Raw genomic sequence first — 144179 nt, 5'->3', positions numbered from 1 at the left:
TAGAAGTAAAAGAATTTGTGAAAAGTTGGAAGTATCAAGTAGGCAGAACTAAATCTAATGAAAGAAATGTGAGACCAGGGCGGCCCGGGTGGCTCAGCGGTTTAGCGCCGCCTTCAGACCCGGAATCGAGTCCCACGTCAGGCTCCCTGCATGGAGCCTGCTTCTCCCTCTGCCTGTGTCTGTGTCTCTGCCGCTGCGCGCGCTCTCTCTCTCTCATTAATAAATAAATAAAATCTTAAAAAAAAGTGAGACCGGGATCCCTGGGTGGCGCAGCGGTTTGGCGCCTGCCTTTGGCCCAGGGCGCGATCCTGGAGACCCGGGATCGAATCCCACATCAGGCTCCCGGTGCATGGAGCCTGCTTCTCCCTCTGCCTGTGTCTCTGCCTCTCTCTCTCTCTCTCTCTCTCTCTCTGTGACTATCATAAATAAGTAAATAAAAATTAAAAAAAAAAAAAAGTGAGACCAACACAAAACAAAACATTACTGAGAGAAATTGCAGACCTAAATAAATGACAGACAGATAATCAAATCTCTCCAAGTTGATCTATAGATTCAATACAATCTCAATAGCAAGCAGGATGTGTGTGTTTAAAATGACAAATTGATTCTAAAATGTGCATAGACATTTAAAGGGCCAAGAACTGTGAAGACAATCTAAATCAACTAGAGGGGTTATGGTTACAAATACCAAACCTTTGATAAAAATATAGTTACTAATGGGATGCCTGGGTGGCTCAGTTGCTTAAATGGTGGACTCCTGATTTCAGCTCAGGTCATGATCTTGGGGTTGTGAGATCAAGCTTTGTGTTCTGACTTTGCTTTTCACCGGGAGTCGACCTGAGATTCTCTTTTCCTCTCCCTCTGCCCCTGATCTTAACTCCATAGTATGTAAAAAAAAAAAAAAAAAGAAAGAAAGAAGAAAAGAAAAGAAAAAGCAGAAATTGACACTGTATAATCCCCCAATTTTACCAGTTTTTTTCTAAAGATTTTATTTATTTATTCATGATAGATGCAGAGAAAGAGAGAGGCAGAAACACAGGCAGAGGGAGAAGCAGGCTCCATGCCAGGAGGCCGACGTGGGACTCGATCCCGGGTCTCCAGGATCACGCCCTGGGTCAAAGGCAGGCGCTGAACCACTGAGCCACCCACGGATCCCCCAATTTTACCAGTTTTACAAGTACTTTTTTGTGTGTGTATATATTTATATAATTTTAATGTAGTTTTATGTAACTATTACTGCAATCAAGATACAGAGCTGTCCCATCACCACAGGCTCCCTGGTGATACCCTTTATAGACACACCCACTCTCACCATCCCTCACCCCTGGCAACCAATAATCTGTTCTCTGTCACTACAGTTTTATTTCAAAAATGTTACATAAATAGAATCATACAGTGTGGAAGCTTTTGAGATTGGCTTTTATCATTCAGCATAGTGACCTGGAAATCCAACCCAATTGTTGCTTGTATCAAATTTTTTTTCTGTTGACCTTAAAAGTAAAACTGTTATTTTACCAGCAAAAATGGGTTTATTCAGGAATAGCAGAGAATTGCAATTTGGGCCAAGCAAGTTGCAGCAAAAACCACAGGCTAGCCCAACAAATAAAGGAGAGGAATGTTATTTTATGGGGAAGGAGGAAGTTGGAAGAGATTATTTCAAAGGAAAGTCCATTGGACAAAGGGAAGAGTCTGAGGTGAGGACAATCTTTCCTTAACCGGTCCGTGTCTTGTAGGAGATGCAGTGGATGCTACAAGATGCAAAGCAATCTTTCCCTGTTGGGGTCCGTAATTGACATTTCTTGATGAGGAGTGGGATGGTATGAGAGCGCCCCCTTCTGGCCTTCTGGCTCTATTTTAGTGAAGTTTCTTTTTATTAATTAATTAATACATTAATTTATTAATGCAGATTCGTATTCCATGGGATAGATGTACTACAGTTTGTTTAACCATGCACCTGTTAGGGCAGCCTGGGTGGCTCAGCGGCTTAGCGCGCCTTCATCCCAGGGCCTGATCCTGGAGATCCAGGATCGAGTCCCATGTCAGGCTCCCTGCATTGAGCCTGCTTCTCCCTCTGCCTCTCCCTATCTTTCATGAATAAATAAATAAAATATTTTTAAAAACCATGCACCTGTTAGAAGACATTTGGGTTGTTTCCAGAGTTTATTTAAATTCAATTTGCCAACGTATAGTATAACCGTGCTCATCCCATCAAGTGCCCTCCTTTAGTGCCCATCTCCCAGTTACCCATCCCCCTTCTACTGTTTCCAGTTTTTGATGTTATGAATAGAGCTGCTGTAAAGAGTCACATACAGGTTTTTGCATCAACATAAGTTTTCATTTCACTTCATTTATTCATAAGGGCTCAAGTGTGCAATATAAGTGCATATCTTGTTTTAAATGAAATTACCAAATACTCCTCTAGAGTATCCATGACGCCTTGTATTCCCACCAGCAACGTATGAGTAATTCAGTTTCTTTACATCCTCACTAGCATAGTGTTCTCACATTTTACATTTTGATCCACATTGTCTGAGAGCCTTCCAGAAAGTCTCTATCAACATACTCTCACAAAAGGTTCATGAGAAATGTACTTCCCTATCCTATTACCAAAGAGTTGACATTGTCAATTTCTCTGTGTCAAATATAAGGAAACAAAGAGAGGACAGATGTTGTAAAAGATACTCATGACCACTGACATTCTGGGAACTTGGATTTCTGTAAGGTTTTTGCCATTCCCTCAGTGGTAAAGGCTATTCACTACGCCAGGACTGTACAAATAATGCGGTTTATGCCAAACACTTGCTTTCCCTCTGGGTCAGGAATTTGAGCTCATTGCTAGCAGAGTGTGCTGATGTGACCAGCCTGTAATAGAAATCTTGGGTATTGAGTGTGTCTAATGGGCTTCCCTCATAGACACACTTCACATGTGTTGTCACAATTTCCCTTGCTGGGGAATTAAGTGTGTTTTGTATGACTCCATATAGAGAGGACTCTTGGAAGCTTGGATTGCTTTTTTCCTAGACTTCACCCCATGAAACAAAGTTTCAGATAAACTAGACCAAAAAAAAAAAGAGGGTGAAGGAGGGAAACACTGAGCTTCCTTGATAGAGAACACTTGGCAGCATTGTCACAACCTCCCTCCCCAGCTGTTGTTGATCTTGTAAATGTTAGACCTGCTGATCAGGGTTTGAGTAAGCTTACAACGAGAGGGTAAAAAGGGGGCTTTTAAAAATATTTATTTATTTGAGAGAGAGAGAGAGAAAGAGAGAGAGAAAGAGTAGGAGGGGGGAAGAGCAGAGAGAGGGAGAGAGAAACTCAAGCAGACTCTGTGCTGAGTGTGGAACCTGATGTGGGGCTTGATCTCATGACCCAGAGATCATGACCTGAGCCAGAGCCAAGAGTCAGAAGCTTAACCAACTGCACCACCCAAGGGGGACTTTTAAAGACATAGCTTTGTATTTTGTGGCTATTGTACCTGGATGTATGATAAAAATTGATGCAAGTTTACATGCTTATAACCTAAACACTAGAGGGATCATTCCAATCGGGAAAGCTGCAGAGAATGTGTCATGGACCACACTCACTTGTTTCCTGCTGCCTGTGAGCAGGTTGAAATTTAAACTGAATGTTGGGGGCAGCCCCGGTGGCACAGCCCGGGTTTAGCGCCACCTGCAGCCCGGGGTGTGATCCTGGAGACCAGGGATCACGTCCCACATCAGGCTCCCTGTATGGAGCCTGCTTCTCTGCCTGTGTCTCTGCCTCTCTTTCGCTCTCTCTGAATAAATAAATAAATAAATCTTTAAAAAAAATACTGAATGTTGGTAACAGAATGAGTCTCTGTAACTGATGATTTTTTCTATGTGTCTTGCCTATTGGACCCTCTGGAGAAAGGGAAGCAACATGAAAGGAAAGTCCATCTCCATGTGGAGATACAGTTTTGGAGCTTTCAAAAGGAGATTTTAGTTGCTAATGAGCTCTCAGAAAATCAGATGTCTGACCCTGAGCGGCAGATATTTCTCCAATCTGATGTACATAGTTTTAAAAGGTCAGTTTGGACTCTAAGAATGACAAGGCAGAAAGGGCTTAGGACGGCTTTACTTGAGCTTGGGCACAGCTGTCTGACCCTTCAGTCTTAGCCTTGCTGCTGCCAGAGAAAAGCAGCTGGCTTTTCTGGAATGCTGAAAATCACAGATCCTCACTGCCTGGACCTGTCTCTGGGCTGAAACCTGATACTGTCTGCCTGAGTTGTTTCAGCCCCAGGATGTACTGTGCTGAATTGAAGTGGGATGGAATTGCTCCACTCAGGAAACTGGCTCAGACCATGTGACGCTTGCACTCCTCTGGGGAACCCTAAGCTGTGACAAAACCTTATGGATGCTCCTGCTTCTGGGTGTATATCCAAAGGAAATGAAAGCTGTCTACCGAAGAGATGCTGCACCCTCATGTTTATTGCAGCATTATTCACAATAGTCAAGCTATGGAAACAACCTATGTGTCCACCAGCCGATGAATGGATAAAACAGACATGGTGTATATAATGCAATGAAATACTATTCAGCCATGAGAAAAAAAGGAAGTTCTGTCATTTGGAACAACATGGATAAACCTGGGGACATTATACTAAATGACATTTCATGTCTTCAAAGACATCTCAAGATCTCCTTGAGATGCTAGAGAATGGTGGGCAAGGTAAGAAATCCAGAAGTAGCACCCAGAAAATGACTCCACTGCTCTCCAAATCTCCTGACCAGGGAACCTCAACAATCACCTAGCCCACACCACTAGCCCTGCCCAGTTTTGGGCTCACACATCCCCCCATTCATTTTACAGTTCACCCTTCATGTGTTTGAGGGACTGTTGATAGGAAGCCGAGGAAGAGCTGGTCACCTCTCAGGCACTGCAGGAGGTTAATTAATAAAATATCCCTGGAGGGTGATGGAAGACTTCATAAAGTCAACACCTGGGTAGGGTTTTGAGGGGCATGTGAAAATTCTCATACCTGCCCTTCAGAAATGAAGGGAGACAGCGCCTCTCAGGTGTAGACACTGGTCTGAGCAAAGTAGTGAGAGAACCTGACTCAAGAAAGACCTTTTCTAGAAAGTTGGGTATAGAAAAGGAAACCCTGCTGGATGTCATGGGCAAAACTGAGTCTAGGGGCACCAGACCTTTATTCCATCCAGTGGGTTTTCCTGGGTGACTCCCAGTTGCTGAGCAGAAGGCATCTATCTGATGGTCCTGGAGCCAGAGAGGGGAAGTTAGTTGGGAGGTAATGTCTCTCCAAGTAGGAAGGGAACCGAACCATGCAGGTGATGCATCTCAGGTGCTTCCAATGTGCCCTGCATTATGCTTCGCAACAACCCTGTGAGGACGTTATGATTATCTTCCTTTTACATGGACAAGGCACCAAAGCACAGAGAGAGAGCAGGTCAGTGGCAGAACCTCAAAGATGTGGTTCTAGAAACCACCCCCTTCCCTATGTTTTATTACCTGGCAAACAGGTCATTTGTCAGCAGAAGCTTCCTCTTTTCTGCCTTTGTCCTTGACTTCTTGTGGTGAGCTGCACTGTGGACCCAAAGATGTCCATGTCCTTTTTTTTAAAAAAAAAGATTTTATTTATTAGAGAGAGAGAGAGAGAGGCAGAGACACAGGCAGAGGGAGGAGCAGGCTCCATGCAGGGAGCCCGACGTGGGACTCGATCTCAGGTCTCCAGGATCAGGCCCTGGGCTGAAGGCGGCGCTAAACCGCCGAGCCACCCGGGCTGTCCAGCTGTCCGTGCCCTAATCCCCAGAGTGCGTATGTTCCCTTAAATGGCAAAAAGGACTTTGCAGGTGTGATTAACTTGAAGGTCTTGAGAAGAGTAGCATGGGTATCCAGGTGGACCCAATGAAATCAAAAGGGTCTTATAAGAGGAAGGCAGGCGGAGGGAAGGAGAAGTGTTATGCAACTGGCCTTGAAGATGGAGGAAGGGGGCGATGACAGTAGCTTCTAAAAGCTGGGGGAAGGTAAGAAACGCTTCACCCCATGGAACTTCAAAAAGGAATCAGATCTGCTCAACACTTGATTTTAAGTGTGTAAAACTCCTTTTGAGATTTGGATTTCTAGAACTGTAAGAAAATACATTTCCGTTGGTTTCATTTAGCACAAAGTTAGTTACAACTGCCATCAGAAATGAATTGCCTCCTGGCCTGTCCTTTCACGGATTTGGTGGGCATCCCCTCTTTTCTGTATTTGTCTTTAGAGCAGCCCAGTGACAAATAGCAGAGGTTCTAGACTCAGAGGCAGATTCAAATCTAGTCACTGCCACTTCCAAGCTTTATGACCTGGATAACTTAGTCTCGCTGACTCTCAGTCTTGTTTGTTATATGGGAATGACAGTCATCAGAATCCTCATTCTTTAGGGAGAACTGATCTGTGCCAGATTTTACATAAATAACCTCACAAAAGCCCCCAAACCACTCTCTGGGTTGGGTTTTGCTATCACTACGCAAATATTGTTTTTTTAAAAATATTTTATTTATTCATGAAAGACAGAGGCAGAGACACAAGCAGAGGGAGAAGCAGGCTCCATGCAGGGAGCCAGACATGGGACTTGATCCCAGGTCTCCAGGATCAGGCCCTGGGCTGAAGGCAGTGCTAAACCGCTGAGCCACCTGGGCTGCTCCCCCCAAATATTGTATTTTTTTAAATTGCTGTACTTCTTTTTTTAAAGATTTATTTACTTATTCATTCAGAGAGAGCGAAGAGAGAGGCAGAGACACAGGCAGAGGGAGAAGCAGGCTCCATGCAGGAAGCCCGATGTGGGACTCGATCCTGGGTCTCCAGGATCACACCCCAGGCTGCAGGCGGCGCTAAACCACTGCGCCACCAGGGCCCCCCAAATATTGTTAAACAGGGACTCGAGTTTTTGTTTGACATGACAAATGAAAGTCAAAGTTTTCATTAGTCCACGAACAAAGAGGAATGTGCCTTGGAGCCTATTCTGGCTTCCGGAAGAAAATCCACCAGCAATTATTCCTCTTTATAAAACAAACATTAAAAAAAAAAAAACCCTACCATGCAACAATTAAAGCCACCAATCAGGATTTCATAGCTTTCAAGGGCAAAGTTCCCTGGTGTTCAGGTGTCTTACAAGCCCATTGGCAAAGATAACTTCATGAGGGGAAGAGCCTCTGCTTTTCTGCACCTGCCAGGAGATGGGGTGAGGGGACTCCCCAGCTCCCCTGCACCCTCTGGCAAGCAGAATTATAATCGCTTTCCTTCTCCCCACACATTTATTTTTAAATATTTTATTTTTAAAAATATTTTATTTATTTATTCACAAGAGACAGGCAGAGGGAGAAGCAGGCTCCATGCAGGGAGCCTGACATGGGACTTGATCCTGGGTTGAAGGCAGCGCTAAACCACTGAGCCACCTGAGCTGCCCTAAAGATTTTATTTATTCATGACAGACACACAGAGAGAAGCAGAGACTTGGCAGAGGGAGAAGCAGGCTCCCTGCAGGGAACTTGATAGGAGGCTGGATCCCAGGACCCCAGGATCACAACCTGAGCTAAAGACATATGCTCAACCACTGAGTCACCCAGGTGCCCCCTCTCCCCACGTTTAATCTTTGCAACTATCCTTCGAGGTAGGCACGTGTTTATCCTCACCTTGCTGATGACTGAGTTAACGCAAAGTTATTTGACCAGGTAGCAGCAATGGTTAGGATTTGAACTGGCGCATTTTGGTACCAGGGCCAAAGTACATGTTAGTGGCTCCCCTGCCCACACTGCCCAGGACCAGAATGGCCAGTCTGGGAGCTCTGAGAACAGTCGTTGGCACCATCAGACTCTGCCGTTCTCCTCACAGGTGAAATTAGCGGTAGCTGGAATCCACACTCCCCTCACCAATCCATGTGGAGCTGCGTCTGTTTCATATAAGGGGCACTTTTTAAACATTTTCACAAAGATGCCAAATTGGCTAGAGAATTTCTGGCCTTTGTCTCATGACTTCTTTTCCTTTCTGTAGTTCTGTCTTCTCATGACTCTGGCCTTCCCCTAGAAAAGGAGACAAGAACCACATTTCAGGTGAGTTCTTTTATCACCTTTTGCAATGAGTGGACACATCTTTTCTCAATATCCTGAAGAGTGAAGGATAATACCAGATATTTAGTATCTTTAATATATCAGATATTTACTTTTTATTTGATTTCATTCATGGTTCTCATTCTCACTTTTGATTCAGAAATAGTGTAAAAGTAAGAATTCCTACGTTACTTGGTTTACAAATTAATTGTTTTCAATGCTCTTTTAAAAACCTCCATAACTGAGTTTCTAAGGATCATGTCTGTGAGGCAGGATTCCCGATCCAAAGACAATGGCCCCAATGGGATGGAGCCCAAAGGTGTCATCGAGAGTAACTGGAATGAGATTGTTGACAGCTTTGATGACATGAACCTCTTTGAGTCTCTTCTCCACGGCATCTACGCCTATGGTTTCAGAAGCCTTCTGCCATCCAGGTGTGGAGGCTGAGAGAATTAGGGCCATTTAAGTTTAACAGTGGCACAAGTACAGCCATTGTAGCTTTGGCAGCCATCTCAGGCCACCGTGACCAGGTACTGACTTCTACCTTGCCCCACTACAGAAAAAACAAAGCACGCCCTTATCAGAATAAGGAAGCAAGAGCTTGTGTGACCTCTTCACTGGAGATTCTCACATCCCCACCCTTACTGAAAAACCCCACCTTACCCCTAGACCAGCCCGTAAAATCCAGCTGGAACACCCCGCCCCCCTCGGGGCCCAAGTCCCTGCTCCTCTGTGTCGGGTATACGAGGACCCAGGCTCGAGCTTGCTAATAAACCTTCGTGTGTTTGCATCGGTGTCGGCTCCTTGGTGGTTTCTGGGATTCGCAATCTTGGGCCCAACATTTGGGGGCAGTCCGGGTCCGAGAGACCCCCAGGACCGACCCGGAGGGTCCCACGCGGGGTGAGCGCACTCAACTTTCCCACCTTCTGCGCGCATATTCTCTGCGAGCTCTATACTGTATTTCTACCTGTCGGAGTTCCAACGTGTATTAGGTTGACATCGGCTTAGGCGGACGCGCTGGCGGGCCGGGGCCCGGAGGTCTTGGGAGACGTCCCTTGCCCCCGCCGGGAGGACGAAGGCCCCATCTGTGAGGAGGGCCGGCTGCCAGCCCTGCGGTCTACTTTCTGTTTTGTCTCCGCGGCCGCCCTGGAACGTTCGTTACTGTGTCCTTGTTACCTGTGTGAGCGCTTGTCTGTCTTACCGTGTCTTTGTTAACTGTCATAACTGTCTGTGCCTTGGTGTGGACCGAGGACATAATGGGGCGGACACAAACCACCCCCTGTCTCTTACGCTCTCCCACTTCTCGCACGTTAGGGAAAGAGCTCATAATCTGAGCACAGACATACGGAGAGAAAACTTTCAAGCTTACTGCATGTCAGAATGGCCAACCTTTGAGGTGGGGTGGCCCTTACAAGGAACTTTCCACCTACCTATTATCTGACAGATTAAGGCCGTGATCTTCAGGAATGAACCGGACGGCCACCTTGACCAGGTGCCCTACATCCTGGCCTGGCAGGACATGATCAAGAATCCCCCTCCTTGGCTAAAACCATTTTCACCCCCCAAAGCAGGACCTACCAAGATTCTAGCCCTGCGAAAGGCCGAGAAGGACACTGACTCTAGGACCAAAAAGCGCCTTCATCTAGCCTTTCAGGATTCCTCCCCGGGGGACCTGGTTCTCCCACCACCCTATCCTACCCGATGCCCCCTCGCCCTCCCATCAGAGGCACCGGGGGCTGCAGAAGAGGCGCCACCCCTCCCTGATGAGGGAGTTCCTGTGAATGGGCTGGCAGTGGGGACATGCGGACGGCCACACCGGGCAGCCCCACCTCCTAATACAGGGCTGGCTGACTCCACCACCCTTCCCCTCTGTGCCATGGGACCCCCCCTGCCACGAGACTGGCGGACCGCCAATGTTATCCTGGCCATTCTCCACCAGTGATTTATATAATTGGAGAAACCAGAATGCAAAATTCTCTGATAACCAGAAAGATCTAATCGGGTTTTTAGATCCTGTTCTCCTTACCCACCTGCCTACTTGGGATGACTGCCGACAGCTCTTGCAGGTTCTCTTCACCACCGAAGAGAGTGAACAAATTCAGGTGGAAGCCCAGAAGTCTGTCTTGGGAGAGGACAGACAGCCGACTCAAAACCCAGACCGTAGCGGCCCTAGGATACTGGGCCTCCACTAAAAAAGCCCAGATGTGCAGAGCACAGGTGAGCTACCTTGGGTACAAATTGAAGGATGGACAAAGATGGTTGACGGATGCACGGAAAGAAACCGTCCTAAGGATCCCACAGCTGCAACGGCCCGCCAGGTACATGAATTCCTGGGGTCAGCAGGATTCTGTGATTGTGGATTCTAGGTTTTGCCAAGATGGCCAGACCCCTCTATGAGGCCACCAGGCACCAGCAAAATTTTGAATGGACCGAGGCCATGAACAAAGCCTTTAATGACCTTAAACAGGCCTTGCTGTCTGCCCCGGCTCTTGCTTGGGTTGCCCGACCTAACCAAGCCCTTCTACCTGTATGTGGGCGAGAAAGACAGGTGGCAGAAGGGGTCCTTGTCCAGTACATAGGCTATGGGTCTCTTCCAGGAACCTCTCTCTCCAAAAAGCTGGACACGGTGGATGGCCCCCATGCTTAAAAATTATTGCCGTGATGGCCACTAGGGTCAAAGATGCAGACAAGCTGGCCGTGGGGCAAGAACTGCATGTTACCACCCCACATGCTATTGAAGGGGCACTCAAACAGCCCCCAGACTGCTGGATCAGCAATGCCCGTCTGACCCATTATCAGAGCCTACTGCTAACCCCCACTAGGATTTTATTCAAGCCACCGACAACCCTGAGTCCGGCAATGCTACTCCCTAACCCAGACTGGGGACCCCCCCTCTGCATGATTGTCAAGAAATTCTGGCACAGGTGCACGGAGTCACCTGGCCGATCTCCACGACCAGCCACTGCCGAACGCGGATGCCACGTGGTATACAGATGGCAGCAGTTTTGTCCGAGAAGGAATCAGATACGCGGGGGCAGCCGTAACCACAGAAACAGAGACCATCTGGGCAGAGCCATTGGCAGCCGGAACGTCAGCTCAACGGGCAGAACTGACCGCACTGGCCAAGGCGCTGACCATGGGAGAAGATAAACGAATAAACATTTACACCGACAGCACGTACGCCTTTGCCACTGCTCACATCCACGGAGCCCTTCATATATAGAGAGGGCTTCTGACAGCGGAAGGAAAAACTATTAAAAACAAAACAGATCCTTGAACTCCTGAGGGCCCTCTGGCTGCCCAAGGCCCTAGCCATCATCCATCGCCTGGGACACCAAAAGGCAGACACGCCAGTAGCCAGGGGAAGCCAGCTAGCTGACTCAAAAGCAAAGGAGGTGGCCCTTTCAGTGACCCAGGTCTTAACAACCACGCTACCCGATCCGGGGGGCAGCGACCCTGCCCGACACCCCCAACTATACTGATGCTGACTTACACTGGATCAAATGCTTGCTTATGACCCAGTGCTTGCGTGGCTGGTGGAGGGCCGCAGACTCCAGCATCACCCTGCCAGAGGAACTAGGATGATGAGTCCTATCCAAAATGCTTCGGAGTACTCATATGGGAACAAGGAAGATGGAAGACCTCATATGACGTGCAAAGATCACTATTAAGGACTCTTGAGCAAAGATCGAGCAGATTGTGGCAAGGTGCCACACATGCCAATTAACTAATGCTACTGCCCATGGATCTAACCCGGGCATCCGGCTCCGGGGAGACTGCCCAGGAACCTACTGGGAAGTGGACTTCACGGAGGTAAAACCTGGAAGATACGGAGGATACAGGTGTTTGTAGATACTTTTTCAGGGTGGCCAGAGGCATTTCCCACCAAACATGAAATAGCACAGACCGTGACCAAGAAACTGCTGGAAGACATCTTACCGAGGTATGGTTTTCCTGTTAAGATTGGATCAGACAACGGACCAGGATTCATCTCTAAGGTAACACAGGGAGTGGCACTAGTACTTGGGACAGATTGGAAATTACATTGTGCATATAGGCCCCAAAGCTCAGGACAGGTAGAGAGGATGAACAGAACATTAAAGGAGACCTTAACTAAATTAGCCCTGGAGACTGGCGGGGACTGGGTGACTCTCCTCCCCTTCGCCCTATATAAGGTATGAAACTCCCCATATAAAATGGGACTTACCCCCTACGAGATCATGTTCGGTCTTCTTCTACCTATTATCCCCAATTTAAAACCTGAGGTGCTTGCTGAATTTGATGATCAACAACTTTTCTTGCTCCAAATGTTACAAAGAGCCCATGAACAGGTATGGCCTAAGCTGAAGGCCCGCTATGAAACTGGGCCACCCCCTGACCTCATCGATATCGACCAGGCGATTAGGTGTACATGCAGAGACATCAGCAGCAGACACTCCAATCTCACTGGAAAGGACCCTACATTGTGATCCTGACCACTCCCACCACTCTCAAGGTGGACGGGATAACTCCCTGGGTCCACTACACTCACGTCTGGCCAGCTGATCCACATGCTGTCCTCATTTTGTTCCAGAATGGAAGAGTCAACCCGACAAGGACAATCCCCTAAAGCTAAGACTGCATCGTTCTCATGTACCCTGCTAATGTTACTTGCACTGTATCCCCTCACGGCTAAAACCAATTCTCATCAACCACTAAATCTAACCTGGTAAATCCTCACCCTGAGTTCTATGGAAATAATAAGCCAGCTGTCAGGAATACACCGTAGGGGAACCTGGTGGCCCAATCTAACCTTTGACTTATGCAACCCAAAACATTTCGGGGCCCACCACGGCCCCTCGGCTCTCCTTGGCCAAGTACCTGGATGTGTCAGCGTGTGGAGCTTAAGCTCCCTCCGTGCCACCTGCTTTTACGCATGCCCGGCCCCCTCTCTGACCATAATAAGGTCTCCAAATGTGGAGGCCCCGAGGATTGCTTCTGTAAGACATGGGGTTGCGAACAAACTGGGACATGTTATTGGCTGTTACAGGATCCAGATGGCCTTATAAAAATCCAACGAAACACCACGGGCCCCTCATGCTCGGGCAGCACGTGAGCAAACTCCCATCTCCTCTGTAACCCGGTCACCATTTCCTTTACAGAGGCTGGGAAACAGAATACAAACTGGGGAATAGGACTCCTACGGGGACTCCGGCTTTATCTACACGACTATGGAGCCCAATTCATGATCAGGCAACTTGAAAAGCCTCTAAGTCAAACTCAAGGGGTAGGCCCAACCCTGCACTAGTGCCACCCCAATCTCAGGCAAAAACAAGGCCACCAGTGGTCAAAACTGCAGTACCCCCCCCTTTAAAATCCTCCTGTAACCCCTCCGGTCGGGATACCCTAGTTCTGACTTGCCTTCCCTTCGACCCCTCTCAGCACCCTCTTTTGACCCTAATGTCCCAGGCTTACAAATTCCTCAATGCAACTAAGCCCACTCTTACCCGATCCTGCTGGCTGTGCTATGACATCTGCCCCCTCTTCTATGAAGGAATTGCAATAACAGGTCAATATAAAACAACCTTCAGTCCCAATGACTGTAGAAGGCAGCAAAAGACTCAAGGACTCACTTTACAATCAATATCAGGTCAGGGGCTCTGTACAGGGCCCCCCCTCATCCCAATACCAGTCCCTATGTAATGATATCAAATCTATATCCAGCTAGGACTACCACCTACCTCCTCAAAATGGCTGGTGGGAATGTTCTACAGGACTAACCCCCTGTTTTCATGGCTAGACAATCAGACAAAGGGCTTCTGTGTATTAGTTCAACTACTTCCTAAAATTATTTATCACTCAGATGAGCAGCTGCTTCAATGGTTCAATGCAGGTACCCACAAACGAGATAGAAGAGAGCCCATCTCAGCTGTCACCATTGCTGTACTGTTAGGACTTGGGTTAGCAGGTGCAGGGACAGGTATCACCTCACTAGCCACACAGAACTCCCACTACGACAGTCTTAAAGCAGCAATTGATCTAGACATAGAACGGATAGAAACCTCTATCTCCCGCCTCCAAGATTCCCTAACATCCTTGTTCGAGGTTGTCCTTCAAAACAGAAGAGGATTAGACTTAGTCTTCTTACAACAGGGAGGGTTATGTGCTGCCCTAAACGAAGAGTGCTGTTTCTACACTGACCACCCAGGGATAGTCTGTGAATCTATGGCAAATGTCAGGAAAGTTTGGCTAAGTGAGAATGAGAACAGCAACAAGGCTGGTTCGAATCCTGGTTCAATCGTTCCCCCTGGCTCACTACCTTGTCCACCATAGCTGGGCCCCTCATAATCCTCCTCCTTCTCCTCACCTTTGGGCCCTGCATTATCAATAGATTAGTTACTTTTGTCAAAGACAATGAGTACAGTCCAGCTTATGGTACTTAGACGATACCAACCACTAGACCTTGTTACTGAGACCAAACTGGACCCATGATTGGGTCCTTCTTTAGGTTCCCCGAGAGGGGGAAATGTGGAGGCCGAGAGAACTGGGGCCATTCAAGCTTAACATTGGCACAAGCACAGCCATTGTAGCTTCGGCAGCCATCTCAGGCCACTGTGACCAGGTACTGACCTCTACCTTAACCCCGGCTACAGAAAAAAAAAAAAAAACACAAAGCACGCCCTGATCAGAATAAGGAAGCAAGAGCTTGTGGGACCTCTTTACTGGAGATTTTTTCCACCCTCACCCTTACTGAAAAACCCCACCTTACCCCTAGACCAGCCCATAAAAACCCAGCTGTAACCCACCACAGGGTCCAAGTCCCTGCTCCACTGTGTCGGGTATACCAGGACCCAAGCTCGAGCTTGTTAATAGACCCTCGAGTGCTTGCATCAGTGTCGGCTTCTTGGTTTCTCGGATTCGCAGTCTTGGGCACAAAACAGGAGCAAGCCATGCTTCCTTGTATCAAGGGTTATGATGTTGATCGCTCAAGCCCAATCTGGGACTGGGAAAACCGTCACTCTTGCCATACCGATTCTGCAACAAATTGAATTGGATCTAAAGGCTACACAGGCCTTGGTCCTGGCATCCACTAGAGAGTTGGCTCAGCAGATAAAGAAGGTAGTTATGGCATTGGGAGATTACATGGTTGCCTCCTGCCATGCCTGCATTGGGGGGACCAACGTATATGCCGAGGTGCAGAAGCTTCAGATGGAGGCTCCCCATGTCATGGGCCCCCCAGGTCATGTGTTTGACATGCTGAACTGCAGATACCTGTCTCCCAGATACATCAAGAGTTTTTGTACTGGACGAAGCTGATGAAATGTTAAGCCATGGATTCGAGGACCAGATCTATGACCTATTCCAGATGCTCAACAGCAACACCCAGGTGGTTTGGTATCTGCCATGATGCATTCCGACGTACTTGAGGTGACCAAGATGTTCATGAGGGACCCCATTCAGATTTTGGTCAAGAAGGAGGAGTTGACCCTGGAGGGTATCCACCAGTTCTACATCAACGTGGAGTGAGAGGAGTGGAAACTGAACACTGCGACTTCTATGAGACCCTGACCATCATGCAGGTGGTCATACTCATCAACACCCGAAGAAAGGTGGATTGGCTCACCTAGAAGATGAACACCTGAGACTTCACTGTGTCCGCCATACATGGAGACATGGACCAGAAGGAACAAGATGCTATCATGAGGGAGTTCCACTCAGGCTCTAGCAGAGTATTGATTACCAATCACCTGCTGGCCAGAAGCATTGACTGTGACCTTTCCACCAACAGGGAAAACTATATTCACAGAATCTGTCATGGTGGACAATTGGGCCGTAAGGGTGTGGCTATAAACATGATGACAAAAGAAGACAAGAGGACTCTTTGAGACCTTCATACCTTCTACAACACCTCCATTGAGGAGATGCCCTTCAATGTTGCTGACTTCATTTGAGGCACGGTCTTGCCACCTAGCCTGACATGGGCCTTGGTCTGGGGGGCAGAAGAGGAGCAGGAGCGGGGAGGCAAAGGAGCCAAGGGATGGACATTTGTCATTTTTCTTTTTCTTTGAATAAATGTCACTTTTTGAGGCAAAAAAACCTTATAACTGCAACTGCAGTTATAAGACAATGTATGATTTTGACTGGTGCTTTCTTTGCCTATTTATTAAATCCACTTTGTTCTTTTTTTAAAAAAGATTTTATTATTTATTCATGAGAGAGACAGAGAGAGAGAGGCAGAGACACAGGCAGAGGGAGAAGCAGGCCCCTAGCAGGGAGCCCGATGGGGGACTCAACCCTGGGTCCCCAGGATCACGCCCTGGGCTGAAGGCGGTGCTAAACTGCTGGGCCACTGGGGCTGCCCTCTTATATCCACTTTGAAACGTAATTCACATACCATGTAATTCACCCATTTAAAGTGTAAAATTCAGTGGTTCTTGGTATATTCAGGTATGTGCAACTATCCCCACGATTTTAGAACCTTGTCATCACCTCTAAAAGCAACCCTGTACCATTCAGCTATCTCCTCACCCCCTCATAAAAATAGAATCCTCTAGTATGTAGCCCTTTATGACTGGCTTCTTTGATTTGGTATAATGGTATGTATCACTGCTTCCTTTTCATGACCGAGCAATATTCCACGGTATGGATGTAGCACATTTTGTCCATCATTTGGGTGGTTTCAACCTTCTGGCTATATTATGTATAATACTGTTGTAAGCATATGTGCACATGCTTTTTTATGTGGACATCTGTTTTCATTTCTCTGGGGTATTTCTCTTGGGTAGAGATGGAATTGCTGGTCATAGGGTAACTCTGTGTTGAACCATTTGAGGAACTGCTGGACTGTTTTCCAAAGTGGCCATACTATCTCACACTGCCACCAGGAGTGTATGCTATTTAGTTTCTCCACATCCTTTTAGTTTATTTCCAGCCTTGGTCACTTAGGAATAAAGCTGCCATAAATGCTTGCATGTAGTTTTCGGATGTGTGTCTTTTTTGTTTTGGGTAACTACCTAGGAATGAGATTGCTAGATCTTAAGGTAAGTTTTAGTTAGTTTTATTACAAACCATCAAACTATTTTCCAAGTGCTATTATATTTTGTGCAACAGTTGTTCAACTTATTGAAATAAGTTCTCAATAGAACTTATTTTCAAATTTGTTTTTTAATTTGATCCATTCTAATAGATGTGTAGTAGTATCTCATTGTAGTTTTAATTTGCATTTTTCTAGGACTAAAGATATTAAGCATGTCCATGGTCCACTGACCATTTCTGCATCTTTTGAAAGTGTTTGCACATATTTTTTTTCCATTTTAAAAAATCAATCCTTTGTCTTCTAAGACCTCTTGGTAAATTCTGGATGTAAGTTCTTTGTCAGCTCATCATATATCTTCTCTCACTAGGTAGCTTAACACTTAAATTCTATAACAGTGTTGTGAGAAGTTTTTAATTTAATGAAATTGAATTAATCAAGTTTTTCTTCTGTTTCATCCTTTGTGTGTCCAGTATAAACCTTTGGATAATCCTTGTTTATAAAGTTTCTATGTTTTCTTGTAAAAGTTTCATACCTCCAGTTTTACATGTTAAGTCTATGATGTTTCTTAGTAATTTCATAAATATGGTGTGAAGGATGAAGGTTCATATATTTTAAGATAGGGTTTGATTATTTAAGTACAATTTGCTCAAAGACTGCCCTTTCTCCATTGAATAACTTTGGTACCTTTATCAAAACTTAACTGACAGTTATGTGTGGTACTAGTTATGGGCTCTCTGTTGCAATGAGCTATATATCTATTTCCATGCTAATAGCAACCTGTCTTGATGGTCGTAGCATTAGAATAAGTCCTGGAATTGGGTCGTATGAATTTTCTAACCTCATTCTTTCTCAAAAGAGCAACTGTTTGGAGCTCAGTAGAATGTGGCTGCTTTCTATCCCTTAGCCAGAATATCCGTGATAAACAAAATTGTCCGAACCTGAGGTGGTCATCTTAGCACTGATGCCCTGGCCAGCAAGTGGCCCATCTTCATGTTTATCACCAACTATTGGACCATTGCCTAAAAATTATCCTTTCTAGTATGAAGGACTTTGGAAATCTCCTACCTCAGATAAGTGAAATGTGAAATTTCAGATTTGGAAATGTGTAACTGTCAGCAATTTGGCAACTATCTATTACTATTACACCAACATTAAAAATATTTTCATCAGCTTTTCCTATATTTAATGTTAGGTTGTCTTTTTAAAAAAAGATTTTATGTATTTATGAGAGATAGAGAGGCAGAGACATAAGCAGAGGGAGAAGCAGGCACCCTGTGGGGAGCCTGAACTGTGACTCAATCCCAGGACCCTGGCATCATGACCTGAGCCAAAGACAGATGTTCAACCACTGAGCCACCCAGGTGCCCCTAATGTTAGGTCTTCTATGTATATAAAACGTTTTTATGTGTGAGGTCCTTTAGTAAGGCCTGTTCCTGTCTTTATAAATTTTTTATCTTGCTCTCATCCCATAAGGACTAAAAACCAGATGGAAAGTCCTCTCCTGGGACCCATTTGAGTCTAAACTTTCACCATCCCCAAAACCTTTCCTGAATATTCAGGGATGGATAATCTCTGTTCTACCTCTGATCCTCTTTGGGAAATTAGTGTTCCAGGACCATCCTCACAGACTGTGTGGACTGTGATAAAGGGAGACAAAAACTTTACTTAGTAAATAATTACTCTTGGACATCATAAAACCAACACTGTATTAGTTTGCTGTGGCTAACATTAGCAAAATATCACAGACTGAGTGGTTCAAAAAACAAATTTATTTTCTCTAGAGGCTGGAAGTCCAAGAGCAAGGTGTAGGCAGGTTTGCTTCTTTTGAGGCTTCTCTCCTGGACTTGGAGATGATGCCTTCTTACTCTGTCCTCACATTGTCTTCTCTTCGTGCTGAGCATGCCTGGTGTCCCTTTGTGTGTCCAAGTTTTCCCATCTTATAAGGACATCCATCAGATTGGATGAAGGTAGGTCCATCCCCAAAGACTTCATTTTAGCTTCATCACCTCCTTTATTTGCAAATATAGTCAAATTCTGAAGCACTGGGTGTTAGGACTTCAAAATATGAATTTGTGTGGTGTATGAGTAGATGGACACAATTCAGCCCATAGCAATGCCATATCCCATAACAATGAAACCAGACATGGCAATAAATCATAATACAGGCCAAGGAATCTCAACATCCTACAACAAAGCCTATCAGATGCAGCTGCACACCATTCTGTTTAGTGTTGGTCTGGTTACTACTGATTTGGATGTGTCCATTGGTTTGTAACCAGGAGACTCAAATCCTCCAAGTTAACCAGTTTTGACCAGATATAGTAAATGCTGGAGCTTGCATGCCATCAAGTTTGGCTAATACAAGCATTACAATCTAAAGACCTTACCTATAACTAACCAATCCAGCAGTCGAGATAAAGAACCCTGAGTAATTGGCCAAATTAGAAGGCTTGCCTATGGGCTAATGATGGATATTTCAATTGGCGAGGAACATACACTCAAATCAGGCTATATGATTTAGAATATATTTGCATGCAACCTGACTCCTTCCTATTTGTTGCACACAAATACCGCTAATTTTTACATATACTTTATCAAACTGTTCATACCCTCCCAGAACATAGCAGCTACACCTGCCACCTTGACCCAAGAAAGATGTTATGGTCTGTTGTCTTTTTGATGGCAATTGTTTCCTGATCCATTGACTTTAACATACTTCAATTACTCCATCATTAGTACACTGTACTTTAAAATAGGTGTCTATGTCATCTGTAAATAGTTTTATTTCTTTCTAGTCTGTACACCTATTAATTTTTACACTAACTTGGACCTCCAGTCAATATTGAATAGAAGTAGTGAAACTGGACATCTTTGCCTTGTTTTCAATCTTAGCAAGAAAGCATTCTTTCAATATTTGGTATGACATTAGGTATAGAGCTTTTTAAAAAGATTTTATTTGAGAGAGCGTGAATAAGAGAGAGAGAGTGCGAGCATGAGCGTGAGGGGCAGAAGGGAGAGAAGGAGACTCCCCACTGAGCAGGGAGGCCAACATGGGTCTCAATCCCAGGACTCCAGGATCATGACCTGAGTGGAAGACAGCCACTTAACAGACTGAGCCAGGCTCCCCAGCTGTAGAGTTTTGTTTTGTTTTTAATAAATTTATTTTTTATTGGTGTTCAATTTGCCAACATACAGAATAACACCCAGTGCTCACCCGTCAAGTGCCCCCCTCAGTGCCCGTCACCCATTCAACCCCACCCCCCGCCCTCCTCCCCTTCCACCACCCTTAGTTCGTTTCCCAGAGTTAGGAGTCTTCATGTTCTGTCTCCCTTTCTGATATTTCCTACCCATTTCTTCTCCCTTCCCTTCTATTCCCTTTCACTATTATTTATATTCCCTAAATGAATGAGACCATATGATGTTTGTCCTTCTCCGATTGACTTATTTCACTCAGCATAATACCCTCCAGTTCCATCCACGTTGAAGCAAATGGTGGGTATTTGTTGTTTTTAATGGCTGAGTAATATTCCATTGTATACCAGCTGTAGAGTTTTTATAATACCTTTTATCAGAGGGCATTTCTTTCTAGTCACAGTTAATTGAGAGTGTTAATCATTAATGGGTGTTGAATTCTATAGCTATTAAAATGGCCATGTGGCCATTCTTCTTAGTTTCTTATGAACATGGTGAATCGATATAATTTTATTTTATTTTTAAAAAGATTTTATTTATTCAGGAGAGACACACGGCAGGGGGTGGGGGGCAGAGACACAAAGAGAGAAGCAGGTTCCATGAAGGGAGCCTGATGTGGCACTCGATCCCCGGTCTCCAGGACCACACCCTGGGGTGAAGGCGGCACTAAACCGCTGAGCCACCCGGGATGCCCTATATTGATATAATTTTATTTTATTTTTATTTTTTAAAAGATTTTATTTATTCATGATAGAGAAGAGAGGCAGAGACACAGGCAGAGGGAGGGAGAAGCAGGCTCCATGCAGGGAGCCCGATGTGGGACTCGATCCCTGGTCTTCAGGATTGTGCCCTGGGCCAAAGGCAGGCGCTAAACCACTGCGCCACCCAGGGATCCCTATATTGACATAATTTTAAATGTCAAACTAACATTGCATTCCCTGAATGATCCCTCCTTGGTTATGAATATATCCTTTGTAAATGTTGCTAGATGTGATTTCCTAATATTTTGATATAGTTTTCATGTATATTCATGATATATCCATCTATAGTTTGCTTTTCTCTCCTACCCCATGCAGTACCTGTTCTTCCCTGTGACTTGTTTGTTCCATCTGAAACCCTGTCCTCCTCAATTCCCTTTCCCCTTTTTGCCCATCTCCCACTCACTCTGGCAGCCATCAGTTTGTTCTCTGTATTTGAGTCTGTTTCTGTTTTTCTTTTTTTTAAATCTCCCATATACATGGAATCCTATGGCATTTGTCTTTCTCTGTTTTATTTCACTTACCATAATACCCCTAGGTCCATCCATGCTATTGCAAATGGCAATATCTCATTCTTTTTAAAAAAGATTTTATTTATTTGAAAGCGAGCAAGAGTGGGGAGAGGGAAGAGCAGAGGGAGAGGGAGAAGCAGACCCCCTGCTGAGCAGGGAGCCTAATGTGGGACTCAGTCCCAGGACCCTGAGACCATGACTTGAGCTGAAGGCAGATGCTCAACCAGCTGAGCCACCCAGATGCCCCATCTCATTATTTTTATGTGCAGTAATATTCCATTATACACACACACACACACATACATACCACATCTTACTAATCCATCTATTGATAAGCACTTGGGTTGTTTCTACCTCTTGGCTGTTGTAAAGCTGCAATAAACGTAAGGGTGCATCTATCTTTTTGAATTAGTATTTTCATTTTGTTTGGGGGAATACCCAGTAGTTGCTGGATCTTATGTTATTCCTATTTTTTTTTAATTTTTTGAGGAACCTCCATACCACTTCCTACAGTGGTTGCACCAATTTACATTCCCATGAACCGTGCACAAGATACCATTCCCCCCCATATCTTTGCCAATACTTATTTCTTTTTTTTATAATAGCTATTCTGACAGGTATAAGGTAATATCTCTTTTTTTTGGAATGTGTGATTTTATTAGATAATTTTTTTGAGGTTACCATTTTAGCATATATTGGGTTGGTATTAAAAACAGAAAAGTTAAGCTTGCATTTCTAGTACAGGCCAAACTCATGGAGATGATATTCTTAAAATGATTACTTGTCTTTATTTAAAAGTTTTATTTCAAACAAAATAACTCCTAGCTTGAAATAAACTTTAAAGAAATCATCAGCGTGGTACCTGGGTGGCTCAAGTTGTGATCCCAGGGTCCTGTGATGGAGACCCGCATAGGGCTCCCTCCGGGGTGCCTGCTTCTCCCTCTGCCTGTGTCTCTGCCCCTTTCTCTGTGTCTCTCATGAATAAATACATAAAATCTTAGAAAAAAGAAATGATCAGTATCATATTTATACTATACAAATGAAGTAGGATTTAACCCTATTTTATGGAAAACACTGCAACAAATGTGGGTGGGGTTACCACATCCTAATGTAGGAAACAGGATAACTTAGAGGATGATTGTAGTCCTGTGGGAAGCGATCTTAAAGTCCCAAATAACACAGGAGAATTATGGTTGTGTAACCTCTACTGACTGTAGAATTTGGTGTATTTTTATGTCATAACCCTAACTAATGTGACCTCTTGAAATGCTTCACCTTGTTTCCATAATTATGTTAGCTTCTGACAACGAAGTTTCTACTATAGAATGCTTATATGCCAGTCTTTGAGGCATTGGTTCTTTTAGCAATCCTGTAAAGTAGGTATTTCCATATCCTTTTTTTTTTTTTTTTTTACAAATGAAGATACTGAGGCCCAGGGTGTTAAACTAGACCACTCAGGTAGCAAGTACACAAACCAAAGCATTTTAGTCCAGGTATATATAATATCAAAGCCCAAACTCTTAACCAGTAAGCTTACATTGTCTTGTTTAAGGATTGTGCCTGATTCTGTTTGGGGAAAAATTTCTGGTCACGGAACATAAGAGATTGAAGGAAATTTATAGTCTTTTAAATTCTTACATATTACACATAGGATAAAATTAAGATGTTTATACTTACCAATAAAACACAGTGAGGATATATTTTTTATTTAAATGCATTTCTTTGTCTAACATGCCAAACCATTCATACATAGAACTTCCAAAAGGTAAATTACCTTTATGCAAATAGAATAGGGTAGCATGATGAGCTGAGGAAGAAGTGAAAGTATGTGGAGTTGGTGTACTGTGATAGGTATTGGCCAGTTTTCACATATTTAGTTTCAGAAATTTGATATAGATCTACCCCAGAAGAATGCTAAATGAACAGCAATAAATGATTGACTCTGCCTTGCGGGCCTCTGTTCCCTACCAGTGGTGGGAAAACAATGAACAATTCTTCTAAGTGGAAACTGTCCATGTTGTTCCAATAGCATATGTGACATTTGCAGTCTCCGGCTCTTCTCACTTCTCCTACTTCAGGATCTGTGAGAGCCTTGAATGTGTCATACAAATACCTTTTTTGTTTAGAGACTTTCTCGTAGTTTTCTATGGTCACTTTCAGAGAACTCTTAATCAGCAGGAATAACACAGGGTGGGTGAGAAGGGAGATTCATCATTTATGGAATAATCAAATTTTAGCACTAAAATGGCCCAGTTGGTCTTACAGACCACTCTCCTGCCACTTGTATTTCAAAGATGTGGAAACTGAGGCCCATTAAGTTCTGGTGATCTACATTCCCAGTTAGAATCAGGTATTGATCCACCTGGAATGAGGTGGCACCCAGTCCAGGACTTTTCCCTAAATGACTTTATACTTTCACATACATTTAGCTATCTAATATGCAGAATCCCAAGTAGATATTCGAGGCTTTAGGATTGCATCTTGGTTTACTTATAGTGCTTTTGAGTCTGTGGTTTTTTTTTTTTTTTTGAGTCTGTTTTTTTTAATGGTTGCTCTGGCTATCACAATATACATATGTGACTTAATAGGCTATGAATATAAACATTTTACCACTTTGAGGTATTGAAGCCTACTTCAATCTAGGTTCCTTTACCAACCCTACTTTTTAAAAAAGCTTTTATTTATTTATTCATGCCAGAGAGGGGGGGGGAGGGAGGGGGAGGGAGGCAGAGACACAGGGAGAGGGAGAGAAGCAGGCTCCACACAGGGAGCCTGATGTGGGACTCGATCCCAAGTCTCCAGGATCACACCCCGGCGGAAGGCGGCGCCAAATCACTGGGCCACCGGGGCTGCCCATCATCCCTACTTTTAAATATCACTGTCTTGAGTATCAGGTGGGGATATGGTATCTGTTTCAATCATCTAATATGTTTTATAAAACTCACAAGGAATACTGGCTATTGTATGTAGCCATATTTCTGTTCCTCTTGTTGTTCATTCTTATATTCCAAGATTCCTTCTTTTACCATTTCCTTTCTGTTTAAAATTTTTTCAGCCATCATTTAAAATATATATTTTTAAAGATAGATTTATTTATTTATTTATTTATTTATTTATTTATTTATTTATTTATTTATTTATTTATGAGAGCGAGAGAGAGAGAGAGAGAGAGAGGCAGGCAGAGACACAGGCGGAGGGAGAAGCAGGCTCCATGCCGGGAGCCTGACGTGGGATTCGATCCCGGGACTCCAGGATCGCGCCCTGGCCAAAGGCAGGCGCCAAACCACCGAGCCACCCAGGGATCTCCTAAAATATTTTTTATAATTATTTATTCATGAGCGACACAGAGAGAGGCAGAGACATAGGCAGAGGGAGAAGCAGGCACCCTGTGGGGAGCCTGAAATGGGACTCGATCCCAGTACCCTGGAATCATGACCTGAGCCAAAGGCAGATACTCCACCACTGAGCCACCCAGGTGTCCCTCAGCCATTATTTAAAGGTAGGTCACTAGCAACAAATTCTTTGTTTTCCTTCATCTGAGGATGTCTCTATTTTCCCTTTATCCTGAAGGATAGTTTTTCTGGATGTGTAATTTGCAGATGAGGTTGGCTGGTTTGTTTTTCTAGCACTTGGAAAATGTGTGACTTTTCTGGCTTTCATATCTGATTGTTGTTTTGATTTGCATTTCCCTGATGATGAGTGATGTGAAGCATCTTTTCATGTGTCCATTTGCCATGGCAAAAATACCTATTCAGGTCTGCCCATTTTAATCAGATATTTGTGTTTTTGGTGTTGAGTTATAGGAGGTTATTTATATATTTTGAATATTAACCCTTTATCAGATATATCAATATGCAAACATCTCCAACTCAGTAGGTTGCCTTTTTGTTTTGTTGATGGTTTCCTTTGCTGTGCAAAAAAAAAATAGTTTGCTGTTCTTGTAATCTTTGATTTGGTTATCAAAGAAATACTGGCTTCATTAAATAAATGGGAAAGAATTTCTTCCAATCCTCCAGTAGATTTTGTATAGAATTACTATTAATTTAACTCTTTGGTAGAATTCATCCATGTAGTAATCTGAGACTTGAATTTTTAATTAGTTTTTATTTTAAGGAATACATTTAACTATAGATTGCATTTTTAAAATATAGAGCCATTCTATTCCTATATTTCTTGTTGTACTTGTAATGGATATTTTATATCTCAAAGGAATTTTTCATCTAGGTTTTGAGGGTACAAAGGTGTTCACATTATTTTATCTAATAATGCCTATAATATCTATAGTGCTGTTTACTCTCATTCCTGATATTGACAATTTTTGTCTTGTCTCTTTCTTCCTAAATAGACTGGCTGGATATTTGATTTTTATTGTTTTGTCAAAGAATCAAACTTTTATTTCACTGATTGCTTCCATTGTGTTTCAGTTTTAATTTTACTGAGTTCTGGGATCCCTGGGTGGCGCAGTGGTTTGGCGCCTGCCTTTGGCCCAGGGCGCGATCCTGGAGACCTGGGATCGAGTCCCACGTTGGGCTCCCGGTGCATGGAGCCTGCTTCTTCCTCTGCCTGTGTCTCTGCCTCTCTCTCTCTCTGTGTGACTATCATAAATAAATAAAAATTAAAAAAAAACACTATTAATTTTACTGAGTTCTGCTTTACTATTTTCTTTTGAATTAAACTTTGGGTTTAATTGATTTTTCTTTTTCTAGTGTCTGGATGTGAAAGCTTAGGTCCTTGACTTATTTCAATATAAACCCTTAATGTTATAAATTCCTGCACCCCTTTAGTTGCGTAAATTCCTTTTGTGTTTTACTTTACCCTTGTGATTTTTTTGTCCCATCTCTTATTTGTGATTTTAACTCTTTTGTAAGCTGCAGTGTACCTGAAAGGAATTCGTTTTCTGCCATTTGATGGAGTGATCTAAAAATGCCAGTTATGTCAAGTTGATTGATACAGGTGTTCAGATTCTCTGTCCTTACAGATTATCTACTTACTTGTTCTGTTGTTTACATAGAAGAGAACGTTTGAGTCTCTAACTCCATTGCAGCTATGTGAATATCTAATTTTTATTCTTTTGCTTCATATATTTTTAATTACCTTAAGTAGATGTATACACATTTACAATGGTTATGTCTCTTGATAAATTTACCCCTTTATCATTGCAGGATGTCTTTATACCTGTTAATAGTTTTTGTTCTAAAGTCTTCTCTTATGATAATATAGACACTCTAGCTATTTTTTCACTATTTGCATCTGTTTCCATCATGTAATCTTTCCTGTCTGCATCTTTATATTTAAAATAGGCTTTTGTATACAAAATATAATTGAGTATTGCTTTTTAAAAATACAATATTAGAATCTCTGCCTTTTAATTAGGATGTTTAGACCATTTACACTAAACATGACTGTTGACTAGTCTGGATTTAAATCTAGCATCTCCTGATATTTATATTTCATATATTCTTTATTCCTATTTTCCTGTCTCCTGTTGGATTATTATTTTATGATTCCATTTTATCTCTATTGACTTGCTAACGATAACCATTTGTTTTCTTTGTACTAGCTTTTACAATATGTAATGTCAAAATCTACTTTAAAATAATTCTATACTGCTTTAAAGTATAGTGCCAGATTATTATAATAGTATATATAATCTAGATCTATAGCTAGCTAGCTATCAATCTGTCGATCTCACATCTTCTTTATCCACTCATCACTTGATACTTGGGCTGCTTCCATATCTTGGCTAAAAACGGCTGCTATAAACATAGGGGTGCATTATCCCTTTGAATTAGCATTGTGTTTTAAGTAAATATCCAGTAGTGCAGTTTCTGGATTGTAAACTAGTTCTATTTTTAACTTTTGAGGAACCTCCATACTGTTTTCCATATGGTTGCATCATTCCTCATTCCCACCAATGGTGCATGATGTTCCTTTTTTTCCACATCCTCTCCAACATTTGTTATTTTTTTTAAAGCAAATATTTTTTTAAAAAAAACTTTCATTATTTTTTTAATTTATTTATTTATGATAGTCACAGAGAGAGAGAGAGAGAATGGCAGAGACACAGGCAGAGGGAGAAGCAGGCTCCATGCACCAGGAGCCTGATATGGGATTCGATCCCTGGTCTCCAGGATCACGCCCTGGGCCAAAGGCAGGCGCCAAACCGCTGCACCACCCAGGGATCCCCCTCTTGTGTTTTTTATTTTAGCCATTCTGACAGTGTGCGGTAATCTCTGTAGTTTTGTTTTTTTTTTTAATCTCTGTAGTTTTGATTTGCATTTCTCTGATCAGCGATGTTGAGCATATTTTCCTGTGTCTGTTGGCCATCTGTACATTTTCTTTGGAGAAATGCCTGTTCATATCTTCTGCCCCTTTTTAAATTATATGGCTTTTGGGTGTTGATTTGTATAAGTTCTTTATACATTTTGGACACCAACCCTTTATCTGCTAAGTCATTCACAGAAATCTTCTCCCATTTGGTAGGCTTTTTCTTGTGTACTTCACTATGCAGAAGCTTTTTATTTTGATGAAGTCCCAATAGTCTATTTTTGCTTTTGTTTCCCTTACTTCAAGGGACCTATCTAGAAAAAAGTTGCTATGGTCAAATCAGACATTACTGTCTGTGCACACTTATAGGATTTTCATAGTTTCAGGTCTTTTAGGTCATTAATCCACTTTGAATTTATTTTTGTGTGTAGTGTAAGTGGTCCAGTTTCATTCTCTTGCATGTAGCTGTCTAGTTTTCCCAGCACCATATGTTGAAGAGACTGTCTTTTTCCTGTTGGACATTCTTTTCTGCTTTGTAGAAAATTAATTGCACTAAATATGTAGATTGTTTTGGGTAATATAGACATTTTAAGAGTCTCTGTTCTTCCAATCCATGAACATGGAATGTTTTTCCATTTCTTTGTGTCATCTTCAATTTCTTTCATCAGTATTTTATAGTTTTCAGGGAACAGGTCTTTCATTTCTTTGGTTAGGTTTATTCATAGATACCTTCTTATTTTTGGTGCAATTATAAATAGGATTGTTTTCTCAATGTCTCTGTTTTATTATTAGTGTAGAGAAATGCAACAGATTTCTGTACATTGATATTGTATCTTATGACTTTACTGAACTCATTTATCAATTTAGATAGATTTTTGGTGGAGTCTTTAGGGTTTTCTATATATAGTATCATGTCATCTGCAACTGGTGAAATTTTTACTTCTTATCAATTTGGATGCCTTTTATTTTTGTTGTCTCATTGCTGTGGCTAGGACTTCTAGTACTATGTTGAATAAAAGTGGTGAAAGTGAACATCTTTGTCTTGTTCCTCAGCTTAGGGGAAAGCTCTGTTTTTTTTCTCCCACTGAGAGTGATGTTAACTGTGGGTTTTTCCATAGATGGCCTTTATTACATTGTAGTATATTCCCTCTAAACGTACTTTGTTGAAGGCTTCTATCATGCATGAATGGATGTTGTACTTTGTCAAATGCTTTTTCTGCATCTATTGAAATGATCAGTTTTTATCCTTTCTCTTAATTTAAATTCAATTAGCCAACATATAGTACATTAATTTCAGATGTAGTTTTCAATAATTCATCAGTTGCATATTACACTCACTTCTCATCATGTGCCTCCATAGTGCCCATCACCCAGTTATCCCTCCCCTCCCCTTCAACCCTCAGTTCCTTTCTCTTTTTGATATGTATCATGTTACTTGATTTGTGACTATCAAATCACACTTGCAAACCAGTAATAAATCCCATTTGATCATGGTGAATAATTTTTTTAAATTTCAAGTTTTTATTTAAATTCTAGTTAACATATGTGGTAAAAATTTGTTTCATCACTTAACCTATACAAAACCCCATGTTCATCACAAGTACCCTTCTTAATACCCATCACCCACCCACCTCCCTCCATCAAACCACAGTTCTTTATAGATGAGTCTTTTTAAAAAAGATTTTATTTATTTATTCATGAGATAGAGAGAGAGGCAGAGACACATGCAGAGGAAGAAAACAGGCTCCATGCAGGAAGCCTGACACAGGACTCCATCCCAGGTCTCCAGGATCACACCCTGGGCTGAAGGTGGCGCTAAACCACTGAGCCACCCAGGCTGCGCTTAAGAGTCTCTTATGGTTTGCTTCTCTCTTTTTTCTCCTTCCTCTATGTTTATCTATTTTGTTTCTTAAGTTCCACATATTAATGAAATTATATGGTGTTTGTCTTTCTCTGACTGACTTATTTTGCTTGGCACAATACACTCTAGCTCCATCCACATCATTGCAAATGGCAAGACTTCATTCTCTTGACAGCTGAATAATAATCCATTGTGTGTGTGTATATACATCTTCTGTCTCCATTTATCAGCTGATGGACATTTGGGCTCTTTCCATCGTTTGGCTATTGTTGATAATACTGCTATAAACATCGGGTTGCATGTGCCCCTTCAAATCAGTATTTTTTTGAGACACATGGGTGCCTCAGTGCTTGAGCATCTGCCTTTGGCTCAGTCATGATCCCAGAGTCATGGGTTTGAGTCCTGCATCAGGCTCCCTGCAGGGAGCCTGCTTCTCCCTCTGCTTGTGTCTCTGCCTCTCTCTCTGTGTCTCTCATGAATAAATAAATAAATAATATTTTTAAAAGACTCAGTATTGGGATCCCTGGGTGGCGCAGCGGTTTGGCGCCTGCCTTTGGCCCAGGGCGTGATCCTGGAGACCCGGGATCGAATCCCACGTCGGGCTCCCGGTACATGGAGCCTACTTCTCCCTCTGCCTATGTCTCTGCCTCTCTCTCTCTCTCTCTGTGTGACTATCATAAATAAGTAAAAATTAAAAAAAAGAAAAAAAAGACTCAGTATTTTTGTATCCTTTGAGTAAATACCTAGTAGTGCAATTGCCAGGTAATAGAGTAGTTCTATTTTTAACTTTTTTGAGAAACCTCCATACTGTCTTCCAGAGTGGCTATTTTGCATTCCCACCAACAGTGTTAGTGTATTCCCCTCTCTCTGCATCCTTGACAACAGCTTTTGTTTCCTATGTTGTTAATTTTAGTCATTCTGATGTGTGTGAACTGCTATCTCATTGAGGGTTTGATTTGTATTTCCCTGATAATGAGTTAAAAATGCATTGTTGTGGAATATTACTCAGCCATTAGAAACGACAAATACCCACCATTTGCTTCAACGTGGATGGAACTGGAGGGTATTATGCTGAGTGAAGTAAGTCAGTCGGAGAAGGACAAACAGTGTATGTTCTCATTCATTTGGGGAATATGAATAATAGTGAAAGGGAATATAAGGGAAGGGAGAAGAAATGTGTGGGAAATATCAGAAAGGGACACAGAACATAAAGACTCCTAACTCTGGGAAACGAACTAGGGGTGGTGGAAGGGGAGGAGGGCGGGGGGTGGGGGTGAATGGGTGATGGGCACTGAGGGGGACACTTGATGGGATGAGCACTGGGTGTTATTCTGTATGTTGGTAAATTGAACACCAATAAAAATTAATTTATTAAAAAATAAAAATAAAAAAATAAAAAAAATAAAAATGCATTGTTGGATTTGGTTTGCTAGTATTTTGTTGAGGATTTTTGTATCTATGTCCATCAGATATTGGCCTATCGTTCTTTTTTGTGGGGTCTTTATCTGATTTGTGTTATCAGGGTCATGTTGTCCTCCTAGAATGAATTTGGAAGTTTTCCTTTCTCTTTTATTTTTGGAATACTTTGAGAAGAATAGCTATTAACTCTTCTTTAATTCACCTGTGAAGCTGTCTGGTCTTAGACTTCTGTTTGTTGAGAGCTTTTTGATTACTGATTCAATCCCATGGCTGGTAATTGGTGTATTCAGATTTTCTATTTCTTCCTGTTTCAGTTTTGGTTGGTTACAGGCTTCTAGGAATTTAGCCATTTCGTCTGTGTTGTCCATTTTGTTGGCATATAGTTTTTCATAATAGTCTCTCACAATTTCTCGTATTTCCCTGGTGTTGTTTTTCTTTCATTTGTAATTTTTAGTCCTTTCTCTTTGTTTTTAAATGAGTCTGGCTAGAAGCTTATGAATTTTGTTTATCTTTTCCAAATCAGCTCCTGGTTCCATTTATCTGTTCTACTGTTTGCTTGTTTTAACTTCTGTATCATTTATTTCTGCTCTAATCTTTATTATTTCCTTCCTTCTGCTGGTTTGGAATTTTGCTTGTTCTTTATCCTTTAGGTGTAACATTAGTTTTTTGAGCTTTTTCTTGCTTCTTGAGGTCACCTGTATTGCTATACACTTTCCTCTTAAAACAATTTTTGCTACACCCCACAGGTTTTGGATGATTGCATTTTTATTTTCCATCTGTCTTTTTTAAGATTTTATTTATTTATTCATGAGAGATACAGAAGAGGCAGAGATACATAGGCAGAGGGAGCAGGCTCCCTGTGGGGAGCCCAGTGTGGGACCCAATCTCAGGACTGTGGGATCACGCCTTGAGCCAAAGGTAGATGCTCAACCACTGAACCACCCATGTGTCTTATTTCCATCTGTTTCTATGTATTTTTGGATTTCTTTGGTTTCTTGGTTAACCTGTTCATTGTTAGGTAGCATGTTATTTAATTTCCGTGTATTTCCAGATTTTTTTCCTTATGGTTGACTTCTAGTTTCATAGCATTGTGGTCAGAAGAGATGCATGGGATGACTTCAATCTTTTTTAATTAATTTTTTGAGACTTGTTTTGTGGCCTAATATGTGATCTATTCTGGAGAATGTTCCATATGCACTTGAAAGTAATGTGTATTCTGCTGTTTTAGGAATAGAATGTTCTAAATATATGTTAAATCCACTTGGTCCATTATGTCATTGAAAGCCATTGTTTCCTTGATTTTCTGATTGGATGATCTCCCCATTGATGTAAATGGGGTGTTAATGTCCCCTACTATTATTGTATTACTATTGATTAGTTACTTTCTTTGTTATTGTTTTATGTATTTGAGTGCTCTTATGTTGGGTACATAAATATTTACAATTATATCCTTTTTTAAAGATTTTATTTATTTATTCATGAGAGACATAGAGAGGCAGAGACACAAGCAGAGGAAGAAGCAGGCTCCGTGCAGGGAGCCTGATGTGGGACTCGATCCAGGGTCTCCAGGATCACGCCCTGGGCTGAAGGTGGCGCTAAACCGCTGGGCCACCGGGGCTGCCTCAATTATATCCTTTTGATGGATTGTCCCCTTTGTTATTATATGGTGTCCTTCTTTGTCTGTTACCGTTTTTGTTTTAAAGTCTAGTTTATCTGACATAAGTTGGCTACTCCAGCTTTCTTTTGACGTCCATTTGCATGATAAATGTTTTTCTATCTCCTTACTTTCAATCTGAGGTGTCTTTAGTTCTAAAATGAGTCTCCATAGACAGCATAGAGATGGGTCTTGTTTTTGTTTTTGTTTTTTTTAAACAATTCTGTCACCGTGTCTTTTGATTGGAGCATTTAGTCCATTTACATTCAAAGTAACTATTGATAGCTATGTACTTATTGCCATTTTGTTACTTGTTTTGTGGTTTTTCTCTTTGCTCTTCTCTTCTTTCTCTTGCTGTTTTCTCTGTTGGTTTTGTTTATTGATATACTTGGCTTCTTTCTCATTTTTTTGTATATCTGTTACTGTTTCTGATTCATGGTTACCATTCCATTTGTATATAACATCTTCTGCATATTAACAGTCCGTATTAGGTTGATGGTCTTTTAAGTTTGAACTCATTCTTTACTCCCTCTGCTCCCCCATTTTAGGTCTTTGTGAGTCCTTGACTGAATTTTATAGATATACTTAATTTTACTCCTTTTGTGCTTCCTACTCTGTTTACTCCTGTTTGTGGTCTTTCCACTCAAGTAGTCCCCTTTAACATGTCTTGTTGGGCCTGTTTATTGGCCATGAACTCCTTTAGCTTTTGTTTATATGGGGAAACTCTCTCTCTCCTTCTATTCTGCATGACATCCTTGCTGAATAGAGTACTCGTGTTTGCAGGGTTTTTTTCTTTCAGTACTTTGAATATATCATGCCACTCTCTTGTAGCCTGCAAAGTTTAGCTGAAAAATCAGCTAATCACCTTCTGGGATTTCCCTTGTATGTAACTATTTTCTTTTCTCTTGCTTTCTAAAGTCTCTTTACTACTTTTTGTCATTTTAATTACATTATGTCTTGGTATGAATTTCCTTGGGTTGATTTCGTTGGGGCTCTCTGTGCCTCCTGGATTTGGATTTGTTTCCTTCCCCAGATTTGGATCTTCAGCTATTATCTCTTCAGATAAATTTTCTGCCCCCTTTCTCTTCTTCTTCTGGGATCCCTATAATGTGAATGTTATTATGCCTGATGTCACCAAGTTCCTTTCACCTATTTTCATCATTTTTTCTCTCTCCTGTTCATTTTTTTGTTTTGTTTTGTATATTTATTGGAGTTTGATTTGACAACATATAGTATAACACTCAGTGCTCATCCTGTCAAGTGGCCCCTCAGTGCCTGTCACCCGGTCACCCCATCCCCCGCCCTCCTCCCCTTCCACTACCCCTTGTTCATTTCCCAGAGTTAGGAGTCTCTCATGTTTTGTCACCCTCTCTGATTTTTCCCACTCATTTTCTCTCCTTTCCCTTATAATCCTTTCCTTATAATCCCTTTCACTATTGTTTATATTCCCCATATGAGTGAAACCATATGATTGTCCTCCAATTGACTTACTTCACTCAGCATAATACCCTCCAGTTCCATCCACATTGAAGCAAATGGTGGGTATTCATTGTTTCTAATGGCTGAGTAATATTCCATTGTATACATATACCACATCTTTTTTATCCATTTATCTTTCAGTGGACACCGAGGCTCCTTCCACAGTTTGGCTTTTGTGGACATTGATGCTATAAACATTGGGATGCAGGTGTCTTGCCATTTCACTGCATCTGTATCTTTGGGGTAAATCCCCAGCAGTGCAATTGCTGGGTCGTAGGGCAGGTCTATTTTTAACTCTTTGAGGAACCTCCACACAGTTTTCCAGAGTGGCTGCACCAGTTCACATTCCCACCAACAGTGTAAGAGGGTTCCCTTTTCTCCGCATCCTCTCCAACATTTGTGGTTTCCTGCCTTGTTAATTTTCCCCATTCTCACTGGTGTGAGGTGGTATCTCATTGTGGTTTTGTTTTGTATTTCCCTGATGGCAAGTGATGCAGAGCATTTTCTCATGTGCTTGTTAGCCATGTCTATGTCTTCCTCTGTGAGATTTCTCTTCATGTCTTTTGCCCATTTCATGATTGGATTGTTTCTTTGGTGTTGAGTTTAATAAGTTCTTTATAGATTTTGGAAACTAGCCCTTTATCTGATATGTTATTTGCAAATATCTTCTCCCATTCTGTAGGTTGTCTTTTAGTTTTGTTGACTGTATCCTTTGCTGTGCAAAAGCTTCTTATCTTGATGAAGTCCCAATAGTTCATTTTTGCTTTTGTTTCTTTTGCTTTCGTGGATGTATCTTGGAAGAAGTTACTGTGGCCGAGTTCAAAAAGGGTGTTGCCTGTGTTCTCCTCTAGGATTTTGATGGAATCTTGTCTCACATTTAGATCTTTCATCCATTTTGAGTTTATCTTTGTGTATGGTGCAAGAGAGTGGTCTAGTTTCATTCTTCCGCATGTGGCTGTCCAATTTTCCCAGCACCATTTATTGAAGAGACTTTCTTCCAGTGGACAGTCTTTCCTCCTTTATCAAATATTAGTTGACCATAAAGTTGAGGGTCCACTTCTGGATTCTCTATTCTGTTCCATTCATCTATGGGTCTGTTTTTGTGCCAGTACCACACTGTCTTGATGACCACAGCTTTGTAGTACAACCTGAAATCTGGCATTGTGATGCCCCCAGGTATGGTTTTCTTTTCTGAAATTCCCCTGGCTATTCGGGGTCTTTTCTGATTCCACACAAATCTTAAAATAATTTGTTCTAACTCTCTGAAGAAAGTCCATGGTATTTTGATAGGGATTGCATTAAACGTGTAAATTGCCCTGGGTAACACTGACATTTTCACAATATTAATTCTGCCAATCCATGAGCATGGAATATTTTTCCATCTCTTTGTGTCTTCCTCAATTTCTTTCAGAAGTGTTCTATAGTTTTTAGGGTATAGATCCTTTACTTCTTTGGTTAGGTTTATTCCTAGGTGTCTTATGCTTTTGGGTGCAATTGTAAATGGGATTGACTCCTTAATTTCTCTTTCTTCAGTCTCATTGTTAGTGTATAGAAATGCCATTGATTTCTGGGCATTGATTTTGTATCCTGCCATGCTACCAAATTGCTGTATGAGTTCTAGCAATCTTGGGGTGGAGGCTTTTGGGTTTTCTATGTAGAGTATCATGTCATCGGCGAAGAGGGAGAGTTTGACTTCTTCTTTGCCAATTTGAATGCCTTTAATGTCTTTTTGTTGTCTGATTGCTGAGGCTAGGACTTCCAGTACTATGTTGAATAGCAGTGGTGAGAGTGGACATCCCTGTCTGGTTCCTGATCTTAGGGGAACGGCTCCCAGTGCTTCCCCATTGAGAATGATATTTGCTGTGGGCTTTTGGTAGATGGCTTTTAAGATGTCAAGGAAAGTTCCCTCTATCCCTACACTCTGAAGAGTTTTGATCAGGAATGGATGCTGTATTTTGTCAAATGCTTTCTCTGCATCTAATGAGAGGATCATATGGTTCTTGGTTTTTCTCTTGCTGATATGATGAATCACATTGATTGTTTTACGAGTGTTGAACCAGCATTGTGTCCTGGGGATAAATCCTAATTGGTCATGGTGAATAATTTTCTTAATGTGTTGTTGGATCCTATTGGCTAGTATCTTGTTGAGAATTTTTGCATCCATGTTCATCAGGGATATTGGTCTGTAATTCTCCTTTTTGATGGGGTCTTTGTCTGGTTTTGGAATTAAGGTGATGCTGGCCTCATAGAATGAATTTGGAAGTACTCCATCTCTTTCTATCTTTCCAAACAGCTTTAGTAGAATAGGTATGATTTCTTCTTTAAACGTTTGATAGAATTCTCCTGGGAAGCCATCTGGCCCTGGACTTTTGTGTCTTGGGAGGTTTTTGATGACTGCTTCAATTTCCTCCCTGGTTATTGGCCTGTTCAGGTTTTCTATTTCTTCCTGCTCCAGTTTTGGTAGTTTGTGGCTTTCCAGGAATGCGTCCATTTCTTCTAGATTGCCTAATTTATTGGCATAGAGCTGTTCATAATATGTTTTTAAAATCGTTTGTATTTCCTTGGTGTTGGTAGTGATCTCTCCTTTCTCATTCATGATTTTATTAATTTGAGTCTTCTCTCTCTTCTTTTTAATAAGGTTGGCTAATGGTTTATCTATCTTATTAATTCTTTCAAAGAACCAACTCCTGGTTCTATTGATCTGTTCCACAGTTCTTCTGGTCTCAATTTCATTGAGTTCTGCTCGAATTTTAATTAACTCTCTTCTTCTGCTGGGTGTCGGGTCTATTTGCTGTTTTTTCTCTAGCTCCTTTGTGTGTAAGGTTAGCTTTTGTATTTGAGTTCTTTCCAGTTTTTGAATGGATGCTTGTATTGCGATGTATTTCCCCCTCAGGACTGCTTTTGCTGCATCCCAAAGATTTTGAACAGTTGTATCTTCATTCTCTTTTTAATTCTTCCTTAATTTCCTGGTTGACCCTTTTATCTTTTAGCAGTATGGTCCTTAACCTCCACGTGTTTGAGGTCCTTCCAAACTTCTTGTTGTGATTTAGTTCTAATTTCAAGGTGTTATGGTCTGAGAATATGCAGGGGACGATCCCAATCTTTTGGTATCGGTTCAGACCCGATTTGTGACCCAGTATGTGGTCTATTCTGGAGAAAGTTCCATGTGCACTTGAGAAGAATGTGTATTCAGTTGAGTTTGGATGTAAAGTTCTTTAGATGTCTGTGAAATCCATCTGGTCCAGTGTATCATTTAAAGCTCTCGTTTCTTTGGAGATGTTGTGCTTAGAAGACCTATCGAGGGTAGAAAGAGCTAGATTGAAGTCACCAAGTAGAAGTGTATTATTATCTAAGTATTTCTTCACTTTGGTTAATAATTGGTTTAAGTATTTGGCAGCTCCCACATTTGGGGCATATATATTGAGGATTGTTAAGTCCTCTTGTTGGATAGATCCTTTAAGTATGATATAGTGTCCCTCTTCATCTCTCACTACAGTCTTCGGGGTAAATTTTAGTTTATCTGATATAAGGATGGCTACCCCTGCTTTCTTTTGAGGACCATTTGAATGGTAAATGGTTCTCCAACCTTTTATTTTCAGGTTGTAGGTGTCCTTCTGTCTAAAATGTGTCTCTTGTAGACAGCAAATAGATGGGTCCTGCTTTTTTATCCAGTCTGAAGCCCTGCGCCTTTTGATGGGGTCATTAAGCCCGTTCACGTTCAGAGTTACTATTGACAGATATGAGTTTAGTGTCATCATGATATCTATTTAGTCCTTGTTTTTGTGGATTGTTCCACTGAACTTCTTCTTAAAGGGGAATTTTAAGAGTCCCCCTTAAAATTTCTTGCAGAGCTGGTTTGGAGGTCACATATTCTTTCAGTTCCTGCCTGTCTCGGAAGCTCTTTATCTCTCCTTCCATTTTGAATGAGAGCCTTGCTGGATAAAGTATTCTTGGCTGCATGTTCCTCTCATTTAGGACCCTGAATATATCCTGCCAGCCCTTTCTGGCCTGCCAGGTCTCTGTGGAGAGGTCTGCTGTTACCCTAATATTCCTCCCCATGAAAGTCAGGGACTTCTTGTCTCTTGCTGCTTTAAGGATCTTCTCTTTATCTTTGGAATTTGCAAGCTTCACTATTAGATATCGAGGTGTTGAACGGTTTTTATTGATTTTAGGGGGGGATCTCTCTATTTCCTGGATCTGAATGCCTGTTTCCCTTCCCAGATTGGGAAAGTTTTCAGCTATGATTTGTTCAAATACATATTCTGGCCCTCTGTCCCTTTCGGCGCCCTCGGGAACCCCAATTAAACGTAGGTTTTTCTTCCTCAGGCTGTCGTTTATTTCCCTTAATCTGTCTTCATGGTCCTTCAATTGTTTATCTCTTTTTTCCTCAGTTTCCCTCTTTGCCATTAACTTGTCTTCTATGTCACTCACTCGTTCTTCCACCTCGTTAACCCTCGTCGTTAGGACTTCTAGTTTGGATTGCATCTCATTCAATTGATTTTTAATTTCTGCCTGATTGGATCTAAATTCTGCAGTCATGAAGTCTCGTGAGTCCTTAATGCTTTTTTCTAGAGCCACCAGTAGCTGTATAATAGTGCTTCTGAATTGGCTTTCTGACATTGAATTGTAATCCAGATTTTGTAACTCTGTGGGAGAGAGGGCTGTTTCTGATTGTTTCTTTTGAGGTGAGGTTTTCCTTCTAGTCATTTTGCTCAGTGCAGAGTGGCCAAAAACAAGTTGTATTGGGAAAAGGAGAAAAAGAGAGAGAAGGAAAGAAAAGAGGAAAAGAAAAAAGAAAAAAAGGAAAAGAAAAAGAGAAAGAAAAAGAAAGGTGAAAAAAAAGGGGGGGTGGGGGAAGCAATCAGAAATCAAAAAGAAAAAAAAAAACAAAAAACACGGGGGAGTATCTTCTGAATCTGTAGACTTTAAGTCCCTTGACTTCCCCTGGAACTGGTCCGTCTAGCTGGTCTTCTGGGGGAGGGGCCTGCTGTGCTGATTTTCAGGTGTTAGCACTTGGGGGAGCTGCTCTGCCCCTGCCTGCTGCAGGGCTCAGTGGGGTTGTTTACCCCGTGAGGCCCCAGGAGGAACAGCCACAGTGGCTATGGCAGCTCTGGAAACCTGGATTCAGCTCCCGCAGTAACTACGGGGCTCTCAGTCCGCAGGGCCTGGAGGCTCCGGGGCGGGGCCGCTGATCTGCTCAGCTCGGGGCAGGAGCGTCCTTGCTGTCCTGGGCCCTCCCGGCCTCTGTCTGTCCCGGGGGGAGGCCGGATCCTGGGCTGTGTCCCGGCGCCCTGTGCTCCGGGGCCTGCGCTGTTGGATTCGCGCTCCCGGTCACGCAGCCGCCTCTCGCCTCTCTGTGGAGCCGCTCAAGCCCCTCCGAACTGCTCCCAGGTCAATGCGTGCGTGCTGCAGCCCTTAGGGAGCTCGGTGCACTCTCCTGGGGTGCAGGTGTCCGTTAGTGTCCCAGGGAGCTCGAGGGCATCCCCGCCCTCCTGGGGTCCTGCTCCAACTCCCTGCCAGCCCCTTTGCCGCCCGGGAAGGTTGGTGCAGCTCCTGCTTCTCCGGGACGGGGCTCTCCTGTCCTGGGGACACTCGCCCCGGCCTTAGCCCAGCTCCTCGCGGGGCCCCTCCCCCTTGGAGGCCTTTTGTTTCTTTATTTCTTTTTCCCCGTCTTCCTACCTTGATAGAAGCACGAACTCTTCTCACTGTAGCGTTCCAGCTGGTCTCTCTTTAAATCTCAGGCCGAATTCGTAGATTTTCAGGATGATTTGAAGGTTATCTAGGTAATTTGGTGGGGACAGGTGATTTGGGGACCCTACTCTTCCGCCATCTTGCCCCTCCCCTGTATGCCGCCTTTGGAGAAATGTCTGTTCATGTCTTTTGCCCATTTCATGATTGGATTGTTGTTTCTTGGGTGTTGAGTTTACTGAGTTCTTTATAGATCTTGGATACTAGCCCTTTATCTGATATGTCATTTGCAAATATCTTCTCCCATTCTGTAGGTTGTCTTTTAGTTTTGTTGACTTGTTTCTTTTGCTGTGCAGAAGATTTTTATTCTAAGTCCCAATAGTTCATTTTTGCTTTTGTTTCCCTTGCCTTCATAGATGTATCTTGCAAGAAGTTGCTGTGTCCAAGTACAAAAAGATAAACTCAAAATGAATGAAAGATCTAAATGTGAGACAAGAATCCATCAAAATCCTAGAGGAGAACACAGGCAACAACCTTTCTGAACTTGGTCTCCTGTTCATCTTGATTGCTTTCCACTACTCTATCTTCCAGGTCACTTATCCACTCTTGTGCTTAAGAGTACTTAATACTCTTAATAAATACACTATCTAGTGTATTTTTATTTTCAGTTATTGAGTTCTTCATCTCTGGTTCTTTTTTATGTTTTCTGTCTCTGTGTCAGGGTCTTACTGAGTCCTCCACTCTTTACTCAAGTCCAATGAATATCTTTATAACCATTACTTTAATTCTCTATCATGCATATTGTCTCTTTTGTTTAGCTTTTTTTTTTTTTTTGGTCCTTTCATTTGGGATATATTCTTGTTTCCTTATTTTGTCTCTCTTTGTCTATTTCTATGTGTTAGTAAAGTCAGTTATGTTTCCTACTCTTAAAAGTAGAGGCCTTATGAAGAGGTAGTGGAGTGCCCTGCAGTGCATTGTCCCCTGTTCTTCAGAACCTGGAACTTCCAGAGTCTCCTATGTGTGTAGGAGACACACTGCTGTGTGTGTAATGCACTCTGCTGTTACGGCCGAGCTGCTTCGCCTTAGTCCAGTCATCTGCAATGGTTCTTTTCGCCTATTGAGGGTGGGTTTGTTAGTGGGCCAGTCTGACTATGCATTTTCTACAGCTGCAGCAGCACTGAATTGCAGTGCCTGGTGCCTGCCAAGTCCTTTGTTCTCTGAAAAAGTCTTCTGATGATCCTTGCCCCTCCAGCACATGCTCTGAAATTAGTAAACGAACCTCCTTCCATATATCCCCAGCATTTTTCACACCGCTTCTTCTATGCTGTATCTCTGTAGGGCTATTTGTTGTGCTGTTTCTTTAAGGGTGAAGACTCCATTTCCTATTGCCCTCCAAGCTCTTGCAGAGCCACCTAATAATTTTTAAAATTCCAGGTGTTCAGCCCCACTGAGTGTAAAAACTCATGAAATTCAGCTCCTCTGGTTTTCAAAGGCAAATGTTACGGGGATTTGTCTTCTCTGTGGGTCCTCCGTGTCTGGGTGCCTGAAATGGGGTTTGGTCCTCTCCCCTCTCTACATCCGTGGTGTTCCTCCCCATCCCAGATTGTTTGACAGGTTCATTTAGCTTCTGTGTCTGTCTTTCCTACGCTCTTTGATAAGGCCTCTTTTCTCATGTAGTTCTGGAGAGTCTGCTCTGCCAGTCTTTAGGTCATTTTATGGGGTATTTACACTGATGTGTTTGTTATCTAGGTGTATCTGTGGGATGACATGAGCTTAGAGCCCTCCTACTCCACTGTTGTCCTCCTAGAACTTTTATTTGGTTATTTTCTTTACAGTTTCTATTTTTTAGCTAAGGTTTCTTTTTTCCTTTATGGTGAGGATATTTTCCTTCACATTTTAAGCATAGTTATAATAGTTTTTAAAAATCCTTGTCTGATTCCCATATCTAAATCATCTTGGTGTTGATTTCTATTGATCTATTTTCTCTTGAGAACACTTTTCCAGTTTTTCTCAGATACCTAGTAATCTTGAATTATATCCTGGGCATTGTGATTAATATATTGGAGAAACTCTGGATTCCATTATGTTCCTCCAGAGAATTTTTAAAAATTTATTAGGGCTTAATTTAGCTGGATTCAACCCAAACTTTTCTCTTTGCTGTTGGGTGGAAGCTCAAATTTTAATTCACTTCTTAGTATTGGCTTGGCTCCTTTAAGTATCCTTTGTCCTATATAGTTGATGAGTCAGCTAGACATTTGGGAATTGCTTATACACAGAACTTGGGGCTTCCCCTCCCTGACCCTCTTCCAGGATATCCTACATACCTTATTTTCCCAACAGAGTTGTATAGGCTTTGTATACTTTTGTGGAAAAACTTAGTTTTCCAAGTAGGTTTTAGCTGCCCTAAAATAGTGAAGACTGGACTTGCATTTTGGGTAAAAGCCATAAAAACTAGGAAACTGACCTTATATTATTTCCTTCTTCCAAGTGTTGACCCATCTCCAGGATCTGCCTGTTTTTCACTCTCCAGTGCCTTTGGATAATTTTTCTTTTAATATTTGGTCTAGAATTATATTGGTTATCTGCTGGAGTTTGGGTGCAGTAGGAACTACTTGGTCAGTACATTTAAAATGCTTCTATTGTTCTTACCATATAATTCATATATGGTTACTTGTTTGTGTATATCTACACTACTAAGCAATGCACCTCTAAGGCAATGTTTTCCAACTACATCATGACAACTCATGAAATGAGTTGAAATGTTGCACAGATAATGTATTCTAGCAATTTAGCAATCTCAAAAGTCTAATTGTTTTTTTAAAAAATCCCATTGGCATTATTATAATAACCTTTTTCTGAGCAGACTGCAAATTTGTTAAGTGCAAGATAAAAGTTGGGGTTGGAACTAGTGTGCAAAAATGCACTTAAGTCACAGCCTATTTGGACCACATATTATAGACTGCTTCATCTACCATACATTCCTAACCCAATTTGCTCTTCTTTGCTTCTTCTATAGACTGGGAAATGTAAATACTCTTGAAGTATTTTTTCCTGTTATAGGTTGACATGAGACAGTTTTGGGCAATGGGATGTAAATAGAAATCTGCTCTCCTTTCCAGATATGGGAGGGAGTAAGGTAAGAGTGTATTAAAGGAGAGTAGGAATAATGGATTTTAGGTCATTGTCAGTCCCAATAGTTATTAAAATAAGAAAAAGAAGATATAAGCTTGTAAAACAAGAGTTGGTGATTAGAGTGGAATGTCTGAACCTGAAAATACAGAGGGGTTTCCATTTACTTTCTTGCTGGTAAGATGTTATCTTTGGGGTCAGGGGTTGAAGTGATATGGAAGACAAGACGATTGGTGGCATACCAGTCAAGAACTGAGAGACCAGGGTTTTGGAAGTAGATATAATAATCTGCAAGTAGTCTGATAAGAGTAGTGACAGGGTAGCAAAACTGGTTCTGGAGATAAATATCAAGGAGCAAGAAAGAATGAGATTGGTAGATGGCTGCATGAAGGAACAGTAAGTAGTTTGTGCAAATTAATGAGGGAGGGGAGAGGGAGATAATAGTTAAGGTAGATATCCTTGTTCATTTTCCCTTCCTATGTACGAGCATGTAACTTACAAGGAGAATGAGAGAAAGGAGGAGTCCATTTGGAAGAGTTAGAGTCCTTGGTGGACGGACAATTTACTTAATAGTTATTATTGAACTTTCATAATAGTTATTAAAGTATGCCTCATTTACAGGTAGAATTTTTTCCCAGTAAATTGCAGTTGATAGTTGCTCTGAGGCTTGGACAGAGTTTGGTAAACTTCCTCTGACCTTAAAAGTCTATATTCAAGAACTCTTTATCTCTTTTCATTTATACATATAAAAGATATATAAATTCCAATCCTGGCACTTTTCAAATGTAAGGAAAAAAACAAGAAATAACCATTTACAAGCCATCCAACTTTTGTGAATCCACCCAATTCCACCATGCATTATAATCTCATTTCCATCACCTATGTACCCAAAAGAATGTAACAGTCATTAAAGATTAATTTCATGAAAAATGAGGAGTACTTATTGCATACTTCTAAGGAATTAGAAAATTTTAATAAACCTGTCTAACCATATGTCTAAATAAAAGGAAGTCAAATAAAAAGGAAGTCAAATAAAAAATATATTAGTGTACTTATGGAACTGGAGTTTCATCTGAATTTAATTCACTTCCCAATTTTTATAAATCGCAAGATGGGAAGAGGAGGACCTGAAAGGAATATAAACATAAAGAAAAGAATCTAACTTCATCTCACATGAAGAATATAACTGGATTGAATGGAGATAAAAAAGGAAATAGGCAAAGTAAGTTTTAAAACAAAGTACTTTGTACATACTTGGTCTAAAGAGTAAAAGACCTGTAAACAAATCCTGAACACAATCAGGCTTGGTTTTTATGATGCTCTTCTGGAGCAACTCCAAACTATCTGCTGTGTATTAGAGGACTGAACAAATCAGTAAACAGACTGATGATAGTGGGAGCCAATTTTCTGGAAAAGAAGTTTTTTTTTTAATTTTTTTAATTTATGATAGTCAGAGAGAGAGAGAGAGAGAGGCAGAGACATAGGTAGAGGGAGAAGCAGGCTCCATGCACCGGAAGCCTGATGTGGGATTCGATCTCGGGTCTCCAGGATCGCGCCCTGGGCCAAAGGCAGGCGCCAAACCGCTGCGCCACCCAGGGATCCCTGGAAAAGAAGTTAACATGGGACAGGGAAAAACTAGAACTACTTATTTGAAGTTGAAGGTATCTGCATTTTACACATACATCTACATGAAGGACTGATATCCCAATAATGATAACACCTAGAACCCAGATCGTGGTGTCTAAGTACCATTCCACTCAAAGGAATCTGGCCTCTGTAGAATCTGTGGCTGCAGTAGGCAACACACAAGATAAACCCAAGATATTATATCAGAAAACAAGCATTCATACTGATCATTCATAGAGAAAAGAGACTTAGGGGAGAAGGGAAAGCTCCTCTAAGGATAGAACGCTAAGTACTAAATGTAAGAGGAATGATGGACCAAGAAAGCCATCACTTTGCAATCATCATAGTAATAATTGATTCAGACAAAAATATCCATAAACACCAAAACTAGTAGGTGAAAGATAATGTAGTTATTACATAAAAAATCCCCCCCAACACACAAATTGGTTATTAATCTCAAGGGCAAAATAACAACTTTACTGTAGAGAAACTTTGAAGTCTTCAGGTTACCCAAGGTATCAAAAATTTCACTGATATAAAACAAATAGGTTTTCTGTTGTAATGCACTGAACTATATGTCATTCGTGGAATACTCCTGCCATGCTAATTTGAATCTAATCATAAGGAATCAAGCCCAAATTTAGGGATAGTCTACAAAATACCCCATACCTTTCAAAGATACCAATTTCATGAAAGACAGAGAAAGGCTATGGAACTGATCCAGATTTAAAGACTACAGAAACATGACAACTTAATGCAGGGAATGATCTGTCTTATTATATCCGGGCAGCCTGGGTGGCTCAGCGGTTTAGCGCCGCCTTCAGCCCAGGGTCGAGTCCCACATTGGGCTCCCTGCATGGAATCTGCTTCTCCCACTGCCTCTGTCTCTGCTTCTCTCTGTCTCTCGTGAATAAATAAATAAAATCTTAAAAAAAAAAGGATTATATCAATTTTTGGGACACCTAGGTGGCTCAGCAGTTAAGCATCTGCCTTCAGCTCAGGGTGTGATCTTGGAGTCCCGGGATAGAGTCCCACTTCAGGCTCCCTGCATGGAGTCTGCTTCTCCCACTGCCTGTGTCTCTGCCTCTCTCTGTCTCTCATGAATAAATAAATTTTAAAAAATTTAAAAAAGATTGTATCAATTTTTCTTTTTATTCCAGGATCCAAACATATTATGGGATAAATGGAATTTGAATAAGCTATAGATTAGAAGATATAGCAAAGTATAGTAGTCTTCAAATATGTTTGCAAATTCCTTGACACTCCCTCTCCTTGATCCTGGTTAGGTTTCTGCGACCGTTTCCTCAAATTATAACATTGTAACCTCTAAGGGTAGATTAGACATGGCCACAGTACTTCTGCTGATTTTTCTTGGGATACTCTGAAGCTCCACATAGCATCCAGTCAGAATGAAGCCATCAAGCTGAAGGGGCCACAGAGATGGAAGACATACCTGAGTAACAAAAGCTGTTTGGGTTCTCTCAGCTCAGGTGCTAGACATCTGAATGATCTGGTCAGACTGTAATCACAGTACACACCCTAAGGATATATAGGAATTCTTGGTTGCATTTTTTCTGAAAGTTTAGAATAAACTGAAAATAAAGGCTTTAAGACACTCTTGAAACATTACAAGTTTAAAAGGTATGATAGTAAATTTTTAAAGTAATCAGGTCATATTCATACATATAAGATTATCCTATATACAAATCAAAAAAGACTTATAGGTACAAATACGATCTGGTTACCTTTAAAGAGGGCATTACAGATTTATTATATATCTCCTACAAAGCGCTATGTCTCTGGCCACTTTTCTATGCATACCAAGGTTAGTAACCGTAAATTTTTTTCATTGGATTCTGCATAGTATTCCACTGAATGGATAAACAAATTGTTTTGTTGATTCAACTGATGAATGCAAAGTGTGCTATTACGGAAACGATGAACATCCTTTCATGCGTATCAGATCTCCAAGCCCTATGATGAGATAAAGCCATATGTTAGCTTTAAGGAATATTCATTTATTCATGTAATTTTGTCTCATAGTTTCACTGTTTTTGTAAACAGTAATAATGGTAACTGAATAATTTTTCAAAAAGCTAAAACCATTCTAAGCCTCTCTGCCAGAGTAAACGGGGTAGCATGTCAGTGAAAGTCCCTCTACATATTACTTCTGTGAATATAAGTACATCTGTAGGTATACATGTTATTATTTGGGCCACACATACCAGGAAGGCTCTAACCTAGTTTCCTCTGCCTGTCCTTACAGATCCAGGTCTGTGTGCAGCTATGTATTAGAACATAGCTCTTCCAATATTTGGCTAATATATTTTTAAAAAAATCAGCACAAACATCCTTGTGTACACACTCATTTAAGCTATAATAAATCTCCTGAGCAAAGCATCTAGTGCTAACATTGCCAGGTCAAGGAGTATCTTGGTATACATTGACCAACTCATGTTGTCCATTCCTGACAAGAGGTGTTGAACACAGAATGCTGTATAAATGGTAATCCATCTAAACTGTTATATTTAATGAAATTTCAGTAAGAATTCAACGGGTTTCTTGCTCCACCCTCCACTTGGGGTGTGACAAAACTAATGTCCTTGAAATCTGCCAAAGCCCCTGCCTATAGAGGTCTGTACTGCGGGATTGTACACAGAGAAGGCAATCTGATCTAAGCCTGAAGAGAAATAATGACAAGAAACCAATTACTAACAATTCAAGTTTACTAAAAAACTTGTCATTAATAACTACTTTTAAACTTTCAAAGAGTTACAGTGAAATCCTACCTTAACGTATTAGGATCCAAAATTTCCAAGCATATAAATTGTTGTATCATATTATTAGATTAAAAACAGTATTTTCTTAGTCTATAAAATACAAACTAATGATACTAAATATTACACTGTACACATGTCCTGACTACAACAAACCAGGGCCAGATGGAGGATGGGGGCCATTCACAAATTCATCCAAATTTGCATTACTATGGATGGCAGCATGGCATGATTTTCTGTACTTGAACGTTTCCAGAAATTAATCTCATTAAGGCTACTAGCAGGGTTCCCTTTGAGTATGTTGTTATGAAATCAGGGTAGGGGAGTAGAATTTTCAAATATTTATCCTAGATTTTCTCACTTTGTTCAGTAATTGCTGGGCATCTATTATGAGCCAAGCACACTTCTACATGGTAGAGATAAAGTAGTGAAAAACCTCCCTCCCTACATGGAGGTTACATTGCTGTTGCCATTAATTTTATTTGTCCATCATTATACTTCATTAAAGTCCTGCCCCCCTAGTCTTCATTTATAAGGCTTCTTTCCTGGGTAAATTCAGATGAACTTTGAAATTCTTTTGTGTTGCATCTTGAAAACTGGGACATTCAGAACTCTCGTATAAACACTGATTGTATTTATAGGTTTTCTCTCATCTATTAAATGTGATGTTTGCAAAGAATTTATCTCCAACGAGTCCTTAAAACAGCATTTTGCAGAGCTGATTTGCATGTGAAGATTCCTTGAAGCTTCTGAGTTTGGAAGGAACATTCCACAATTACCAGCATTGATCTTCCAATAGAGATGAGGGCGTGAACTCTAACAAAGATGACATCACACCTCACATCTATAGATTTCCTCCAGTGTGGACTCTCTGATGATAGACAAGATGTGATCTCTGGCTGAAGCCTTTACAACAGACATCACATATGTATGGCCTTTCTCCAGTGTGGACCCTCTGATGTGTGTGGAAATGTGAGGCCTGACTGAAGCCCTTACCACACTGCTGACATGTATATGGTTTCTCTCCTGTGTGAACTCTCTGATGAGCACTGAGCCCAGCACTCCAACTAAATTCTTTCCCACACTCCTCACATTTAAACGGTTTCTCTCCAGTGTGAATTATCTGATGGACTTGAAGATTTGACCTCTGGCTGAAGGCCTTACCACATGTATCACATTTATATGGTTTCTCTCCGGTGTGGACTCTCTGATGGGCTTGAAGATGTGAGGCCTGGCTGAATCGCTTCTGACATGCATCACATTTGAATGGCTTCTCCCCAGTATGGACACTCTGATGAGCTTGAAGATTTGAGGCCTGACTAAAGCCCTTCCCACACTCTTCACATTTATAAGGTTTCTCTCCTGTGTGGACCCTCTGATGATTGTGAAGATTCAAGCTCCAATTGAAGCGCTTCCCACACACCTCACATTTGTATGGTTTTTCTCCAGTGTGGACCCTCTGATGGGCTTGAAAATACGAGCTTTGACTGAAGCCTTTACCACACACGTTGCATCGAAATGGTTTCTCTCCTGTGTGAACTCTCTGATGGCTCTGGAAACTTGAGGCTGAACTAAAACCCTTCCCACACTCTTCACACTTGTATGGTTTCTCTCCTGTATGGACTCGTTGATGACTATGAAGATTAAAGCTCAAACTGAAACACTTCCCACACTCATCACACTTGTAGGGTTTCTCTTCAGTGTGGACTCTCTGATGGGTATGAAGATTTGAGCTACAACTAAAGCGTTTACCACAATCTCCACATTTATATGGTTTCTCTCCAGTATGGATTCTCTCGTGGGCCTGGAGATGTGACCTTTGAGTGAAGCCCTTCCCACACACCTCACACTTGTAAGGTTTCTCTCCAGTGTGAACTCTGCAATGAATATTCAGATCCGTGCTACGACTGAAGCCCTTCCCACAACTTTCACATCTGTAGGGTTTCTCTCCTGTGTGAATAGGCAAATGGGCATAAAGATGTGAGGTCTGGTTAAAGCTCTTACCACACTCAAGGCACGAATAGGGCTTCTCCCCTGTGTGGACTCTCTGATGAGTTTGCAGGTTTGAGCTCTGACTGAAACCCTTCCCACACTCATGACACCAATAGCGTTTTTTTCCTGTATAAACACTTTGTTGAACAGGAATAGCTGAGCTATAACCAGGGTCCTTCTCATGTGTGCTGTAAGGGGGGGACTTCTTTCCAGAGTGTACCTGCTGATGAAGTTCAAGGCTGGGGCCATCACTGAAGGCTTTTTCACATTCGCTACAGTGGTAGGTCTGCTGGGAGAGAGGGGACACCTTTAAGATGTCTTTATCACAATTGTTGTTGTGAGCTTTGTCTCTTTTGTGCACTGTATCATCATCGTGGTGGTGTGAAATACAACTGAAAATGTTAACATACGGAGCAAATATACATAACTGGTTTTTCATTGGAGTCTGCTTACAACTTCTCTGATAATTCTGCATTTCGCTGAGATATATTTTACTCCAAGAATTCGGAGTTCTCTGGGCCAGAAATTCTTGATTTTCAATAATATTGGAATGATCCTCTATAAGATTCATTATACAGCTGTCCTCCACAGAAGCCTGAATACATATTCCTGCTCCAACTTGACAGGGGGAATCACACTGGTCGGGGAGCTGAGAACTCTTTCCTTGAATATTTATCACAGAGTCTTGATTTTTGGTTAATTTGCTCACATGTCTCTTGATTTGCCAACATGAAAGCTCCCCTAATGAAAGGCACCTTATTCCTGCTTCATGAAAAGTCGTCATCTCCTTTTGATTCCTGCCTCCTGGAAGGATAAAGAACAAAGAATTAGGAACAGAGAGGGTGACATCAACAAGGTGGTAAATGAAGGAGCTCCAAACCCTTGTTCCCCAGGGGAAATGTTAAAAACTAGAGGCTAGCTGAAAAACAAAGATCTACAGCAAACAAGGGATGGTCCAATAGAAAAAAAAATACATGTTTAAAATGGGAGGAAATTTGGGAGTAGCCCCGAGTGACGGTTTAAGGTCTTCTTGGGTCTCTTCTGAGCATGTGTCTTGACCTGAGGCTGTGTAGGCTTTCCCCCCTTCTCATATGCAGCTACTTTTAAACATAGTGGCATTTTTACTTATGGTAAGGTCCCATTTGAAGGATGCAGAAACCCACCTCCCAATTCCCTACTTCAAAGCAGGCAAAGCAGAGCTGAGCTAACTTTATTTGTGCTACTCTACCCTGCTTGGGGGCCGCCAGAGGGACCGGTGTCTGCTCTGACTTGGGGACACAATGAGGAAACCCAATAGGAAGCTGCAGCAGGCCTCGTGGGAGCTTCAGGGGAACTACAGACCCACAGAAGGCTGGGGAGAAGATTGTGTGTGAAGTAACACAAGAGAACACCTATGTCCCCATAAAGCTAGAGTGATAGTCTTTGGGAGATTCAGACACTTAAAAGCATCTTTGTGTATGAAGGAATTAAAAAAAAAAAAAAAACACATACGTAGGCCCAGGCAAGACACATGCTCAGAATATTCTGGGATGACCTTAAGCCCTCACCATTAGGAAACCGAGGAGGTCAGAACACACCTTGCACATTAGTAAAGGTCTTTCCTAGAAAATAGCTGGTCTCAAAAGATGCTTTCTCAAATGCCCAACTTTCAACAACATAAAAGCATATCAAAACCGAAACAAAACTCCAGCCAACCCAGGAAAAATATGGCTATTTGAAGGAATAAAATAAAGTGGCAATAATGAATTACCTAAGATGAGTATCAGCAGTGTCAGACAAGGTCTTTAGGAATGTCTGAAATAGACTCAAAGAGCTAAAAGAGTGACAGAGGTAAGCAGGAGGGCAGAGTGGGATGGTCCAGTCCTAGGTCCCACACAGGAGCAACAAATAACCAACATCATACAGACGTCGTTTTGTGAAAAATTTTAAAACTAGCTGAGCTGCAACAACCAAGATAATGTTTAACCAAGTAAAAGATGTACTCAAAGCTGTGCAAAATTTGTGTTTTTCCTTGCCCCATCCCTCCTGGTGAGTGTGTGACGAGGTTGGGAGGAAGCTGCCTAGTTCCTGGTGGCAAACAACAAAACCTAACTCCTACAAAGGAAAATAAGATCTCCAAAAAACCAAACCTACCAGAAAAGAACCCAAACAGCCAAAGTAATGCTGAAAAAGAAAATCAAAGCTGGAGGAGTCACAATTCTGGACTTCAAGCTATATTATAAAGCTGTAATCATGGGACGCCTGGGTGGCTCAGTGGTCTGGGATCAAGTCCTGCATCGGGCTTCTTGCAGGGAGTCTGCTTCTCCCTCTGCTTCTCTCTCATGAATAAATAAAGTCTTTTTAAAAAAACTGTAATCACCAAGACAGTATGTTACTGGCACAAAAACAGACACAGAGCTCAGTGGAACAGAATAGAGAACCCAGAAATGGACCCTCAACTATGTGGTCAACTAATCTTTGACAAAGCAGGAAAGAATATTCAATGGAAAAAAGTCTCTTCAACAAGTGTGTTGGGGAAATTGGAGCCACATGCAGAGGAGTGAAACTGAACCATTTCTTTACAGCATACACAAGGGTAGACTCAAAATGGATAAAAGACCTAAATGTGAGACAGGAATCCATCAAAATCCTAGAGGATAACACAGGCAGCAACCTCTTTGGCTGCAGCAACTTCTTGTAAGACACGTCTCTAAAGGCAAGGGAAGCAAAGGCAAAAATGAACTATTGGGACTTCACCAGAATAAAAAGCATTTGCCCAGCAAAGGAAACAGCAAAACCAAAAGACAACCAACAGGATGGGAGAAGATATTTGCAAATATCTTATCAGATAAAGGGCTAGTATCCAAAAATCTGTAAAGAACTTATCAAACTCAACATCCAAAGGAAAAAAAAAGCCAATCAAGAAATGGGCAGAACACAGGAACAGACACTTCTCCAAAGAAGACATACAAATGGCCAACAGACATATGAAAAAATACTCAACATCACTGGGCATCAGGGAAATACCACTTCGAGATACCACTTTACACCAGTCAGAATGGCTAAAATTAACAAGTCAGGAAACGTCAGATGCTGATGAGGATTCGGAGAAACAGGAACCCTTGTACGCTGTTGGTGGGGATGCAGGCTGGTACAGCCACTTTGGAAAACAGTGTGGAGGTTCCTCAAAGTTGAAAATGGAGCTACCCTACGACCCAGCAATTGCACTACTGGGTATTTATCCCCAAAATACAAATGTAGTGATGTGAAAGGCACCTGCACCCCAATGTTTATAGCAGCAATGTCTACAATAACCAAACTATGGAAAGAACCCATCGACAGAAGAATTGATAAAGGAGATGTGGATATATACAATGGAATATTGTATGATACTCAACCATCAAAAAAAAAAAATCTTGCCATTTGCAATGACATGGATGGAACTAGAGAGTATTATGCTAAGTGAAATTAGTCAATCACAGAAAAACAATTACCATATGATCTAACTCATGTGGAATTTAAGAAACAAAACAGAGGATCACAGAGGAAGAGAGGAAAAAATAAAACAAGACGAAATCAGAGAGGGAGACAAACTGTAAGAGACTCCTAATCACAGGAAACAGTTGCTGGAGAAGAGGTAACTGGGGGCATGGGGTAACTAGGCAGTGGACATTAAGGAGGGTGCATGAAGTAATGAGCACTGGGTGTTAAATCTTTTTTTTTTTTTTTATGTTTGTTTATTCATGAGAGAGACAGAGAGAGAGAAAGGCAGAGACGCAGAGGGAGAAGCAAGCTCCATGCAGGAAGCCCGATGCGATACTCGATTCCGGGACCCAGGATCACGCCCCAGGGCAAAGGCATGTGCCAAACCGCTGAGCCACACAGGCATCCCAAGCACTGGGCATCAGATGAATCACTGACCTCTACCTCTGCAATTAATACATTATATGTTAACTGAATTTGAATTAATAAAAATACGATTTAAAAAATTTTAAGTGTTGGTGAAGATGTGGAGAAAAAGGAACACTTGTGCACTACTGGTGGGAATTTGCAGCCACTGTGGGAAACAGTATGAAGGTTTCTCAAAAAATTAAAAATAGAATTAGCACATAAGCTAGTAATTCCACTAATGGGTACTTAAACAAAAAAACCCACAAAAAAAAAAAAAAAACGCAACACGAATTCAAAAGGCTATATGCACCTCTATGTTTACTGCAGAACTATTTACAAGACCCAAGACATGGAAACAGCCCAAGTGTCCATCAACAGATGAACTGATAAAATATGTGGGTGGTGTACACACAGACATAAACACAATGGAATATTACTCATAAGAGTAAGATCTTGCCGCCATTTGCAACAACATGGATAGACCTAGAAGGCATTATGCTGAGTGAAATAAGTCAAAGGGACGCCTAGGTGGCTCAGCGGTTGAGCGTTCGCCTTCAACTCAGGTCATGATCCCGGGGCTGGGGTGGAGTTCCACATCAGGCTTCCTGCATGGAGCCTGCTTCTCCCTCTGCCCATTTCTCTCTCTCATTCTCTCTCTCTCTGTCTCTCATGAATAAAATCCTTAAAAAAAAAAAAGACAAATACTTTTTGATTTCACTTATAGGTGGAATCTAAAAATCAAAACATATGAACAAAGCAAAAATAGGCCTGTAAATAACAGAGAACTGGTGGTTGCTGGTGGGGGCAGGGGGATGGCGGGCAAAATAGGTGAAGGGAATACGAAGTACAGGATTCCAACTGTGGGATGAATGAGTTACAGGGATGAGAGGTACAGCATAAGTAATACAATCAACGGTATTGTAACAGTGCTGTATGCTGACAGTAGCATAATGTATATACAGTTGTCTATTTACTATGTTGCCTACCTGAAACTATCACTGTGTGTCAACTATACTTCAATTAAAAATTAGATTTTAAAAAACTTAAGAGGGATCCCTGGGTGGCGCAGCGGTTTGGCGCCTGCCTTTGGCCCAGGGCATGATCCTGGAGACCCAGGATCGAATCCCACATCGGGCTCCCAGTGCATGGAGCCTGCTTCTCCCTCTGCCTATGTCTCTGCCTCTCTCTCTCTCTCTGTGTAACTATCATAAATAAATAAAAATTTAAAAAAATAAAAAATAAATAAAAAACTTAAGATATCCAGAAAAGTCTTAAGAATATCAAAATTAAATATACTCTACATAACCCACATGTCAAACAGGAAATTTCATGGGAAGTTAGAAAATACTTTGTGACATAATATTCATTATATTTCTATTTCTGGTGTGCAGTTAAACGGAACTCAGATAATTTTATAGTGTTAAAAGTTTATATCAGAAAACAAAGTGTAAAATAAAAAACCTAAGGTTCCACCTCAAGAAGCCATGAAAAGAGGAATTAAGGAAATCAGAGTAAAAGTCAAATGAAACAAGTAGGGAAAGTTCAACATTAAGCATGAAAGATAGAATTATACTATAGATCTTAGAAGCATTAAAATGAGATATATTCAACAACTCAAATTTTTAAAAATATACTAATTCCCTGAAACATACAAATTACCAAATCTGTTGCAAGAAAAGCAAAAAATCTAAATAGTTCAGAAATTTAATTCATAAAGACATTCTCACAAAAAGACCAACTTCACCAGTGGATTCCAATTAGCAGTCAGTAAAGGAGTAATACCAGCCCTATACGAATCCTTTCAGAAAATATAAGAGGATGGTATATTTGAGTTATTGTATAAGGCCAGTGTTACTTGATATCAAAATCAAAGACATCAAGTCTCAAGAAAATGGCAAATCAAAACCCCTCAACATAAAGTGCAAAAATCCTTAACAAAGAATAAATCTTGTTTCTAGAAACATAATAAAAAAAACACTAGCACATCATGAATAAGTGGGGTTAATCCCAGTGTTAAAAACAGGGGCACCTGGTTGGCTCAGTGGTTGAGCACCTATGTGATCCCAGGGTCCTGGGATCAAGTCCCACATCCAGCTCCCCACAGGGAGCCTGCTTCTCCCTCTGCCTATGTCTCTGTGTCTCTCAAATAAATACATCTTTAAAAAAAATAATAAAAATAAAAACAAGACAAGAGGACCCAAATGGAGTTGCTTATGCTACACCCCATGCCACCAAACCAAGACTTAATTACAATTTTGGCTCACCCAGAAATGGGATCTTAAACCAATCAATCAGGAATCCCCAGGTCAGCTGTAGTAGGTACCCCTGTATCCTCTTAAAGGAAGGTAACCCTGCAATAACCAACCTACTTCTTTGCCTCCTATAATTGCCTTGCTCCTGTTCCATTCTGCTGTCGAAATCTTTTATATGGATCTCTGGGAGCTTTTCTATCTGCTGTAATGATGTTGCCTGATTTATGAATCACTGAATAAAGCCAGTAAAATCTTTAAAATTTAGTCAGCTAAATTTTGTTTTTTAATAGAAGGGAATGCAAGCTTGTTTTAACATGTGAAATCACCAATGCATTTTACCATATTCACAGCATGAAGGAAAAAAATCTTATAATCATCTCAGTAAATGCAGACTAAGCATTTTACAAAATATGTACATACATATACTGTTACCCATTCATGATAAAGAAACTGAAACTAAGACGGGAACTCAACCCCCCAAAAAAGCCTATGACTAGTATCATTATCAGTGGTAAAAGACTGAATGCTGTGCACACGCATCAGGCAAACAAACCATCAAAAAACCCAAAGGCATTCATACTGGAAAGAATACACATTTGTAGATCATAATTTTCTACACAGAAAGTCTATAGGAATGTATAAAAAGGGTACTAAAATGTTTCTAGAATATACCAACATGGGAAGACTGCAGACTACAAGGTTGATGTCAAAAACCGATTGTAGGGATCCCTGGGTGGCGCAGTGGTTTGGCGCCTGCCTTTGGCCCAGGGCGCGATCCTGGAGACCCGGAATTGAATCCCACGTCGGGCTCCCGGTGCATGGAGCCTGCTTCTCCCTCTGCCTATGTCTCTGCCTCTCTCTCTTTCTCTCTGTGTGACTATCATAAATAAATAAAAATTAAAAAACAAAAAACCATTAAGCTGGGGGAATGAGCACATACCATAGGGCCTTCCAGCCCCCTTGAATACTTTGGGATTTTCTTGATTTTGTTGTTTTGTTTTGTTTCATTTGAGAGGGAGAACACAGGCAGGGGCAGAGGGGGAGAGAGACTCTCAAGTAGATTCCACACTGAGCACAAAGCCAGGCATGGGGGCTCGAGCTCATGACCCTGAGATTATGACTGGAGTCCAAACATAAGTCGGACACTTAAGAGCCACTCAGCTGCCCCTAACACTTCTGGTTTGATTCTGAGTGAAGGGAGAAGACTATGGAGGATTTGAAGCAGAGGAGAGACATGATGTGATTAATGTTTTCAAAGGGTCTCTCTAGCTGCTGCATGAAGGTTATCCAGAACAGAGGCAGAACAACGACACTGCCACCTACAAGGACCCCAGCTGCATGATTCTTAGCCGAGTGCCTACCTCCTTGAGTATGGAACTCCTTTGTGCAAAGCTTTTCCTCTCTCTCCAATTGGGATATCACATCTGGTTTGGAGGATGAATGCCCTACAAAAAGATAAAAAGTGAAAAACATTAAGGGCAAAAGTACTGGAAAATTTTCGTTCCGATCCCATAATGTACTATGCCCTTGCCCAAAGCAGTGTTTATCAAACACTTTCCTATCACCACCCATAGTAAATACACTTGGTATCATTAGAAATACATTACTACCACACAAATTCTTGAAATAAATGATCAAATGAACTGTTTCTTATTCTTTTAAGATGAGGTGAGAGGAGAGACAGAGGGAGAGAGAAACTCATGCAGACTCCTGCCAAGTGCAGAGTCTGATGGCGGGGCTCAGTCTTCCAACCCTGAGATCATGACCTGAGCTGAAACCAGAGTCAGATGCTTATCCAACTGAGGCCCCCAGATGCCCCTCAAATGAACTGTTTCTAACCAAAGTCTGTTTTTATTATATCCTTCCCAGTCTGAGACCCCTCACTGTAAACAGCCTGCAGTTACTGCTGCCATGTGCACCTATGTGCACCATTCTAAGGAGCCCTGATACTGTTCCTCTGTTCTCCAAGTCTTCTACAAGACTGATGACTCAATTTACTAAATTAAATTCCTGACCCACCAATGGGCCATGATCTACAAGCTATCGAGCCAGGTGGAGACAAGCTTAACGGTTCATCTATAGTTCATTTACATGAGATAACATCTACCTTGGAGCAAAGACTAGAAACGTCTGGTCTCCGTGCTCCAAAGGGATTTGAAAACTCTGATATCTGAGAAGTCCTGATGCCTTGAACTAGTGGGCAGAGGCCACTGGTGCCACTGAACATACTAATATGCAGAGGACAGTCCTCATAACACAGAATTATCTGCCCCTCAAGGTCAAGAGTGCCAAGGTTAAGAAACCCTGCTTGAGGGGATGAGTTACAGAAACATCCTGTCCTCACCCACAGAGACCAGGTTCCTGAAGTTCTCCAGCATCACATCTCGGTACAGCCTCCTCTGGGTGGGGTCCAGCAGCCCCAGCTCCTCCTCACTGAAGACCACAGCCACATCCTTGAATGTCACCGCCTCCTACAACACCAAGCACACACACCTCAATCCTGCACCCACCGGGCCACTGGCAGTGGGGTAGCACTGAGGCAGCAGAGGGAGTATGTGGAAAGTGGTTCCCCATTCTGAGGGATCTAAGCAACTCTTCTTAGTAACAGCTTCTCCTCTTCCCTTTCCACAATCACACCAAAAATGTGAGGAATGCAGAGGGAGAAGGAAAGAGAAGAAAAACACTTCTGTACATGTAACATGGCGCCCTTTATATTTTTTTAATTAAAAAAAAATATTTATTTATTTGACTGAGCATAAGCAGGGGGAGCAGCAGAGCAAGAGGGAGAAGCAGACTCCTCACTGATCAGGGAGCCCGACAAGGGGCTCCATCCCATGACCCTGGGATCATGACCTGACCCAAAGGCACTTAACAGATTAAGCCACCCAGGTGCCTCCATGGTGCCCTTATGTAGTTAAGTCCCTAGAACTGTCATTGTCAAATCATGGCATACACATATTTTACAATTTGACCAATACAGCCAAATTTTGTAAGAAATTTTGAGTTAATTCATCCCAACAGCATCGAATAGTGCCCCCTCCTTTACTCCGTCATCAGCATGTGCCCATCGAACAGGCCGTTAGCACCCCTCCAGGGCAGGGACCTGTGTTCTCAGCAGGATGCCCCACCTGTCAATTGCAGCAACAATCAGTGTCGAGGTTAAGAACGTATGTTCTGGAAACCAAATGCCTCTAAGACTCTGTCCATGATTGGCTTTGGGACCCTGGTCAAGTCACCTAACTTCTCAATACTTCAATGTCCTTACCTGTGCAATAGTACCACATAAGGCACTTGAAGGGCTCAAATGAGACTAAAGGACTTAGGGCAGCATCTGACACATATTAAGTACTCAACAAATGTCAGCCATTGCTATTACTGTTATCATCATTATTCCTGGCTGCATAGTAGTCCATAAAAATGGTGATCTAGGATATATTTAATGATTCCAAGTAATTAAACAACACAATAAATTTTTTTAACTATTAAATGCTGCAGAAAACATTTTTATATAGATCTCTGCCAACTGTCTTGTTACTTCCCTAGGATAAGTTCTAAGAAATGGCAATTGCCTGTTGAAAAATATGCACCTTTATTTTGCTAATATAATGACAATTTTCCCAATTAACTCTTCCTGTAAGAGATTAGAAGTATCCCTGATTCTCTATATTCTGACCAAAATTGGACATTATCTTATTTTTTAAATGTTGGGTAATTTGGTTAAGTGATAAAAACAACTCCTAAAAAAATTTCCACTTAATTTTTTTTTTAATTTTTAAAAAAGATTTTATTTGAGAGAGAGGGAGAGAAAGAGTGATCTGGGGGAGGGGCAGAGGGAGAGGATCTCAAGGAGACTCAGTGCTGAGTATGAAGCCTGACTTAGGGCTCAATCTTACAACCCTGAGATCATGACCTGAACCAAAACCAAGAATCAGACACTCAACCATCGGAGCCACCCAGGCGCCCCTCCACTTATTTAATTTTTTTAAACGATTGTCTTTTTAAAAAAAGATATTTATTTATTCATTCATTCATTTATTCATTCATTCTAGAGGCAGAGACATAGGCAGAGGGAGAAGCAAGTTCCATGCAGGAAGCCTGATGTGAGACTCAATCCCTGATGTAGGATCACGCCCTGAGTTAAAGGCAAATGCTCAACTGCTGAGCTCACCCAGGCATCCCTAAAAGATTGTCTTTCAACATACCGTCAACTATATTCAAATAATAAAAAACATCTTTTGATTTTTTTTATATTACTTGTTCATTTCCTTCATTCATAATCCTGCTGGAGTATCTTATGGATCAGTAAAATTCCTATTGAGAGTATTAAGCCTTTTTCCTAGTATGTATAGATTCCCACCTTCACCCCCCAACCCCTAACCCCGACTCCTGTTTCCTATATGTCTCACAAATTTTTCTGTATGGAAATAAAAATTATCTCAACTTTAGCTTGAGTTCTGAGCATCTATATACTAAACAACTAGTTAAGACATCTGAAAAGAAGAGACAGCCACTGAGAAAAGGAATAAGGTGAGGACAATATTATTTTTGGAGTCCTCTGTCTACCAGACATGCCAGCACACATGAAGCTTGGCTTCAGGTTCCTGAATAGAGAAGTCTCTTTTCTTCTGGGTCTTTCCATTTACTCTCATTGAACACCTGAAACTCCCAGCTTAGGCGATGGGAACGTTAGTGTCCCTGGGCACTGAGTAGATTTCAGTAGGTATCTGAAGGTTCACAAGGTTTTTTCATGTTAAAATGCAGTTAAGACCATCTACATCCTCACACAGCTGTTCCACAGAGTTAAATGCCTGGCAAATGCCTAGTGCTAAAGATTTTTATTTTTTAAAGATTTTACTTATTTATTCATGAGAGGCAGAGACATGGGCAGAGGGAAAAGCAGATTCTCCACAGTGAGCCTGATGTGGGACTTGATCCCAGGACCCCAGGATCACGACCTGAACCAAAGATAGAGGCTCAATCTCTGAACCACCCAGGCGCCCCAGTGCTAAAGATTTTTAAAATTAAATATGTATTTTTTAAGACATGTTAACATGTTAATGAATAAAACAAACATTCAACTATAATACACACATGGTTTAACTTAGAATAAAAAAGAGAATCTAGGGCAGCCCCGGTGGCACAGTGGTTTGGTTTAGCGCCCCCTGCAGCCAGGGGTGTGATCCTGGAGACCCGGGATAGAGTCCCACCTCAGGCTCCCTGCATGGAGCCTGCTTCTCCCTCTGCCTGTGTCTCTGCCTGCCTCTCTCTCTGTGTCTTTATGAATAGATAAATAAAATCTTAAAAAAAAAAGAATTTAGCTCTTTATTATTATTTTAAAATATTTATTTATTTTTAAATAAGCTCTACAGCCAAAGTGCGGCTTGAATTCAGGACCCTGAGATCAAGATTCACACACTCAACAGACTGAGCTGGCCAGGCACGCTCCAAATCTAGCTTTTCTTGTTTGAAAACAACTAAAATTATTTTCAGAGTTCAGTCTGAGATGGATTCTGCTGTACCAAATCATACTTTAGACAGTCTTATCACAAAATGGGAGGCACCTCTTGTGAGAAAACAATGGAGTCCCTAAAACTTCAAAGAGAAAAAAAAAATGACTTAAATCTCAAGAATTTCCGTATGGAAAGAAAGATTATATGTAAGAAAACTGTTACTGCAAACATCTTTAAAATGGTAAAACCCACCTGTAAATGAAGAATGGAGTAAAGCAGTAGGTAAATTATGGGAAATGATATGACTATTTAAAGTGTAGGTAACAAAAAATTACACTTGCAAAATCCAAAATGATACTTAAACTATGATTACAAATCTAGGCATGTCAATGCAAATGAGAAAGAATGTGGGACCAATTAAAACTGATTTGTAAACATGTCTGTAATACGGAAGTCATTTTTAAAAAAATGTCTATTAACTTTCACACAATTGTTTGGAAACAAAGCGCAAGAGCCTGGTATACAACAATTATGTGCCTTGGGTTCCCTTGTACCCTTCCCAAGCAGGGGAAAAATGCATCCAGTCTTCCTTTTTTTTTTTTTAAATTTATGATAGTCACAGAGAGAGAGAGAGAGAGGCAGAGACACAGGCAGAGGGAGAAGCAGGCTCCATGCATCAGGAGCCCGATGTGGGATTCGATCCCGGGTCCCCAGGATCGCGCCCTGGGTCAAAGGCAGGCGCCAAACCGCTGCGCCACCCAGGGATCCCCGCATCCAGTCTTTATGACATGTCATTTTAAGGAACAGAAAGGCAAACCCAACTTACCTGGAACTTGGTCATTTTTCTCCTTCTCCTGGGGAAGGGCAGAGTTTGGGAAGGCAAAACTGTGGAAGGGAAAGCCATCATGAGAGAGCTGCTAGTCTACGTGGCACTTTGTGCCAACAGGAAGAGGTGTCTCTTTCCCCAGCAGAACTCAGACCCGCGGCTGGATTCCAGCTTCCCCCTCAATCAACTGTGTGAGTTCATGAACAGTCCCTAATCTAAGTGCTTCTGGCAGCTTCCAGAGTATTCCCCAGCCTGGGTATGAGAGGAAATGAGAGGCATACAGGCAATATAACTTACTGGGACCAAAGTGCCTGGGTTCAAATTCTGCATTTCTCCTTATCGCCTTCTATTTACTAGCAGGGTAAACCTTGAGCGAGTTATTACTCTTCCTGTGCCTCAATCCAGTCACCTGTAAATGGGGATCATCATAATGCCACTATTCCCCCATTTCCTGCGGAGCCACACAAGCAGATGCTATTATGCTTCACAAAACCTCCCTTGCAGATGTGCTCTCCGGAAAGTGAAGGTTTTAAGAAGCCTAGAATTCAGAGCTGAATGCTCTGGGCTGTGAGTCATCCTCACCCTAAGGAAAGTCCTTCTCGCTGGTTGTCCCACAGATCATTGGAGGATTCATTCTCCTGCTAACGATAAACTGCCATGATTTCCCCCCTACTCCGTCCCGCACTGAACACCATTTTTAAGATGTGTAATTACTGGAGCTTGTCATTAAGCCGGAAGAGCCTCCACCAAGTTTCTCCCGTATGCACGGAGGCAAAGAATAACAAAAACCGCAGACTAAGAAGTCCTGTTGCATTTGAACGAACGGCACGCAGCTGTGAACAGTCGGGGACGCGCCACGCCGCGGGCACTCCGCGAAGCCGCGGCCGTTTCTCTGGGATAAGCCCCCAAGAACTTCGCCAGGGTCCGGCTAAGGAGAACTCTCCTTCCTCAACAAGTGTCGCGGGAGAGACCAGGAATCCAGGACCGGCCCCGCGGCAGAGCTGGGCGACCGGCCGGCGGCGCTGCGTGCAGCGGGGGCTCTCAGGGGCTCTCGCGAGCTTCCCCACCGCAGGGGCCCCGAGTTACGGGGACAGCACGCGCGGTGCCATCCCACACGGCGCGAGGCACCGATCTGCAGCCTTCCCAGCTGATCTCGTTGAATTCTCCAAGCACCGCCGGGAAGGCACTAACGCTTTTTAGGCACGAGGAAACCGAGGCAAGGGGATGCTAAGTGGCTCGCGCAATGTTTCCCCGCAAGGCGGACGCGGCGCCGGCGGCAGGGCCGGGCCGGGGGTTGGGGGCCGGGGGCGCCGAGAGCGCTGGAGACCTTCAAACTCCGCTGGCCACGCGCGCCCGCCCCGACGCGGAGGCTCCGCCGGGCAGCGGCACTGTGCCGCCGCCGCCTCCGTCCCCGCCCTCCGCCGCCGCCGGCCGCGGCTCCCCTTCCCCAGGACCGGGGTCCGGCTGGCTGCTGGCCCCACGCCGAGACCGAGAAGGCTCGGAGGGACCGCAGCGACACGGGGTGTACTCACCTCACGGCCAGCAACCTCGGCCCCGACCTCGCCTTCCTGGAGCGGAAGTGCCCCGCACTCTACCGGGCTCCTGGACTACACTTCCCAGAGTGCCCAAGGGGAAGCGCCTCGGGTTTCGCGCACCTGCTGGACTACGTTTCCCAGAATGCAGGTCGCGGGATCGCGCTTCCTACCGGCTTGCTCTTGTTCTGGGCGAAGGTGGCTTCGGTTTGAGCAGTTGCTCTGGCGCTGCAGCTGTCAGATTTCTTTTTGTTTTTTTTTTTTTTTTTTTTTTTTTTTTAGAAATTTCTTTTTTTTTTTTTTTTAATTTTTTTGTTTTATTTATTTATGATAGGCACACAGTGAGAGAGAGAGAGGCAGAGACACAGGCAGAGGGAGAAGCAGGCTCCATACACCGGGAGCCCGACGTGGGATTCGATCCGGGGTCTCCAGGATCGCGCCCTGGGCCAAAGGCAGGCGCCAAACCGCTGCGCCACCCAGGGATCCCAGATTTCTTTTTGTTTTATACATTTCTTGAAGCTCATGAGAAAGCAATTACGAATTGAAAAAGTTCGGTTGTATAAAAGAGAAAAACGGGGGATCCTTGGGTGGCTCAGCGGTTTAGCGCCTGCCTTCAGCCCAGGGCGTGATCCTGGAAACCAGGATCGAGTCCCACGTCAGGCTACCTGCATGGAGCCTGCTTCTCCCTCTGCCTGTCTCTGCCTCTCTCTCTCTCTATCATAAATAAAATCTTAAAAAGAGAGAGAGAGAGAGAGAGAGAGAGACGAAGTTTGCACTATGAAGTTAACCAACATTTTTAGCGGGAGCAAGGGATAGGCTCAATATGGGAAACGTAAATGTGACTTGGGCTGAACGGGCTAACGCTGAACTTAGGAAACATTGGATCTCAAACCTGCATCGAATGTCGGCCCCTCTGGTATCCCCAGTGCAACCGTCGATAATAAACGGAGTTTATGGCTGATCGCGGTGAGGACACCACTGCAACAGACACACACACAACACCTTGGCACGGCCACGAAATCAGGGTTGGAATTCATGGAGAAGGGCAAGTTTTGTTTCAATGCGACGGACTTGATTAGGTTTGCGTAAGGATCGTGGTACTAAGGACCAGGATTGGGGGTAACAGCGAGGGTTTTTAGGTGCCAACTGTTGCTGCTTTCTTTCGGAGAAATTGAAGAGTTGATAGAAGTTGATGGAACTTGTGGAAGTTCCTGTGATGAACAGTCAGGCGATTTGCTTGGACGGGAATCCCAGGGAATAGTAAAGGCGTGCTAATGACAACTGAACCGTTATATTAACATACAGAATAAATTGTGGGAAGGGAGGTAGGTAGGTAGGAAGTTTCAATCGTGAGTGTCCAAGCTGTCCACGCTGTGTGTCTTCTGGGGAGGGGAGGGAACAGAGGTAGGCGGAATGTGTTTGCCTCCTCTGCCTCCTTTATTCCACAAGGCACAGAAGGGCTCTTCTGTTTTGTGGCATGAGCTATATTTATTCCAGTATGCTAAGAATATACAAAAAGTTGATACGAACATTGATTATGCTCAAAGAGAACTATCTTGAATTTCCTTTTTTAAAAAAGAATTGTGGGGGGGAGGGGCAAGATGGCGGAAGAGCAGGGTCCCCAAATCACCTGTCCCCACCAAATTACCTAGATAACCTTCAAACCATCCTGAAAATTTACGAATTCGGCCTGAGATGTAAAGAGAGACCAGCTGGAATGCTACAGTGAGAAGAGTTCGCGCTTCTATCAAGGTAGGAAGACGGGGAAAAAGAAATAAAGGAACAAAAGGCCTCCGAGGGGGAGGGGCCCCGCGAGGAGCCGGGCTGAGGCCGGGGCGAGTGTCCCCAGGACAGGAGAGCCCCGTCCCGGAGGAGCAGGAGCTGCACCAACCTTCCCGGGCGGAAAGGGGCTCGCAGGGAGTTGGAGCAGGACCCAGGAGGGCGGGGATGCCCTCGGGCTCCCGGGGACACTAACAGACACCTGCGAGCGCATCTCCGAGCTCCCTAAGGGCTGCAGCACGCACGGCGGGGCCGGAGCAGCTCGGAGGGGCTCGGGAGCGGCTCCAGGGAGGGAGCTGCAGGGCGGGAGCGCGAATCCACCAGCGCAGGCCCCGGAGCACAGGGCGCCGGGACACAGCCCAGGATCCAGCCTCCCCGGGACAGGCAGAGGCCGGGAGGGCCCAGGACAGCAAGGACGCTCCTGCCCCGAGCTGAGCAGATCAGCGGCCCCGCCCCGGAGCCTCCAGGCCCTGCAGACGGAGAACCGAGAGCCCCGAGCCCCGTAGTTCCTGCGGAGGCTAAATCCAGGCTTCCAGAGCTGCCATAGCAACTGCGGCTGTTCCTCCTGGGGCCCAACGGGGTAAACAACCCCCGCTGAGCCCGGCAGCAGGCAGGGGCAGAGCAGCTCCCCCAAGTGCTAACACCTGAAAATCAGCACAGCAGGCCCCTCCCCCAGAAGACCAGCTAGACGGACCAGTGATACTCCCCCGTGTTCCAATACAACTTGTTTTTGGCCACTCTGCACTGAGCAAAATGACTAGAAGGAAAACCTCACCTCAAAAGAAAGAATCAGAAACAGCCCTCTCTCCCACAGAGTTACAAAATCTGGATTACACTTCAATGTCAGAAAGCCAATTCAGAAGCACTATTCTACAGCTACTGGTGGCTCTAGAAAAAAGCATTAAGGACTCACGAGACTTCATGACTGCAGAATTTAGATCCAATCAGGCAGAAATTAAACATCAATTGAATGAGATGCAATCCAAACTAGAAGTCCTAACGACGAGGGTTAACGAGGTGGAAGAACGAGTGAGTGACATAGAAGACAAGTTAATGGCAAAGAGGGAAACTGAGGAAAAAAGAGACAATCAATTAAGGGACCATGAAGACAGATTAAGGGAAATAAATGACACTCTAAGGAAGAAAAACCTACGTTTAATTGGGGTTCCCGAGGGCGCCGAAAGGGACAGAGGGCCAGAATATGTATTTGAACAAATCCTAGCTGAAAACTTTCCCAATCTGGGAAGGGAAACAGGCATTCAGATCCAGGAAATAGAGAGATCCCCCCCTAAAATCAATAAAAACCGTTCAACACCTCGACATCTAATAGTGAAGCTTGCAAATTCCAAAGATAAAGAGAAGATCCTTAAAGCAGCAAGAGACAAGAAGTCCCTGACTTTCATGGGGAGGAATATTAGGGTAACAGCAGACCTCTCCACAGAGACGTGGCAGGCCAGAAAGGGCTGGCAGGATATATTCAGGGTCCTAAATGAGAAGAACATGCAACCAAGAATACTTTATCCAGCAAGGCTCTCATTCAAAATGGAAGGAGAGATAAAGAGCTTCCAAGACAGGCAGGAACTGAAAGAATATGTGACCTCCAAACCAGCTCTGCAAGAAATTTTAAGGGGGACTCTTAAAACTCCCCTTTAAGAAGAAGTTCAGTGGAACAATCCACAAAAACAAGGACTAAATAGATATCATGATGACACTAAACTCATATCTGTTAATAGTAACTCTGAACGTGAATGGGCTTAATGACCCCATCAAAAGGCGCAGGGTTTCAGACTGGATAAAAAAGCAGGACCCATCTATTTGCTGTCTACAAGAGACTCATTTTAGACAGAAGGACACCTACAACCTGAAAATAAAAGGTTGGAGAACCATTTACCATTCAAATGGTTCTCAAAATATACCCTAAAAACTATAGAACACTTCTGAAAGAAATTGAGGAAGACACAAAGAGATGGAAAAATATTCCATGCTCATGGATTGGCAGAATTAATATTGTGAAAATGTCAATGTTACCCAGGGCAATTTACACGTATAATGCAATCCCTATCAAAATACCATGGACTTTCTTCAGAGACTTAGAACAAATTATTTTAAGATTTGTGTGGAATCAGAAAAGACCCCAAACAGCCAGGGGAATTTTAAAAAAGAAAACCATATCTGGGGGCATCACAATGCCAGATTTCAGGTTGTACTACAAAGCTGTGTTCATCAAGACAGTGTGGTACTGGCACAAAAACAGACATATAGATCAATGGAACAGAACAGAGAACCCAGAAGTGGACCCTGAACTTTATGGTCAACTAATATACGATAAAGGAGGAAAGACGATCCACTGGAAGAAAGACAGTCTCTTCAATAAATGGTGCTGGGAAAATTGGACATCCACATGCAGAAGAATGAAACTGGACCACTCTCTTGCACCATACACAAAGATAAACTCAAAATAGATGAAAGATCTAAATGTGAGACAAGATTCCATCAAAATCCCAGAGGAGAACTCAGGCAACACCCTTTTTGAACTTGGCCACAGTAACCGGAGAAGGACAAACAGTGTATGTTCTCATTCATTTGGGGAATATGAATAATAGTGAAAGGGAATATAAGGGAAGGGAGAAGAAATGTGTGAGAAATATCAGAAAGGGAGACAGAACATAAAGACTCCTAACTCTGGGAAATGAACTAGGGGTGGTGGAGGGGGAGGAGGGCGGGGGGTGGGGGTGAATGGGTGACGGGCACTGAGGGGTACACTTGACGGGATGAGCACTGGGTGTTATTCTGTATGTTGGTAAATTGAACACCAATAAAATTAATTTATAAAATTAAAAAAAAATAAAAGTGGCGAGAGTAAACATCAAAAAAAAAAAGAATTGTGTTAAATAATAATTCAAGTAAATGCAAAGATCTAATTGGCCTTATTTAAGGATTCATGAATTGAGCAGCAGCCCTAGTAAATAGGAGGGAGCTCCCAGGAGCTGCTCCAAAGGGTCCATACAAGAAGGTTATTAGAAAAAAGAAAGAAACGAAAGAAGAAAAAAAGAAAAGGAACGTGGAAAGAAAGAAGAGAAAAGAAAAGGTTATTTCAGGCCAGGTTACTTTGTCTTAGGAGAAGGCAAGGAGTCCTATAGGGCAGATTTCCTCTCTAGTGCTGACCAGGGAAATGCAGGCTGATAGGTTTAAAATTCCACTCCTGCAAAATAAGTCTTAGTTCGCTGTCTGGGGGAACAAGTGACTTCACCTTAGTCCTGTTTTTTTTTTTTTCTTTTTAATAGTTGTGGCAAATGAAAATAGCTATCTTGCAGGGAATTTCAGGAAAGATGTGTGCCTATATAAAATTTAAATTTTTTAAAATTCATTTTCAGCTTCAGATTATTTCATTACATACTTTTACTGTTCTGCTCCTGACATAAATTAAATGTTTTGTGATTGAATAACCCAAGTGAAACCAGGAAGACATGTTTTTTTCCTCAGCAGGAAATCTATTTGTAGCTTCTTATAATGAAAGTGTTCAAACATATACAAAGGCAGAAATAATAGTAAAATGTACCCCATATACTTGTACCCCAAGTTGATGCTGTTTTGATCATCTTGTTCATCAATCATTTTTTTAAAGGTTAATTTTATTTATTTATTTATTTATTTATTTATTTATTTATTTATTATTTATTTATTTACGATAGTCATACAGAGAGAGAGAGAGAGAGAGGCAGAGACACAGGCAGAGGGAGAAGCAGGCTCCATGCACCGGGAGCCTGACGTGGGATTCGATCCCGGGTCTCCAGGATCGCGCCCTGGGCCAAAGGCAGGCGCCAAACTGCTGCGCCACCCAGGGATCCTATCAATCATTTTTTAATTACAGTTATGGAGTTTTAGAACAAATCCCTGGCATGTTTCTTTTTTTTTTTTTACTCCTTAATACTTTGTTAAATATTTCCTTAAAATATTTTATTTCAAAACCACAATACCATTATCACACTAAATAAATAATTACCAATAAATCCTTCATATCTCCTAATATCTGTTGAACTGGAAGAAAAAGGCATTAGGGGTCACCAGAAAAAGAAAGTGGAGACATGGCTTTCATGATAGAAGTTACTTTAGGCCCCCAGCTGTTTTCCCTTATTATTATTGCCCTATTGGCTCTACTTGCACACTTCCTGCAGAACTTCCTAGGAGGTGTCAGAATTACAAAGAAATGCAAAAACTTTAGTAGTTGTGGATTTTTTGGTATATTTTTATTGGAGTTTGATTTGCCAACATATAACACCGGGATGATTTGCTCATCCCAACAAGTGCCCCCCCACTGCCCACCTTCCCTTCCACTACCTGTTGTTATTTTCCCAGAGTTAGGAGTCTCTCAAGTTCTGAGTGGTTGTGGACTTTAAGGGAACAAAAAGAAGGCAGGAACTAAGTCTCTAGCAGCCCAGAATATACCCTAAACATATCAGAGACAATAAATCAGTGGTAAAACTCCCAGTGCTGTTTCAAAAGTCAGCAAGACCCTGTGCACCTTAACCAAGACAAGGAGCCCAAGCCCTCATCTAGTTTATACCAGCTCTCAGAGCATGCCCAAAGCCCCTTACCCTTGTCAGACAGTTACCTCTGCTTCATTATACTGCTAAATTCTCCACTCTAGGAGGAACACAAGATTTGTTTACATAATATAGGATGCCTGTATAGGCATGTTTTTCTAAATAGTATGCACAACCTTATGCCCACTTTTGCATTCAATGGCAAAGTTTCCTTTTCTGAATATTCATCCTAATCCCTAAAAAGAAACCACTCCCCTGCTAGGGAAGTCACAGCTTTGTAGGTTATTCCCTGTGATCTCCTTATTTGCTGCAAATAAAATTTCCTTTGTGTGACAGCTCCACCTCATGTAAGTCTCTATTTGTACCTCACCAAGGAGCAAACTCACATTAGTTTGGTAAGGAGAACCAAACTAAAATGGAGTCTCTTATGTCAGGTACAAAATGGAGATGGTTAATGCAAGTGCAAAAAAGGAAACTTAGCCTAACCTTACAGGTATTTCATCTCTTCTCAGAAATCAGCAGAATACACCAGTCAATCCGCAAATACCAAATCTGTTTGTGGCCATCTCTGGAATTCCTTTCCTTGACTCAGCTACCCTGTTCCAAATAAACATGAAGATCACTAGGCAACCAATCAACTAAAAAAGCCAAATGACTTTCATATTTATCCCATAAATATCCTTTAGCCTGTGAACAACTCAGAACTCCTTGTAGCCTTGGGTTTCCTGGTTTGCAGGTCAAAAGCCTTTCAGTAAACTTACCCTACTGTTTTGTTTTATTCAGAGTGCAGAAATTGCATTTTGACATACTTAATCCCTATTCAAAATTTTCAGTTACCTTCAAAATCTCTTATAACTGGTTTGTTCAAGTCAATGTCCAAACAGAGTCCATTCATTCTATTTATCTACTCAGGCACATTTGTTCTTGAATACTATTCTTCTGTTCCTTTTTTCAAACCTTTGACCTGTTGAGGAATCAGGTCAGTTGTCATAATATCCCACATCCTGGATCTCTCCAATTATTTTTTGTGTCATTAAATAATTTGTTTTTCTATCCTATGTGTTTCCATAAAGTTTATTTTTTAAGTTTTTGTGTATTTAGTAATCTCTACACCCAACTTCATATATCAAACAGGATCAATCTGACGATAGGAAAGACAAAGATGACTGCCAAATTAAAAAACATAACAGAGGCTTTCATTTTGAGTAATGGCAAAATAGGTAATTCCCATTAACTGGACAGAGAGAGAGAGAGAGAGAGAGAGAGAGAGAGAGAGAATTTATTGGTAAGTATCAGTATCAATGTGTACAGAATGAATAAGCCTGAAATTCAGGACAACAAGGAAACCTACAGAGAAAGCTGTTTACCTGGACCCACTTTCCCCCCCAGGATCAATCACTGGCCACTTCTGAAAACAGTAAGGCTGAGAAGCAAGACACTTATCTTTGACACAGTCATGAACATAGGGTTATAAAAGTGTGAGTCCAGGACCTGCCCAAAGCAGGTACCTGGTAAAATCCTATATTCTGTGTTGGATACCAGGAACCACTGCACCTAGGGAAAAGAGCAAATAGTATATTGATCTGCCCTGCAGGGGTCTAAAGCCCAAATCCACATCAGCTATCACCTTGAAACTATATGAAAAGAATCCTGAATTGCTAGTGCCCTCTGAGTACTACTTAGAGTCAAGTGAATATCCTCTTTGGAAAAAAAGATATCACCCAAAGCCTGAAATTATTTTGACAAATTTTTAAATACAATATTAATATCAGACAAAATATATTTTAAGGCAAAAAGAACGACAGATCACACAAAAGTTGAACATGGATGTTCATAGCCCATTATTCACAATATCCAAAAAGGTGGAAGCTAGTGTCTATCAACTGATGAATGGGTAAATAAAGTGTGGTCTCTCCACACAATGGAATATAACTTGACCATTAAAAGAGGAACGAAGTACTGATAGATGAGGAACCCTGAAAACATTATGGCTAAATAAAAGAAACCAGCCTAAAAGGCTACATTGTATATGATTCCATTTTAATGAAATGTCCAAAATAGACAAATCATTAGAGACAGAAGGTAGACCCGTACTTGCCAGGGGCTGAGAGGAAGACAGAATCAGGAGTGACTGTGCATGGATAGTTTCATTTTGGAGTAAGGAAAGCGTTCTGGAGTGAGAAGAATGATGACATATCCTATGAATATACTGAAACCCCACTGAATTGTATACTTTAGAAGAGTGAATTATATGTGAATTATATCAATACAGCTGTTCTAAAAGCATTGCTAGAGGGACCCTTCATAATGATAAAATGTTGAGAAATATTTATTTCATTCATTCAGGCTTGAGAAATTACATTTTCTTTTTTTAAGATTTTATTTATTCATCGAGAGAGAGAGAGAGAGAGAGAGAGAGAGAGAGAGAGGGAGAGAGAGGGAGAGAGGGAGAGAGGGAGAGAGGGAGAGAGGCAGGGACAAAGGTAGAGGAAAAAGCAGGCTCCATGCAGGGAGCCCGACGCGGGAATTGATCCCTGGTCTCCAGGATCAGGCCCTGGGCCAAAGGCGATGCCAAACTGCCAAGCCCCCTGGGCTACCTGAGAAATTGCATTTTCTATTCCTATGATGTCATTGGGCATTTCCTAATTTAATTTCCATTATTATTAGTAGTGATGTTAATATTACTGATTTGAACTTTAAAGATAATAATCAAATATTTTCTTATAAACATTACAAAGCAAAATTCTCCTTTGACTACCATGGCTGCTCAGTAGCTAATTCTCCCATTTTCACTCCCTGTGGTAGAAGCCAACATCAGTTTAGTATCTATCCTTTAAGACTACTTTATATCCAATTTAATGTGTCAACTGTATCCTTATAAGATGAAAACATCATTCATTTTACATGCTGCATAATATTTTACAAATGTGCTTATATGGCTAATTTAATCTTCCTGCTGATGAGAGACATTGAAATTGTTTTCAGTTTTTCACTATTACAACAAAACTGCAGAAAATATCTTTTTCATGCACTCTTGTGATCATTCAAGTATGAACATTCTCCATGGAAGAGGCCAAGGCATGGAACATGTGGTCTGGGTATTTAAATATTTCACAAGTACTGCTGAGTAATCTTTCAAAGTGATTACACTAATTTACACTTCAACTAGCAGTTTATGAGAGTAGCTGCTTCTCCATCCCTTTTATAGTTGATATCAAAATTAAACAATTTTGATAACCTTGAAGGGATGGATATGGTTGTGATTTTCATTTCTCCAATTACTAAGAAGGTTAAATATCCTTTCATATCTTCACTAACAATTTGGACTTTTATTTCAGTGACTTGCCTGTTCATTTCCTGTGAAAAATTTTTTATTAATTTTTTTCATTTGATTTTTTAAAAGTTTGTTGTTGGTTTTCCTCCTCTGATTTCTAATCCTTTGTCTTTCTTGGCACACTGAAAATATACCATCTGAGCTATCACTAAAACTCTTGCCTCACACATCACTGTTAGGGATGATCAACCACTTTGATGCCTTCAAGCAGGTGAAAACTTATAGCTCTCACTGCAGTATCACATACAGGCATACATTGTTTTATTGCCTATCACTTTGTGCTTCACAAATATTGTATTTTGTTTTACAGATTGAAGGTTTATGGCAACCCTGTGTCAAGCAAGTCTATTGGCACTATTTTTACAACAGCGTATGCTCACTTCATGACTCTGTGTCATATTTTGGTAATTCTCATAATATTTCAAACTTTTTCATTGTTGTATTTCTTATGGTGATCTTTGATGAGTGATCATATATGTTACTTTGTAATGGTTTGGAAGCACCACGAACTGTGCCTATATAAGATGGCAAACTTAATCAATAAATGTGTTCTGACTGCTACATTCAGCCACTGGTCCCCTGTCTCTCTCTTTCTCCTGAAGTCCCCTTCTTCCCTGACACAATAACACTGAAAATAGATGCATCAATAATGCTACAATGGCCTCTAAGGAAGAGTCAATTGATGTAGCAAACTTCATTGTTGTCTTATTTTAAGAAATTGCGACAGCTACTCTATCTCCCTGACCAGTTAGCAGTCATCAAGACAGAGGTAAGACCTTCCTCTAGCAAAAAGATTATGACTTGTTAAAAGCTCATTTTTTCAGCATTTAAATATTTTAGGGGCACCTCAGTGATTCAGTTGGTTGGGCACCAGACTCTTGTTTTCAGCTCAGGCCATCATCTCTGCATGTTTTTATTGGCACCTATAGAGAAAAGTGTATAAATATGTCAACCTGTCCCAATAATGAATACATTTGAAAATTAAATGACCAGGAGTGCCTGGGTGGCTCAGTTGGTTAAGTGTTCAACTCTTGATCAAGTCTTTTTTTTTAAGATTTTATTTATTTATTCATGAGAGACATAAAGAGAGAGGCAGAGACATAGGAAGAGGGAGATGCAGGCTCCATGCAAGGATCCTGATGTGGGACTCAATCCTGGGATTCCAGGATTACGCCTTGAGCTGAAGACAGATGCTCAACCTCTGAGTCACCCAGGAGTCCCTCAGTTCAAGTCCTGATCTCAGGGTTGTGAATTCAAGCCCCATGTTGAGCATGGAGCCTACTTTTAAAAGAAAAATTAAATGACCAAATGCCAGCAATTAAAAAAAAGTCGTTTCCTTTGGGGATAAGGAGAAAGAATATTGGATAAGGAACTTGAGAAAACAACTATCCTTTAAATTCAACATAATTCTACTTGAAATGTTGTTGGAAGAAATGCTACTATACTTTGAATACAATCATATCAAAGCCTCAATTAAAATATGCAGAATAAAAATGTAATTATCAATTCAGAGTTTACTATTTTTGTCATTAGTAAATACTTTTGACACTTTCTAAGTGTCATATTAAAATTCTATTTTAACACTGTAGTGGGGATAAAAGATCAAGTGTTATGTACTATCCTGTTACTGAAAGACTAGCAAAAATAATTTTCAGTTAGGCTGTACTGCCATAAAAATCACAAAGGATAGTTGAGCTAATATTGTGTAGAAGCAGTGGAACACTAGACAGAGCCCCAAGCAATAAGAACCTAACTTGAGAACTGCTTTATAAATTAGCTAAAGATGGCCCCTGTATATTGGCCCTATGTTGTTTACTTCTTTGTATCAGGCTGGGACCATTAGCTCAGAATCCTGCTGGTACAACACTCAAATCCAATTAAACACATTTGATTGTTTAATTATAGCCCAAGTAAACACAGTTTTAATCATTTAGGGCATGCTTCTTTTGTATATTCTGCAGAACTGCATCCAATATCTGCCAGCCATAGATAAAGCAAACTCTACAGTTATAACAGGCCCTGTACTGCTGCCACATTTTAAAGTCTTTGCCCCAGAGACTCCTTATTACACTACTGAGCAGTGTCACTTGGACCTGTAAACTCCTTTTCCAATTTCTGTTTCCCTTTTGAGTTCCCTTGCCTCTTCCTTTTCTGGGTGGTGGCCACACCCTGTTGTCTTTGGAAGCTGTTGTGTTGCGAGAAATGTCCCCTCCACATGAATATCTGTCAAAGCACCACCCAAATAAATCTCATTGTGTGCTACTGCCAATTCGTGGTCATGTCTTTTTCTTAATCACCCCTAAATCTTTGAGTTACAAGAACAGAGGCCTTGGAGAGGACAGAAGCTGATCACAATAGTGTCATGCCAAATTAGTATCACAGGCTGCAATATCATTGGTCTTCATTTTGACTATCTGAATTAGTTTTATTAAGACCTTTTGCAGGATTCTCTTTTGTTTTTTATATTTACTTTTGGAAGATGTCCAGAGGTGGGAAGAGGCTAGCTCATGAGTGCTGTAGAGGGCATGCTAAGAAAGTAAGGACTTTCAGTGATTATGATGCTTTTGGGGGGTTTGGAGTCAGATCTCCCTCTCTAGCAGCTGATGAAAGTCAATAGGCCCTCTTCTTCCCCAAATAAACATACTCAAACAATTGTATAGATTTTCAGAAGATTCTCTGACTCTCTGAAGCCCATGCATGGAGACTTAGATGTTCCATGGAATCCAGGTTGCTTTGGGTGGTGAAGAACCACCTTTTAAAGAAATTGATGTATAATCCTAACTCTGGGAAACGAACTAGGGGTGGTGGAAGGGGAGGTGGGCAGGGGGTGGGGGTGACTGGGTGACAGGCACTGAGGGGGGCACTTGATGGGATGAGCACTGGGTGTTATTCTATATGTTGGCAAATTGAACACCAATAAAAAATAAATTTATAAAAGAATATTATATTAACTTTAGACATACAACATGATGATTCAATATTTGTATATATTGCAAAATGATTACCACAGTAAATCTAGCTATCATCTGTTAGTTTAGTTATTGTATTTTTTTGGTTCTAAGGTTTCTTTAGGAGTTCAAATTCTCTGGTGAAACTTTCCATCTTCTTGTCTTTTTTTTTTAATTTTATTTATTTATGATAGTCACAGAGAGAGAGAGAGAGTGGGGCAGAGACACAGGCAGAGGGAGAAGCTGGCTCCATGCACCGGGAGCCCGACGTGGGACTCGATCCCGGGTCTCCAGGATCACGCCCTGGGCCAAAGGCAGGCACCAAACCGCTGCGCCACCCAGGGATCCCTTCTTGTCTTTTTTCTTGAATGCCTTAATCAATATTATTTTTAAGTCTGTCAGATAACTGTGGTATCTAGATCACCCAAATTGTTTTTGTTTATCTGGTCCTGATTCCTAGCAAACTTGATAATGTTTTGAATGCCAGATATTTTGTATGAACAATTATGAAAGTTCTGGATGATTTTATCAAGTTTCATAAAAAATTAATTTTCTAGGGGCAGGCAGGTAAAGCAGATCACCTTTATTTGATGAGAAATGGTTATCCGTTATTCATGAGGACATGAAGAATGTGGATACTCTTAGATACTTTTTGGAAGGAAAGTGTTCAGGAAACATCAAATTTAAAATATATATCTTTGGGGGATCCCTGGGTGGCGCAGCAGTTTGGCGCCTGCCTTTGGCCCAGGGTGCGATCCTGGAGACCTGGGATCAAATCCCACGTCGGGCTCCCGGTGCATGGAGCCTGCTTCTCCCTCTGCCTGTGTCTCTGCCTCTCTCTCTCTCTCCCTGTGTGACTATCTTAAATAAATAAAAATTAAAAAATATAAATAAATAAAATATATATCTTTGGGACCAATAATCTTTTAAAAATTTCTCTTACAAAAATGGAAAGAAAATAATATTGACCCAGTAATTCACCACCTCTCCCTGGAATACCTTAGGAATTGTGATATCAATCTGACCACCATGTAAAAATGTGAATAGTTAAAAAATGGAAATAATATTTACTAGCATAAAGATAATAAATTTTTAAAAAGATTTTTATTTATTCATTCATTAGAGACACACACACACACACACAGAGGCAGAGACATAGGCAGAGGGAGAAGCAGGCTCCCTGCAGGGAGCCTGATGCGAGACTTAATTCCAGGACCCAGGATCATGCCCTGAGCTGAAGGCAGACACTCAACCACTGAGCCACTCAGGCATCCCAATAATCAATAAATTTAAATTCTAATTTAAAAGTAGGCTTTAACTGGATATACCTGGTTTGTCCAAATTGTCTACTGCAAATAAATTCAGAATTTATGTATAAAATCATATATGATTTGCTGAAGAAATATAGTCTATAATGCAATTTCTTTATCCTTACATGAATGAGTAGTCAAATATAAAATCTAAGAGTTCTCAAACTAAACTTCTTCCTCTAAGCTGGCATGCATCACTCACATTGCTGTTCAGCTGTTACTGTGAAGCCAAAATGCTATCCAGGGCATAATTACAAGCTGTGCTTCATCATTTCAGGATGCTCAAAAAAGGAATGGTACATCTGGGCCTGATTTGGGCAAATATTGACACACATTTTTAGTGTTCATCTGTTATTCCCCAAATTGTTTTCCAGTGTAAGAAATAGGACTTCTTTGGAAGGTGTGTGTTCAATGGTTTTGAGGCCCTCCTAAAGGAAAGCTACATTTGGATGTGATTTTATTGTATATGCTTTCGATCATTAATAATATCTATTGTATAAGAACTATGAATCATGTGAATCTGCTAAGACAATTGATTACTTTGTGTTACGGAGTTAACAGGAGACTTGAAAGAAGAGAAATTTTATGGTTCTCAATTTTTCATTGACTTTTTTGGAGAGTGAAAAACATTCATCATTAAGAAATAAGTAAAAATTGCTACATAAGCATAGTAGAATACTATGTAGCCAATAAAAGGATGTAGTAGATTAATTTGTTGATAGGGTAAATATTTTTAGCATATTGATGAATTTCTTTAAAGTTAGAAAATAGTATGCATGCTATAGTCGTAGTTTTGGAAAATATTATACAGAGGTATTTGCCTATATAACATGATGCATAGTAGATGAAAGTATTCACAGTATGTATCTGAGTGGTGAGTTGGTGAGTTTGAATTTTCAAATATTTCACTTACACATTGAATTTTTCTAAACAATTTTATTTTCAATGTCCAGGCATTCATTTCAAGGCAGTTTATCGAGGTATAATTTACATATGATATTTATTCTTTTTAGCGTACAGTTCTGTGAATTTTGACTAACATATGTCACTGAAATCAAGATATGGAGTCTTCCATCCAGTCCAAAAAATTCCCTCATGCCCTTTATAATCACCCCCTGCTCTATCCTCAAATAGTATGTGTTACTAGTCACTGCTATTTTGCCTTTTCCAGAATGTTGTATAAATGGAATCACACAGTATGTAGCCTTTTGAGTCTGGCTTTTTTTCCTTTAATATAATGCATTTGAGATTCACTCATGCTGTTATACCAATAGTTTGTTATTTTAATTGCCAAGTAATATTGCATTGTAGGCCTATAACAGTTTGCTTTTCCACTCCCCAGTTAAAGGATATTTAGGTTGTTTTGAGGCTTTGCAGTTATAATAATATTGCCATCAACCTTTGCATATTTGCTTAAACCTGTTTTCAAGGTATTGCTGTATTGTATGCAATGCATATGCTCATTAAAAACTGCCCCGCTGTGTTTCTTTTTTTTAAATTTTATTTATTTATTTATTTATTTATTTATTTATTTATTTATTTATGATAGTCACATAGAATGAGAGAGAGAGAGGCAGAGACACAGGCAGAGGGAGAAGCAGGCTCTATGCACCGGGAGCCCGACGTGGGATTCGATCCCGGGTCTCCAGGATCGCGCCCTGGGCCAAAGGCAGGCGCCAAACCGCTGCGCCACCCAGGGATCCCCCCACTGTGTTTCAAAGTGGCTGTAGTATTTTGCATTTCTACAGCTATGTCTGAGAGCTCCACTTGCTTTGTATCCTTTTCAGCACTTGGTATTGTCTGGTTTTCTCATTTGGGTTATTCTAATAGGTGTGTGTAGTTCTATCTCATTGTGCTTGTGTTGTTGATCACAGTATCATATGTTTATTTGACATCCATATATGTTTTTTGAAGCACTTTTCAAAACTTGTCTTTAACTGAGCTGTTTATTTTCTTAGTATTCAATGTTGAGAATTCTTTATATATTCTGAATACAATCCTGTTTTAACATATTTTGAAAATATTTTCCCAATCTATAGTCTTGATTTTTCATAACAGTGTCTTTTGAAAAGCAGAGGTTTTAAATTTTGATGAAGTACAGTCTACTAAATTTCTTATATGGATCATACTAAGAACTCCTTCCTTAACTCAAAGTGATAAAGAAAATTGTCCCACATTTTCTTCTAGACCCCTTATTGCTTAGGATTTACATTTAGATCTAAAGAGATCCATTTTGAGTTAACTTTTTGTATGGTATGATGTATAGGTTGAGATTCATTCTTTTGCACATGGATGTTTAATTATTCCTGAATACATTGGTTTTTTTTTTTTTGTAAGTTTTTTTATTTATTTATGATAGTCACAGAGAGAGAGAAAGAGAGAGAGAGAGAGAGAGAGAGAGAGAGAGAGGCAGAGACATAGGCAGAGGGAGAAGCAGGCTCCATGCACCGGGAGCCCGATGTGGGATTCGACCCCGGGTCTCCAGGATCACGCCCTGGGCCAAAGGCAGACGCCAAACCACTGCGCCATCCGGGGATCCCTGAATACATTGTTGAATGACTATTTCTCCCATTGAATTGCTTTGGCACATTTGCCAAAAATCAATTGACCATATATATGTGAGTCTATTTCTGGAGTATATTATGTTCTGTTTTATGTGTCTATCCTTTCACCAATACTACACTGTGTTGATTATAGAAGCTTTATAGTAACTCTTGAGATCAGATAATGTGAGTCTTCCAATATTATTTTCTTTTTTATGTTTTAGGCCATTCTTCACTTCTTGCAGATTTTAGAAATAGCTTGTCAATTTTTGCAAAAACTCCTACTGGGATATTGAGTGGGACTGTGTTGGATTTATAGATCAATTAGGATAAATGACTTAACAAGATTGTCTTCCATTCCATGAGAAACTCATATTTATTTGTTTGGTCTTTTAAATTTTTCATCAGTATTTTGTAATATGCAGCATAAAGATCACATACATTCATGTCTCTCTCCCCTCCACATTATATATTTGGTGCTATTGTAAATGGTCCTGCTTTTTTCTTTCTTGATTTCATTTTCCAATAGTTCAGAATAAGTATAGTGATTTTTGTATATATTTAGTTTTGTATCTAGTGACTTTGCTAAATTATTAGTTCTACTAGCTTTTTTTGTTGATTCCTTGAACTTTTCTGCATAATCTTAGCTTCTGCAATTAGAGTTTTATTTCTTCCTTTCCTCTTTATTTTTCTCACCTTAGTGCACTGGCTAGTACCTCCCAAATGATATTGACATGAGGTAGTGAGAGTAGAAGTCCTTGCCTTGTTTCCAAACTACAGGTCAAAGTATCCAATCTTCTTTCCTTCTAGCAGTTTGCATTTTATTTTTTTAACATTAACTGGAATTAAAGTAAAAACAGTAAAAAAGCAATTATACACCATTAAAAATGATGTCAATATTTTTGCCAATGTCTTTTATCAGCTTGAGGAAGTTTCCCTTTAATTCCTAGGTTTGGGTTGGGTTTTTTTTTAAGTCATGAATTGATGTTCAACTTTGTCAAATGCTTCTTTCCCCTCTGAGTTAGAAGACAGTTTGATTTCTGTATATTGAAACAATCTGCATTTTCAGAATCTATACCACTTTATGATGCATTATTCTTTTTAGAAATTGCTAAATATGATATTTTGTTGGGGATTTCCAAGTCTAGGTTCATGAAGGATATCAGTCAATAGTTTTCTGTTCTTAAAATGTCACTGTTGGATTTTGTTATCAGGGTAATCTTATTTCCTGAAATGATTGGCTAGAATTTGCCAGTAAAGCCATTTGCCCCTAGGTATTATTTGCTAGTTTTTATCTTTTTTACTTAAATTCAATTTAATTACCATATACTGTTTTATTCATTTCAAAGGTAAAATTTAGTGATTCATCAGTTGCAAACAACACCCAGTGCTAGATGGTTTTTATGTTACATTCAACTTGTTTATAGGACTATCCAGGCTGTCCACTTCTTTTATTTAAAAAAAAAGATTTTATTTATTCATGAGACACACAGAAAAAGGCAGAGACATAGGCAGAGGGAGAAGCAGGATCCTCGAGGGCAGCCTGATGCAGGACTCGATCCCAGGAGCCCAGGATCATGTCCTGAGCCAAAAGCAGTTGCTCAACCACTGAGCCACCCAGGCGTCCCAGACTGTCCACTACTTGTGTACGCTTTGGTGATTTGTCTTTCAAGGAATTCATACATCTTGTTGAAATTGTTAATTTTAGAGGCTTAAAGGTGTTCCTAATACTTACAGGCCCCTTGACACCTGCAAGCCATGCAATGGGTTGACATTCTGGAATTGCTGTTCCTGATGGTTGGCAAAAGGTTATCACTTGCTTGATATAGTTTAATTTCATTTGGATTAGAGGAAAAATACTTTGCATGACTACTTTTAAATTTGGTATGGTTTGCTTTATGGCTCAGAATACAATTTATCTTGGCAAACATTCCAATTGCACTTGAAAGTAATATATATTCAACCACTGTTGAATGAAATTTTCTCTAAATGGCAAATAAGTCAAGTTGGGTGGCAGTGTTGTTCAAGTCTTCTATATCCTTACTGATTTTCTATCTTCTTGTTTTGCCAATTACTAAGAGAACTATTTAGTTTTACAAATATACTTGTGGTTTTCCATAAGTTTTTGCTTCATGAATCTTTAAACTCTGTTGTTAGATGCATATACATTTAGAATTGTATGTTACCTGCTGTACACTTTGTAATATTCCTTGTATGAATTCTTTGTTGATATGAATGTAATAGTCCAGCTTCCTTTGGATTAGTTTTGGATAGCATACCTTTTTTTCTTTTTTTTTTTAGCATAACTTTTTTCATTCTTCATCTTTTAGCCCACTTAACCTCTATATTTAAAAAGAGTTTTTTATAGAAAACATACAGCCTATGTTAGGTTTTGCTTTTTTATCCAGTCTGACAATGTTTTAACTGGTGTGTTTAGAACACTTACATTTAATATAATTATTATCACAGGATTTGAACCTACCATCATGCTAATCTTTACTATTTCCACCATGTGTTATTCAATTTTCCTGCTTTTGGATTGAGTTTTATTTTGTTTTTTAATAATTCCATTTTGTCTCTACTACTGGCTTATTATATACCAGTTTAAATTATTTTTTAAAGATTTATTTATTTATTCATGATAGATACAGACTGAGAGAGAGAGGCAGAGACATAGGCAGAGGGATAAGCAGGCTCCTCGCAGGGAGTCTGATGTGGGACTCGATCCCACATTCTGGGATCAGACCTGAGCCAAAGGCAGGTGCCCAACCGCTGAGCCACCCAGGCATCCCTTTAAATTGTTTTTTAATGGTTATTCTGGGGCTTATAATATACACCTATAATTTTTCACAGTTCACCTTCTAATATTATGCCAATTCATGTGGTATAGAACAGCATACTTCCAATTTCTCTCTGCTCTGTTTTATGGTATTGTTACGTTTTACTTCTTATATAAGCTATAAACTCACAAAATCTTGCTCACATTTTTGGTTTAATGAATATTTTCAAGTGATTAAAAATGAGAAAAATATTTGACTTGATTTTTTTAAAGATTTTATTTACTTATTCATGAGAGACTGAGAGAGAGAGAGAGGCAGAGACACAAGCAGAAGGAGAAGCAGGCTCCATGCAGGGAGCCCAACGGGATCCTGGGACTCCACGATCACACCCTGGGCTGAAGATGGTGCTAAACCGCTGAGCTACCTGGGCTGCCCTTGACTTGATTTTAAGCATTTTCAAAGTCCTTCCTTCCTTCCTTCCTTCCTTCCTTCCTTCCTTCCTTCCTTCCTTCCTTCCTCCCTTCCTCCCTCCCTCCCTCTCTTTCTGATACAAATTTACTACTGGTATAATATTCTGTCTAAAGAAATTTCTTTAATATTTCTTATAGTGCTGATCTGCTGCTAGTGAATTCTATTACCTTTTATTCATCTGAAAATCTTTATTTTGCATATTTTTTTGAAAACATTTTCATTGGGCTAGGAATTTCTGATTAACAGTATTTTGTTTCAGAATTTTAAAGATATCACTCCATTGACTTCTGGCTTGTTTTTTTTATTACAAGTCTGCTCTTCTCATCTGTTTCTTGTATGTAATTTGTCCTTTTTCTCGGCCACCAATATTTTGTCTGTCTTGTTCATTTTCAGCTGTTTGGCAACAATAGATCATGTTTTTGTTTGTTTTAAAATCCTGCTTGGGTACTCTGAGGTTCTTGGATCTGGTAGAGGTCTTTTTTTTTTTTTTTTTTGAAAACTCTCAGCCATTATCTCTGCAAATATTTATTTTCTCATTCTTGGTCTCTTCTCTTCCTAGATTTCTAATTTAACACATATTAGACCAGAGTTTTCCCACAGTTCTTTGATACTCTCTTCTGTATTCTTCACTTTTTTAGTTTGATTTCAATTGACCTATATTCAAGTTCTGACTATTCTCTGTTTTCATGAGTCCTTCATGAGCATCCTTTGTGATAAATTTTTTCTAGCATTTCCTATTTGATTCTTTGTTAATATTCACGGAAATCCCCCCATCTGTTCATGTATATTGTCTGTCCTTCTCATAAAAGCACTCAACACATCAACTAGTTACATAAAATTCTCTGATATTTCCAAAACTAGTTCATCTCAATGCATGGTTTATTAATTAGTCTGCTGTTGCTTGGCAGATGACTGTTCTTTTCATTTTGTAATTTTTTGATTGCATGCCAAATAACATGTATGAAACAGTGGAGACTGAAGTAAATACTATTTTTGCCTGGGGCACTGCTATTCTGCTAGGATGTTAGGGTGAAGCAATCTGGTCAGGAATTAAGTTGGAATTAAATTCTGTTGTTGTAATAGTTATCTTTAGTACACCACTTCAAATTTTTCTGTTACCTGGTGCTTAGGGTAGGGGCTGGAGTGCTAGAGGATTTTTCTCAATGTTCCTTCTTCACCCTCAGCTTTTGGCCATCCCTATGTATCTGTGCCCCAGGATTCTCAGAGGTCCATGTTCTTGCCACCTTCCCAGTGTAACTTGCTATATTGCTTATCACTAGGAACAAGCTAGCCTATTTACAGGAAAGAGGGATATTTTTAATCATCTTGGTATAGTCTCAGTCTTGAGTGGGGATTGGAGATGACAGAGATCTTATGCATTTGGGGGAGCTAGGACTACATAATCCCAAATGAGACAGAAGCTCTCTTCCCTCAGCTATGAGCAAAAATGGTGATACTGCCATGTTGTGAGCAATCTAAAGATAAGAGTTCATACACAAGGACAGAGGTAAGAATTAAAGAATAGCAATACAAAGCCTCCTTGGCTGACCCAGACCCAAGTCTTACCCTACCTGTATCTTTTCATTTATATGAACTGAGAAATACTTATGGTTTAGGCAACTCTTTTTACATTTCTTGTTACATTTCTTGTTACTTACATTTCTTGTTACTTACAACTAAGAGCACCCTAAATGATAAAACCACCATGAGCTCTCATAATCTTCCCTTATAAGCAATGATAGTAAAGAAATATATTAGAAGCCTTGGTTTCTGATGATATTGTGCAACTTGAACTAGCACCTTTGAAGCCAGGTTAGGTGAGTGCCTTGGTCATCTTGTTCATCCAATGAGGGACGTCTGATAGAAAAATTATAATGCACCAATTTATAACACTACTGAATTGTACTAGAGCATTTTAGGTTGCATGATCTTTGAGATCTAAAGAAATTTCACAGAAAGATAAAGATGCTGATACCTAATTTATCTGTATCCTCAATAACCCAGGGGATTTTGAAAATTAATGTCAGGGATTTTTATTCTTTAGTTTTGGCTATAAAGCCACCCAGTGAAATAGAACAATCATATTATGAGTTCTTACCTATAAAGGATGATATCTCAGTAGTTTATTACTTCAGTACAACTGGTAAATGTTAGTTGAAAAAAATTTTAAATAAAGTACAAGAAAGAAAAGATTAAGCCAAAACCTTGCTTGTCAGAGAAAACCATTGTATACATGATGATGAGTAATCTTTTATACATCATCTATGAAACATGTATTTGAACATATATGTATACAGACTTAAATTAGCTGGATATTATGAAGGTACAATACACATTTTCACTACACAATATGTGCAATTCTTTCCTATCATTTTGGATCAATTCCTTACTTTCTATAACTCCATATTATAGGAACTTGGAGAAACTTATTCAAATCCCTATTTATTTCCAGTTTAAAAAATTATTCTCATTGTAAAATTTTTTTTCTATTAAAATTGCTTTATCATACATTATTCTATATTTCCTGTAGGTATGCATTTACATATATATGTATATATTATATATACACATTATATATATATAAAGTATATATTTAAATATATATAATATATATAATATATATTATGACACTTGTCTAACAAACTTGTGTATTTTTCACTCCCAACAGAATGTATTGTTTTTGTAAGATAGAGACCAACAAGTAAAAAATCCTATCTTATGTAACCAATATATTTGATAAGATGTTTAGAGAAATTCAAGATTTTTCCTTTCTTTGTGTGACTGGGAGGATAAGGATAGAACTTGATAAAATTAAAGCCCTCCAAAAGCATCACAGATTCTGTCTAAGGAGGTCTGAATTGCACAAAGGCTTTAACTCTTAGAAATCGGTTAGATCCAAAGAACTTTGATGTCAATATGGAGACTAAAAAAACCAAAGTATTGTAATTTTGAGTTTTATTAAGAAAGTATTTTTCATTAGTAACCATTTCTGACACTTTGCAAATATTACAGTAAAACTCTGCCTTAACACACAGGGCAGGGGTAGAAAGTCAATTACGTAAAATGCAGTGTAACCAAAAACATTATCAGTTTGTACTGTCATTTAAAGTGCACATATGTGTACACACACACACACACACACACACACACACACAAACACATAGCTAAACTTAAACTGATGGTATACTGTATGGAAAGAGACCAAATGGTAAGAATTTAGCTTATCCTGCTTGAGATAGGACAAAGGATGGAAACCAATTCCAGCAAGGTTACAGCCAAATTCATTTAATTTCATACTGCAGTATTCCTTGATATCTATCCTACATTTCAAGTAAATTTTCCCACTTGAAGTGCTTATATTAAGATTACTTGCAGGATTCTTCCTCCAAATACATTTTTATATTGTTTTCTTGGTAGGGGGTGGGGAATGAGCTTAATAAAATTTTCAAATATGACACTTTTATACATTTTTAGTCATTTAGCAAAAAGTATTGAGCACCTGCACTGAGTTATGCAATGTCATGGTTTTGTAACTCAGCAATGAATGAAGCCCTTTCTCTCACTAAAGCTTATGTTAGAGTGGACATGGATTTAGGCACACTCATCATTGTATTTTTGTTACTTTTATCTTTTATAAGCCCTAGTACAATGATAATTAAGTCATGTGCAATGCCTGTTAAAGTTGTGACAAAACCCATTATGGAAACTCTCGTTAGATATATCTGCTGTGTGGTCTGACTATTGTGAATACATTAAATTTTCATTAAAGAAATTCTTTTTCTACTATAAGAACTCTAGTGCTTTGAAAATTTCAGTTCCTATTTGAGGACTTCAAAACAAACAGAACTGTTTCATAGAACTTCATTTCTGTATGGGTTCTCTGATGAAGGATAATCCTTACCATACTCTTCACTTTTATAGAATTTATCACCACTATGGACTCTCTGATGAATAAGTAGACCTGAGCTCCAACGGAAACCCTTACCACATGCATCACACTTGTATGGTTTCTCTCCTGTGTGGACTCTTTGATGAGCCTGAAGATTTGATCTCTGACTGAAGCCCTTTCCACATACCTCACATTTGTATGGTTTTTCCCCAGTGTGGACTCTGTGATGAGCCTGAAGACTTGAAAACCCGCTGAAACCCTTACCACATTGTTCACATTTATAGGGCCTCCCTTCTGTGTGGACCCTCTGATGTGCTTGAAGGCGTGAACTCTCACTGAAGCCCTTTGTGCATACTTCACATTTGTATGGTTTCCCTCCTGTGTGGACCCTCCGATGTGCTTCAAGGCGTGAACTCTGACTAAAGCCCTTCCCACACATCTCACATTTATATGGTTTCACTCTAGTGTGGACTCTCTGATGACCTTGAAGATATGCCCTCTGACTGAAGCCTTTCCCACATACCTCACATATATATGGTCTCTCTCCAGTGTGGACACTCTGATGGCTTTGAAGGTATGATCTCTGACTGAAGCTCTTACCACACTCATCACATTGGTATGGCTTCTCTCCTGTGTGGACTCTCTGATGGGCCAGAAGAGTTGAGGCCTTACTGAAGCCCTTACCACATTCACCACATTTATAGGGTTTCTCTCCTGTGTGAACTCTCTGATGAATTTGAAGATTAAAGCTCCAACTGAATCCCTTCCCACACTCCTCACATTTGAACGGTTTTTCTCCAGTGTGGACTCGCTGATGGCCTTGAAGGTGTGAACTCCGACTGAAGCCCTTGCCACACTCCTCACATTTGTATGGTTTCTCTCCAGTGTGAACTCTCTGATGGCCTTGAAGGTATGAATTGCGACTGAAGCCCTTCCCACACTCTTCACATTTATATGGTTTTTCTCCAGTGTGGACTCTCTGATGGGCTTGAAGGTATGAACTCCGACTAAATCCCTTGTCACACTCCTCACATTTATAAGGTTTCTCTCCTGTATGGACTCTCTGATGAACATTAAGAACTGATCTATGACTGAACCCTTTACCACATGCATTGCATTTATATGGCTTCTCTCCAGTGTGGATTCTCTGACGATCTTTAAGTTTTGAATTCCAATTGAAGCCATTCCCACAATCCTTGTAAGCTTTTTCTCCAATGTGAATTTTCTGATGACCTTGAAGATATGAATTTTGGTTGAAGCTGTTACCACATGCATAATGTTTATATGGTTGTTCCCTAGTGTGGACTATCTGAAGGTCCTGAAAATGTGAGGCCAGATTGAAGTCATTACCACATTCCTCGGAATTATAAGGAATCTCTTCCATGTGAACTCTTTGCTGAATGTTAAGATTTGAGCTACAAATAAAACCCTTCTCATATTCCACATTTGTGTATAGTTTCTCTTCAGTGTGGATTTTCTGGTGGACTTGAAGACAAGAATTCTGATTAAAGACATTCCTATTCTCCTCATATTCATGGGGTTTCTCCACAGTACAGACCCTAAAAATACTATTAAGGTCTAAGCTATGACTGAAGTCTTTCTCATAAATATTGCATGTACAGGATGTCTCTCCTGTGTGAATAAGTTCACAAGTGTTAAGAGAGGAGCACTGACTGAAGCTCTCACCATATCCACACTTACATGGCTTCTCTTCTGTAGGTTTTCTCTGATGGGACTGCAGATGTGAACTCTCAAAAACACAACCATCTCCTCTATGAACACTTTGATGAATACAAAGAGCTGAACTGTAACTACAGCCCTTTCTACACGGACTGTAGGTGTGGCCCTTCCCTTCTAATTGTAACTTCTGATAAACTTCTAAGCTGGAGTCATCACTGAAGGCTCTTCTGTACTCATTACAGGGGTAGGGCTTTTGCCCTATTTGTATTAAGTCTTGATTAAGCAAAGAAACCTTCATGATGTTCTCTCCACAGTCATGGCAGCTGTAATTTTTTTCTGTTCTGTGTACTCCCACACTATCATTGTGATGTGAGACCCAACTGGTGCTGTCACACTTACAGAAATTATTTTTCATCAAAATTTGCTGACATCTACACTGATAATTATGTGACTCTGTCAGATACATTTTCCTCCAAGAATGCTGGGCTCTCCAAGATGGAAATTCTTGGCTTTTTAGGCAATTGGAAACATCCTCTATATGAGTCAGTATACAGTTCTCATCTTCAGATATATGAATTGGCACTCCTGCCCAAACCTGGCAGGGGAAATCACCTTGTTTTTGCAAATGAGAAATATTCCCTTGAAATTTTTTCATGGAATCTTGACACTTGGTTATTAAACCACCTGCACCTTGTTGCCAGGTCTGCCAGGATGAAAGCTCCTTGGGAGAAATGTAGCCTAATCCCACTTCTTGATTACTCTCCATACTATGTTGACTCTTGGTTCCTATAATGATAAAGAGAATTTAGACATATGCACAAGTGAATGTTTTTATTCAGAGATTTCAAAATTTTACCCTTAACTTCAATGAACTACAGGAAAATTCATGTTACTACTCCGAAGAATACTTAGAAAGTGGCTCTTCTTTGGTTATATCAGGAATACAAGTAGAACCCACATAATTCAGGCTATCTGTATGCCTGAAAATCAAGGCTTTGCAACACAACGTGAAAACATCAAACATGGTGGCCCTGTTCAAAAGGCCTAGTAAAACCATATATGTATTAGCATGGGTTTATCATGGATTGTGTGGAGATCCCAAGGACAAACCAGAAGGGGATATTATCAAATTGGAAACAATAGGATTCAAGTGGACAAATGCTTTTCGTCCTAATAACTTTTGCTTTTTTCTCTGGCATGTGGGTATGGGAATGTTTTTGTGTTAGGGCACAGTGTTAAATGCTGTGCACACAAAGGTAAACACAGACCCCTGCATCATAGGGCCTCTAATAAGCTATCTTCATGAGATAATAAACTCAGATTCTAAGTCACTGTATGCCATATCAGTTTCAACTTAAAAAAAAATATTTTACAATTAGCAAAGGCTATTGTATAGGTCTGAATGTGAAGCACTGTGACAGAATTCAACTCCAAAGACAGAAAAAAATGGAGGTGGAGGGACAGAGCACAGCCAAGTTCCCTGGCACCTTTAGGTGTCCTTTGAAGCACACCATCAAAAACCAAAACTCAATGAACACTGACTTTGCGTTGTGTCCTTTTACTAGAAAGATACTTTAACATTTAGGGAATTTGAAGTACCAAAAGAAATGAAGAGAGGCACATTTGGGTGGAAATGATCTGTCACTTAGTTATTAACATTCAGCTTCCAAGCAGACAGTAAATCTTCAAATCCTGGTAAGAAGTATTCTCCCTGCGGACACTGGATTCAACGTGTACTTTTCTAACACCTGGCAGCACATCAATTCTCTACAGCATCCAGAAAAGAAAGCAGTAAAACAGGATTCTTTTCATACTTTCTTTTTTGTCTGTCCACACTGGAACATATTATCTACAAGGACAAGGACTTTATTTCCAGCAAGTAGGAGCTGCTCAATAAGCATATAATGAATAGATCACAGGGTGAGTCATTCTCACTCTCAGAATTAAAAAGACATGTATATGTGTTGTTTTTCATGGGAAAGAAACTGGTGGTGGTAATTTTGCCACAAAGTTGAAAAACTATGTAAGAGGTAGGGCTACACTTATGGGACCACCTGCTAATGAGAAAAGCAAAGGTCACAGGAATCTCTTGTGGATTGAGTCTTTTTCATTTTTAAAATAACTTCAAATAGTGTATTTTTTTTTTTTTTGTATAAAATCTTATGGGTAGCCCCACATTATCCCCAACTTAAAAAAAAAAAAACGAAAATGCCACACTGATGACTGGGTGGCACTAGGCTCTGGGGCACTACAGTGACTGCTTGGTAACACTTTCTGGCACATCCATAGGTACTCCTCTCGGTACTTAAAAAAAATGCTAGTGGGGTGCCTGGGTGGGTCAGCCAGTTAAGTATCCAACTCTTGTTTCAGCTCAGGTCATGTTCTCATGGTTGTTAGATCGAGCCCCACATTAGACTTTGTGCTGGGCATGCAGCCTGTGTAAGAATCTCTCTTGGGACGCCTGGGTGGCTCAGCGGTTGAGCATCTGCCTTTGGCTCAGGGCGTGATCCTGGAGTCCCAGGATTGAGTCCCACATAGGGCTCCCTGCAAGGAGCCTGCTTCTCCCTCTGCCTGTGTCTCTGTCTCTCTCTGTGTATGTCTCTCATGAATAAATAAATAAAATCTTAAAAAAAAAAACTCTCTCTCTACCCTCTGACCTTCCCCCAAACTCCTCCACCAAAAAAACTCACTTATTGGTGTCTCTGGCTTCTTAAAAGCCAAGCTTCCAGTTATCACATTAATATTTTAGCACCTAAAGATGAGGTGAAGGGACATACTGCAGGAGGCAGATAAAGTAAATAGCTTATGTGGAGAAGTTTGCCATCCAGCTAGAGTTCATAATGCTTACAGTCTTGTTTGGTATCATCAGAAACACTCAGTATACATCCATAAAGATATAGTTTAATATATCTTTTGGGACTGACATGGTGGTTTGAGGACATGAAAGTGGCTTGCTAGTCAAAAAACAGTTTTTTACAAAGCCATTTCAATAGAAATTTGTACATCATTTATGACATGACCCTTCTTTTTTTTAATTTTTTAATTTATTTATGATAGGCACACAGTGAGAGAGAGAGAGAGAGAGGCAGAGACACAGGCAGAGGGAGAAGCGGGCTCCATGCACCGGGAGCCCGATGTGGGATTCGATCCCGGATCTCCAGGATCACGCCCTGGGCCAAAGGCAGGCGCTAAACCGCTGCGCCACCCAGGGATCCCTGACATGACCCTTCTCAAATGTTTAAGAGATTAAAGTTTCATTTTGATGGTGGCTTTACAATGTTAAAGCAATGCAGGAAGGGGGGAAAGGTCATTTCACCTAGTTTCAGGCTCTATGGAAAAGATCACACTCTTAACAGTAACTTGAACTTCCTTTATCCAGTGGTGCATACCAAAACACCTTGTCATTTCCTTTCCTTCTCTCAGCATTTAAGTTCTATCTTAGTATCAAAGGTAGGGTACCAATGAGAAATTGTTTTAAGGAGCTCCAGTCGCATAATTGGTTTGCATGTGGTATTTACATGAGAAATGATATTAAGTCATATTCATAAATGAACCTATTCGATGGAGAAAATATGCACTGCAAAAGAGCACTAAAATATCTCATTTCAAGTAGGAAAGCTGAGAATTTATTTCATCTCTTTAGTGATCCTGTTTTAAAATTGGAGAAAGTCAATCATTCCAGCATCCACCATGAACCAACTCAACAACAAAAATGTTATAGGTTGTTGTAAACACCAAGTAACTCCTTTAAATTTAATAGTTAGCTAGTTAGTTAGTTAATAATAAAGAATTAAAAGAAAAAAACTCAATTTACATTTTCCTTTTTCTCTCTTCCTTCAATAGAAGCTAGTCAAGAATATCAATTCAGATGACCCAGGCTGAGATGGCCCTGCATTCTTACTGACCTTTAAGGCAGTAAGAGAAAGGAAGGCATTTTGCAGGCAGTAGAGGATACAGACAAATGCTTACACAGCTGGCTACTCTCCTCACCACATCTGAGACTTAGCTCTGTGAGAGTATATTTAACCTTTGGAGGATTTCTTGTGTCTTCACTGCTTTTCCTCACAACTGAATGAGTTTTTTCTGTTTTGGAAGATTATTAGTTATTGATTCAATTTCCTTAACAGATTGTCAATTTCTTGTGTAAGTTTTGGCAAATTCTTTCATGGAATTGGTCCATTTCATCAAAGTTATCAAATGTGTGGGCATAGAGTTCATCCAGAGTATTCCTTTTTTATCCTTTTAATGCCCAAAGGACCCGAAGATGTCTCCTCTTTCATGTCTGATATTAGTAATTTACATTCTCTCTCTTTTCTCCTTAGTTGGCCTGGCTAGATGCTTACTGATTTTAATTTTTCAAAGAATCAGTCTTTGTTTTCATTTTTTTTTCTATTGGTTTCCTGTCTTCAATTTGATTTTTGCTCTAATTCTTATTATTTCTTTTCTTTCCTTCTTACTTTAGATTTATTTTCTGTTTTTTATTTATTTTTTGTGTATATATATATTTTTTAAATTTTTATTTATTTATTTATTTATTTATTTGTTTGTTTATTTATTTATTTATTTATTTATGAGAGAGAGAGAGAGAGAGAGAGAGACAGGCAGAGGGAGAAGCAGGCTCCATGCACCGGGAGCCTGATGTGGGACTCGATCCTGGGTCTCCAGGATCGCGCCCTGGGCCAAAGGCAGGCGCCAAACCGCTGCGCCACCCAGGGATCCCTTTTTTGTATATTTTTTTTATTGGAGTTCGATTTGCCAACCTATAGCATAACACCCAGTGCTCAACCCGTGTTCTTACGGTAGATTTAATTTGCTCTTCTTTTTCTCATTTTCTAAGGTAGGAGCTTAGATGGTTGATTTTAGATCTCTCTTCTCTTCTAATATATGTCTTCAGTGCTTTAAATTTCCCTCCTAGCACTGCTTTCTCTGCATCCCACAAATTTTGATAAGTTGTGTTTTAATTTTCATTTAGTTCAAAATATTTTTAAATTTCTCTCAAGATTCTACTTTAACTCATGTTAGAAGTGTGTTGAATCTCCATATATTTTGGGATTTCATTTCCCAGTTTAGTTTATTGATTTCCAGTATAATTTAACTGTGGTCTGAGAGCAGACATAGTATGATCTCTATTCTTTTAAATTTGGTAAGGTGTGTCTTATGGCCCAGAGTGTGAATGTCCCATGTGAGCTTGAGAGGAACTCTACCTTTCTAATCTATCCATGTTAAAAATGGCTCCAACACCCCTGCTTCATGCTACAATTTTAGAATCACAGTTTTTTTTTTAAGATTATTTATTTATTCTTGACAGAGAGAGAGAGAGAGAGAGAGAGAGAGAGAGAGAGAGAGAGAGATAGGCAGAGACTCAGGCAGAGGGAGAAGCAAGAAGCAGGTTCCATGCAGGGAGCCCGATGCAGGACTCAATCCTGGGTCTCCAGGATCATGCCCTGGGCTGAAGGCAGTACTAAACCGCCAGGCCACCAGGGCTGCCCAGAATCACAGTTTTAATTCAGTCTGCAAGGGGAAACATATAATGTATGAAAAGAAGAATAGGTTATGTAGAGTGGGAGCAGAGGGGCAAATGCAGAAAACAAGGATGCCCCTTTATATTAGAATATAAAATTGGCCAGCTTATCACAGCCTGAGATCTGATATTAGAACCACTATTAACAATCAAAAAAGTTATAAGAAAAAATAGACTAAACATATGTGTAATTAAAAAAAGACATCTGTCATATTTTATTAGCAACATGCTATTTTCTCCACATCTTTCTTATGTCTTCTTTCTTATGAAGTTAGTTAAGGCAAACATGGTAAGTTTTTATTAAGAAATTAGTTTTGGCAGGGAATTATAATTCCAGATAAACATGTATGACACCTGTAAGATGTCACTAAATATTTATGAAAGGTTGTGTTATAACCTGAGGTTCAGGAGCACCTTGGTGGCTCAGTTGGTTAAGCATCCTAACTGGCTCAGATCATGAGCCAGGATGCTGGCATTGAGCCCCACATTAGGCTCTGTGCTCAGAGGGAGTTTGCTTCTCCCTCTACCTCCTGCTAATGTGCTCTCTCTCTCTCAAATAAATAAAATCTTAAAAAAAAAAAAAAACAACTTGAGGTTTAGTTAAGGTTAACATATAAAGTTTAATTATGGTTGCAGCAATTTTTAACACAGTGATGTTTGATATCCTGGTAAGCCAAAGGGAATTAAAATCATTGAAGAAACAGCCAAGAACAGCTGTCTAAGACCCAATGGAAGGAATAGGATGTTTCTCTGTTCAGTGCCAGGTAATAACCTAAAGGAAGCAGAATTAAAGATGAGGAATTCTTAGGGACTGTCTTTAAGAAAAACACCAACTTCTCAGTTGTTCTTTTTCACTGTAGGGAGTGACAATCAAGATGGGACAGAAAAGGAGATCAGATCTCTATGAGAGATTATTTAAAGATAATGCTGAAGAAGTCTGGCCCACCAGTCGACTAATGGCATTTCATTTTTCTAATTTTTAAATTTTATTTATTTATTTATTTGAAAGAGTGAGAGCAGAGGGAGGGACAAAGGAAGAGGGAGAAGCAAACTCCCTATTGATCAGGGAACCAGATGTGGGGCTCCATCCCAGGACCCCAGAATCATGACCTGAGCTGAAGGTAGACACTTAACTGACTGGGCCATCCGGGTGCCCCTTGTGGCATTTTTAAAAAAATGGATTAGCATTATGAAGCCAGGAAAGCTTCAATACTGAAAGAGCCTAATACGTGTTCTGAAAATACTTTGGTCTTGTTTTACGGTAGGTAAAATTATTTTGCTTATTACTTTCCAAATAGAAGACAAATATAATGACCAGCAGGGAAGGCTGTACTTTTGAAAACAGATTATGAGATATTGTTGGATGTATTTGGAACGTATGACCTAGAACAGCCTGAGAACACTAATGGTGAAAAACCATTTGTGAGGTTGAAAGTCAATTTAGTAGATTATGCATGCAATTAAAAAAAAAATATCAGAGGTGCCCTGAAGTCAAGATACCACTGCATGAAATGCTTATTTCAGATGTGCAGATATGTACATATACATACGTCTGTATTGGGTTACATTATATACTTGGGCACATGGCCAAAAAAGTATGAAAACCACTGGTCTAGGGGCACCTGGGTGGCTCAGGTGGCTCAGTGATTGAGCATCTGCCTTTGGGTCTGCCTTTGGCTCAGGTCATGATCCTGGGATTGAATCCTGCATCAGGCTCCCCATAGGGAGCCTGCTTCTCCCTCTGCCTATGTCTCTGCCTCTCTCTGTGTGTCTCTCATTAATAAATAAAATCTTTAAAAAGAAAAGAAAAGAAAATCACTGGTCTAAATATTTGAAGAAGGTGTAAACTTCATAATGAAACAATAGCAAGGCTCAAATGCAAAGTTCAAACATGGAAATGTGGAAAAATATCAACAGATAGGTTTGTACCTCTTAGTTTCATGCCTGTATGGGCTAAAGTTTCAAAATATAAAGAACAAATTACCACTTAGAATAGATTCTTTCTCTCCCTTAGGATATGTGAACCCTGGAAGTACAACTTCTTTTTTTCAATTTACAATGATCACCAGTTGAAAGTTGTACACTAGATCCTCAAGATAATGAAGATTTGAAAATTGTCTGAAATCTACTTTAACAGTTGTTTATTTAATAGTTAATCTGGAGGGCGTAAAAATGAAGAACTACATAGTCATCTTTGAAAACATTTTGAATACATACTCATTTTGTAAGTCTGGTTTTTCTCATCTTGAATCTTTCTTACCTCTCACAGAAAAAGGGAATCTAGGGAATCTATGTGGTTGCCAACTTTGGACAAGATGGATGGTCTGTAACTTAGAAAATCTTGCAAGGAAATGAATAGTTTAGAAACTGTTATTTATTGACATCTTTCTCTTTCCTGTTGTAAATGTAAAGATTTCTTCTATGAGGAGCCTGACAAAAGAGTGGTTATAAGAATCCTAATTTTAGGGACGCCTGGGTGGCTCAGCAGTTAAGCATCTGCCTTTGGTTCAGGGCGTGATCCTGGAGTCCTAGAATCGAGTCCCACATTAGGCTCTCTGCAGTGAGCCTACTTCTCCCTCTGCCTGTGTCTCTGGCTCTCTCTCTCTCTCTCTGTGTGTGTGTTTCTCATGAATAAATAAATAAAATCTTTAAAAAAAAAAAAAGGAATACTAATTTTAAAAATGTTTCTTTACCCAAATCAATTAAATCAGTTGCTATAGGCAAGAAAGCCAATGGGGGAGAATTATGTCTTTCTGGGTTGCAACTCCAGAGTTAAAGCTTAGTAAGGGTTGGGTTTTCTCTCTGAATCTTTGAATCACTAGGTAACTTATTCCACAGAAATAAAATCACTCTAGTATCCAAGGACATTTAGATTGAGGTTTTTATCACTGTACTTTCTGTATTATTAAAAAAGGGGGGAAGATAAACTAATGCCCATCAATTAAAAGATGGATAAATGATACATGTTATAGCACATATTGTAATATTCTATAGCCATGATTTAAAAAAAGTTATAATCACTGACTGGGTGGGATTTCCCCAAGATATCATGAGAGAGAAAAATCAGTTTGTTAAAATTAGTTAATTAAATTAAATATTAGTATATTAAAAAATATAAAGAATGGAACGCCTGGGTGGCTTAGCAGTTAAGTGGTGCCTTCAGCCCAGGGTTTGATCCTGGAGACCTGGGATGGAGTCCCACATCGGGCTTCCTGCATGGAGCCTGCTTCTCTCTCTGCCTCTATGTCTCTGCCTCTCTCTGTGTCTCTCATTAATAAATAAATAAATTCTTTAAAAAATATATATATATATATAAAGAATATATTATATCTAAAGAATGTATTATACCTAAATGCATCTTAAGAATGTATTTTTTTAAAGATTTTATTTTTTATTTATTTATTCATGATAGTCACAGAGAGAGAGAGAGAGAGAGGCAGAGACACAGGCAGAGGGAGAAGCAGGCTCTACGCAGGGAGCCTGATACGGGACTCGATCCTGGGACTCCAGGATCATGCCGAAGGCAGGCGCCAAACTGCTGAGCCACCCAGGGATACCCTCCAATGGTTATTTTCCACAGAAATAGAACAAACAACCCCAAAATTTGTATGACAAAAGACGCCAAAGCAATCCTGAGAAAGAACAAACTAGAGGCATCATACTCCTGTTATTTCAAACTATATTATAACACAACAGTAAGTAAAACAGTATGGTATTGGGATAAAAACAGACACATAGATCTATTCTAGAGAACAGAGCCCAGAAATAAACCCATGCTTATATGGTCAATTCATTTACAACAAAGGAACAAGAATATGTACTGGGAAAAAAGTCTCCTCAACAAACGGTGCTGGGAAAACTGGTCAGCCACATGCAAAAGTATGAAATTGAACCGCTTTCTCAGACCATACACAAAAATTAACTCAAAATGGATTAAAGACTTGAACATAAGACTAAAACCAGGGACGCCTGGGTGGCTCAGTGGTTTAGTGCCTGCCTTCGGCCCAGGGCGTGATCCTGGAGACCCGGTATCGAGTCCCACATCGGACTCCCTGCATGGAGCCTGCTTCTCCCTCTGCCTGTGTCTCTGCTTCTCTCTCTCTCTGTCTCTCATGAATAAATAAATAAAATCTTAAAAAAAAAAAAAAAGACTAAAACCATAAAACTCCTAGAAGAAAACACAGGCAATAAGCTCCTTGACATGGGTCTTGGCAATAATTTTTTTAATCTGACACCAAAAGATAAAGCAACAAAAGCAAGAATAAAATGTGGACCTGCATGAAACTAAAAAGCTTTTGCACAGCAAAGTAAACCTTCAACAAAATACAAAGGCAACCTACTGAATGGAAGAAAATAATTGTAAATCATAAGCTGATAAGGGGCTAAAATACAAAATATATGAATAACTCCTATAACTCAATAGCAAAAAAGCCCCAAACAATTCAATTAGAAAATGGGCGGAAGATCTGAATAGACATTTTTCAAAAAAAGACATACATATGGCCAACAGACATGAAAAGATATTCAACATCACTCATAATCAGGGAAATGCAAAATCAAAACCATAATGAGATACCATCTCATACTTGTTACAATGGCCAGTATCAAAAAGATGCAAGAGAAAAGGTGTTGGCCAGGATGCAGAGTAAAGGGAATCCTCACACACTGTTGGTGGGAATGGAAATTTGTGCAACCATTACAGAAAACAGTATGGAGTTTCTCAAAAAATTTTAAAAAAGAACTATCATATGATCTAGTAATCCCACTTCTCAGTACTTATCTGAAGAAAATGAAAACACTAATTTGAAAAGATATACATACCCCATGTTCATTGCAGCATTATTTACTTCATTATAGTGAAGATGGAAACAACCTAAGTGTCCATCAATAGATGAATGGAGATAGATAGAGAGAGAGAGAGAGAGAGAGAGAGAGAGAGATGGTGTAGTATTACTTGGCCACAAGACAAAATGAAATCATGCCATTTGCAACAACATGGATAGACTTCGAGGGCATTATGCTAAGTGAAACAAGTCAGAGAAAGACAAACACAGTATGATCTCTTTTATATGTAGGTTAAAATACAACAATAAGATACCCAGCTTACAGATACAGAGAACAGACTGATGGTTTCAAGAGGAGAGGGTTAGGGGTGAGAAAAATAGTTGAACTGATAGTTTTGGTGTTCCCTTTTTTTTTTTTAAGTTTAAAGAAATTGAATAAGAATTTTAAGAAAACTGTAGCTAGGTCAAGGGACTCTTAAAGGTGATAGAGGATAAGAGGATGAAAAGAAAGGACAGAATGGAAAGATAAAGAGCTGGGTATTTGACTAAGGAAGTTAATAGAAGAGTATCTCAGTTGGAACTGCTGCATGGGAAGGACCAGTTATGATGCTGGCATTGATCACTTCTGATACTGACTTTAGTGACTGGCTACCTATACTCAAGGACACCTACACAATTAGAATTAGGACAGGCCTCCATCAGAAAACAGCATTCTAGAGCATCCTTCAACTGTGCAGATTTATTCTATGCCTACTAGCTGTGCCAGAGGACTGAAGACAGTGAGGACCGTGCATCTATTAATGAATTCATTCATTGAAGGCAAAGAGAAAAAAAGCAAGTAACCTGAAGCAGAAGCATCATCATGATGGGTCTGATGGGCAGCAATGGGGCACTGCAGAACTGAATGAATGGATGGAAATAAACAATTACAGGTAAATATGGAAAGCCAGAGGAGGTTGAGGGGACAGACACCCTAAGGCCTGACATGTTCTGACTCACATCTTATGAGAAGTTACCATGGGACAGTTCTTACCTATATATCCATCTCTCTGGGTTTCTGTCTCCATCATCAAAAGCTTTTCTTCCCTCTCCAGTTGGAATATAAGCTCTGGTTTGTAGAACTGATTCCCTGTAGAAAAGCAAGGAGAGCAAAAGTTTTAAGTTTTGATGAAGTCCAATTGATCCTTTTTTTTTTTTTTTTTTCCTTTTCTGAATCATGCTGTTGGTGCCTAAGAACTGTTTGCCTAACCCATGGTCATGAAGATCTTCTTCTGTTTCCTTTTAGAAGTTTCACACTTTTCCATCTTCCATTAAGTCTATTATCCACTTAAGAGTCAATTTCTTAGTGAGATGTGAGGCATGGGTATAGATTCCTGCATACAAAAGTCCAACGTTTTAGCACCCTCTGTTGAAAAGACTATAGTTTCTCCATTAAATTGCTGTGGCACCTGTAATACATCTAAAATAGTTTCATGATGGCTTCTTCCATATCACTACGATGAGCAAATCCACTAAAAATTGTTCAGGATTGCAATTTGTTTCTTCATCCCCCTCCCACTATACCTAACACTTAGAGGATATAGTTACATGCTGTGTTCCTTAGCTATTTCCAGAGTTCTTTCTTTCTTTTCTTTCTTCAGGGTGGTTATGGTATTAGTTTCAAATATAACTAATTTAATTTGCTTCATTTTTCTTTTAGTTTTAGATTATCATACCTTTGCATTCTTACTTTTTTCTTTTTTTTCTTTCAAGATTTTGTTTAAATTCTAGTTAGCTAACATATGGTGTAGTATTAGCTTCAGGTGTAGAATTTAGTGATTCATCAGATGCATATAACACTCAGTGCTCATTACAAGTATCCTCCTTAATGCCCATCACTCATTTACCCATCTTACCTTTTTCTTCTTTAGTTTTTAAAATGCACTGAGCTAATGTATTTTCAAAAAGTCCCAACCAGGCAGAAAAGCATACTGAAAGGAGTGTGACACATCTTCCACACTCCTACCTTACCACTGTATGAGACTAACTTCATGAATTTCTGATTAATCCTTCTTGGGTTTCTTCTTATAAAGACAAGCAGATGTATGTAGGTTTCCTCATTTCCCCTTCTTACTTACATGAATTGTAATATACTATTAATGCTCTTTTGCACTTTGCTGTCTTTAGGGAAAATTCCTAGAAGAATTGCTGGGAACACTGCTGGATAATTGTCAAATTCCCCTCCTTCAGGACTGTTTTGTTTTGCTTTCCTACTTTCAGTGCATGAGAGTGCTTTATTTCCCACAGCTATGCCCAAAAAAGTACAGTGTTAAGTGTTTGAATTTTTGGTAATCTCATGTGGGAGAAATGGTATTTCAGTATAATTTTACTTAACATCTCCCGTATGTTTAATAAAATTGAACATCTACTCACATGTATGTAAGTATATGTTTGTGAATATATGCACACATACATATTCTTACCTACCTGCTCTATCCCCGAGACCAAGAAACAAAGCCACTACAGTGGCAGTGACAATATCTAGCATTCAGACCTTGTTGTTAAATACCATTCTCCAAGAGATGGATGATTCCAGAGCTGGGATATAAAGTGAAATATGAACACACAACAGCACTTATGCCATAAAGTAAGGAAGTGCTCAAAAAAGTGGTGGGGGCATATTACAAAAGGTTGAATTTGGAACAATTTGAGCACCAAAACAATTATGGCAATATTATAAACCATTTTAAAAAAAGAATTCACAAGTCTCTATAAATAAGTAACTAAAAGATTAAAGTGTGGGGGGCTCTTGCTTACTGTAGAATGCCAAGAGCTGACTGCTAACTGTGAAGGAGGTACTAAGTCAGAAAATCATTTTGTAACGATCATGGTAAAGACCAAATGGATAAGGGAAGAATCATCACTGGATGCGATATCTACACAGAAATATTTGTGTGGTCTTAAAAAATGTTGCCCTATGATTGCAAGAGAAACAAAGCAATAATTCTGTAGTGGAGAAATTGGACATCTTGACTGCATGATCAAAATTAGCACCACCAATGAGGAACAGATGGCAGACCTCTCTAGATGTCATATTCTCAAAAGGTCTATCAATGCAGAGTTCCAGCCAGAATGGATCATCTGAACCTAATTATAAGGAAGTATTAGGAATGCTACATGAAATATGGGGGTGGAAGAGGATAGAAATAACAGTATTTTTCTAAAAGGTCACTTTCATAAGAGACAAAGAAATTGCTGTGGAAATGTTCCAAATTAAAGGAAGCTAGAGACATGACAGCTACAGTAGACTGAAGACTAGGCCTTACTCTGGAGAAAGAAAAATATGCTTTTAGGAATATAACTGGCTCTACTGATAAAAGCAGAGCATAAATGAAAGACTGGATAAAAGTATTATATTTATACTGGGAATATGTAAGAGAATATTCCTATTTCTACAAAATATACCATTCAGTGAAGAATTAAGCTGCTCAAAGAGAGGTCTGGTCTTTGGCCTCAGCTCTTAGGAAGCGATCTCTAAGTCCTTGGGATTCTCTGTCCGGGAAGAGTGTCTTTCTCATGTGGAGGCTTTGGACTACATCAGATTGGTTACCAATGTGATTTATGGTGGGGCCTTTGGGCCACCTGCTATCAGCTTCATTTCCAGGGGGGCTGGAAACTAAGGTTAGCCACACAGGTATCCAACCATATCTACATGGCCAAACCACAATAAAAGTGCTGGACACCAAAGCTTGTGTGAGCCTCTCTTGTTGGCAATACTCCTTGTGTACTGTGACCCATCACTGCTGGGAAGAGTTAGCGCTGCCTATGACTCCTCTGGGAGAGACAATTAGAAGATGGTGCTGGAAATCCCCTGATGCTGCCCCAAGTGCCTCTTCTCCTGGCTGATTTTAACTTGTATCATTTTCATGTAATAAAGTGTAACCATGAGTATAACAGCTTTCAGTGCCTTCTGAGAAACCTCCTAGTGAGTTGTCTTGGGGACCCCTGAGCTTACTACAATTGGTGTTGGAGTAAGAGCAGTCTTGGGGACTCCCAAACTCTGCATATACATTGAAGTCTTTAGAGATAAGGGCCATGGTGTATGTAAATTACTCTCAAATGGTTCACAAAAAATATTAGGAATATACATATGTTTTCATATATATGCACAAATATATATGGAGAAAGAAAGAATGTGTATGTAAATAAAAATATTAATGGGGTAAAATGCTACTATAGGTGAATCCATGTAAAAGCTATTGAGGTGTTCTTATTCTTTACTTTTGCAAATATTTTGTAAGTTAAGTTATTTACAAATACACTGTTAATGCAAAAAACAAAATACCTCTGCAAAATCAAGTTAATAAAACAGTTATTGTTACTAGCACTCTAAAAAGAAAGCTGGAGCAACTCACTAAATTGACTTCCTGACAAGTGATAGGGCTGGACCACAATTTGCCCAGTTACATAGTTGGAAGGATAGAAACATCTTATCTGTGTTGTACAGGGATTATGAGGACTCTTATTTGCCCAAGCTCAGGGGATGATTTCAAGAGTCTTGGAGCTTAAACACCTCAGACATTGCAGGGGGCTGACATGCAATCACTAAGTGCTTGGTCCTCACCCACAGAGACCAGGTTCCTGAAATTCTCCAGCATCACATCTCGGTACAGCTTCCTCTGGGTGGAGTCCAGCAGCCCCAGCTCCTCTTCGCTGAAGACCACAGCCACATCCTTAAACATCACTGGCTCCTACAACACCAAGCACACACAGAATGCTTTTGAAAGAAAGGCAACACTAAGAAAGTGTCAAGGACGGGAAGCAGTCCTAGAATTTGGGAGACCCAATCAAAGTAGCTACTTTCTACTTGCCCTTCTATACCACTCATTCCATCTACCAAAAGGACTGCAAGAAAAGAAATCCTTGCACATTATTTTACTGCCAAACAAACAAACCAACAAATTGATAGCTGCTTGTTGTTAGTATTCCTAGAGGTAAGTTCCTGGAATTCTGCTGCTTCATGAGCTACTAATATTTTAAATTTTATTAAAAACGTCATTTGCAAAAAAAACAAAAAAACGTCATTTGCCCCCAGCAAAGCTTCAGATCTAGTAGTGTGTGATGGAGTCTCTGTTCTCTCTTTTACATACACACATACATTCCACTTATTAAATGCGCCAAACTTATAGGCTATTGATCACCCTTGCTGTTGAAGTATGTAGTTCATCCTCTATGCCCCATCCAGAGTGCACAGCGTTTACGGTGTTGTGTGGGCACAGCTCTAGAGCCTGACCACCTGTATTCACACTGGAATGCTCTGCCTCGTGCTAGCCAAGTGACCTTGGATAAGTTCTTCATTTTCTCCTCTGCACGCTGCTACCTATACCATAGGGTACTGATAATAACATGAGTGACTATAAGCAAAGCACTCTGGAGCAGTGCCTGGCACAGAGTCCCCAATAAATGTTAGCTATTATGATTATTATTGTGATCATGTCTGTCTTCCCACTACAGCGCTATATAGTAAGTCAATGATTTAGGATTATGATTAACTCACCCAAATAATGTTCACTTACTTAGTTTTAGATTATCTATCATAAATGATGTCACAACAAAAAATCCTTTCACACAGACCCTGGAGTATCTCCTTAAAATAAATTCTAAAAGTAGAAATGGTAATGCTAAATGACAACCTTTAGCGTTTTGAATTCGTGATAGGTGTTTCCTCCAAAAAAGATTTTTCCAGCTTATTCTTCTTCCAAGTATAAAGCCCTAAACCACTATACTCTGGCCAACACCAGATATGAATACTTAAAAAAAAAATCTCTGATAATCTCAGAAGTGAAAAAAGTTATTTAGAAAAATTTTCATAGTTGATTAGTAATGAAGATCATTCCCTTTTCATGTATTTGCTGGTCATTTCTTGTTCTTGTTGTATTCAAAATATTCATTTTGGAGACATTAAGTCCTTTCCTTCCAAATATGTTGCAAATATTTTTCATTCTATTTGGTCATTTGTCTCCTAAAAGGAGGGGGAAATGCAAATGTTTTCTTTTTTTAAAGAATTTTATTTATTCAAGAGAGACATGGAGAGAGAGGCAAAGACATAGGCAGAGGGAGAAGCAGACTCCCTGCGGGGAGCCTGATGTGGGACCAGGACCCTGGGATCACAACCTACACCAAAAGCAAATGCTCAACCACTGAGCCACCCAGGTACCCTGGGAAATATAAGTGTTTTGTATAAAGACCTGTCCAATGTTCTATTTGTTCTGGCTGGAGCTCCAAATGGCACAATCTCAGGCCTTGGTCTCTGAATGAAAACTCTGGTTTGGTTTTGGATTTTGTTTTGCTTCTCTTTACTCCAGTTAACCTCTTTCCTTATACTCTTTATCCAGAAGGGAAATGGAGTTGGCTAGACACTTGTCTGCTGTAGGAACTTGAGCAGGACTAAAACTTCCATGAACCTCTTACCTTCATGTTAACAGTGCAGATTATTCTAACTCCCCCTTGTAGCAGTGAATAAAGTGACAGATGGAAAGTGCTTGCATGTCCTATAGCATAACTACAATTTTTTTCATAACTACAATTTTTTAACAAAGGCCTGCATTGCTCTAATAAAAGAAATTAATACATGAAGGGTCAAACACACAGAAGTACAGAAACATACACAGATACACACAAAGAAAGCTTCAGGGAAAAAAAAATCTAGTTCTTTTTGTGTGAAAACATCCCACAATTTTTTTCTGAGTTCAGCTTCAGTAAGATCCTGTTACATAAAACCATCTTTTAGGTATTCTTTTTGTAAAGTACCTGAGGCATCATTTAGGAGAAAAAGGGGTTTTTTGTTTTTTTGTTTTGTTTTGTTTTTAGTTTTGAGTACCTACAACAAATTATTAGAATTCTCTCAGAATTGCTTTTTGTGGGTACCTGGGTGCTCAGTCAGTTGAGCATCCAACTCTTGGTTTGGGCTCAGGTCATGATCTCAGGGTTTTGGGATTGAGCCCCATGTCGGGGTCCACACTCAGCAGGGAGTCTGCTTGAGATATTCTCTCTTTCTCTCTCTCTCTCTCTCTCTCTCTCTCTCCTACCCACCCCCGCCCTCCACTCTTTCTCTCAAATAAATACATCTTTTTAAAAATTGCTTTTAAATAAAGGTTATAGGTAGTAAAAACTGATACTTCTGCATAAAACTGTGAGAGTCATCAAAAACAAAATTTGTAAATGGGGAATAGTTAAAGATGGAGGGGTACAGCAGCTCACTGAAATATTAGATGACAAAAATTAAGTGCTGTAATTTAAATGAAAAAAGTTCAAGATTATATCTATTATTGCATATAATAATGCATATAAAATGACTATGGAAAAATAAGAAATTCATAAGCACAGTAACATATGGACTTTTTCATTTTTTAAATTTTTTTTAAAGATTTTATATTTAAATAATCTTACACCCAAAGTGGGGCTTGAACTCATAACCCTGAGATCAAGTGACATGCTCCACTGACTGAGCCAGCCAGGCATCCCTATTTAAAAACTTTCAATGGGTATTATACTATATGTTGGCAAATTGAATTTAAATAAAATTTAAAAAAATAAATAAAAAATTTCTCTTCTCTTTTACATTATTTTTAGTAAAAATAAAATGACAGACAAAAACTGAAAGGAAAAAGCTTTTTAAAAAGAACAAAGAGAATGGCATATAAATGGCATTAAACATCTGCTATAATTCTTTATTCTTGGCAAGGAAGAGAAAGAAACGTATCCACCTGAGAAGTGAAATAAAACGTTCAGTGACAGAAGTAAAAATCCAGCTCACTGAGATCCCTGGGTGGCTCAGCAGTTTAGCACCTGCCTTCAGCCCAGGGTGTGATCCTGGGGTCATGGGATTGAGTCCCGCATCAGGCTCCCTGCGTGAAGCCTGCTTCTCCCTCTGCCTCTCTCTCTTTCTCTTGCTTTTTGTGGGTACCTGGGTGCTCAGTTAGTTGAGCATCCAACTCTTGGTTTGGGCTCAGGTCATGATCTCACGGTTTTGGGATTGAGCCCCATGTCGTGTCTCTCATGCATAAATAAATAAAATCTTAAAAAAAAAAAAATCCAGCTCACCTGGAACTTGATCATTTTCTCCTCCTTTTCCCAGGGAAAGGCCAAGACCTGAGAAAGCAAAACGAAGCAATAAGAAAGAAGCCATGAGAGAAAGTGAAATGTATTTTTATGCAAAATAGAAAAAAGTGTCCCTTGCCCGAGCAGATACTGCCACACACCCCTTGGCAGGCAGAGCATGAGCTGTATTCCAGCTACCAGGAGGTTATCCTGGCAGGGTGCCCACATGCATAGGACAGTCTGCAGTGATACTCAGCACTCCTCACATACCTCTCTGCTCCTAAGAACTCACTGACACTGGAAAATGTGGAAACGGAAAGGCAGTGGAATGTACTGGTTAAAAGTGGACTCTGGGCATAGAATTCAGTTTCAAAACCTGGCACTGTTGTGTACTGGCTGTACATTTGCTCTATATTGGCATTGCTACAGAAAACATATGTAATATGCATAGGACATATAATATATAAGGTAGCACACAAAATACATAATATATACATATATTTAACCATGGTTAATTTAGTAACCTCTCTAGACTTCATTTGTGTAATCTGAAGCATTAGGATCATAATACAGCCATCTGTCCCCATATTCTTCTTGAAGCCAGAAGAGGCTCAGATAGCACATTCCTCTTCCCACAGGGATATAATGAAAGATTAAAGAAGCCAGTGACGCCACTATATTTCTCATATCTATGGAAAGCACTGGCTCAGTGCTTGATGCTTGCGAGGACTTGGGGACCAGGAGTTGAATTTCTTTTTTCTTTTTTTTCGGAGTTGAATTTCTTGGGCAAGATTATTTATTGTTTTCAATAGGTATTTACTGCGATTTACTTTTTTCAAGCAGCTTCAAGATCATTTGTGGAAGAGAAAGAACTCAAAAAAAGGGCTGGCCGTAGGCTGTGAATAAGATTGAACCTTTTCATACTATCTGACAGGTTTTCTGCCCCTCCAGTAGGGTACCCATCTGCTTCCAGGTCCCTGCCCACATATACCACAGCTGAAGAATCCACAGAATGTATGCATAATTACCAAGAACAAGCATTGACTTGGCTTTGTAGTTAGCAGTGAAAGAGTTGTTTTCTTCCACTTACCCAATATTTATAGATCACCTTCTAAAAGGGATATAGTGCCCAGGTCTCTAATTGCTCACACCTGTGGGAGATCGATTAGTAAATTAGCTATTACACACTTAAATTAGAGTTTAAACAGGGTCCTTTGGGGGAACATGGAAAGGGTCCCCAAACCTAGACTGGATAAGGGAGAGAGTTAGATGGGCTCAATGAAGAAAATGAGGCCCTGGAGGAGACAGAGCCGTATTAGCCACTCTAAATTCAACAGGTACTCAAACAGAGGGTGCCTGGGGCAAAGAAGCAGCTGAAAAGGTGGTGAGAAGAACCAAAATACATGCTTTAGAGAAGTTGCCTCATGTAATCTTCACAACAACTCAAAGGATTGAGACAATTTTTACTGTTGAGACTACTGAAGCATTGAGTTGGGTTGTTTGTTTGTTTGTTATGAGAACACTAGAGTTTATTAAGCTGTGCCTTAGTACCGGCACTGGGGCTTGCCCAAGATGCTCTTGAAGTATAAAGCTCAGATGTTCTATTTTTCTTGAGCAATGGTATGCAGAAATCATCTGTCATCTTCATGTGGCCAATGGCTACTGCCAGACACAGCACCTTCTTCATCTGGAATTCAATTGTAGACTTCACTTCACCCACTTTAGCCACCATGTTCTCACTGCGGGTCAGAAAGGAAGGGAACTTGCCAGCCTTATTCAGGCTTGGGCCCAGAATTCATGGGATCTGCTCGATCAGAGATTCTGAAGCCATAAAGACATCATATTTCTTGACTAATTTTTACTTTTGGTGCGTCTTCAGTGCCTCAATGCCCATATGGGAAATATCCACAGCCTTGGCCTCATCACAGTACTGCTGGTTCCCTAAATCACACATGGAGAATTTGCAGCAGGGCTTGACTTAAGCCTGATGGTGTCTGAGAAGCATTTGTCCGAGAGGCGCAGCTCTGCAGTCTCCAAAAACTTCCAGTGCTTATGCTGGTTGCCATTCAGGACTTCCCACATCTCTTGATAAGCGGTGTTGCAGGAGACTTCATTGTTCATGCTGCCATGTGTTGCAGTAACTGGAAAAGCTGAAGCATTGAGATTTTAAGTTATTTATTCATGATTATCCATTCAGTCAGCAGAGCAGCCAGCATTATCATCCCTGAGTCCATGTTCTTAATTACTAGGATGGTGGTTCTCAATCTACCAGCCCACTGGTTATTGCTGGGAAGTTAATTTTAATTTTAATTTATTTATTTATGATAGACACAGAGAGAGAGAGAGAGAGAGAGAGAGAGAGAGAGAGAGGCAGAGACACAGGCAGAGGGAGAAGCAGGCTCCATGCACTGGGAGCCCGACGTGGGATTCGATCCCGGGTCTCCAGGATCACGCCCTGGGCCAAAGGCAGGCGCTAAACCGCTGTGCCACCCAGGGATCCCCGGAAGTTAATTTTAAAAATGAAACAATACCAAACCAATGCCCAGGCCCCAGTTCAGGGTCTATAAATTGGTACCAGTGGAGCAAGCGTTTTCATGAAAATGAAACCCTTCCTCTCGGGTTGACTACAGTTTGCAGAGAGGCTTGCAAACATAGATTTTGAAATAGAGGCAGTTTGCAAGCTGAGCCTATGCAATCAACCATTATTCAGCCTCTCAATGAGTATAGGGAATGACTGGAGAACACATAAGCAAGGAGCAGAGCAGGGCCTGGAATTCAGGCCCTGATTCCCAGCTCACCACAGCTCCCTATTATAAGGTGCTCCAGGAGTTGTCTCTAAGGGATAAGAACAGCACTGTGAGTTGTGCATGTTTCTTCGGGCACATACTCGGCATGAACGCAGTCTTCCAGCTTAGACTTGTCTGATCAGGTTTATCAAGCAACAAGAATCACTAATCATCCAAGGGACTTATGAATTCAGAACATAAATATAAAGCAATTCATGTTAAATAGGCATTTAAACACTCGTCATCCCACAGAAATCTTTTTAGAAAAATATTTTGTAAAGAGTAAAAGTCTGATTCTGTTCCTTTCTTGGTTAAAACATGTGCATGGCCGCCCAGTGCCTTTAGTATAAAGTCTAGATTCTTAGGAAGCCACCCATAGAGGAATCTTCTATGTGTGTTCTCCCTTGTAAACTCCAGCTATGTAAATCACTTGATCTCACAGGAAAGCTTCCAGGATTTTATATGTGAAGAGAGGATTTACAAAAATGAGCTATGGGTAGTAGTTTGCCCACCTGAGTCCTAGATCCTCTTGGCTTTTTACACTCAACTTCATGTCCCCTGCTCTAGGATACCTTTTAACAGGCTTTACTATAGCCATATCAACTCCTAAAACCCACTTTGCCAGTCTAATGGAAGCAGAATGTTTGGGCCAAGAGCCTAGGCTATAGAATTAGGCTGCGAAACTTCAATCAAGATTCTGCTGCTTACTGGCAGGGTAAACTTTACATGTTAATTAACCTCTTGATGCTTCTATTTCTTCATCTGTAAAATGAAGATAGAAGTAGAGTTATTATGAGGAATGAGTTAATGCATCCAAGTGTTAGAAAGTCAGTGTAGTTCATAAGCACTCAACAAATGTTAGCTGCTATTACCTTGCTGTCACCATGAAATAAATATAGAAGCCACACATAAGCTATAGTTTGCTTCTAAGCATATTTATTTTAGGTCCGTAATTATCAATAGGTGTATATCACCCTTTGATCATTCTGTAAAAAGTGGGTGGTTTCAGCATTCTATCCAATCTGATTGAGATAAAGAACAAGAAATATTTATATTGTTTGTTCCTTTCCATTTTCAGAAAATTTAATACAGCCTCACTGAGCTGAAGGTCCCCCTACCTTAACGTCTATTGGAAAGCTACACCAACAACAAACAGGTATTGAATAACTCCTCCCTGCCAATACCTATATTTGGCAATAAGCACACTGAGAACTTGATGTAGTCCCTACTACATAGAAACCTGCAACTGAGTGGGAGACACAGAGCAGAAACACCAGTGAACTCAAAGACAGGTCAGCAGAAATGATCAAAATTGAAGCTCATGAAAATCATATGCATTCTATTTATTTCATGGTGTTTTCTGAAAATGTTAATAGTATTGTTCAGGTCTTTTGTATTCTTACTGAACAAGTCTGCTTGTTCTATCAGTTACTGAGAAGTGTGCTGAAATCTCCATACAAAATTGTGGTTTCTCCATTTCTTCTTTCGGTTTTGTCCAGTTTTCTTCATGTAGTTTGAAGCTATGATATATTGTGAATACATATTTAGGATTGTTATGTCTACTTGGTGAACTGATACCTTGGTGTAAATGTCCCTCTTTATTCCTGGTAATAGTCCTTGGTCTGAAGTCTACTTTGATATTACTACAGCCATTCCAGTTTTCTTTTGATTGGTATTTCCATGGCATACCTTTTTTTGGGGGTAATTCCTTTAACTTTTAACCTATCTATGTCTTTATATGTAAGGTAGGCTATTTAAAACATTATATACCTGGTTCTTGTTTTTTATCCAATTTTATAATCTCTTTAATTAATGTATTTAGGCCATTAGCATTTAATGTAATTTTTTATATGGTTGGATTTAAGTCTACCATTTTTTCCGCATTTTTCCCCCCGATTTTCTTCTTCAGTTACCCATTTTCTCCCTTCTTTGGGGTTATTGGAAAAAAAAAAAAGATTTTAGGATTCCAATCATTTTATCTATTAACCTCTGGCTATAGCTCTTGGGATCTTTTTCCTTTAGGGTTGCACTATACACATCTAGTCTTTCACAGTGCACTTAGTTTTACTGTTTTACCACTTCCAGTAAACTGCAAAACCCTTATCATCAAGTATTTCCCTTAACCCTCCCCCTGGATGTAATAGTTATATTACTCTATATACCACACTCTAGCCAAAGAAAGTTCTAATTTTCACTTTAAACAGTCATGTAGATTTTTAAAAGGAGAAAAATGGTATTTTATATTTATCAAAAAACTTATATTTCTGTTACTCTTTCTTCAATGTCTTAAGTTCCTAGTTTCCATTTGGTATCATTTCTATTCAGCCTAAAGAACCTCTTTTAGCACTTCTTTTTTTTACCACAGATGTGACATTTTCCCCTTCATTTGCAGAAGAAACTTTCACTGTATATATAATTTTGAGATGGCAATTCCTTTACTTAAGTACTTTAAAGATGTTGTTCCATCTTCTAGCCTCCATAATTTTTCCTGAGAAATCTGTAGATATTTGAATCATCATTCTGTCACATATAATGTACTATTTTCTCTAGCTGTAGTCAAGAATTTTTACCTGTACCTTTCAGAACTTTATGATGTATCCAGAAGTGATTCTGAGCTTCTTGTATTTGGTATTCACCAAGCTTCCTGAATCTGTAAATGTATGTATCTCACCAAATTTGGGGAGTTTTCAGCCAGTATTTCCACACAAATATTCCTCTCCTCCTCTCCTGAGACTCTAATGACATGATTATGAGAATTGATATTGTCCCACAAGGCTCTAATTCTTTGCTCTTTTTGTCAATATTTTTTCCTCTCTCTTGCTCAGATTGAAGTATTTATATTCCTTTATCTTCAAGTTCGTGGATTCTTTGCTTTGTCATCTCCAGATTCTGCTATTGAGACCATCAAACAAATTTTTAAATTTCAGATACATTTTCCAAAAAATTAATTCGATAAGAATTTGAAATCTTATAAAGTATTTTCTCAAACTACAATAGAAATAAACTAGAGATGAATAACAAAAAGATTTCTGGACAACCTCAATTTGGAAATTTAACAGCATACTTCTAAGCAACCAAAAGGCCAAAGTCACAAAAGAAACTAGAACATACTTAGAATGGAATCAAAATGAAAAAAGAACATATCAAAATGTGTGAAATACAGGTAAAGCAAATGTTATAGAGAAATGTATTCATGTGTTAGGAAAGAAGAGTCTTAAATCAATTTAAGCTAACTAGGAAAGGGCAAATAAACACCTAAAGTAAATAGAAAAAAAGGAAAAAATAAAAAGTGGATAGAAATCAATAAATCCCATAAACAGAAGACATAAACCAATGTAATTGAAAACATACGAACACAAGAGAAAATAAAAAGTTTAGCTAAATGTGGCCACTATACAGCCCTACTGCTTGTTTTTGTTTAGGCTATGAGCTAACACTGGTTTTTTTTTACCATACTTAGTGATGGACTAACACTGATATTTTTCTTTAAAGATCTATTTATTTATTTATTTATTTATTTATTTATTTATTTATTTATGATAGATGTAGAGAGAGAAAGAGAGAGGCAGAGACACAGGAGGACGGAGAAGCAGGCTCCACGCCAGGAGCCCGACGCGGGACTCGATCCTGGGACTCCAGGATCACCCTGGGCCAAAGGCAGGCGCCAAACCGCTGAGCCACCCAGGGATCCCCCCAACACTGATATTTTTTAATGATTGGAAAAACTTTTTAAAAAGATCATTATTTTATGGCATGTGTAAATGATCAAATGGTATTATTCTACAAATTCTATAAGTTTTCCTGGAACAAAGCTATGTTCATTTCTTTAAGTCTATTTCTGGCTGCTTTCATACTACAGCAGCAGTTGTATAGCTGTAACAGAGACTGTACTGCCACTCTCATTTCTTTGTACTGTTGCTAAGCACAATCCAAATCACTATGACTCTGTTATGAATTACCAGCACCTCAAGTACCATGTGTGTATTGTTGTACACAACGTTTAATTGTTTTTTTTTTTTTTACAAGTACATACTCATCCTGTCAAATCAAGAAGAGAAAAGTAGACTTTAAATGATACACTTCTGGGATCCCTGGGTGGCGCAGCGGTTGGGCGCCTGCCTTTGGCCCAGGGCGCGATCCTGGAGACCCGGGATCGAATCCCACATCAGGCTCCCGGTGCTAGGAGCCTGCTTCTCCCTCTGCCTGTGTCTTTGCCTCTCTCTCTCTCTCTCTCTCTCTCTCTCTCTCTCTCTGTGACTATCATAATAAATAAATAAATAAATAAATAAATAAATAAATAAATAAATAAATAAAAATAAATGATACACTTTTTTTTTTAAATTTTTTTTGTTTTATTTATTTATGATAGGCACACAGTGAGAGAGAGAGAGGCAGAGACACAGGCAGAGGGAGAAGCAGGGTCCATGCACCGGGAGCCCGACGTGGGATTCGATCCCGGGTCTCCAGGATCGCGCCCTGGGCCAAAGGCAGGCACTAAACCGCTGCGCCACCCAGGGATCCCTAAATGATACACTTCTAAGGCACATTGGAAATGAAATATTTTGTTACTAAATTAGATGACAAAGCCTCTTCCTTATTATGCAGTGACAACATCGCTATGCTAAAAAAAAAAAACATGTAAAGCACTTATCACAAGTATCCTCAATTTATGGTAAAGGACTGGTCAGAGAAACTAGAAAATTTAAAATAAAATGTCTCATCAGAGCAGAATTTCTTCACAAAAAATAAGTAACGAAAATGAAGCTACAACCAAAGTAAGTTTAGGACATTCAGCTTCTATTTCTGACCTAAGCAAAGAAAGGTAATTTACCAATGATGAGTTAATTAAATCTTGTTTCATTATAGCAGCCAAAGAAAAGTGTCCAGAGAAAACAAATTTGTTTAAGATTATTAGACTTGGGGCAAGATTAGTTGCTTGAAGAGTTGAAAACAATTAAAACATTATAGTCAATTAAAATACAAAGAATAGGGCAGCCCAGGTGGCTCAGCAGTTTAGTGCCGCCTTCTGCCCAGGGCCTGATCCTGGAGACCTGGGGAGTTCCAGGTCAGGCTCCCTGCATGGAGCCTCCTTCTCCCTCTGCCTGTGTCTCTGCCTCTCTCTCTCTCTCTCTCTCTCTCTCTCTCTCTCTCTCTCTCTGTGTGTGTGTCTCTCATGAATGAATGAATGAATGAATGAATAAATAAATAAATAAATAAATAAATAAATAAATAAAATCTTTAAAAAAATATATTGTCTCCTTCTGAGACTTTCTTAAAAAATAGATAAAATACAAAGAATATGATTCAATGAATTTTATTTCACTCTTGATAATTCCGCATATATTACTGACATTCCTCAGTAGTTGTTCATTCAAGGAATCAATGCCAAGTTTAAAGTGACTAAATAATTAGCCTCTAGGAATAGTCTGTGTGGAACAATTACAGGTAAAAATATTTTTAAAGTTGAAAAAAATCCTAATTCAGTAAATCCTGAAGTGTAAGGAGCTAGGATGTGTTAAAACTGATTACAAATTTATAAAGCTTATACAAATGTGTTTAAATTTTTTTTTTTAACTTTTATTTATTTATGATAGTCACACACAGAGAGAGAGAGAGGCAGAGACACAGGCAGAGGGAGAAGCAGGCTCCATGCACCGGGAGCCCGACGTGGGATTCGATCCCGGGTCTCCAGGATCGCGCCCTGGGCCAAAGGCAGGCGCCAAACCGCTGCGCCACCCAGGGATCCCGAGTGTTTAAAGCCTATGGTTATTTATTTTGTTATTCAAAGCAGGTACTTTGCAGAAAATATTGTAATCTATTATGTGCTACAGAACCAGCAGTGTCAACAGTAAACTTCATTTAGTCTCACAGACTTAACCATCATCAGTTTAATGAATTTTGTCAGAAACAGAAACTGAATATCCTAACTCGCCTTACCATACAGCAGTTCAATGGCTGAGCAGCAGTAAAGTTTTATTGTGACTTTTTTTTTAAATTTTTTTTATTTTTATTTATTTATGATAGGCACACAGTGAGAGAGAGAGAGAGAGAGAGGCAGAGACACAGGCAGAGGAAGAAGCAGGCTCCATGCACCGGGAGCCCGACATGGGACTCGATCCTGGGTCTCCAGGATCGCGCCCTGGGCCAAAGGCAGGCGCTAAACCGCTGCACCACCCAGGAATCCCCTTATTGTGACTTTTTAAAAAAATCTCAGAGCTGCGACTGAATTATTTCTAAATGAGAAAAATTGACCTCAATCATGCTGAATGGCTTTAGAAACTAGCTTTAGCTACGGACTTGATGATGTTTCTTAAATTCAAGCTAAAAGTAGAAGTATGGTAGTACTACTGGGATGCCTGGGTGGCTCAGCCGTTTAGCACCTGCCTTTGGCTTGGAGTGTGATCCTGGGGTCCAGGGGTCGAGTCCCACGTTGGGTTCCCTGCGTGGACTCTGCTTCTCCCTCTGCCTGTGTCTCTGCCTCTGTTTCTCTCTGTGTCTCTCATAAATAAATGAATAAAATCTTTTTAAAAAATTAATAAAACTGTATCCCAAAAAGAAAAAAAAATGAATTTTACCATATAATAATTGTTTTTTAAAAATCCGTTTCCCCATCTGTAAAGTAGGGGTAATAGATTTGTTATGAGAAATAAATCAATACACGTAAACTATTGGAAACATGGCCTCTAGTTGTAAGAGTCTAAAAATATTTGCTATTATCATTTGTTTATATTTCATGCATTTTCCTAATTCTCTACAATATGCAATATATAATCATTTCTATAATCAGAATATGAACTACAAATTTCTTTCTAGGATTTAGCCTATTTTAAAGTATAATTGACATATTAATTTCAGGTATGACACAATGATTTGACAATTCTATATGTTATGCAGTTCTCCCTATGATTAGTTACCATCTGTCACCACACAAAATTAGTGCAGTATTATTATTTTTTTTTTAGTGCAGTATTATTGACTCTATTCTGTACTTTTCATCCCCGTGACTTATTTATTTTATAACAGAAAGTTTGTACCTCTTAATTCTCTTCATCTATTTCACCCATTGCACCCACTTCCTCCCCTCTGGCAACCACCAATTTAGTTTGTTCATTGTATTTACAAGTCTGTTTCTGTTTTGTTGTTATTGTTGTTTGCTTTGGTTTTCTAGATTCCACATATAGGTAAATCATATGGTGTTGTCTTTCTCTGACTTATTTCACTTAGAACTATAAATATGATTTTAAATAAAATAAAATTAAATTTCAGACAACTGAAAATATCATCAAAAACTGAAAGCTCATTGACATACATAGCTTTTATGGCCATCTACAAAAATCTAAAACATGACTTCTCAACCTGATACCAAACACAGTCAGAACTAAGACAACAGATTGAAACCTAAATTGAAATCCCAGTTCAGCCTCTTATGTGTGTGAACCCAGGATAAATTACTTATGCTGACCCTGTCTCTCTTCTCTCATCTTTAACATGGGACTAACAATATCCATTGGACCCTAAGGAACTCTTGAAGATTGAATATGTTAACTCATATAAAACTCCTACAACAATATTTAGCACTGAATGTTTAAATATAATTGTTAGGAGACAGAAAGATGGTGCCAGAGTAAGAGTACCCTAGGCTTGCCTTGTCCCACAAATATAACTAGGTAACTATCAAATCATCCTAAATATCCCAGAAATCAATCTGAAGACTGACAGAAAAAAACCCTACTAAATAGAGAGAAGAGGCTACAACAATTCTTCAATATGAAATATGGAGGTGTGGTTTAGAGAAGAAATGAATCCTGGCTGCTTTGGAGGGGTGGAAACCATGCTCACAGAGAAGGGTGAGAGAGTGGAGCACACAGGGGAAAATGCAAGGAGAACATTTCCCTATTGCCATTGGCTTGGAAAGTAAGAAGGGCTGAATTTTGTAAGTTCTTACAAACAGTGGGACTTAAAGCTTGTTTTCTGGTGGGGATTTTTTTTTTTTTTGCATTGCATTTTTTAATTGCATGCGTAGGTTTAAATCAATGGAGAAAGCAACTTCCAAAAGTTGCACTAGCAGGGAAATATTCCATCAGACATTTGCATAGTAAACTTTCTTAGTTTTACAAAAGGTTCCTGATCTTTACTTGAACTGTACATGAGGGAAAGGAGCCCCCTTATGTAGGAGTTCTCTCTGCTTGCAGAAGCAAACTGAAGGACCTAAAATTAGAGGTAAGCCTGGGATGTCAAGAAGGGGGCGTAAAGAATTGATAAAGGGCCATTCATAAATTTCATGTCTAAGACATTTATCCAATGATCCTTACATAAGAATTTTAGGGCAAACTACTGCCCTTAAGATAAAGGTACAACCTCAAAAGCTATGATACTAGATTATAGTAATATATCTGAGTACCTTGGATTTCTGGACAACAAAAATAATACTTGGGGTGACCTATAAAGTTTGAACAGACAAACACTTTAGAGGAACTCCCCTAGAACAGTACAACCTCTACTATGAAAGCCTGGAGTTTTAAAGGTCAGCAGGCTTGGCTGGGATAGACAAGTGGCACTGTGCTACTCTTGAAGGAAAGGCAGGTAAACAACCTGGGGGCATACAACATGAAAACAGTCATTTGAAGAGCACCTGGGCACACACCGAGGAGATTATTTGCTCTTCTCAGAGCATGTCCTTGAGAGGCAGCATTCACAAAGACACCTCTGTGGGAACAAAAGAGCTGACTGGCACCATTTCCCTCCACCACCCCTAAGCATAAACACAGAGCCAGTGGGAAGCAGTGCGATGCTGACATTGGTTGCTTACATCAAGCCCCACCCTGCTGCACTCCAGCAGAACGGCCTTTCTCAGTCACATCTATCTGTCCCAGCGTGTCAGGCCCCTCCCCCTAAACACAAACACAAAACCCTGCCCTCACCACGTCTCCTGACCAGAGAGTTTTACATGGCCTCATTTTTGGTAGAGGTGGCAGAAAGTCTCATTTCACAAGCAGATAGAGCACTCCTAGATATAATTCACCCCATTCAGGCCAGGGACCAATCACCGTCCAGAGTAGACAAGGAGAGCATCTGCAGACAACTGGCCTGAAGGACAGAACAGCCAGACACAACAGCAGAGTGCTTGCAGCACACACTGGAGATGCTCCCTAAAGTGCCAGGCCCTGGACACTACATGACCTCTTCTTGGTAAGGACATTACTTTTGGGAGCAAAGACATAACTGGCTTTTTAACATAGAGAAAGAAGCAGGCTGAGACTTCGACAAAATGAGAAGACAAGAATTTATCCCAAATGAAAGGATAAGACAAGACCACAGCCAGAGATTTAAGCAACTAAGATGTCTGATGGAGAATTTAAAGCAACAATCATACTCAGGACACTCACTGGACCTGAGAAAGAATGGAGACATCATTGAGACCCTTAACACACAGATAAAAGACTTTAAAAAAGAATCAGAGATGAAGAGTGCAATAAACAAGATTAAAAACATGTTTGATGCAGGGCACCTGGATGGCTCAGTGTTTGAGCATCTGCCTTTGGCTCAGGTTATGATCCCAAGTTCCTGGGACTGAGTCCCACACCAGGCTTCCTGCAGGGAACCTGCTTCTCCCTCTGCCTATGTCTCTCATGAATAAATAAATAAAATCTTAACAAAAATGACTTGATGTAATAAACAACAGGCTAGATGAAGAACAAATCAATGACCTAGAAGACAAAATAATGGAAAGCAATGAAGCTACACAAAACAGAGAAAGAATTACACAAAATGAGGATAGATTTAGGGAACTTGATGATTCCATCAAATGTAGTAACATTCATATTATAGAAGTCCCAGAAGAAGAAGAGAGAAAAGGGGACTGAAAATTTATTTGAAGAAGTAATAGCTGAGGGACGCCTGATCAGCTCAGTCAGTTAAGCATCTGCCTTCACATGCCTTTGGGTCATGATCCCACGGTCCTGGGACTGGGTCCTGCATTGGGCTCATCAGGAAGCCTACTTCTCCTTCTGTCTGCTGCTTCCCCTTCTTGTGCTCTCTCTCTCTGGCAAATAAGTAAATAAAATCAAGAAAGAAAAAAAAATAAAATAAAATCAAGAAAGAAAGGAAAAGAAAAGAAAAAAAGAAAAGAAAAGAAAAAAGAAAAGAAAAGAGAGAATAGCTGAAACTTTCTTAATCTGGAAAAGAAAACCGACATTCAGATCCAGCAGGCACAGAGAACTCCCATCAAAATCACCAAAAGTAGGCCAACACCAAGACATAATTAAATTTACAAAATACAGTGATAAAGAAAAAATTCTAAAAGCAGCAAGACAAAAGGAGTCAGTAACTTACAAGGGAAAACCCATAAGGCTAGCAAGAGATTTCTCTACAGAAACTGCAAGCCAAAAGACAGAAGCATGATATATTCAAATGCTCAATGGGAAAAATCTGCAGCCACGAATACTCTACCCAGCAAGGCTATCAATCAGAATAGAAGGAGACACAAAGAGTTCCCCCAGACAAGTAAAAACTAAAGGAGTCTGTGGCCACAACATTTCTGCAAGAAATTTTGAATGGAAAGGAGAGACCAGAGTCACAGTATGAATGTAGAAAAAAACAATGGCAGTAAAAACGAATATTTCTGTAAAAAGTAAGTCAAGGAACTCACACACACAAAAAGATATACAATAACATATGCCAAAAACATGGGGAAAGAGAAAAGAATGGGTTCAAATTTAACCATCAAGTTAATATAGACTGCTATATGCAGAAAAGGCTATATGCAAACCTAATGGTAATCATATATCAAAAACCACTAAAAAACAAAACCCCTCCAAAACCACTGATAAACATGCAAAGAATAAGGAAAGGGAAGCCCAGGTGGCTCAGTGGTTTAGCACTGCCTTCAGCCCAAGGTGTGATCCTGGAGACTCGGGATCAAGTCCCACATTGGGCTCCCTGCATGGAGCCTGCTTCTCCCTCTGCCTGTGTCTCTGCCCCTCTGCCTCTGTGCCTCTCATGAATAAATAAATAAAATCTTAAAAATAAAATAAAATAAAATCTTCTTTAAAAAAAAAAAGAAAAAAAAAAGAATAAGGGGGATCCCTGGGTGGCTCAGCAGTTTTGCGCCTGCCTTTGGCCCAGGGCACGGTCCTGGAGTCCTGGGATCGAGTCCCGCATCAGGCTCCCGGCATGGAGCCTGCTTCTCCCTCTGCCTGTGTCTCTGCCTCTCTCTCTCTCTCTATCATGAATAAATAAAACCTTTAAAAAAAAAAAAAAGAATAAGGAGAAAGAAATCCAAATATACCACTAATGAAAATAAGCAAACCATAAAAGAGAGAAAGACAAGAAAGGATTAGAGAAAATCTCTAGAAAACAACCATAAAACAAGTAATAAAATGGCAATAAATACATATATATCAATAATTACTTTGAAGGTAAATGGACTAAACACTCCAATAAAAAAACATAGTGTGTCAAAATGGATTAAAAAAAAAAAGACTTCATCTACACACTGCCTAAAGGAGACTCATTTTAGACCTAATGACACTTGTAGATTGAAAGTGAAGGGATGAGAAACATTTACCATGCAAATAGATGTCAAAAGGAAGCCAGAATAGCAGTATCTATATCAGAGAAACTGGACTTTAAAACAAAGACTGTAACAAGAGACAAGGAAGGGCACTATATAATAAAGGACACAATCCAACAAAAAGATATAACAATTACCCAACATGGAAGCATCCAAATATATAAAACAATTAATAATAAATATAAAGGAACTAGTTGATAGCAATACAATAATAGTAGGGGACTTTAACACCCCACTTACATCAATGGACAGATCACCTAAGCAGAAAATCATCAAGGAAACAATGACTTGAATGACATGTTGGATCAGATGGACTTAACAGATATATTCAGAACATTCCATCCTAAAAAAGTAGAATACATATTCTTTACAAGTGTACATGGAATATTCTCCAGAATAGACTACATATTAGGTCACAAATCAGCCCTCAACAAATACAAATAATTTGAGATCAAACCATGCATATTTTCTGACTACACTATGAAATTTGAAGTCAATCACAAGAAAAAATCTGGAATAATCACAAATACATGTAGGTTAAATAATATGCTATGAAACAATGACTTGGTCAACCAAGAAATACAGAAGAAATTTAAAAATACATGGAAACAATTAAAAATGAAAACATGATGGTCCAAAATCTTTAGGATGTATCAAAAGCGGTCTTAAGAGGGAAGCATATAGCAATGTAGACCTATCTCAGGAAGCAAGGAACGTCTCTAATAAATAACCTAACCTTACATCTAAAGGAGCTAGAAAAAGAATAAACAAAACTTAAAGCCAAAAGAAGGAAGGAAATAATAAAGATAAGAACAGAAATGATATAGAAACTAAAAAAACAATAGAACAAACCAATGAAATAGGAATTGATTCTTCAAAAAAATTAATAAAATTGATAAACCTCCATCCAGACTTATCAAAAAGAAAAGAGAAGGGACTCATGTAAATAAAATTACAAACAAGAGCAGAGAAATAACAACCAACACCACAGAAATACAAATAATTATGAGAATATTATGAAAAAGTATATGCCGGGCAGCATGGGTGGCTCAACAGTTTAGCATACCTTTAGCCCAGGGTGTGATCCTGGAGACCCGGGATTGAGACCCACGTTGGGCTCTCTGCATGGAGCCTGCTTCTCCCTCTGCCTGTGTCTCTGCCTGCTTCTCTCTTTTTCTCTCTCTCTGTCATGAATAAATAAATAAAATTTTAAAAAAAAATATATGCCAACAAACTGGAAACCTGGAAGAAATAGATAAGTCCTAGAAACATCTAAAATGCCAAAACAGAAATAGGAAGAAACAGAAAACTTGAACAGACCAATAACTAGCAAAGAAATGGAATCAGTAATCAAAAATTCCTTGACAAACAAAAGCCCAGGGCCAGATGGCTTCACAGGATAATTCTACCAAACATTTAAAGACTTAATACCTATTCTTCTCAAACTATTCCAAGAAAACAGAAAAGGAAAGAAAACTTCCAAACTCATTCTACAAAGCCAGTATTACCTTGATTCCAAAAACCGAAGAACCCACTAAAAACAATAATTACAGGCCAATATACCTGATGAACATGGATGCAAAAATTCTCAGAAAAATACTAGCAGATAAAATCCAATAGTACATTAAAAGAATCATTCACCATGATCAAGTGGGACTTCTTTCTGGGCTGCAAGGGCGGTACAATATTTGCAAATTAACCAATGTGATATACCACATCAGTAAATGAAAAGAACCATATGATCCTTTCAATGGATGCAGAAAAAGCATTCGACAACATACAACATCCATTCACAATAAAAACCCTCCACCAAAGAGGGATAGAGGGAACATACCTCAACATAATAAAGGTCATATAAAAAAAACCCACACCTGATATCATCCTCAATGGGGAAAACCTGAGAGCTTTTCCTCTATGGTCAGGAACAAGACAGGGATGTCTACTTTCACCACTGCTATTTACCAAGTACTGGCAGCAATTTGAAAACAAAAAGAAATAAAGGCATCCACATTGGCAAGGAAGAAGTCTAACTTTCACTGTTCACAGATGACATGATACTCTGTAGAAAACCCACAAGACTCCACCAAAAAATTTCTAGAAGAGATGCACAAATTCAATAATGTTACAGGATTCAAAATCAATGTACAGAAATCTGTTGCATTCCATACAACAATAATAAAGCAGCAGAAAAAGAAATCAAGGAATCAATTCCTTTTACAATTGCACATTAAAATCTTATTTTTTTTATTTTTTTTTAATTTTTTATTTGTTTATGATAGAGAGAGAGAGAGAGAGAGAGGCAGAGACACAGGCAGAGGGAGAAGCAGGCTCCATGCACCGGGAGCCCGACGTGGGACTCGATCCCGGGTCTCCAGGATCGCGCCCTGGGCCAAAGGCAGGCCCTAAACCGCTGCGCCACCCAGGGATCCCTAAAATCTTATGGTTTTAAGATACGTAGGAATAAATTCAAAGAGGTGCAAAACCTCTGCTTTGAAACTAGGAAAAACCTGATGACAGAAATTGAAGAGGAAACAAAGAAATGTTAAGACATTCCATGCTCATTGAGCAGCCCTGGTAGCTCAGCGGTTTAGCGCTGCCTTCAGTCAAGGGCATGCATGATCCCGGAGACCCGGGATTGAGTCCCCCATCAGGCTTCCTGCATGGAGCCTGCTTCTCCCTCTGCCTGTGTCTCTGCCAATCTCTCTCTCTCTCTCTCTCTCTCTCTCTCTCTCTCTCTTTCTGTGTCTCTCATGAAAAAATAAAAAATCTTAAAAAAAAAGGACATTCCATGCTCATGGACAGGAAAAAAAAATATTGTTAAAATGTCTATACTACCCCAAAACAGTCTACACATTTAATGCAATCCCTATCAAAATACCAACAACATTTTTCACAGAGCTAGAACAAATTCTAAAATCTGTACGAAACCATAAAAATTCCCAAAAAGAAAACAAAGTTGGAGGCACCACAATTCTGGACATCAAGTTACATTACAAAACTGCAGACATCAAGATAGTATGGTATTGGCACACACACACACAAGAACTCCACATATATCAACGGAACACAACAGAAAACCCAGTATTGGACCCACAACTATATGGTCAATTAATCTTAGAGAAAGCAGGAAAGTATATCAATGGGAAAAAGACTGTCTTTTGAACAAATGGTGTTGGGAAAACTGGACAGCACACACGAAAGAATGAAATTGGACCACTATCTTACACTGTACACAAAAGTAAACCCAAAAATGGATGAAAGACCTTGATGTGAGACAGGAAACCATCAAAATCCTAGAAGAGAACACAAGCAGCAGCCTCTAACACTGGCCATATAGCAACTTGTTTCTAGATACATCTCCTGAGGCCAGGGAAACAAGAAAAAAATAAACTATCGGGGCTACATCAAAATAAAAATCTACACAGTGAAGGAAAGAATCAACAAAACTAAAAGGCAACTTTTGGAATGGCAGAAGATATTTGCAAATGACATATCTGATAAAGGGTTAGTATCCAAATAGAGAAAGATCTTACACAAATCAACACCCAAATAAACAATAATACAATTTAAAAATGGGCAGAAGACATGAACAGATCTGTCTCCAAAGAAGACATCCAGATAGGGGGCACCATGACTCAGTGTTTGAGCATCTGCCTCCAGCTCAGGTTGTGTCCCAGGGTCCTGCGATTGAGTCCACATCAGGCTCCCTGCAGGGACCCTGCTTTTCCCTCTGCCTGTGACTCTACCTCTCTCTGTGTGTCTCTCATGAATAAATAAATAAAATCTTTAAAAAAAAAAAAGAAGACATCCAGATGGCTAGCAGACACATGAATAGATGCTCAATATTAATTATCATCAGGGAAATGCAAATCAAAACTACAATGAGCTATCACCTAACATCTGTCAGAATGACTAAAACCATCAACACAAGAAATAATTAATTTTGGCGAGGATATGGAGAAAGGGGAACCCTCTTACACTGCTGGTGGGAATGTAGATTGGTGCAGCCAATGTGGAAAAAGTATGGAGGTTCTTCAGAAACTTAAAAATAGAACTACCTATGACCCAGCAATTACACTAGCTGGTATTTATCCAAAAGACACAGAAATACTGATTCAAAGGGGTACATGCACCTCGATGTTCATAGCAGCATTATCTACAATACTCAAATTATGGAAACAGCCCAAGTGTCCACCAACTGATGAATGGATAAAGAAGATGTGGTATATATACACAATGAAATATTACTCAGCCATCAAAAAAGAATGAAATCTTGCCATTTGCAACAATGTGGATGGAGCCAGAGAGTATGATGCTATGTGAAATAAGTCATTCAAAGAAAGACATGCCATATGATTTCCCTCATATGTGGAATTAAAGAAATAAAACAAAGGAACAAAAGGAAAAGAGAGGCAAACCAAGAAACAGAGTCTTAACTATAAAGAACAAACTGATGGTTACCAGAATGGAGGTTGGTGGAGGAATGGGTGGAATAGGAGACGGGGATTAAGGAGTGCACTTGTGATGAGCACCGGGCAATGTATGAAAGTGTTGTTGGATCGCTATACTGTACACCTGAGACCAATACTACAGTCTGTTAACTAACTGGAATTTAAACAAAAGTTTAAAAAAAAAACAAACAAACAAACCATAAATATAATCATTATTATTCTTGCTCAAGTACTCCCCTATCCGTTCCTGCATGTATTCACCAAAGGTCAGGGCATGTTTGTGGCAGAAGAACTTATAGAGGAGTAAAGGAAATATCTTCTCGTCTGACAGGAGATAACCTAAGAAGAAAAAGAATGCTAAGTCCTACTCAGGAAAGGCTCTGCTTCCAGGAGCCAAAGTGTCATTCCCTCCTCCCCCGCGGCCTTTCTCAAGAAATCCAGGCTGGGGAAGGAAAGGAGGCTGAGAGAAATCACGACTTCATTAGAACCTGCGCATAAATCACAGTGGACATCGCAGACAACACCCAGGAATGACCCTCTACAAAAACTTAAATTTAGATAAAAAAAAAAAAAATTAGGTATCTAGGTGCAGCCTCACTTCCTCCAGGGATCAGAGAAGGGCCAGGGACACTGCAGCAAGAGCTCTCTGACCACCCCATCCCAGGTTCACCGATGCTGATTTCAGGGAACTAAAATTTAAAAGGACTGCTATCAAGAGACCTGTCTTTCACTTCTACATCCTCGCTGAACTCTCAAAATAACTCTATTAGGTAGACACTAAAATCAACTTCAAGAAGAGGAAGGAGGCAGAGACGCGAAGAAATTCTCCGAATGTTAATGGAGCTGGGAAGCGGCAGCACTGGCTGGTGGTCGCGGAAGGGCCGGGAGGTGCAGACCCCAGGAGACCCTCACTCCTGGCGACGTGGGAACCTGGCCCGGGGCCTGAGCCGGGGATGCACCCGCCGCCCGGGACTGCACGGAGCCCATTCAAAGGAAACACAAACCCCGTCCTCCGCCACAGGCGGATTCTCTTCCCCCGGATCGAGGGCCTGGTCACCACGGGCCCAACTGAAAGTGAGGCCAGGTCAGCGCGGCCGCGGGGAGGGCGCCCGGGGAGGGAGGGCTCACCTTTCGCAGAGGAATGAAGGCCGCGGCCTCGCGTACCTGGAGCGGAAGCGACTCTACCCACAGAGACCTCCTGGACTACGCTTCCCAGAATTCCCGACAGGAGCCGAGCCGGGAGGTCGTCTTGGCGTCCTGCAGCGGAAGTGTTCCCGGACTACACTTCCCAGAATTCCCAGGCCGCCTCGTCGCCTTCCTGGGACGGAAGTGCGGGCTGCCCCAGGGAGAGCGTGCGGTTCTGGCGTGAATTCCGGAGCCTGGAAATGCTGCCCAGTGTACAGAACTTGTACAGACTTCTGTTATTTTCTCCAGCCAGCCACACGTTCAGAGCTTGTTTCTGGATCCTGATGCGTCTGACCTTGTGGACTGCAAATCCCGGCATGTCCTGCGGAGGGGCCTCTTCCTCAGGGCTCCCCTCTCTTTGAGATAGTATTTGGATAGTCTGAGTTAATTCTATGCTGTTAGTGGAGCTTGGTCGCCCTCCCTTCCGTCGTTTTCTTGAATTTTTTTCTTCCAAACATGACGAAAACTATCACAAGAAACTTAACCAAAGCAAGCTATCTACCAATTCTAGGAAACTACCTCAAACAGATTAGAGAACCTTGAAATATGAGAAAGAGGAAAGGGAAGGAAGGAAGACGTTATGAAAAGGAAGCCATGTGGGGGATTGGAGGAGGCAGCGGAATTCAGATTTTTTTTTTTAAGATTTTATTTATTAATTCATGAGAGACACAGAGAGAAGCAGAGACATAGAGAGCCAAGCAGGCTCCCTGCTGGAGCCTGATGCAGGACTCGACCCGAGGATCATGACTTGAGTCAAAGGCGAACATTCAACCACTGAGCCATCCAGGCGCTCCAGAATTCAGATATTATAAGGAAATTGTGCTGACCTGTATTCAGTGCTGAATTTGACAAATATAGAGTCTCAATCTTACTCTGACCGGATTGCCTTTTTTTATTCTGTAGGCACACGCATGCATCTAAAACTGTCCATGCTACCTACCCTGAGCTGTTCATCCCAAGATCCACAAGAATGGACATGGATGCCAAGAATTCATAAGAAACAGATGCAACCATTGATCAGGACTTAAAGCAGAAGCAACAAATGTTTCCCACATTTCCTTGGCTTTAATTGCTGATTATGAAACCTGAGTCATAAGGCAAATGGAAGGAACTGTACTGATAGATATAAAACACTGTAATATGGAAAGGAATTAAGACCTTTACAAGATCTTACGTTTTTTTCTTTAGCTTTTTTAAAAAAGATTTTATTTCTTTATTCATGAGAGACACAGAGAGAGAAAGGCAGAGCCATCAGCAGAAGGAGAAGCAGGCTTCCTGCAAGGATCCCAATGTGGGACTCGATCCTGGATCCTGGGATCACGTCCTGAGCCGAAGGCAAACACTCAACTGCTGAGCCACCCAGGTGTTCCCTTCTTTGAGCTTTTAATATCACATCACTTATTTTTCTCCTCCTCTTGATATAGAAACTGTAAGTTGTCTTATGGAGGATGTGACTCAGGGAGGACAGAGGATGAGGTAATGACTTAATCCAGAAAATTAGCAGAAAGGGAAAAAAAAGAGAAGAGCAAGTTTAATTTCCCAGTTTCCTCCTGAAGAAGAAGAAGAAATCTAAATTGTTTTCCTTTATGCTGGTACATTAAATGTATTTGATATTATATGTCTTGAATCTCTTGTAATCTAGAACAGCTCCCCTTTCCCTTTTTTGTTTGCCCTGACCTGCTGAAATACCTAGCTCAGTAGTCATGTAGGATTGCTCACATTCTGGATTTATCTGATGGCTCTTCTGGAATCTGTTTTCCTGAAATGACAATTTTTTCATTAAACTGTAAGTTAAAGCCTAGATTTTTAACAATAATAAGTACAATGTGGTGTTGAAAATAGCAGAACAAGATCCAATACAATGTCCAGCTGAAACTACTCAAATGCTGGGCAAGTATTCTCACTGAGGAGTGAAAGAAAAATGACCTAACAGCTGTTGATACAAAGTGAAGAAACCTTTTACAATCTCTATAGGTAAGAAAGAGTTTTATTTAAGCCCAAGTTAGTACAGCTGTTCAGGAAACATGTTCTTTACAGGGGAAAAAGTGTTGTGGAGAATGAACAGTTTTCAGAGGATTATTATACTTTTTTTACATCTTGTGAAAGCTCAAAAGATTATAGGTTAGCATATATGCAGGAATCACAAGTTTTAACATCTAAGAATGCAGAGAGTAGGAGCACTGATCAGTGTCTTAAGGACAAGATGGTTTCCTTTAGGCTTCTCATTTAGAAAGCATTTGCACAATGTATCCTTGGTGGGCCATAAACTGGGCTCTGGGTTTAAGCAAAGTTTATGTACAGTCATGCTGACTTAGGAAGAAATATAAAATGGCTTCCCTTATATCTCAGGCCTTTAGAGAGTTTTGTTCTCTCATCATATCCATTATATGAAAATGGTCAGTGGTTTAAAGGACCAGAACCAATTTAGGAAATCATACAGGGTGCCAAATTGCAAACAACTAGAAACAACAGATATTGGTGAGGATGTGGAGAAAGAGGGACTCTCTTCCACCATAGGTAGGAATGCAAACTGATGCAGCCGCTCTGGAAAACAGTATGGAGTTTCCTCAAAAAATTAAAAATAGAGCTACCATATGGTCCAGCAGTTGCACTACTAGGTGTTTACCCAAAGAATACAAAAATACTGATTTAAAAGGACACATGCATCCCAATGTTTATAGCAGCATTATCAACTATAGCCAAATTATGGGAAGAGCCTAAATGTCCATCGATTGATGAAGGGATAAAGAAGTTGTGGTATGTAAATACAATAAAATATTCCTCAGTCATAAAAACAAATGAAATCTTGCCATTTTCAGCAACATGGAGATAGAGTGTATTATGCTAAGCAAAATAAGTCAGTCAGAGAAAGACAAATACCATAAGAGTTCACTCATATGTGGAATTTAGGGAAGAAAACCCAGATGAACATGGAGGAGAGAAAAAAAAACATAAAACAGACTCAACTATAGAGATCATATTGAAGATTGCTGGAGGGGAAGTGGCGGGGAAGATGGGTTAAATGGGTGAGGGGTATTAAGGAGGGCACTTGTGATGAGCACTGAGTGTTGTAAGTGATGAATCACTAAATCCTATACCTGAAATTAATATTACACTATGTTAACGACTGGAATATCAAGTTGGAAGAAAAAAAAAAGAAATCTTACCATGTGATTAAAAATAATTTAAAATATTTAAATTATTAAATAATTATATAACTATAAATTAAGGAGGATCAATCTGATAATAGTTGAGTTTTTTGGATAAAATGACAGGGAAAATTTAAAATGCAATATACAAGGAATGTTTTAATTCGCATACACTTCCGATAATAATAAAATAGGTAACTTGGAATAAATTTCTGGCAGATGATGGGTAGACATAGTTTTAAAACTGTTGAGAGGCAGGCAGCCCAGGTGGCTCAGTGGTTTAAGCGCTGCCTTCAGTCCAGGTTGTGATCTTGGAGACCCGGGATCGAGTTCCATGTCGGGCTTCCTACATGAAGCCTGCTTTTCCCTCTCTTTGCCTGTCTCTCTGCCTCTCTCTCTCTCTCGCTCTCTCTCTGTCTCTCATGAATAAAATAAAATCTAAAAAATATATAAAATAAAATAAAACTGTTGAGAGGCATCAAAAGGCAAGATGATGGAAAATTAGTCTGCTAAAATTCAGAAAAAGTGGGGGGGTGGTCATGCACCTGAGGTGACTTTTCTCATGGGGCGATGGTCTAGTCAAAGAGCTGGAAAGCCTAGAAACTCTGAGGCATTTCTAACACCCATTTGAAGGTAGGGAAACAAGAGATTCTGGCAAAAACTACAAAACAGGGATCCCTGGGTGGCGCAGCGGTCTAGCGCCTGCTTTTGGCCCAGGGTGCTTAGTGCCTGCCTTTGGCCCAGGGCGCGATCCTGGAGACCTGGGATCGAATCCCACGTTGGGCTCCCGGTGCATGGAGCCTGCTTCTCCCTCTGCCTGTGTCTCTGCCACTCTCTCTCTCTGTGTGTGTGTGACTATCATAAAAAAAAAACTACAAAACATACATCTTCTCAAGCACAAATAAAATATTTACAAAAGGGATTGCATGATGAGCTATAAAGGAAAACAACAAATTTTACAATACTGAAGTAATACTGAATATGCTCTCTGAATGTAATGAAATTCAGCCAGAGCTCCATAACAAAAAGATAATTTAAAAGCTGCCATGTGTGCGTCTAATAAAGTATTGTCTCTCAGTTCCCAAACCACCCTTCTTTACTCTGTTTTATGTAAAATCTGAAGCCTATCTTGCTGCTATGCCATCTGGTTCTCTGCCAATAAAGAGAGTGCAAGGCTGGAGAAAGAGACTCAATACTTCCTTTGGGCTTCCAGGAGCAGCACCACTTTCTTACTGCAACTGTTCAATCGAATAATTTGCAGTTTTTCCAACACTTGACAATCAGTTTCATCATGGCTCTTCGTAGACATTTGAAACAGCTTCTCAAACCCTGTTCCTCAGGTGCCTAAGTCCTATAACTGTAGGGCTCTCTGCCTCTGAGCCCGGGTACCTCTGAACACAACTCCGTCCTCAGAGATTTGAGTTTCAGGACAGTAGGACCTTCCTCCAAGCTGCTCAGTTTTAATAAACCCTACCTCTTCTCTGTTACCCCAGACCCTGGGGTGGTTGCTGCTACTTGCTGCAATTGTTACCTGTATTGTGCCTTAGAGTCCTCTGTTTGTCCTTTCAGCAATCCAGTCACCAGTTCTGTATACATACTAATTCTTTCTTTTCAAATAACTGTATGGTCTCTTGTCTTTTCAGTAGACTCCAAATTATACACCATGTTTGGAAGTAAACCAAACCCGTATGCATTGAAGAAATACCGTATTCAAAACAAAAGTATATTTTAACTGGATGATAATAAAAATACCTCCTAACAAAGCTTGTAGGATGCATTCAATACTTCAAATTAAATAGAAAGCTTTAGGTATATGCATGAAGGAAGATAAAAAAAGCTGGAAATAAAAAAATGAAGCATCCATCTCAGGAAGTTAGAAAAAGAGCAAATCACTTATTTTCCCATTGTAAAGGTACAATAAAGATGAGAACAGATAAAGTAGGAAATAAACATAATACAAAGAATTTAAAACGTTATTCTTTGAAATGAGAAAAAATGTTGATAAATCCATGTGAAGATTTATTATTAAAACAAAAATCACAAATTACCACAAGGAAAAGAATGAAAAAAAATCACTATACATTCTATGGACTTAAAGGAATATTATGTGGAATGTAAAGCCAATTAAATTGAGAACTTAAATACATTTCTACAGAACTTAAAACAGCATTTACCAAAATAGACACAAGTAATCAAAAATCTGAATAGAGCTAATACTGAAAAATTAAATTTATTAAAAATCCACAAAGGAATTCTCTGACCTCAGACAGTGTCATCAGTGAACTCTATCAAATATTTAAGGAAGAGGGGTGCCTGGGTGGCTCAGCAGTTGAGCTCAGGTCGTGATCTCGGATCCTGGGATCAAGTCTCACTTCAGGCTCCCAGTGGGGAGCCTGCTTCTCCCTCTTCCTGTGTCTCTGCCTCTCTCTGTGTGTCTCTCATTAATAAATAAATAAAATCTTAAAAATATATATATTTAAGGAAGAAACCATGCTCATCTTAGAATTCTTAATGAGAATAACAAAATAGGAAACACTTTCCAACTAATTTGCAACCAACACTGATACCAAAATCTGTTGCAGTCTTTCTTAGAATGGAAAGTGGCAGGTCTATCTCATCATAAATCTACATGTAAAAATTCTATGCCATAACTTATTCAACAATACATAAAAAGATAATGCATCATGACCTAGCAGACTTACCAGGAATGCAAAAAAAACAAAACAAAACAAACAAAAAAACCCAGAGCGTTTGATAAATTTATCATTCATTCATGATGAGAAAATTTAGGAAACTAGCAATAAATTACAGAAAAGATTGAAAGCAACAGTGAAGTATTGAAAACATTTTCTGTGGAAAATGCATGGAAATTTCATGGAAATTGATAACATGCAAAAAATACAAAAAATTTTTCATGGAAAAAGATAACATTGCACTTGCCCCTTTATTCTTCAATCTTGCAAGCGTGTCTGATTAATTTTAATAATTTATATATGGCTCCTTTGTACTTTCTAAGTACATGAGCACTGCTGACCTCAGACTTGCAAGAAATGTGACAAATGTTCAGAGCTGTGGGAACAAGGAAGATATTTCATATATGGTACTGAGTTAAATTGGTATTGAGGGGAAAAAATGATCTCTACCTCAAGCAATAAGCAAAAATCTCATGCTGGTGGACTATAGAGCCAAACTTGAAGCATTTCTTAGGACAATTCAAATCTACTCAAGATATATACCCATAAGTAATGTGTGCACTTGTGTACCAAAAGACATGTATAAGAATTTTCATTGCAACATCAATGATAATGATGTGCTAGAAATACTCCAAATGTTTATTTTTGCATACTCATACAATTGATCAGTACAAGGCAAGGATATCGGACAAACTTTAGCTACATGCAACACTATGGATGAATCTCATAAATAGGATGTTGAATAAAAGAGCTGGACAGAAGTTACACTATGATACCATTTATATAAAATCCATAAGACAGTCAAAATTGAACTATAGTATTTAGGATGCACACTTAAGTAGTAAAAATGTAAGGAAAATCAAGAGGATTGTACAAAAATTAGGGTAGTTGTTACTTATGATAGGGAAGGAAATATGGTGCTGTGGATAAGAGTGGAATTCCTGCAGTTCCATCAGGCTTCATTTCTTGATGTGGGTGGTGATTATTCAGCTGTCCATTTTCTGTTTATACTTTCAAATGTATATGATTGGAGCATTTTTCTGAATAAAAGTGATTGTTCACATGCCTGACAATCAATGATACATGATCAACAAACTAGTACATCCATACAATGGAGCATTATTCAGCAACAAAAAATTAACTATCAAGGTATAAAGAGACATGGAATAACATCAAATGCTAGTTTCTGCGTGAAAGAAGCCAAATTGAAAGAACCACATACTATGGAATTCAACCACAGAGACAGTAAAAAGACCAGTAGTTGCCTGGGGCGGCGGGAGGTGGGGGAAATTAATTAATTGAACACAGTGCTATCTTTAAAGCAATGAAACTATTCTGTATGATACTATATGGTAGATACAGGACAATTATGGATTTTTCAAAACCCACAGAACTGTACAACACAAAGAATGAACTTTAATGTAAAGCATGAACTTAAGTTAATAATAATGTATCAGTATTGGTTCATCAATTGTAACAAACATACCACGCTAATGCAAGATGTTAATAACAGGAGAAACTGGGGGGGGAAGATGTCCAATATATGGGAAATCTCTCTACCTTCTCCAAAATTTTTCTATAAACCTAAACTGCCCTAGAAATAAAGTTTAAAAAAAATCAATGATGGGGTGCCTGGGTGGCTCAATTGATTAAGCATCTACCTTCGGCTCATGTCATGGTCTCAGGGTCCTAAGATGGAGCCCCACATTGGGCTCCCTGATCAGTGGGAAATCTGCTTCTCCCTCTGCTCATTCTCTCTCTCTCTCTCTCTGTGTGTGTCTCAAGTAAATATCTTTATAAAAAATCAGTCATATGCTTCAAAGTAAATTGAATATATGGCAGAGAAGAATGTTTTATAAAATTTTTTCAGAACTCAAAGGAGAAGACTGAAGATGAGAAAGTCTATAAAGAATATGAACACATTGAGCAGCCTGGGTGGCTCAGCAGTTTAGCGTGATCCTGGAGACCCAGGATCAAGTCCCATGTCGGGCTCCCTGCATAGAGCCTACTTCTCCCTCTGCCTGTGTCTCTGCCTCTCTCTCTCTCTCTCTGCCTCTCTCTCTCCCTTTAATGAATAAAATCTTCAAAGAAAAAGAATATGAACACATCAATCTATATCATACATTACCACAGAAGTGTAAAGGAAAAGATTACTTTCTCATTTGTTCCTAATCAGAATCCCATCAATTACTTTAAAAATGTGTGTATATCCATATGATGGAAGTACTAGTCAACATTGAAAAGGAAAAGCTGGAAATATTGACTAGGTTTATGCAAAAATAAGGATGAATTTCACAAGTATTATGCTAAGTGTAAGAATTGAGACAAAAAAGCATACTATTTATGATTCTACTGATAATGGCATTCTTAAAAAAAAAAGAAAAAAAAAGAAAAAGAAAAAGAAACTGTAGGGAAAAAAACTAGATCTATGGTTGCCAAAGGGTGGGAGTAGGTTGAATGGATTGACGATGTAGTGGTACCAAGGATCTGTTTTGTTAGGCAAGAGTTTTGTTTCTAAATAGGACAATTAATTTGTTAAAGATCAGTTTCTAAATGGTAAAAATGAAACCAAGAAAGCATCTCATGGAATAATTGGCAGAAGATAAAAACTCAGAGCCCATGCTATGGATATAGTGTTCAGACATCTAAAAGAGAGTAGAAAAATATGCAAAATGTGTGCTCTTCTAGTACTATTTGAATCATCTGTAAATCTCCCTGGACTTGAATTTAGCATATTGGCCCACTGTGCTTACTCCAATTATACGACATATAGACTACTGACTGCTGCCAGGCAGTCTATCTAATAACTTATAGTTGAGTTGTCCTTGCATCCTTTTATTCATATGCAAATATACTGTGCTCCTTCTTATAAACTTGAGAAAAGGACAGCAGTGTGTTCAGTGAACCCTAATGTGATCCACTGATTTTCCCAGTCTCCCTGTAATCCAGATACAGGAATCTTACAGAATGCTGGAAAAGTCTGTTGTAGATTCCACTCTAGTATCAGCTTGGAGACCACGGGCTGTGCAGTCAGGTTGTTGACCTACAAGTTAATTATTCACACCTTTTGTATTCATATCCCTATTTCCATTGGAGTTTCATTACTTTATGAATCTCCAAGATTATTAAGCTACTTACTAGCATGTATGTTGTTAATATTTTCATCTCAGTTTACTCTAAGTCCTCTACACCTGTATGTATGGCATCTTTTTAACATAGGGAAATCTAAAATTTTCATACAGACTTGCTCATTGTTACATTTACTTTGGCTGAAGCCCTGTGCACGAGTAACCAGAGGCAATCTTTTCCATGTTTCATCATTGTTCTCCAGCTTTTTAGAAGTATTAACTTCATTTAATTCTCATAAGCTACAATTACACCCAGGAAACTTATTCACAAAGAGCAACTGGCCCAACTTTACAGCGCTAGGAAGCCGCAAAGCTGATTGGCGAGAACAGAAGAGAGCTGGGGGAGCTCAGCACCCAGGAGCCCACCGGATAGCGATGCATGACCCTAGCCCGCCTCCAAGCTGGGACGCCATCCGCCCCAAACACTAAGAAGCTCTGCCTAGCCAGAGGGAAATGCAAATGCCTCTACACCTTGTCCTCCAATCGACATCGCTCGTCCTTAAGGCAGAGGTCTGGGACATCACTGGTCTCTCGCCTAAGCTGAAGAGCACTAGAATCGCTGCTAGGACTCAAATCTCATTACCACATGGGGAATAATGGCTGCACCCTCCCCTCGAGCGGAAGTTCCTCCCTTCCCAGAACCAGGAGCCACGCACGAAACCCAACCCCACACTGCTGAAGAGGAAATGTCGTCCACTGGCACGGAAGTTCTGGACTACACTTCCCAGAATCCCTGACCGGTTTAGGGCTACGGCCCCGCCCTCCTGGAGTGGAGTTCCTTCCGACTACACCTCCCAGAATCCTCTGCGGGATCGTGATTCCGGCCCTCAGCCTCTATTTCTTTTGGTTAAATTCTGAGTGGCTTCTGCGTTATAACCGTTTAACTTTTTTCTTTTTGTAATTTTTTTTTCTCAAGAACTAGTACTTGGGAAGAAAGCGGAGCTTTTCATATGAAAATATAACTTTTTAGCAGAAAAGGCAGAAAAAAGACAAGCTTTTAAAGGGACTGGCTGCGTGCTGCATTAAGGAATATGGTATATCTCTGGGCGCCTGAGTGGTTGAGCGTCGGCCTTCGGCTCAGGTCATGATCCGGGGTCCTGGGATCGAGTCCCCAGACTCCTGAGGGGAGCCTGCTTCTCCTTCTGCCTATGTCTCTGCCTGTCTCTGTGAGGAAGAATGAAGTAAAATCTATAAAAAGGGGGAAAAGGGGATACGGTATCTCAGGCTCAGTTTGCCTTGATTGCCTCTTTACGTATGCCCGTATTCATCTACCTCTGACTGTGCTATCTGGCATAAACTATTTCTTTCAAGATGCTAAGAATCCACAAGGAATTCCGAGCACAGATCAGGCTACAAAACAAACAGCAATGTTATTTCTGACAAGTGAAAGGAACTGCTCTGGCAAGGAGTTGGAGAAAATACTGCAATGGGGAAAAAAGGTTTTTCCTTTAAATTTTTTTAGTTTGAACTCAGACTTCCCTTTGACTACTCCTGTGTTGCTCTTTGATATTAAATATTTGCTATGAGTATTTTTCTTTTATTCAGGATGGGGGATAGGTTGAGGTGGGGATGGAGTCCACATAACTGTGACAAGTTAAACTACAGGAAGTATGTACTCACCTCTTTCCTTCTGGGCAGAAAACAATTTTTTAAATGAAACAATAATACAATAAGTATTGTGTTGAGAATAATATAAAAGTATTGAGAACAGTAACATGAAACACCAAATGTATATACCTTAAATTCCACACTTAAAATCTTCCCCACAGTGGCTTCACTTATCATTTCTTAAATTTTTTTTCTGGAGTATTTTAAAGCTACTCCAAAAATAAATAAATAAATAAAGTTACTCCTTGACATTGTGATTTCCTTCCAAATACTACATATATATCACTTAAAATTACTAAAATTACCATATTTTCTTATGTGCACACAAAATCGTTACTTTATGAAACAAACTTAACAATTCTTAGTATTATCTAATATGTATGTCAGTTTGAGTTCCTGTTTACTGAAAAAAAAAATGCCTTTTATAGCTAGTTTATTCCAATCAATATCCAAACAGAGGGGCACCTGGGTGGCTCAATGGTTGAGCGTCTGCCTTTGGCTCAGGTCATGATCTGGGGGTCCTGGGATCAAGTCCTGCATCAGGCTCCCTGGAGGGAGCCTGTTTCTCCCGCTGCCTATGTTTCTGCCTCTGTGTCTCTCATGAATAAATAAAATCTTTTTAAAATCCAAACAGATTAATTGTATTTGATCATTCTTATTTAAAGGCGAGGTTGGGGGGATCCCTGAGTGGCTCAGTGGTTTAGCGCTGCCTTCAGCCCAGGGCATGATCCTGGAGTCCCAGGATCAAGTCCCACCTCGGGCTCCCTGCATGGAGCCTGCTTCTCCCTCTGCCTGTGTCGCTGCCTCTCTCTCTCTCTCTCTCTCTCTCTCTCTCTCTCTCTCTCTGTCTCTCATAAATAAATAAAATTAATTAATTAATTAATTAATTAATTAAATCTTTTAAAAAATAAAAAAATAAAGGCTAGGTTGGATACAGTGTCATTGTGGGGAGCAAGGAGGGGGCAAGGATACTTCATAGAAGGGACTGGCAATATTTGAACCAGAAACCGTATTTCCTTAAACCAATGCAAATCCTGGACAAGTTTCCCTTTGGAGAGGAAGCAAAAAGAAATAACAGCAAATATGTAAAAACAGGGCTTAAAACAAGGAAACCATGATCACAAATCAGACTATGTGATCCCTTATATAACAGATGTTATCTCCATGAAAGGAAAATATATTTATTAATATCAGTTTTTGAGTTTCACATATATTAGGATAAGATAAAAGCAAAGATTTTGGGCAGCCCCGGTGGCGCAGCAGTTTGGCGCCCCCTGCAGCCCGGGGTGTGATCCTGGAGCCCCGGGATCTCTGCCTGTGTCTCTGCCTCTCTGTGTGTCTCTCATGAATAAATAAATAAATAAAATCTTTAAAAAAATAAATGCAATGGGAGGCAGTAGAGCCTACAGTAAACCATCCAGCAATCCTAATGTTCATCTTATAAATACAGACATTCTCTGACTTACAGTGGTTCAACTTACAATGGTGTGAAATCAATACCCACTCAGTAGAAACCATATTTTGAATCTTGATCTTTTTCCAGGCTAGCAATACTGAGGCTTTCTTAGACCTGTTCTATGGATGTGTCCATGCCATACCTTTTGTCTCCTCTTGGGGAAAGTTCTTAAAGTGTATGCCTTCTCTTGATCTCTCAAAGCCAGATTGAATACTGAGAATTTTATTTACAAGGCTAAATGTAAAAATGAATTGTTAAGGCTGAATAATATTCCATTGTGTGTACTATATACCATATTTTCTTTATCCGTGTATTTGTCGATGGACATTTGGGTTGTTTCTTGGCTGTTGGGAATAGTGGTGCAATGAACATGGGAAAGCAGATATCTCATCTTGCTTTCAGTTCTTTGAGATACATATCCATAAAGGTAATTATATTGTAGTTACATTTTTAATTTTGGGGGGAATCTCCGCTGCTGTTTTCCATATAAGTTGCACCATTTTAATTCCCACAAACAGTGTAAGAGTTCCAATTTCTCCATGTCCTCAACACTTGTTATCTCTCGATGTTTTTTTTTTAAAATAATAGCCATCTTACCAGTGTGACTTGATACCGTATTGTGGTTTTGATTTGCATTTCACTGATTAGTGATGTTGAGCATCTTTTCGTAAACTTGTTGGACATTTGTACATCTTCTTTGGGAAATGTCTATTCAAGTCCTGTGCCCATTTTAAAATCAGGTTATTGTGTTGGTATTTACTATTGTATTGTAGGGGTTCCTTTTATATTTTATACATTAACCCCTTATCAGATATATGATTTGCATAGATTTTCTTCCATTCCATAGATTGCCTTCTCATTCTTTGATTGTTTTCTTTGCTTGCAGAAGCTTTTTAGCTGGTTGTCATCCCACTTGTCTACTTTCACTTTTGTCAGTTGTGCTTTTGGTGTCATATCCAAGAAATCACTGCCAAGACTAATGTAAAGAGGTTCCCCCCTATGTTTTCTTCTAGAAGTTTTATGGTTTCGGGTTTTTTATTTAAGTCTTTAATCAATTTGAGTTTGTGTGTGTGTGTGTTGTAAGATAGGGGTCCAGTTTCATTCTTTAGCATGTTGAGGACTTTATGCTAAGGGAAATAAGCCAGTCACAGGGTAAAAATGGGATGATTCTACTTAAATGAGTTACCTAATTAGTCAAATTCATAGGAGAGAGAACAGAATGGTGATTATCAGGAGCCAGGGGGAAGGGGAAATGGGGAGTTGTTCAATGGTATAAAGTTTCAGTTATGAAAGGTAAATTAGTTCTAAAGATCTGCAGTACAGCATAGTGTCTAAAAGCAACAATATGTATTATATACTTAAAAGTTTGCTAAAAGGGTAGATCTCATGTTACTGCAAAAAAAATAAAAAATAAAAATCCAAGAGACAGAAGGAAACTTTTAGAGGTGATACATATGTCTATTACCTTGATTGTTATGTTGGTTTTACAGGTGTATGCACATATCTAAACTCATTAAACTGTATACATTAAATATCTACAGTTTTTGTGTAACAATTATGCCTTAAGAAAGCTGAGAACTAAATGTGACACACAAGGGCTTCTCCTGGCCAAACAGGAGTATTGTTCATGGGGTCTATGCAAAGGTTGAAGGTTTATCTCTGTCCTGAGGAAAAGTTGAACCAATTCTGGACCCCAAAAAGTTTCTTTCCCTGGTAAATACCAAATCATGGTTACCCTGGATTTCACCTCTGAGTTAACCTTTTACTACATTAATATTATCTTATTGATAGTGGATAATCTTATTAAAATTTAACTTTATGGGGATCCCTGGGTGGCTCAGTGGTTTAGCACCTGCCTTGGGCTCAAGGCGTGATCCTGGAGACCCAGGATCGAGCCCCATATCGGGCTCCCTGCATGGAGCCCGCTTCTCCCTCTGCCTGTGTCTCTGCCTCTCTCTGTGTGTGTGTTTCTCATGAATAAATAAATAACATCTTAAATATATATATATATATATATAATAATATATATATATATAACTTTATTCCCTAGAAAGGCTTTGTCCACATCAGGTGTAAGAAGCCTGTTCACCAAGATCTCTCATACCAGGTTTCTTATCATGTCTTTCAGTTTGCATACAGATGTTGAAGTGAGTCTTCCAAGTCTGCAGCTATCAAGGCTGACAAAGAATATATTTCTCATATTTTCTCCTTCATCACCATTGAATTACCCAAAACTCACTGTATTCTTTGACTTTAAAACTCCCATCGAAACAGCAATTATAGTTGTCACCTGATCAGTCTGGGTCCAATAAGGAGACAGAAACCATACAGTGACTTAAGTGGAAATTTAATATACAAATTATTAAACTTTTAAAAAGTAACTATACAATATTTTTAAAATTCTATGTGGTACAATACTGAGAGTATCTAAGGAAAGACAAACTTGGGACAAACCTCAGATTCATGAAGAAAATATAGCTGTAGCCTACTGGATAGCAGAGAAGTTTTCTGATTTGCTTGAGTCAAAGGTGGTCTCTGATTGCTGGTCAAGTGGGAAGCAACATTCTAGGGTATGAGTGGTATGTAGCCAAGTTGTAACAGGTGATGGAATGCATGGGCATGCAGAATGAGGAAGGGTGCAGATGGGGAACAGATGAGCCACAGCCAGTGGCCACGTACATGGATGCCCAGAGACAATGGGCGTGCATATGTTGGTAGAAGGTCTGCAAAGTGTAGAGTCCACATCCAGAGGTCCACAGGAATGTGATCAATGGGCTAGAGCTGCAAGATCATCAAGGGACTGCATTCTTGATGTGTGGCTAGTGCAGAGTAGGACCAGATGTCCTCAATTCCACTGACCATGCAGCTGCTACAAACACCAGAAGATTCCTCTCTCCTGAAATCTCCCTCCAACACCCTTGGCTGAGAAAGCTTAACATTGTGTTTTCTGCAAAGGAGAAATGCTCAAAGAAATTTCTTCCATTATCATAGAGTATATATCAAAGGGTGAATTTGGAACTGAAAGGCAATAACCTGGCACAGTGCCCCTACACTGAACTGTAATCATTGCCACTTCCAAAGTCCCAGATACTGGTATGTAAATGTTGGATTACATAGGAAGACATACAGGTATTAAGTCAGAAAACCAAGGAATGTAAAACAATAATCAGCACAGAGTCACAAAGGAAGGCCACACAATGTAAGACAGCTGGCTTTCCTGCTGGTCCATTTAGAGTATTCATCCAGGGGATCCCTGGGTGGCGCAGCGTTTTGGCGCCTGCCTTTGGCCCAGGGCGCGATCCTGGAGACCCGGGATCGAATCCCACATCAGGCTCCCGGTGCATGGAGCCTGCTTCTCCCTCTGCCTGTGTCTCTGCCTCTCTCTCTCTCTCTCCGTGACTATCATAAATAAATAAATAAATAAAATTTTTAAAAAATAAAATAAAAAATAGAGTATTCATCCATGCAAGGAGCAATACTACAGCAGCCATCTGGTGATAGGTTAAGCCCAATGCCTCCCATTCCTGGAAGCACCTTTCTAAAACAAAACCTCGGGCAGCCCGGGTGGCTCAGCGGTTTAGCGCCACTTTCAGCCCAGGGTGTGATCCTGGAGACCTGGGTTCGAGTCCCATGTCGGGCTCCCTGCATGGAGCCTGCTTCTCCCTCTGCTTGTGTCTCTGCCTCTCTCTCTCTGTCTCTCAATGTGTGTGTGTGTCTCATGAATAAATAAATAGTCTTTATAAATAAATAAATAAATAAACAAACAAACAAATAAATAAATAAAACAAAACCTCAAAACCTTTCACCAGGACTTGCTTTCTCCAAAAACTTACTCTATCCACCATGAGCTCTACTCACAACCCGTTATGGAAAAACATCATATAAGGATTGGTAAATGTCTAATGACAAAACTGTTATCACAAGCATCTGAATAGAGAGAAGGAAAATAATTTGGGGGAAGCATTTCCCAAATTATGCATATCCCCACTTGGGTTAAACAATCAAAATAACCCTTGAAACAACACTGAAAAGTAAAGTGTAGAGTGGCGAAGGGGACCACTCCCAGGGCTACTCTGTGCTCTAAAACTTCTTTATCAGTCAGGGGTCATCCTGTAATGATCTTTTACAATGTGATTTTTTTTCCAATGATAGGTCTATATCATTTTTAATGGTGATATTTTGTTTCATTACATGGAAGTACCATAATTTATTCAATCTCTTAAGTATTTTCAGGTTGCTTGCAACTTTTATTATTATAAATATTCTTAGAATATGTTCCCTTCTGAAACCATCTTTTCCCACTTGTGCAATTATACTGTAAAGATAAATTCTCAGAAGGGGAATTATTAGTTCAAAGACAATGCACATTATACCCTTTGATACATATAGACAAATTCCTCTCCAGAAATGTTGCACTCGTATTTTTTCCCACCAACCACTGGTTTTTCCATTCCGTTACTGACACTGAGTTTTATTAATGTTTCACTGTTGCTCACCTGGATTACTAAGAAAGCAACACCTTAGGATGGTTTTATTTGATTTTGAATGGCTGTTCCATATGGAAACCATAACTTTAGGAAATTATAATGTAAGAAAAACTAGAAAGAAACATGATCCAGGGATACCTGGGTGGCTCAGCGGTTGAGTGTCTACCTTCGGCTCAGGTCATGATCCTGTGGTCCTGGGATCAAGTTCTGCATCAGGCTCCCCACAGTGAGCCTGCTTCTCCCTCTGCCTTTGTTTCTGCCTCTCTGAATCTCTCATAAATAAATAAATAAAATATTTTTTAAAAAGAAAAAAAAGAAAAAAAGAAGAAAACATGATCCAAGGGGCTCCTGGGTAGCTCAGTTGGTTAAGTGTTTGCCTTTAGCTCAGGTCATGATCTCAGGGTCCTGGGATGGAGTCCTATATTATCAGTTTCCCTGCTCAGCAAGAGGTCTGCTTCTCCCTCTCCCCCACCTCGACTGCTTGTGTTTTCTCTCACTCTCTCTCTCTCTTTCTCAAATAAATAAAATCTTAGAAAAGAAAAGAAAACAGTATCCAAGTGAAGAAACCTATAAATAAACTAAGATATCAAAAAAGATATAATTGAAGATGAAAAAAGAAATTGTGAATATATCTCTTCC

General features: G+C 40.1%; 2 protein-coding genes and 2 pseudogenes across 7 annotated transcripts; 1 reads left to right on the top strand and 3 right to left on the bottom strand.

Moving 5' to 3' along the window:
- Positions 1-8321: 8321 nt before the first annotated feature.
- LOC129500714 (eukaryotic initiation factor 4A-I-like) lies at positions 8322-15994 on the top strand (annotated as a pseudogene).
- A 31464-nt stretch (positions 15995-47458) lies between these two features.
- On the bottom strand, positions 47459-63421 carry ZNF235 (zinc finger protein 235). The gene is made up of 5 exons (XM_055311395.1): positions 63364-63421; positions 61832-61890; positions 57900-58026; positions 56917-57000; positions 47459-50237 (listed from the first exon to the last, which is right to left on the bottom strand). Exons 2-5 carry the CDS (start codon positions 61844-61846, stop codon positions 48286-48288), a joined length of 2178 nt encoding a protein of 725 aa, XP_055167370.1. The 5' UTR covers positions 61847-61890; positions 63364-63421; the 3' UTR covers positions 47459-48285.
- Positions 63422-86010: 22589 nt separating this feature from the next.
- On the bottom strand, positions 86011-127014 carry ZNF112 (zinc finger protein 112). Of its 6 annotated transcripts, XM_055311530.1 has the most exons (7): positions 126963-127014; positions 122450-122567; positions 108116-108176; positions 107029-107076; positions 103550-103676; positions 99980-100075; positions 86011-89427 (listed from the first exon to the last, which is right to left on the bottom strand). In XM_055311530.1, exons 4-7 carry the CDS (start codon positions 107041-107043, stop codon positions 86924-86926), a joined length of 2742 nt encoding a protein of 913 aa, XP_055167505.1. In that variant the 5' UTR covers positions 107044-107076; positions 108116-108176; positions 122450-122567; positions 126963-127014; the 3' UTR covers positions 86011-86923. The 6 variants fall into 6 exon arrangements, with proteins under 6 accessions (XP_055167505.1, XP_055167504.1, XP_055167503.1 ...); XM_055311529.1 differs by lacking the exon at positions 108116-108176 and having other exon boundaries at positions 126963-127008; XM_055311528.1 differs by lacking the exons at positions 122450-122567; positions 126963-127014 and adding an exon at positions 108704-108777.
- LOC129500762 (60S ribosomal protein L10a-like) lies at positions 108570-109146 on the bottom strand (annotated as a pseudogene).
- Positions 127015-144179: the final 17165 nt, after the last annotated feature.

The sequence above is a fragment of the Nyctereutes procyonoides genome, unplaced genomic scaffold, assembly GCF_905146905.1.
Source record: "Nyctereutes procyonoides isolate TBG_1078 unplaced genomic scaffold, NYPRO_anot_genome, whole genome shotgun sequence".
Taxonomy (NCBI): domain Eukaryota; kingdom Metazoa; phylum Chordata; class Mammalia; order Carnivora; family Canidae; genus Nyctereutes; species Nyctereutes procyonoides.
The sequence above is the reverse complement of the archived record's forward strand: the minus strand, read 5'-3'. Positions and strand labels throughout refer to the sequence as shown.

Bases quoted from the DNA above. Each gene is read 5' to 3' on its own strand.
- ZNF235 (XM_055311395.1), bottom strand. The intron at 57,001-57,899 runs GTGAGGACAGGA...ATCTTTTTGTAG, and splicing joins CAGGAACCTGGTCTCTGTGG to GGCATTCATCCTCCAAACCA. The intron at 50,238-56,916 runs GTAGGCACTCGG...TTATCCTTCCAG, and splicing joins GGAGTTCCATACTCAAGGAG to GAGGCAGGAATCAAAAGGAG.
- ZNF112 (XM_055311526.1), bottom strand. From the start codon at position 107,253: ATGTGGGCACCCTGCCAGGATAACCTCCTGGTAGCTGGAATACAGCTC. The intron at 103,677-107,028 runs GTGAGCTGGATT...TTGGTGTTGTAG, and splicing joins AGAAAATGATCAAGTTCCAG to GAGCCAGTGATGTTTAAGGA. The intron at 89,428-99,979 runs GTAAGAACTGTC...TTATCATTATAG, and splicing joins CCAGAGAGATGGATATATAG to GAACCAAGAGTCAACATAGT.